The sequence below is a fragment of the Molossus molossus genome, unplaced genomic scaffold, assembly GCF_014108415.1.
Source record: "Molossus molossus isolate mMolMol1 unplaced genomic scaffold, mMolMol1.p scaffold_m16_p_6, whole genome shotgun sequence".
NCBI classification, from domain to species: Eukaryota; Metazoa; Chordata; class Mammalia; order Chiroptera; family Molossidae; genus Molossus; species Molossus molossus.
In genome coordinates, this window is record NW_023425399.1 from 23,173,343 (window position 1) to 23,297,506 (window position 124,164).

Genomic DNA, 124,164 nt, shown 5'->3' on the forward strand with positions numbered 1-124,164 from the left:
TTGTGCGGGTGGCGGCCACTCGTGTCCCTTTCACATAGATGTTTCTCTCTCTCTCTGAACAAAAAATAGAAAAATGAAAACAAACAAACAAAAAAAAAACGACAAAAGAAAAAGAAAAAATAAAACAAAAAATGGAAAAATGTCCTCAGGTGAGGATAAAAAAAAAAAAACAGCTGGACTCAGGGAGCCAGGAGGTCAGAGTTCTAGTCCTAGCTGCTCTCTGAGCCTTGGTTTTTCCAGCTGTACAATGAGGGTTTGGGCATGATCTCTAGGGAAGCCTCTGGTTGTAAAGGGCACCCACTTTCTACCTGCCTGCCTTATCTTGGAGGTCATCCTAGATTCTATGGCTCACATAGATTTGCTTTCTAGCACTTAGAGAACGTCATTGCTCACTGCCCAAAGTTTTCTAGCCACTTCCTTGAGTCTAGGTCAACTACTCCGGACATTGGGCCCAACACTGGGGCTCAATAAACACTGATCAAACTGAATTTAAAAATGATCCTGTCTCGCCTGGCCGGTGTGGCTCAAGGGACTGAGTGAGCATCGTCCCATGGACTGAGAGGTCCCGGTTAGATCCTCTGTCAGGGCACATGCCAGGGTTGAGGGCTCAAGTCCCCCTAGGGGGCGTGCAGGAGGCAGCTAACTAATGTTTCTATCTCTCTCTCATTTTAAAAAATCAATAAAAGCATATTTAAAAAATAAATAAAAATGATTCCTATCTCTTTCGATCCTGCAGACAATGACATTTTTATTCACCCCCATTTTATAAATTGATAACTTGAGGTATCAGTGGTTAAATATAAGTCACACCGCCACGTGAACTTCCTTGGTGTTCCTCCAATAGGGAAAGAGTGACTTATATTTCACCAGCCCTATCTCTGCCAGCCATAGTATATCATTATTTTTTTGGTTATTAATTATTGGCTTTTCCCACTAGAATGGAGTTTCATGAGGGCAAGAACTTTGTTTTGTGCACTGCTGCATTCTCTTTCCTAAAACTGCCGGACACATAGAGGGTGCTTAAGAAATATATGAAGACTGCCCTGGCCAGTTTGGCTCGGCGGTTAGAGCGACGGCCTGTGGTCCAGAGAGACCCGGGTTTGGTTGTAGTTTGTCCCCCGCCCTGGTTGGGTCGTGCCACCACCACTCATCGATGTGTGTGTGTCTCTCTCCCCCTCCTACTCTATCTGAACAACAAAAAGAAACACAAGAAGAGGAAGGGATGGTGTAAAAGGCCTCACTGAGGACTGCGCTCTCTGGGCCTGCAGGGGGCGCTCCAACCCTGCCCCCCAAAATAGGCCCTGCCTCTCGCGCCCAGCAGACGCGCGTGCGTTGGAGGTTGGGCGCCGCCGTCCCTCTTTTAATTGAGCATGCGCGCCGGAAGCCCTGTCAGAGCGGCGCGTGCGCACGCGGAGCCTCCGAGAAGCTTGAGCCGGAGTGGAGTCGGGGCTGAGGGGCACCATGCTGTCCCCCGAGGCGGAGCGGGTGCTGCAGTACCTGGTGGAAGTGGAGGAGCTGGCCGAGGCGGTGCTGGCGGACAAACGGCAGGTGGGAGGCGCGTCCGCCGCGCAGGGGCCCGGGTGCAGCTGTTAGGCCTGGTGGTGAGCGCCGCAGGGAAGTGCGCAGGGTCCGGAATCTGGCTCCCGCCCCGCGGGCAGTCAGCTTACCGGGCCGGTGGTCTGATGGCCGTGACGACAAACATGGCAGATTGAGCGGCGCCGCACCCATTTGCCCAGCACGCACTCCGGGAGCGCCTGCTCTTGCTAGCCATCCTGTCTCTCCATCCCTCCTTTGCTCTTCACTGTACCATCCGGACCCCGAACCGTTACCTTCGGGGCAGTTTACCAGAACCCTTTTTTCAAAAGGCGGTTCCTGGGCTCCCTCACTGACCTGGGCTCTGCCGTCCCAGTCAGGGCCCGGAGGGGAGAAGAGGGACAGAAAAGAGGTCTTAGTGGCCTGGGACTGCGCGGGGGTGGGGATGTGGGAGGACTCGGACCCGGGGCGTGGCGGACTCGTAGACCTGGGCAGGGAGCTGGGGTCTGATTCTAATTAGGTGCCAAGGGTTTGAAGGAAGTTGGGTGGAGGTGGGGGGCAAAGGGTGAGGTAATTGGATTTAGGTTTTAAAAGGATCCCTCCCGCTGCTCTGGAGCAGAGTAAATACAGGATTGCAGGGGGCCAGCCCAGGAGAGGGATGGGTTTGGACTGGGGTGGTGGTGATGGAGACAGTGGGTGGGTCAGAAATATATTTTGGAGATGGGCTTAGTAGATCTTGGTGGTTACATAATAAGGGGCGAAGGAGCAGGAGGAGTCAAGAATGATTCATGACTCATCTTCAGTTAGAATGGTTGGATGGTTGGTCCGTCAGCGATTTACTGAGAAGGGGAAGACTTGAGGGAGAGCCTGTTAAACACAGCATCAGTGTGCTGAGCCACGATAATAATAGTTCATTTGTGAGTACTTACCATGTGTCAGATACTGCGCCAATAACACATTTCATTCCTGGCTCAATAACCTGTGAGGTAGGTACTGTTCATATCTCCGATTTTCAGAGAGGTAACTAGGAAGATGAAATCGCACGGTTCATAGTGGGCAGCAAGATTCAAACCTGGGTATTCTGGCTCTAAAGCAGCATCCGTATTGTACTCCCTCTTCACTTCTTTAGTAGCTGCTGTGTTGTCACCACCATCCCAGTGCCCCGCCCCTTCTGTTCCGGTCTGGTATTATTGGGCTTCTCATGATCCTAGGTCAGGGTCAGCTGGAGGGGCTTACCCAGGGAGAGGTTTCTACTCTCTGGTGATTCTGAAATGCCCTAAAGCTTGAGAACCAGCGCTCGAGTGGATAATAAAAAATTATCTGTTTAGTCAGCGTTTTCCCAGCACCTTCTCTGGGGGGGAAACACCTGCACAACATATGGTCTTTAAGGACCTGGAAGCTGGGTGGGGGAAGAAATACACTCACGCATCAGTCCATTTTATTTTATTTTTTAAATATGTTTTTATTGATTTTCAGTGAGAGAGGAAGGGAGAAGGAGAAAGAGATAGAAACATCGTTGTGACAGAGAACCATTTGATCAGCTGCCTCCTGTATGCCCCTCACTGGGGATCGAGCCCACAACCCTGGGCATGTGCCCCAACCAAGAATCGAACCAGTGACTTCTTGGTGCATGGGTTAACTCTCAACCACTGAGTCACATCGGCCGGGCTACATCAGTCTATTTTAGCAAGGGGGGAAGGGCACGTGATGAGGCTGGAAAGGTGGACAGAGGCCATTCCTGGAAGTAACCCAGGAATGATGCCTTGTTGTCTCTGTTAGGTTTTAGGAGAGAGGTGGGTCTGTTGGCAGGTGACAGGCTGGGGCAAGAAGTAGCTGAGTTCCCTCCTGCTCCTATGGTTTTCAGATTGTGGACCTGGACGCCAAAAGGAATCAGAACCGAGAGGGCCTGAGGGCCCTGCAGAAAGATCTCAGCCTCTCTGGTAAGTCAAGACTTCCTCAGTATTGCCCAGAGGGCCTGTTCAGTTTTCCTTCTAAGGCCTTTGCCTTGTTCCTAATAGAAACCAGGCAGGAGGCTACAGGCATGTGACACAGCCTGTGGGGATAGGAGAGAAAATGTCACAGGTCTGACACAAACTGTGGCTCAGGGTTTCAGCTCTCACCTCCATAACAGGCCATTAGGTGTTGGCTTACACTGATGGCACTGGGAAAGTGCTAGGGGGTATAAAAGCAGTGTGGTTCCTGCCCTCGTGTTCTACAAATGAGTAGAACAACATAAGTACATACTTGAAAATCGTGAGAAAGCTGAAGGGACTAGGCATGAGATAGGTGTCAGAAAATGAGATGGGGGCTCTTAGAGGCCAAGTGGCTGCGACAGAATAAGCAAGGAGGGTAGGGCATGTGATGAGGCTGGAAAGGTGGACACAGCCCAGGCCATAATGAAGGAAAGTAGGTTGAATTTTATTTCAAGTGCATTGGAAAGTCTAAAACCTTCCAGGTCTTTTTCATCTCACTAGAGTAAACTCTAGAGTCCTGCAAGACCCCGTGTAATCCAGATTCCCTTGCCCTCTCCAACATCATCTCTATTCTCCCCCTCACTGACTCTATCCTTACTGGCCTCCTTGCAGCTCCTAACACCCCAAGCACATTACTGCTTTTTGCTGCAGGGCTCACACCCTTACTTTCTTAAAATCTCTGTCCAGATGTCAGCCATTTCAGACCACTAGGTATGAATAACAAGTCTCTCCTGCTGCGGCATTTCCTATCCCCTTAACCCTGCTTTATTTTTCTCTACAGTAGTTAGACTTGTCAGGGTCAGAAAAATGAAACCTTTGCTTGTTTATTCCCCCTCCTCCACTATAACTTAAGCTATATGAGTGCAAGAACTCTGTCTTGTTCTGTGGTGTTTTCAGCATCTAAAACAATGCCTAGCACATAGTAGGTGCTCAAAAATATTTGTTGAAGGAATGACCGTTTTCCATTTCAGAAGATGTGATGGTTTGCTTTGGGAACATGTTTATCAAGATGCCTCACCCTCAGACAAAGGAAATGATTGAGAAAGGTAAGGCCTCCTGGGCACGGGGCAGGGACACAGCTGCCTCCTATACCAGTCTTAGTCTTAACAAACCTGAGAGTCAGGCTTTGGGCAGCTTGATGAGAGGCACCCAGGTTAAAGGGTTTAGATTAATGTGAGTTTCAATCTCTGCTCTGCCACTATGACTTGTTTCATCATCTCTAAAGGGGGGAGGGGTTTCATCTCTGTAGCATAGTTGTTTTGAAGTTGAGAGAAAACAGTATGTGTTCATAGCATAATGCTCATCAGTGTGGAACAAGCTGGACCACAAATAACAGAAAACAAATTGAGGCTTAAGAAAATTTGGTTCTGTTTTTCTCATCTAAGAGTTGGTCCGAGTCAGCCACCCAAGACTGGCACTGCTGCTCAGCAGTGTCACCTTAGCATATTCTCATGGTGGTTGTGTCATCATTGCAGGCCTCATGTCCACGTGCCAGGCTGGAGGAAAGGCAAAGGGCTTTCTCCATATATGGCCTTGCCTTCTATTTTGGAAATTAGACTGTACTCCTCAGGGACTTCTGCTGACACCTCAATGGCAAGAACTAAGTCACATGGCCACCAAAGCTTCCAGAGAGCCTGGCATAGTCAGCTTTTATTTTTCACATCCTCTACAAGAGAGACTGGGTTGAAAATGGGGGCTTGGGGAGGATGAACTCTAGGGTCTGCCATAGCCCGGCTATTCAACAATGTTTCTTAAATATATATGACCACAATTCCCAAAGTTCTTTGGAGACACATCATAAAGACAAACAGTCAGGCTGCAAATGGGTCTTTGGCTGGGAAAAGGGCAGGTTATACATATTTTCTCTTTTCTACATTTTCTAAATGTATGGTCAAGAGGTCCAGCAAGGTTGGCTCCATCCCTGAAGATAGGGTGTTTCCATCCCTGTTGAAATAAAAAGTCTAGTAAAGGAAACTAGATTAGCTTGGAAGAGAAGTTTCTGGCTGTCCTGTTGAAAAACATACACAAACATTATGGTTATAAAATTGAATTGTCATTGCACTTGGGTGGTGGGCTGGAGGCTGCTTTCCGAGGGGGTTGCTTGCCTGGGTTCAGGATCTGGTCCTCAGCTTTCTTGGTCCATAAATGTGGTCATGTCACTGTACTTAGAGCGGGTCTGGGACATCATTATCTGTGGTTCTCAGATATTGACACAAGCTAAACTAGCCCATAAGAGATGGGTTACTCTTTTACATTGAGCAAACCATTGCCTAGGCCAGAGGCTCAGCTGGTCAAGATCTTTTCTCCTCATCAGGAAGAATGAAAGTTGTGGGGAAGACAAACTAGCTAGAATGTTCCTTGTCCTGGCCAGTTTGGCTCAGCAGTTAGAGCATTGGTCTGCGGTCCAGAGAGCCTGGGTTCAGTGCCTGCTAAGGGCACACACCTCTGTTGCAGTTTGTCCCCAGCCCCGGTTGGGTCGTGCAGGAGGCAGCCACTCGATGTGTCCTTTTCATGTCGATGTTTCTCTCTCTTCCTTCGATGCTCTCCCTCCCACTCTGTCTGAACAAAAGATAGAAAAATGTCCTTGGGTGAGGATAAAAATAAAATAAATAAAAATTAAAATATAAAAAAAAGCCCTCGCCGGTTTGGCTCAGTTGGAGCATCGGCCTGCGGACCAGAGAGTTCTGGGTTCAGTTCCCGCTAGGGGACACGTACCAAAAAAAAAAAAAGGTTGTCCCTTGTGAGCAAGTGAAAATGGAGCAGGTGGAGGGGGTTGGGTGACATTAGTCAGTTGCATCATTGACTTGAGTAGTTTCCACTTCTCATGGTGCAGTTTGCTTCCAGGTGCAGTCTGTTAAGGTAAGATAACCTTTTCTGTTCACTAAGGCTAATTAGGTTAAGCTTGAGCATTCAGCTTGCCCGTTGATTGTTTAGGTCTCATGTTACCACATCATGCTTTTCTAAAAACCCCCTGATGGACTTGGGTTTATAAAATTCGTTCGCCACCCATTTTCCAGTCATCTTAGGGTAGATTGGGTGTAGGTTCTTTATTGTATTCTTTCAATTGAATCTTCTCTTAATTTCACTTGGGAGGGTGACCTAACATCCTAATGTTGCCTTCCCTGTGCATTGACCAGCCCAGAGTACTTTGCATAATGAAAACAGGACAGGAGACTGAGAGTCAGGGGGCTGGTCTGCTCAGCCCCATCCCGGGCTCACTCAGGGTTATGTGCAGGTCATGTTGCTTCTCTAGCCTTTGGTTACTTCCTTAATAGGTCTCTGAAGTCCTTTTCCTTCCTGAATGCTGAGAGCCCTTGCTCTCAAAGGGGCTAGGGAGAGGCTGGCATCCCTGACTCCCTTTGGGTCATTCTGTCTATAGTATAATCTCATCTGTTTGCCCACCTCATTTTTCAGATCAGGATCATCTGGATAAAGAAATAGAGAAACTCCGGAAACAACTTAAAGTGAAGGTCAACCGCCTCTTTGAGGCCCAAGGTATTAGCCTGGGCAGGTTGGGGAGGGCAGGAAACCCAGAGGGTACAGAACCATCAACACAGACTTAGAGGGCAGAGTAGGAAAGCCCCTTCTAGGTGGCAATGGCCTGAACAGCGTGTGAGGGGCACTGAAGCTGTGGGCAGTGGGCAGTGGGCAGTGGTTGTCTGTAGTGGTCCCGAGATAGAATGGACAAGGATGTTTGTAGGGTCTTCTTCCTATCACAGGTTCTTTTCCAGGCTCTAGGAGTGGCTGAGGTATCTTATGGTTTATGCCATGGTATGGCGTGAGGACCAGTATAGCTCCGACTCAGAAGCTGAATTTCTAGGTAAACCTAACCACTTCAGATCAGTCACAGATACGGCAGAAATCTGGAGGTTTCTGAGCATGAGAGTCATGATTTTCCAAGTTCTTAGTGACTTAGTAGCGGGTGTTAATGTCCATTATTTAGTACATTGCAGATTTGAGGCTCTTCCCTGTCAGTCCTCAAAGCCAAGTGTTTGGCTGTTTGAATGCAGTGTCAGCTCCTTTCCCAGGCCTGACTCCAGGGCCAGTAGGTTGCACGGCAGGAGGCCCAAATGCGCTGATGGATTGTCTTCTCCCCCTAGGCAAACCGGAGCTGAAGGGCTTTAACCTGACCCCCCTCAACCAGGATGAACTTAAAGCTCTCAAGGTCATCTTGAAAGGATGAAATTCAAGAACCAAGATAGGGGACCTAAGACCAGGATCCCCCCCACCCCACACCGGAGTCATATAGGACCCAGAACTCTCCAACCTTGAAACCTGTAAGGACAGGATCTAGCCTGCACTGGGCACAGGCATTAGCAATCTGGCCATGGCTCCTGGATGCAGCCTCTCTATCTGTAGCACTTGACTGCTCTGTGACAGCAGGAGGGAACCCTCAGCCCGCCAGTGTCTGCAGGGCCTGACCACTGGGGCTGAATGGACACAAGACCCATTGACAGGCCTGGCAGCCACCAGTGGGTGGGTGAGGGCAGCGCCTGTGGGGGTATGAGAATGACTGCAACAGACACTTCTCAACAGTGGCCTGCTGTTTAAATGGGCCCTGGGCAGGGAAGAAGGGAGAGGGAAGAGTGGGAGCTTCATTCCAGCATTCCTCTCAGAAAGGGAGACACACATTTTCAAGCAGCGTGCGTAACAGAATTGGGATAGAGCAGGAGGCTCACAGGTAGTTTCTGAATGAAGGACAGAATCTTGGTGCTTCGTGGTTCACCACACTCTCTGTGGAGCAGACATACCGTTTCTCCCCACTGGTTCCATTTTGGCCTGTTTTCCTGCTTGCTCCCAGATGGAGCCCAGAGTAGGTAGGTGCTGCTTACCAACCCCCCGCAGCTGCTCTTTCATCAGGAAGGCCTTGCGGAGTCCTGCACCAGCGATGGGTGAGGAGACTGCCTCTTACCATGCTTCATGCATCCAGGATGCCCCTCCACCACCTCTGGAAGCAGGGCCGGGGCCAGCGCTGCTCTCAGATTTCCCTTGGTCTCAGGTCCTAATGTGAATGTGCTGTGAAGGCAGCACGGTGTCGTTCCTGTTCACTGAGAGCTCAATAAAGGTTACCTAAATGGATGAACAGCAGCTTCTAATCTTTACCTCATTTTGTCCTTAATTGAGGGCACACCACTTCCTTTAGGATACCACCTATGCAGGGCAGGGTTCCTCCTTGAAATGATAGGATTAGACAGGCAGTGACAACAAATGGCGAATCGGAGAGGGCACACTGCTGTCCCCTTGCTCCACTCAGCTCCTGCCGATAGTTACATGGGAACACAGGCTGGTATGGCCACATCTTACATTTTCAAGAGGAGCTAGCAATTTGGATTTTAAATCTTAAATATTACTAATTAAGAAAAAAAATGTTAAACTCTGGTGTTGGCCAAACAAAGTACCTTATATAAATCAAATTTGGCCCAGAACTACTATTTTGCATCCTCTTGAGTTTTTTAGTAGAAATTTCTAGGTGTTTTTTCCATGATGACCCAAAGAGTAGGGACATGGAATTGGAAACTAAATGAAAAAACAAAACTAAACTAAATGTTCACAGTAGAGTAAAGGAAATGATAGCTCCAGGCAGTGGGATACTACACAGCTACAATCAAGAATAAGGAAGTTCTTAGTTCTCTTTTCCATCTTGCAAGATGGCGGGTGAAAAAAAAACAGAAGAAACCTGAAGCCAAGAAGGCTGATGGTGGTGGCAAGGTTAAGAAGGGTAACCTCAAGGCCAAGACACCGAAGAAGGGGAAGGCTCACTGCAGCCGAAACCCTGTCCTAGTCAGAGGAATTGGCAGATACTCCCGATTGCCTGTGTGTTCCCTGAGAGGCCATGTACAAGAGGAAGTGTTCAACAGCTAAATCCAGGATTGAAAAGAAAAAGGAGAAAGTTCTTGCTATTGTCACAAAACCAGTTGGCGACAAGAATGGTGGTACTTAAGTGGTTAACTTTGCAAGATGTCTAGATACTATTCTACTGAAGATGTGCCCCTGTTGAGCCAGAGCAAGACACGGCATGTGAGAAAACCGCGGGCCTGCATCACTCCCAGGACCATTCTGGTCGTCCTCACTAGGTACAACAGAGGCCAGAAGGTGGTTTACCTGGAGCAGTGGAGCAGAGGCTTGTGACTGGACCTCTGTCCCTTAGTTCAGTTCCTCTGTAGTACACATCAGAAATTGGTCATTGCCACCTTCACCAAAGTTGGTATCAGTAGTGTGAAAATCCCCAAACATCTCACTGATGCTTACTTCAAGGAGAAGCTGCGCAAGCGCAGACACCAGGAGGGTGAGATCTTCGACACAGAAAGAGAAATACGAGATCACAGAGCAGAGTGAGGTTGATCAGAAAGCCCTGGGACTCACAAATCTGCCCAAAATCAGCTCCAGGGCTACCACTTGCTCTGTTTGCTCTCCCAAATGGGCGTTATCCTCACAAACTGGTGTTCTACATTTCTTATGAAAAACCTAACTAAATAACTGATCTGTTAAAAAAAAAAAAAAAAAAAAAAAGAATAAGGAAGCTCTTTGAGCACTGATTTGGAACAAGCTCCAAGATTAAGTGAGAAAATCAGGGGGCAGGACAGGTGTCTAATAAGCTGGTGATTTGTATGCAATCACTAATTATGTGATTCCCTCGAAACAGAAATTGCATGTTCGGGGTGGAAGGGAAGGACATGTTGCTGTTATATTAAATATTTTTAAATATATATTTAGAAAGTAGGAGTAGCAACATTCACTTTGATAGATATTATCCGGTATGACAGCCTCACTCACAATTTCCCCATGTGAACATTGCCCCTACCTATCTGGCAGGGTAGATGCTAGGCCAAAAAGAGCCAGTTGGATTCTGCTGGAAAGATGGAACTTGTGCCTGGGGCTGTCTGGGCTTACCTCAGTCACAGGGATGGAGGGAAGTCACCACACTGGAGGCAGGAGGCCCAGAGTGGCTGGCTTCTGGCCTTCCCAAAGCTAATTGGTTCACTTGGATTTGCCAGTATTTCCCTTCCAAAAGCCCTTCCCATCTCTGGGTAGTTAGATTCTGTTATTTGCAGACAAAAGAACTGTCCTGAAAGCAGGGAGAGTGGTGGAGGGAGCTGCCTGGTGTCCCGTGATGGGTCTCCCATGGAGCAGTTAGCTCACCAGCCCACTTGTAACTCCTCTTAAACCAAGAGGAGGCATAGGAGTGTGGAAAATGCAGAAATTTTTACTTGCACCCAACTCCTTAAGCCATCTCCTTGCCTGCCAGGCCAAGGCTTTCTGGTTTAAAAAGCTCAGCTCTCAACCTCAAGTGGGAAGGACCAGAGAGGCACCTTCGTCACCCAGATGACTTGGTAAGTAAACCTTTGCCAGAGACCTGCATGAGTTCCCCTGACATGCACGGAGAGGAAGATGTACAGGGCTCAGTCCTCCAGACCCCCAATAAACAATCTAGTAAGTGCTTGCTTTGCAAGCACAGCTTAAGACAAGTTCCCTAGCCTGCGAATCCTTGCTCTTGGAGGACTGTTTCAGCCCTGACCTGAGAGACATCAAAGGGTGAAAGCCAGGAGGACGTGGCTGCAGCTAACAGCCATCCCCTGAGCGAAGCCTGGTGTCCAGTAATTTCGAGTAAGGCCTGTGCTCATTTATTAGATGTGATCTCTGGGATAGAACTCGCTGACTTTTTACTCTGGGCCTGTTAGCCAAGCCAGCCTGTTAAGGTTAAAACCCATCCAGTCCAGGGCATTGGCTGTCTCCTGGTGCAAAGATGCACAGGGGTCAGGTGGGGGAATCCAGAGGGCCCAGGTCGAGCAGCAGCTGAGCCAGAGGGAGGCGCGTGCTCTGAGCTGTTTCTGTGCTGGAAGTGGAGTGGGAAGAGGACTGGCTGGCAAGGCACCTCTCAGGGTCGCTTTCCTCCCAGCGGCTTGGAATTAGCTGGAAGCTTTCTTCTGGCCTTGAAGGGAGCGGAACAGCTGCCTCAGTTGTTTTTTTCGATCATTGACGCAACCTAGAAGGAAAGTGGAGTGTTGGCTGGGAGGGCCTGTCCTTGGAAAGGGGGGTTGGGGAGAGTGGAGCACCTGCACTTCTGCTACCTGATGGGAGGAGGAGAGCAGCCGTGCAACCATGGATGGCCTATGGTTTGCATCCTGAACTGCCATGGCCTTCAGGCAGGTATTTTCCTCTTTGAGCATCAGTTTTCTTATCTGTAAGTCAGGTACCTGCTTTATGGGAGGAGTGTAAGGATCATCAAAGGAAGGTAACATTCACTGGGGATTTACCTTAGGGAATGCTTCAGGTGCTGATGTGGATTAACTTGTTGAGATCTCACCAGAATAATGTATAGCAGAAAAAACTGAGGTTCAGAGAGACTCCAAATCACAAAATAGTTTGCTCCAAATCACACAATAAGTAGCAGATCTGGGGTTTGAACCCAGGCTAACTGAGCTCTAGAGATCAAGTTCTTAATCACTACCCCACATTGCTTTCCTTCTGGCTTCACTCAGTGAAAATGCGTCTAAAGCTAGCACAGTGCCTAGTCCCTAATAGGTTAAATGCTAGCTTTCTCCTTACCCGACCCCATGTGTCAGGCACAGGAGGCTAAGGGAGGAACCTCTTCCACAAGCGGCCCCTACTCTCATGGAAGTGTGTCCCAGGCCGTCCATGCTTCTGAGACACCTCTCTGGGCACATTCATGGTGTTACACACTTCCTGTTTGCTCTCAGAGCTGATCCTGGAAGCAACTCCATGGTCATTTAATCTTGTACCAGGCACATTGATGGCACTCACAAATGCTGGTTGAATGATGAATCGACATGGCCACGACTACTGACCTGGAGGTGTTGGCCATCTTTCTTACCACCCAAAGCCCCATTCCTGACTCCTAGGCACTCACTGCTCATCAAGGCCTACTATATGCATCCCCAGGGTTCCATGTAACCCTGTTTCAAATGTAACTGCTTCATTCATAACTCCCAAATCTTGGAATTCTAGACTCATCTTCCTGAATTATCTGCTGATCTTTTCACCAGGAGATCTCTCAACACATCCATAATGCATTTCATCAATATTCTTCCCAGCCCCAACCAGCTCCTCTTGTACTCATCACCATGTGCCCTGGCACTCCACTGGATATTTGGGAATTATTCTAGAGACTTCTCAAGCAGTGGCTCTCAACCTAGGCTGTGCTTTAGGGTCATCTGGTTTTAAAAAGACATGTCCAGACTAACTCTTTATCCCCAGAAGGCATCAGTCTTTTTAAAGCTCCCATGTGATTCCAATATGCAGCCAAAGTGGAGAAGCACAGTTCTGAATCTTTGCTACTCAGACAGGGTCCAGAAACGAGCAGCATCAATGTCGGAGGTGGAATGTTAGCGAAGAGAGCTGCAACAGCTCCTCCCTTCCCTATATGCACCTCTCTCTGCAAGAGACTTTGCTGTTCCTTCCCCCGAGGTGTGGAGTCTGTTTCCTTGCCCCATGAATCTGGGCTGGACTAGCTTTAACTAATGAATTGTGGAGAAATGATATTGTGAGACTTCGAAGCCTGAGTGTCAAGAGGCTTCACTATGTCTTTTCTCGCCTTCTTGGAACCCCGGGACTACCATGTGAAGAAGCCAGGGCAGCACTGCTAGAGGACGAATGGCCACCTAGAAAGAGAGGCCCAGCTGACAATTGGCATCAACCACCACCCATGTCAACAAGGCTATCCTAGGCCGTCAAATCTCAGTAAATCTGCCAGGTGCCTGCAGCTCTATGAGTGACTCTAGGTGACACCTGAAGAATGAATAGCAGATAAGAGCTGTTTTAAGCTGTGAGGTTTGGGGAAGGTTTGTTACACAGTAACAGTTAACTAATAGAGCATCACCTGGGAGTTTGTCAGATATGCAGAATTTTAGGCCCATTCCAGACCTACTGAATCATAATCTTTATTTTAACAAGATTGTATGCACAATTTGAAAGCACTGTGTAGTCATCCTCCAGCCCTGCAATGTGCAGACACTAGGGATCTGCTGTGGAGAAGCCATTCACAAACTTCCTCTCCTTTGCCTTCCTCAAGGCAACTACTTGACATCCCAGGCTTCATTGCATCTTGGGTGGCCATGCGAGCCAGCTCTGATGGATAAGATGTAAGCAGAGGTCCCTGGGAAGATTTCCATTTTGGAATAAACAACTGAAGCTTGAAGCAAAAGCTTTGGTCCTCGGGCTTTCCTGTTTCTTCCTGCCTGGGACAAGGATGGTGTCTGGAGTTGGAGCAGCCATCTTGCAACCACGAGGCAACAAGCATAAGCACCAAGGCAACCTGCTAAGTGTGGCAGAGCGAAAAGAGGAGAGGAGAGAGCTGGGTCCTTGGGGGGATCATGCTGCCATTGTGTCAGCCCTGTACAGCCAACCCCAAGACTTCCTGTGGCTCAAGACAAATCAGTTCCTCTCTGGCTAACTAGTAGTTCGCTTTTTTATTGCTTGCAGACAAGCCCAATCCTAAATCATACCAAACCCTAAAAAAGATTTAAAACCTTTTTATAAAAAGAAAGATGTTGCCCTGGTCTGTGTGGCTCAGTGTTTAAAGCGTGGCCTGTGCACCGAAGAGTCACAAGTTTGATTCTTGGCAAGGGCACATATCTGGGTTGCAGGTTCAATCCCCAGCCCTGGTCAGAGTGCATGTGGGAGGCAACCAATCGATGTCTCTCTCACATTGATTCTCACATCGATGTTTCTCTCTTTTTCTCTCTCTCTCCCTCCTTCCCTCTCTTCCACTCTCTCTAAAAATCAATGGAAAAAATATCTTTGGGTAAGGATTAACAACAACAAAAAGATGCCACAAACATTTAAAAAGCAATTTACAAACTCAGTGAAATGTTTACAATAAGCTTGACAGAGAGGTGATACCCTCAACATATTAATATACAAGGCCTTTATATATTTAAAAAATGTGAACAAACCATTGAAAAGTAGATTGAATATGGACAGCTAACAAAAGGAGAATGCAAATGTAAAGATCTGAAACCTCACCAGTAATCAGTAGAATGCACAAGTTAGTAAAGTTTTTTTTTGTTGTTTGTTTGTTTAATTCAGAGCTGGCAAATTTGTGTAATCTTTCTACAGAGCAATTTGGCTGCAATAAATCCATCCTTTTTAACCAGTAATTATATTTCTAGGAATTTGCCCTAAGGAAATAGCCAGATTTTTTAGTTGAGCTTTATGTGAAAGGATGTTCATCATGGCATTGTTTATTAAAGTAAAAAATCGAAGTCATGCCATGTGCTCAATTATAAGAAATTGGTTTCACAAATTTGGCATCTATGCAAACTGGAATATTTTGTAGCCATATGGGAATTTTGTTTTTAACTGTGCTACAGGACGGGAGAGCCTAGCAATTAAGCATTCAGGTTTTGGAGTCAGACAGATTGGAGTTCAAGTCCTGGCTCAGCACTTACAACCGAGACCTGAAGAAGTTGTGTAACATCTGGAGATCATTTTGTCATCTATAGAATGATGATAAAAGCTGCCTAAAAATAAAATGAGATAATGTATGTAAAATATTTCATCTAGACTGGCAAACAAGTGTTTCCAGAAGATAGGCTCTTATCAATATTGTAGAATGATGTGGAAAATGCTGCATGGAAAAGTGGAACTCAAAACCCCAGCCCTATGCCAATTCTGTAAAAGAAAAAAATACGAATATATGCATTTTTAAAAACTGGAAGGAAATACACCAGATTGTTAAAGATAGTTATGTCTGGATGGTTTTTTATTTCCTTCTTTAGTTTTCAAATATTCTACAATAAGTGTGAATATTTTTATAATCAGAGAAATTTTTTATTTTTTAAAACACCAATTTTAAAGTCAAGGCTTGCAATGTTCTAGGCATATATTGAAATATAAACTATTTAATCTCCATTTTACAGGTGAGGAACAAAGAGGATAAGTCCTTGGTTCAAGGTTATATAGCTGTGCCAAGCTGCCAGTCCTAGACTACCTGGCACGTCCCAGGACATATCCCTGGTGCCCACTTCCCACCTGGCCCCACATACCAAGGTGTGTGTTGGTCACAAAGTTTCCCATCTCTGACAGGTCAGGAGCCCCCTCCTCTCTGCTGACAGGGCCGTCATTCCACATGAGGTCAAAGCCTCCCACTCTCTTCTCCCTTCCTGTGAGCCTGGACAGGCGGAGACACAAAGAGTTAAAGAAAGTGAACCTGGTGGGACCCAAAGACCCAGCCCAGGTTCCTGACTCATCCCTGAACCTTACTGGTTCCCACACTGTAAGAATTCCTTCTTTTGTCCATTCACTGGCTGTTGCCCTGGCTCCCACACAGGTCTCAAAGTGATCATCCCCTACTTTGGTCCCTTTGCACGAACACTTGTCCTCAGCACTTCTGCATTCTGGTTTAAACTCGGCTGTCTTCCCCAGACCACAAACTCCATGAAGGCAGGGACTGGGTCTGTCCTGTCCTTTATTGTATCCTCAATGTGTGGCACAGGGCCTGGCACACAGTAGGGGCTCAAATGTTTATTGATGAATAAATGATGGTAGACATAGTGGACACCTGAGGTCCCCCTGCTCAGCATCCATTTCACCTTCTTTCAGCCTAAGGGTGCCTCAGTTTTTCCTTTGAGAACCGCTCCTCTCTCTCTCATTCAGGTGGCTCAGGTGAGGTTGACCCCACACCCTGGGAAGTGGACACAAGACCCAGGCCTAATCGGAGTCACAGGGATTGGTTCAGAGATGGCCATGTGACCCAAACCCCACCCATGAGCAATGAGTCAGCCCTCAAACTCTTGCTGGAATAATTGAGAAAAAGCCAATAGAGAAGAAAGAGATAAGAGGGAGAGGGAAAAGGAGAGGGAGGGAGGAAATTAGGGAGGAAGGGAAGGAGGAAGGGAGCAGACAGACCAACCAACACTGACTGAAGTCAGGCCCTGGATTTTTCCATTATAAATAAACATTGTTATAACAATACTGTAGTCTCTTACTGAGCACTTACTGTAGCTAGGCACTTGACAATAAATTATGTTGGTAAATTAATCTAACAATCCTGAGAGGTAGACACAATGTTTCTCATTTCACAGATGAGGAAACAGGCTCAGAGAGGTGAGGTGACTGGCCCAGGGTCCCACAGTCAGGAAGTGTCCAGGAAATCCTGCTGGACAGAATCTCAGAAAGCTGGGTTGACCCTGCTCTGACCCAAAAGGGCTGAGTCCTTGGACCAGGCTCCACCCCTGTGTGGACACATCAGTTTCTCCATCTATAAAATAGCGGGGCAGGCCAGAGTGTCTCTGAGGGCCGCTCAAGTCCAAGGTTCTGGGTTCTACTTTGTCCTTGGTGGAATCCCGATTGTCAGGTACAGGGGTACACAGGAGGCTGCCCTCCTTCACCTGCCCTCCATGTCCACGACATGCAGCGTGTCTTCCAGGAGGCAGGTCTTAAGCTCATAGTCCTCCCGGCTGCTGGCTGTCAGCGATGGGGACGCGTTGACCTCCAGGAGCCATCTGGGGAGGGAGGGGAGTGGAGAGCTTCAGGGTCACTTGGTCCCTGGAGCCCTTGGAATTTTACTGAGAGGCTAGATGGAATGCAGGGCCCCACCCTCAATTCAGCCAGAGCCACTCTCTCCACTTTCCATTAAAAGAAATGTTTCAGTGGCTAAAATTTTTGAAAACAATTGTCACAAATTTGATATCCCCACCGGGACCAGCTGTGTGAACTGGAAAGAGCATTCCATGTCTAAAGGGCTGGCTGTGGCCAGCTCCAGGGGCGTGCTGCCCTGTGGGAGTGTGTGCCCAGAATTGCTAGATCGTCTGAATTTTCCAGAAAAGCCCCAAATCCAGATTTTTATGTGAACATATCCCAATGTTTAGAGATTGTCACTGAATTTCAATTAAAAAGATAAACAAACAAAAAACATTCTGAAGGCCAAATTTCAAGTGTCTGCAGGCCAAAAGCAACCCAAAGGCCTCCAGCTTGCAACCTCTTATTTTGTGCAACCTGGTCATTTACAGCCAAGAACCTAGGCACAGAGAGGGAAGGGCTCACCCAACAGGTCAGTGGGACTCAGGTCTCACTTTCCACTATCTGCTGCCCCCTCCACTTTTGTTTCCCCCATTAGTGTCCACAGTAATGCTCACAGCTACATCTTACCCCAGGGGGCAAAGGGGAGAGACCCATTGGTACCAGAACCCTGTTTTTCTCAAACCTGGGCCAGTCTTAGGTCTTGTTCTATGACTCCTGCTCCTGGCTCAGAAAGCCCTTCAACACCATACAGTGACCGTGGGGAGGGCTGGCCCAGGAGCCGAGGTGCTGGGAGGAGCAGCTCAGCCCAGGAACTATGACCTTGGGCCTGGCTCTGCCCTTGACTTACTGTCTGACCTCAAGCTCCCAGAACAACCCCACTAGTATCACATGAGGGCCATCGCCATGGTCCCTGCCACCTCAGGTTTGTTCTACTCATCGGCTAACCCTCATGGACACTGAGGGAATGCACCAAGTTTTTGACAGGGATCGACATGGTGACAATACTCCCTTACAAGGCACTTTGCATCCCGAAAGCACCAGAGCTTACAGAGGGGAGTTTTCTTGCCTGTCACTAGAGGAGGCTCCCTGACTCCGTAGATATTCAGGAAAGGCTCTTAGTGCCAGGCATGGGGCTCAGTGCACTATAGACAGTACCTCATTCATTCCTCTTAACAATCCTATAGGCACAACAACCGTTTTACAGATGGGCAAACTGAGGCAACAGAAACTGAGATCAAACCCAGGCAGTCCGGGTGCAGTGTGGAAAATGTCCCCACTGGTTTTCGGGGCCACTGGCCCACCCACTTACGGCTTGAGGTCCTGGTCTATGAGGATGTCATAGCCGTACAGCTCGAAGCAGTGCTTGTCACTGATGATCACCTTCTGCACGCTCTGCAGGCTCTTGATGAAGATGTTGTCCATGTCGCTGAAGAGCGTCTCCACTGCCTCTGGCCCGTGCTTGGACGCCAGGTACTGGCGGAAGCGCTGGAGCATCCATTTGCAGCCCTGGGGCCCGTGCACCCGGGTTGGGAGAGGGGGCCTCAGTTAACCGGGACCTGGCCTCCTGGGACCCTCCAACAATCGCATTGGCATAGCCCTCAGGCTTGGACAAGAGGAACCCAGCCCTGAGGCCTGTGACTAGAACCCCAAGTGTGTCCTTCCCTTTGGGATAAAGACTGCATTCCCAATGGGATGTGCCCAACCAGAGTGTTTGAGCCTCTATTTCTAGAGCACAGTCTGGGTACCCACAACCCCAGAAGTGCTTGCGCAAATGCCCTGTGCAGGCCTCTCCCCTGGGCCTGCCTCTCTGAAGACAGATTGCACTAACCATGTGTACACCCCAAGACCCAAGGAGTGATCAACTGCTGTTTGTGGTGGGTAGGGGTAAACAGGACACTCCCACTGTGTGAGTGTGAGCTGGGGGCCGGCTCTCTCCCTGTGCACCTCTGTTTTGGCTCTAAACTCTGAGAAGTCTGAGACTTTTACATTTGAACCTGGCCTTGCAGGATATTAGGTACAAGACAGAATGATAGATGACGAGAGAGAGAGAGAGAGAGAGAGAGAGAAGAGAGAGAGAGAGAGAGAGAGTCATATCTGTCAAGGCAGGAGGAGAGAACACATTTTGTTAGAGGGTGTGTTAGTTTGATTTATAACTTTTCAATGTCCAGGCGTGATGCATGGTTCTCCATCTGTACTCTTGTCCTGGGCCCTGCAAATGGGAAGGGTGGGCCCGGCCTCACTGTGAACTCTAAGTCCAAGACAGGCCTGTCCTGGGCTCTTGGCACTCTAACGCACCACCCTAACCAGTCCCAGAGGCTGTACCTGGAGGGCAGAAGTTCAGCTCACTCACCTTCTTTGGGTGGTAGTCAGGGGACGTCTTTTGCACAGCGACATTGGTGAGGTGAACATCTGGCAGAGGTTGGTGGTCAAGGATCAGTGTGGACAAGAAAAGTGATTTCTGCTCCATGTAGCCCCAGGGACCCTTCCTCAACAATCGATGAAGAAGACAACAAAACAGCCCAGAGGTCACATGTGTGGGCTTTAGAGCCAGATGGGCCTGGGTTCAAATCTTGCCAGCACCTTTACTGGCTGTGGGCCCCCGAGCAAGTCACTGAACCTCTCTGAGTCTATTTCCCCACCTATTAAATGGGAGTACAGCCCTGCTGGTGTGGCTCAGTGGATTGAGCATCGTCCATGGACTGTGAGGTCCCAGTTCAATTTCCAGTCAGGGCACATGCCTGGGTTTCGGGCTCAGACCCCAGTAGGGGGCGTGCAGGAGGCAGCCAGCCGATCAAGGTTTCTCTCTCACATCAATGTTTCTATCTCTCCCTTCCTCTCTCTCTAAAAATTCAATAAAACATATTAAAAATAAATAAATATGGCCCTGCCAGTTTGGCTCAGCAGTTAGAGTGTCAGCCCACAGACCAAAGGGTCTTGGGTTTGATTCCCGGTCAAGGGCACGTACCTGGGTTGCATGTTCGATCCCCGGCCCCAGTGTGGGTCATGTGGGAGGCAACCAATCACTGTATCTCTCTCACATCAATGTTGCTCTCTCTTTCTCTTTTCGTCTCTCCTTTCTACTCTACCTAAAAAGCAATGGAAAAATATCCTCAGGTGAGGATTAAGATAGATAGATAGATAGATAGATAGATAGATAGATAGATAGATAGATAGACAGACAGATAGACAGACAGATAGATAGATAGATAAATGGGTGTATGGTATATTGGCCTCACAGGGTCATTTGAAAGATCAGATAACATTCTGTATAAAAGAATCTCTTATAGTGCCTGGCATAGCTGATATTGGATTATGATTTTTCAGCTCAAAAGGAGAACATTTTCTAACAATTAGAGATTAAATATAGAACAACTATCTCAGGACATTCTGAGCTCTTTGTCACTTGAGGGGTTCAGGCTGGGTGGCCACTTTGTAGGAATATTGAAAAAGTGATCCGGCTTTGGGGTGGGGTCAAGATGGCCTTTGAGGTCCCAGCTCTGAGAGTCTGCTATCACCATGGTGACCACCACCAACACTGACAATGCTTTGCAGCTTACAGAGCGTGTTCACACAAATCATTTCATTTGTTCCCCAAATTATTTGTCTCGAAGAAGAGAGCTTTTTTTAAAAAAATATTTTTTGTTTTGTTTTATTACTCTGTCCTGCAAAGCTATCATTTAGAATCGATGGTCATATAAAGAGTTTCCCAGACAAGAAAAAGCTAAAGGAGTTCATCACCACCAAAACAGCATTATATGAAATGTTGAAGGGTCTTCTTGAAAGAGAAGAAGAACAAAACTATGAACAATAAAATGGCAATAAATACATATCTATCAACAATTGAATCTACAAACAAAATGAGCACGCAGAACAGAAACAGACTCATAGATACAGAGAACTTTTTGTTGCTTGCCAAATGGGAGGGGGCTGGGGTGATGGGTGAAGAAGATGAAGGAATTAAGAAGTACAAATTGGTCGTTAGACTGATGAACCTCAAAGGGAAGTGGGGAGGGAGGGTGGGAAGAGATAAACCTAAGAACTTCTATGCATATATGCATAACCAATGGACACCGACAGTAGTGTGGGGAAAGCAGGAGGGGGGACATCTGTAATACATTCAACAATAAAGATAAGTTTAAAAAAATAAATAAATAAAAATTGTTGTACTGGTGAGATGGATGAAATCGACCCTGTCAATGTGACAGTGAAAATAGAAATCTAGAAAACAACGTGGTCAGATGTCCTTGACCCAGTATTTACACCCCTGTGACATCATCCAAATGAAAACATTTAAATATAAGAAAAGATTTATGAAAAATATGTTTCTTTGCAGCATTGTATGTCATACTAGGAAGAAATGGAATACTTTCCAAACGCCTGCAGCATGGAAGATTAGTAAACCAGTAAATCTGCTCTGTGGAATATTCTGTAACTAATAAAACTGTCTATAAGGAAAATACAGATATTATATTTAGTGAAAAAAAGGTTATACTTCTACAGTGGCAAACAACAATAAAAAACTGTACAAACAAACCTGGGAGGAACTATATCACAACAGGAAGTGGTTATCTCTAGAAAATGTGACTAGACATGGTTTCTTTGCTTTTCCTTTTGTACGTTTCTGCATTTTCCGACTTACACTATTTTTATTATGAAAGCTACATTCTTTAAATGTTTTATTTTTGTTATTAAAGTAATGCACAGCAATTGTAAAAACAATTTATAAGGAAATCTGTAAAGTTGAAAATAAATGTTTCCTGATCTGATTCTAATCTTTCGTAGTTTTCAGAGTTAATAGATAGTAAACATCCTTTATACTTCCTTCTAAACAGAAACATATTTCCCTTAAAGCTAAAATGGGATTATGAACACACCAATTCTACATGCTGCTTGTTGTTTTTCTTAGGTTTCTTTCCATGACAGTCAATCAATCTCGTACTTGCCGACTGCGAGCTGCCTTGCCATTCACCTCACCCTCCCTCGAGGTGGTTTGAATGGTTTCTACTTGTTTACTATTACAGTGTTGAGGTGAGTATTTTTGCATTTTATGTGTACATATGTGCAGATATCTGACTAGTTTATGTATAAACTATATATATATATAGCAAACTATATATATTCTTGTGCACAATTATTACAGTCAGGTAAAAAACATGTCTTGCTGTTTTGTGATCCAAAGTTGCTTTATTATTTGAAATGTTGGTGCGTAATATCTGAAGCAAATGTGGCAAAATATTAATATCTGTTCGATCTGGATGGTAGATGCATGGATTTCTGCTATAGTCTTTTCTGCAGTTTCTTATATTTTTTACATCTTTCAATATTAAAAATTAAAAACAATTAAAAGAAGGGGTAAAAATTACATGCAGTCACTCACTGTGAAAACAGCCAAGCTTCATTAACTAGAAACTACCCCTGGGGCTCAGTCTGTTTAATAAGGCCCCATGATGCCTCAAGATCTGCAAACACTTTGAAATAGGGGAGCGGGCCCTGGCCAGTTTGGCTCAGTGGTTAAATCATCAGCCTGTGGTCCAGAGAGACCCGGGTTCAGTTCCTGCTAAGGGCACGTACTTTGGTTGCAGTTTGTCCCCAGCCCTGGTTGGGTCATGTGAGTGGCAACCACTCGATGTGTCCCTTTCACGTCGATGTTTCTCTCTTCCTCTCTCCCCTTCCCACTCTATCTGAACAAAATATCGAAAAATGTCCTCGGGAGAGGATAAAAAAAAAAAGAAATAGGGGAGTGGTACCCCGACTTGTCCTGATCAGTCACTCTGGGCATGGCATTATTCTAAGTACATTACCTGCACCATTTAATTTAATTTTATTAAAAAAATTTTTTTCTTTATTGCTTTTAGAGAGAGAGGAAGGGAGAGGGAGAGAGAGAAACATCAATGAGAGAGACCATTGATTGGCTGCCTCCCACATGCCCCCCACTGGGGATTTGGTCCACAACCAGGAATTGAACTGGTGACCTCTTGGTGCATGGATTGATGCTCGACCACTGAGCCACACCAGCCGGGCTGCACCATTTAAATTTAATTAAAAAAAATAAATGAGATGGGAAACAAAAATGAAACTAGAATAAATTTGATGACTTGCATCTGATAAATGCTTGTTAAATTTACAAAATAAGACACAATGGAAATGCTGAAGTTGGCAAAATAAAAATAAAAACCAAATTATAAAAAATTTTCAGGGGGGCCATCTCCCATTCCAACATGCAGGCCAGGCAAATGCACTGCCTTGGACGGACATTTAATCAAATGATGAGAATAAGGCAGTGAGCTGAGAATTGGCTAAAAGCTTTAGTTGGATTTTACAAACCAGAAACTTGGCAGCCTCATCTTCCATTTCCATCTCTCCCACATAAGTAATCCAGTCCTGCGATCTCTAATATATTTCATACTGTTTACCCCCTTTTTATCTGATTCTCATGTCTAAAAATCTAGAAAACATTTTTTTGATGTTGATATTTTAACCAGATAACACATTCACATGGTTCAAAAGTCAACAGGTATAAGGATGTATATAAGGAAATATCTCCTTCCCACCCCTGTTCCCACCCACCCATTTCTCTTCCCAAAGGCAACTTCTGTTTCCAGATTTTTGTACATCCTTTCAGAGATGTCTATGTACAGATAAAAACATGTAGAGAGATGTTTTTGACATGAATGGGAGTATACAGGGTTCTATACTTTGTTTTTTTCCCAATTACTGATACACCTTGGAGATTATTTCACAGAAAGCACTTCCCCCATTACTTTTTAACAGCTACATAGTATTCCGTTGTCTAAATGAATCATTCATTTAGTTGTTTCCTATTTTTTCACTCTCACAAACAAGGCTGTACAGTGAAAAACCTTTAAACCTCCACTTTCCTACATTGTACATGTACCTGTAGGAGAAAGTCCTAGAAGGAGAATTTCTGGGTCAGAAGGTATGTGCATTCGTCTTTCAATAGACATTTTCCAGATTGCCTCCCAAGAAGCTGTACCAATGTACACTCCCACAAACAACGTATTTATTTCCCTAGCCTTGCCAACACAGTGGCTTACCACATTTTTGTCCTTGCCAATTTGATGGATGAAAATGGCATTGCATTTGAGTGAGTGAGCAAATGACTGGGCACAAAAGGAAAGGCACATAAAAGGATGCAAGTGCTCTTCAAAGGGGCTCAAACTGTCCGATCCTATGAGTACTAATAGATGTGAATATTAGAACCTATGAATACGTATCAAGATGAATGTCAGGCACACCACCAATTATGATCATCAAGCAGAGCTATGTAGGATGAGTTGCTCTGAGCAGAGCAGGGCTGCTTTCCTCGGATCACTGGGGGACCTCCCCACCCCTACAAAACCGTAAGCTCCCTGAGGGAAGGGACCAGGCCTGTCTTGTTCACAGCTCTATCTCTTGTGCCCAGACCAGAACTTGCCATTCAGCGGGCACTCAGCAAACATCTGTGAAATGGATGAGCTCTCCCAGGACAGCCAGAGGACAGGAAGGGCAGAGCGCATGGATGGTGGGGAGGCAGGATCCCAGGATACACTGGTCATCAATGCTGCTGAGCGTGAAGCGGGTGTTGGAGAAGCGGGCGAAGCCATCCCGGTACAGCCAGGCCCTCAGGGGGATGTACTGTGATGGAGGTGGGAACAGAGGAAGAGAAAAAGGGAGGGGAATAAATACACGCACTTTCACACCTCCTGGCTTTTGCACCTGCTATTCCTTCCACCTGACATGTCCTTCCTTCTTTCCCACATCACTCTTCAAGAATCTGCTCAAGCCCTGGCCGGTTTTACTCAGCGGTTAGAGCATCGGCCCGCGGACCAATGAGTCATGGTTTCGATTCCGGTCAAGGGCACGTACCTCTGTTGCGATTCATTCCCGGCCCTGGTTGGGAGGCAACCACTCGATGTGTCTCTTTCATGTCAATATTTCTTTCTCTCTCTCTCTCTTTCTCTCTTTCTCTCTCTTTCTTCCTCTCTCTCCCTCCCACTCTATCTGAACAAAAATGGGAAAATATCCTCAGGTGAGGATAAAAAAAAAGAATCTGCTCAAACACCAACCTCCTTTGATTCTACCCCATCCTTTGCCGGAGATGGGGCTGGGGCAAGATGCAGAAGAAAACAAAATTAATGGGCTCTTTCTCTGCTCACCCCCAGGTGTGACACCCTAGCCTCAGGGCGTGTCCATAGTTCCCACTAGACAGTAGGTAAGCCTGTCTCCTTGTGCCCAGCATAGAGTAGTGCACCATGAAGGTTTTTCATGTTTATTTTTTTTTCTTTATTGATTTTAGAGAGAAGAAGGGAGAGGGAGAGAGAGATAGAAACATCAATTGGCCGCCTCCTGCATGCCCCCCCTGGGGATCGGGCCCATAACCTGGGCATGTGCCTCGTGACTGGGAATCGAATTGGTGACCTCTTGGTGCATGGGTCAATGCTCAACCACTGAGCCACACCGCCAGGCACACCATGAAGGTTTTAATGTTTGTTGAATAAATGAATGAATGAATGGATGAGTGGAGAGAGTACAGCAACTCCTTGGTTAAAAGACCAGGTTCTGGGCTAGGTTGCCTGGATTCTAATCCCAGCTCTCACTTACCAGCTGTGTGAGCTTGGGCAAGTCACTCAATCCCTTGTTTCTGTTTCCTCATCTATAAAATGAATAGTAGAACCTATCTCCCTGGATATTGGAGGACTGAATGAGATAAAACCTGCTAAATACCAGAGCCTGGGACTTAGTAGGTGCTCAGTAAATGTTAGCTGTGGTTACCATGGATGACAGAATGAATAAAAATGGACATGTGGAGGGCAAACCCAGATGTTGGGGCACCTAAGATGGTAAAACTTAGTCCTGGCAGGTTTTGCTCAGTGGTTAGAGTGTTGGTCCGCGGACCAATGAGTAGTGGGTTTGATTCCGGTCAAGGGCACATACCTCAGTTGCAGTTCATCTCCAGCCCTGGTCGGGTCATGAGGGAGACAACTAGTCAATGTGACTCTATCACATCGATGTTTTTCTTTGCCCCTTCCCCCCCATCTGATGATAAATGGAAAAATATCCTCAGGTGAGGAATAAAAAAAAAACATGGTAAAACTTAGATCCATTTACTTGTCCCACCCACCCTCAGATGTCCCCGTGGGCTCTTTCAGGTGGCAAAGCCAGACAAGCTCACATAGATGCCCCCACAATGGCATCTGCCCTCTGTCCCTGAGTCCAGTTGCCCCTTAACCATCACTGGAGGAGGGCACCTGTCTTAGTTACTCACCGACATCACCAGCACGTAGACACGCAGGTCAAACTTGCGGCCTGTGAGACAAGGAAATAATTCATGTAACAAATATTGATTATCAGGCACCGTACTAGATTTGGGGGATACAACAGTGGACACACAGACATGAATCCCAATAAAAACACAAGAGGTAGCCCAGCCGGTGTGGCTCAGTTTATGAGCATCAACTCATGCACCAAGAGGTCACCAGTTCAATTCCTGGTCAGGGCACATGCCCAGGTTGTGGGCCCAATCCCCAGTGGGGGGCATGCAAAAGGTGGCCAATCGATGTTCTCTCTCATCGATGTTTCTATCTTTCTTTCCATTTCTCTTCTTCTCTCTCTAACATCAATAAAGAAAAAGAAAAAAGGTGCCCTCCTAGTCCAGAGGGGGTAGGGCCCTCAGGCAGGAGAAACTGCATGACCAATGGCCCAGAGAGGTCAAAGAGTTTGGTTCCAGAGCAGAGTGGAAGGTGTCGAGGTCATGTGCAATTTTTAGATTTTGTTCACCAGCCATGGGAAGCTGCTGGAGGGTGTTCAATGCCTCTGGCTACTGTGTAAGAGTGGAGCAAAGGGGGCCAGAGGAAAGTGGCCAGGACAAAAATGGGGGTGGCCAGACAGATTCAAGAGCTGGGAGCTTGGCGAAGAACCGGAAGTGGAAAGGGAAGAGAGGGACACACCCAGAACAATCTCTGACTTTTGGTTTAGCAACAAGGGTTGGGGGAGGTCCTCAGATGGGGAGGCTGAAGAATGAGCCAGATGGTGGGGGGAGGACAAGGGCTGGATGTTAGGCATGTTGGGTTTGAGTTGCTGGGAGTTGCCTAGCAGAGGATGTCACAGGCTGTGGGACATTAGGACTAGGATGTGGGGGCAAGGTCTCCACAGAAAGCTGGGTGATGTTTAAAGCCACACAGAGGGGATGGGGTCACTGGGGGAGGATGTGGGGAGGGGAAGAGACCCAAGGACTGCCCCTGGAGAAGGACATTATCCAAGGAGGTGAGAGGGGCAAGGGGACTAACAGTACTCAGTGATGCCCCTTCCCGCGCCTGGCCCCTCTCGGATGATGAGACCCTCTGGAGTCATGCCCTTTTCACAAATGGACTGACGTGCCTGCATTTTACAGGCCCCATGTGGGAAAAGATGTACAGACCCTGGGAAAATCTGTGAAGCCTTCATGGGAAGAGACCAGGTTGTGTGACTATGATGAAAACCTTTGGGTTGTATGCTCCAAAGGGGTGAATTGTGTGGTATGTAAATATATCTCAATAAAGCTGTTATTTAAAAACAGGAAAAGAGGATGTTCAGGCAAAGTGAACAAAAGTGAAATAACTTGCCCAAGGTCACCCAGCCAGGGACAAGGTCAGGATTTGAACCCAGGCAATTTGGCTCCAGGGACCCTGCACCCACTAACAGACCCACCTTAGGCCCTAGGCCCTTGCAGTTCCCTCTCCCTTCAAATCTACCCTCGGCTGACTGTTGGTTGTCATTCGGGTTTCAGCTCACCCATCACCTCCTCAGAGAGGCCCTGCCTCACTCTCTGTCCCGACATCCAGCTTTGTTTACTTCATAACACCTTGTGGAACTATCTTATTTGTTTGTTTCTGGTTTATTGCTGTCTGCTCATCTGGGGTATAAGTTCCACGAGAGCAGAGCGGGCGGCCAGCACCCAGGACAGCGGCTGGCACAGAGTAGACTCTTTTTTTTTTCTTTCTTTCTTTTTTTATCCTCACCCGAGGACATTTTTCCATTTTTTGTTCAGATAGAGCAGGAGGGAGAGAAAGGAAGAGAGAGAGAGAGAAACATCGATGTGAAGGAACACATCGAGTGGCTGCCACCCGCATGACCAATCAGGGCCGGGGACAAACTGCAACCGAGGTACATGCCCTTAGCGGGAACTGAACCCGGGTCTCTCAGGACCACAGGCCGACGCTCTAACCGCTGAGCCAAACCGGCCAGGGCCAGAGTAGACTCTTTATAAATGATCTGTTGGATAAACACATGAACGAGGTGGTTCTTGAAGAATGAGGGGAAGTCAGTGAGCGAGAAGGGGGTGGGGAGGGCTGCCAGGCAGAGGAGCTGCACAGGCAGCCAGGAGGCGGGAGAGTGCGGGGCAGGTCTCCACTCCAGCCCATCACGCCCAGTGTCAGGCCAAGCCCATCTCACCTCCGATCAGATAGGGGTTTTCGATATAACGCTGAGCTACATAGTTCTCCACGGGAATTTCTTCTTTCTGGTCATCTGAACTTCTCGTGTCCTAGTTGTAATAATAATTATTATTATTAACATTGAGCACATCCTGTGTACTAAGCATTGTGTGAGGCACTCTACTTGGGGCATATCATTTGATCCTGAAATCAACCCTATCAGGGAAGTGCTAATGTTATCCCCATTTTACAGATGAGTTAACTGGAGCACAGAGAGGGGGCAACTTGCCCAAGGTAACACAGCTGGGAAGTAGACCCACAGTGACAGGGTCCAGAACCTGGGCATTTAGCCCAATAGGGCAGCCACTGGCCACATGTGGCTATGTACCTTTAAACTGATTAAAAGTAAGTGAAATTACGTACTACAACATGGATGAACTTTGAAGACATAATGCTAAGCAAAAGAAGCCAGGCACAAAAGGACAAAGACGGTATGATTCTACTTGAATGAGGTACTTCGATGAGTCTAATTCATATAGAAGGGAAGTAGAACGGCGGCTTCCGTGGGCTGAGGGAGGGCCAATGGGGAGTTCGTGTTTAATGGGTGAAGAGTTTCAGTTGGGGAAGATGAAAAAATTCTGAAGACAGGTGGTGATGGTTGCACTACAATGTGTAACTAATGTCACAAAACTATACACTTAAATATGGTTAAAATGGTAAATTTTATGTATATTTTATCACAATAATAAAGAAAATCAATGAAAAATTTAGTCTTTCAGTTGCACTAGCCACATTTCAATAGCTCAATGTCAACACAGGGCTGGTGGTCACCATACTGGAGGGCACCGGTGTAGACCATCCCCTCCACTGAAGAAAGTGCCACTGGTCAGTGCTGCCTGGAGCGCCACACAGGCCCCGGGGTCATTCCTCTCCCGTCCCTGCCTGCCAGTTCTCCGCTGGCCCGCCCAGCTCAGGAAGACAGCAACGGCCTCACGCTCTGCGTAGCCCTTGCCCACACACACTGTTCCCTGCAGAGCAGCTGGGTGAGGAAACTGAGGCCCAAAGGCCAGTCTCACACACTTGGTGAGGTCACATAACCGACCAGTGGCAGGGAGCACTGAAACAGGGCTTCTGGCTCCAAGGGTGAAATTTTTTTAAATATATTTTTTAAAATATGTTTTTATTGATTTTAGAGAAAGAGGAAGGGTGGGGGAGAGAGAGAGAAACATTGATGTGAGAGAGAAACATGGATCATTGCCTCCCTCCCACTTGCACTGGATGGGAACTGACTGGGAATTGAACCAGTGACCTTTTGGTGCTCTGAACTATGCTGAGCCACACTGGCCATGGCCCAAGGGTGGAATTTTTGACACCTACCATCATCCTCCAGCCCCTAAGCCATTTCACAACAAAGGCAGCCAGGCCTTCCCTTCCTGGGACCCCCCTCCCCTGCCCCCACATACTCACATGGCCGCCAGAGGAATTGACAGTGCTCCGGGCCTGCTGGGCCTCCAGGCTGGTGGGCTTCTTCCCAGCAGTGCCCTGACAGTTTCATGGAAGGAGGGAGGAAATTCATTTCCTGAGCCCCTGCTGTGAGCCTGCTAGTGCAGCAGGTGCTGCTTGTGTAGAAGTTTGGTCATCCTGCTCCTCTCACCCACCTTGCACCATTATCATCTTTAAGGTTCAGAGGGGTTGAGCAATTTTTCCAAGACCACACAGCTTCTGAGTGGTGGAGGCAGGATTTCCACTGTATTGTGTATCGGGACATGATGGGGAAGGGGGGAGGAAGAGAGCTACCTCATGCTCAGTCTAAAACCTAGGGAAAGTTAGCCAAATTCCCCCCAGCCAGGTGAGCAGGAGGTCCAGGTAAAAAATACAATGTTCTCAGGTTTTAGGTCATTGTATTCTCAGCAGGTACTAGTACTATCCCTCCTTTACTTGGGCAGAGAGAGGTGAAGTAACTTGCCCAAGGTCACACAGCTATTAAGAGGCAAGGTCAGGATTTGAACCCAGGCAATCTGGTTCCAGAGACCTTGTACCTATAGGCAAACCAGTGGGCAGAACTTCTCTGCCACCCCTCCAAGCTTTCGGGGAGGGAAAGAGAGGCCCCTTGTCTCAGTGAGAGCAGAGGGTTTAGGAAGAGGGAGAGTCAAGCTCACCTTCCTCCAGTCCATGATGTCCTTCAGCCTCCGGAAGAGGAAGATGCCCTTCCCCTGGGACCGGGCTACCTGGGGTGGGGGTAGATGCAGAAAGCTCAGCATTCAGCTCTTTGTGGTTCCTTGTTTGCTCCCATGCCTGGGGCCTCTCCCCAGCATTTCTGTCTCCATCTCCCTCCTGGGCCGCCAGCTATCCCCAGAGAAATGGCCCAGCCCAGCCCTGAAGGGGTGGAACAGAGAAGGTGCTAAGCCTGGCAGGAGGGAGAGAGAAGCAGAGAGGAAAGTGAGAGACCAACTTCGCTCACCAAGGCATTAATTGCATGAATAATACAAAAGAGCAGACAATTAAAAAAACATTTCTAACAGTCCTGGGAACATATCATCCAATTCTTTTTTTGGAAATCAATTTGCCTTCCTAATTAGGTTTTCCTTCGGCTAATATTGAAATCAGTCTGCCTCCACTGAATGCCAGCATGGATAATTCATAGCTTCACAGAGTCTAGGGGCTGAAAGAATCTTTAACAGCATGCAGAGCAGTCAGCACCAAAGGCATTACTTCCTCCTGTGACATCCTCTACCACGGTCACCTGCCTGGCTTTGCACATCACAGTGCCAGGAGCTCACTTCCTCTACATGGCAACACAGCCCATTTGCTGTAGAATAGGTCTATGAAGCAGTCGTCTAAATAGTATATAGTAGGTGTCTACTGTGTGCTGGGCATTACACGGTAGCAATGACCCAGACCTTGTGAAGTTTCACAGCCTGACCTGTGTGGAGCTAAAATCTGCCTGCCTGGCTCTGGCCTCTAGGACCTCCTAGAACTAATCTGACTCCTGGGTTCTTTTGTCATCTGCAGCCACTGAGCAGGTCCCCTCAAGGCATTTTTCCTCTCTGTCCTCTGAGCATGGCCCAGCAGGTCACCATGGGCTCTCTGTTGCAAGGTAGGGCCGAGCTGTCAGGCATGGCTGTACAGGCTGTCCCCTGCAGGAAGGGCTGCAGGCCTGAAGGCAGTGGCCACTGAGATCTGACCTTATTCTGCCTGCTGTGCTGTGTGCCCTGGGTCAGGGTTGTGTGTGCCCAGAAGGGGGGGTATCCACAAGACTGCGGAGCGCTATGGCGGCTCCGGGGCAGCAACATACACCGCTGTTTGGGAAAGCAACTAATGATCAGTGTGCATCAAGGGCTCCCAAGGGTTCACAGCCACGCAAAATATTTAAATTCACCTCACAAAAGAGGATTACCCAATGTAAACAGGGAAAAGGCACTCGACTTCATTAGTCTTCAGAAAAATGCAAATTAAAACCGCACTATATCATTACACACTCTCCGAGAATGACTAAAATGGAAGACAAACCATATCAAGTGTTGGTGAGGCTGTAGATAAATCTGGAACTCTCACATGTGCTGATGCGAGTATACACTGTCTGGAAAGTCTTTGGCAGCACCCACTAAAGCTGAACATAGGCACCCTCACGACCCAGCAAGTCCTCTCCTACACAAGCACACGGGCATCCACAGATGTGCATAGAAATGTTCATGGTAGCACAATTCATTATAGCTCCAATCTCAAAACTCTCAAGTGGATAAATATTCACTTAATGGAATAGTAAACAATGATAAATAACAATTTATAAGTAACCACATCAGAATAGATGAATATCATGAACATGACATTGAGGGAGAGAAATCAGACCTAACAAAGCTATATGACATGATTTTGATGATATGAAGTACAAAACCTATGCTTGGAGTGACTTGGGGGACAGTGAGTGAAAAGGGTCTGAGGGGAGCTGCTGAGGGCTGGTAATGCTCTATTTATGGTCTGGGTTATTTCAGTGTGTTCACTTTGTGAAAATTTATCAGGCTGTATCCCTGTAAGGTAGACATGTTCTGTTTCATTAAACTTCAGTCAAAACAATTTTTTTTAAGTTCATAGCTTTTTATCTAGAAACCTCACTCCCACTATTGGCTGCCTTCCCTATAGCCAGCCATTCCCCTTCCTCTTCTTCCTGGCTGGCAAACCCACTTCTCACCACGGAGGCCGAAAAAACCAGATACCTATTTTCCCAGCCTCCCTTGCAGATAGTGGAAACCATGTGACCTGTTTTGGCCAGTGAGACCCAAGGAGGCATTTGTTTGGGGCTTTGGGGCTTCTGGGAAAGATTTTCATTCTTGTTCAAAATATTGGGGTTAACAAGGGAGGGGAGACAGAGAGGAGGGGAAGGAGGAGGAGGAGAGAGAAATGTCTATAGAGGGAGAAAGGAAGGGAGGGAGAGAGGGAAGAAGCAGAGAGAGAGAAAGAGAAAGCAGTGCTTGGCTTCTTTCCTTCTTTCTTCAAATACTACAGTCTGAGGGAGTGATCCCTGCTACTGCAGCAGCCATCACACAGCAAAGAGGTGACAAGTCTGATGACGCAAAGCAGAGTGAACAAAGAGAAGGAACCTGGGCTTTTAATGGCATTGTTGAGCACACCCCCAAACCTGGAACTCCCTAGTTTAACTTTCTTGTTATCTGAGATAATGAAATGTCTTTATTTTTTAAGGCATTGTTAGTAACTAACCTCCTAAAAGAATAATCCTAAAGAGTGGAAAATAAACCTGCTACATGGTGATACATCAGGGTAGTTAAGACGAAATCACCTACTATCTTGCTCCAGTAGATTGCTGTTTCCAAAAAACAATCACAATATTTTCAGCCTCCTGTGTTTTTCCAGAGCCTTGCTACCCCCACTCTCCATCAAGAGGTAAAGTCAGTGCCCCCTCCCCCTTGAATCTGGACAAGCCTTTAAGGCGGTCTCAGCTAATTGTGTATGGCAGAGGCAACATGGTGTGGATTCCTATGCTGGGTCAGGAAAGGCAATACAGCATCCTCACAGCGTTCTCTGTGGGGACGGTCACCTGGGAACCCAGTCACCATGCTGTGAGGAAGCTCAGGTCACATGGAGAGGCCCACATGAGGGCGACTGAGGCTTCCAGGCCCAGAGCCTGGTTGAGCACCCAGTCACCAGCCAGCACCACCTTGCCAGCCTGCAGAGGAGCTGCCGCCGTAGATCTAGAACAGCTGTGAACTTTCACCGCCCAAACTGGAGGCTCATGAGCTAAATAAGACATGTTGTTTCAAGCCACCAAGTTTTGAGCTGCTGCAATAGAATCAGAACACTAACTTTAGGGGAATGATTGATAACAATGGTAATACCAGCAGCTAATACTTCTCAGATGTTTCCTATGTGCCAGGCACAAGGATTTACACACATTACCTCATTAAAGCTTTTAAAAAAAAACTATAGGTAGCATTATATTATCCCCACTTTGCAGCCAAGAACAGAGAGGCCAAGCACTTATGCAAGGTTCCCCAGTTAGTAGGTGACAAACAGCATAGTTAACTCTGTTCTTACAAGCCTGGCGCCCAGGCACCTCCTGCAGAGGGTCCGGGAGTAGAGTACACAGAACCACGTGGGAACGTGGGGCTACTTCTGGGAGTATTGACCTTACTTGATATTTTGGGAGGAAATATTTTTATAAAATGATATGTTATTTTTTTTTTTTTGGTTTTTTTTTTTTTTCATCCTCACCCGAGGACATTTTTTCCATTTTTTTGTTCAGGTAGAGTGGGAGGGAGAGAGAGGAACAGAGAGAGAGAGAAACATCGATGTGAAAGGAACACATCGAGTGGCTGCCACCCGCACGACCCACCAGGGCCGGGGACAAACTGCAACCGAGGTACGCGCCCTTAGCGGGAACCGAACCCAGGTCTCTCAGGACCGCAGGCTGACGCTCTAACCGCTGAGCCAAACCGGCCAGGGCGAAAATGATATGTTATTGATTGGACAACAATATATGGATTATTAGAATGAACCATACTTTGATTTTTCACCACTGATGGCCACTCACAGCCCTTCACCCCTGCCACTCACTGCCGGGCCCTTGGGGGCCATGCATCATGTGATATTCATTGTGTGGCATTTATCTGGTGTTGCAGATTTGGCTGGTGGTCTCGCCAGCAACATTCCCTTTTTTCCCTGCCAACACAGCCCCATTTGGATCACCTCCTCCTGGCGGCCCTTCCCTCCAGGGGGATCTGAGCCCCCACAGTGGTCCCATGCCCCTGCCATTGGTTCAGACATGGGCCAGCAGGATGCCAGAGGAAGTCTCTGCAGGGACTTCTGGGAAGTTTGTGTCTTCTTCAAAAGGGACATAAGACTAGGGTGTTCCTTTATTACTGTGGCAGGTGAAGGTGTGAGGAGGTGAAGCTGGAGCAGTGGCAGCCATGTTTTGACCAAGAGGAGCAGCCAGCCTATTGGGTTGGGAACTGATGATGCTGTTGAGCTGCCCAATAAACCATCCCCAGAGTCAAAACCTATCATCATTAAAAGAGATGCCCCAGGGTCCATAAACTTGAACAAGAAACAATTTTCATTAACCCCTAATCAGATCTTTGTGTTTCCTTTTATCATGAATGCAGGCAATAAATCATAATAGTATTGGCCATGCCTGTGACTCTGCTCTCAAACGAAATCACAGTTATGATTACATATCACATTATAATTGTTGCAAATATCTCAAATATTGTTTATGCTCATGGTGATTTTGAAATTATGGTAACTATTGGGCCTGCTATTAGATGTTCTTTAATTGTTCATGAGAGGCACATACAGCCCAAAGAATATTTTCATAGTTAGTGTGGTGGTTGTCAGAACGCACTTGCAGGCCTCTAACTGCAGGAGAGTGACTGACAGAGCCCCGGCTACCGCTGCTAAATCCACCCGGTGCTTGCCAGGTCTCACTCAGGCCGCAGCCAACTGTAGGGACATGTGGGGCTGGCTCAGTCCTGGGAGACCCAGGATTCCTCTGATAGCAACTTGGGCCTGCAGTCTCCCCTCAGCCTGGCGGAACTTTCCTGAGGCGGTGTGACAGGCTGGAAGCTTCTACCCAACCTTCCTTCCCTCGCTGGGGTCTGGCAGCTCTCAGCCTCCCTGGCTCCCTCCCCTATTCTCTCACAAGCAGAAGTCTGGCATGGTGAATCTTGTCTTGGCATCTGTTTGTCAGAGGACCCAGATCAACAGTTTGATAACTGTTTTCAATAGAGTTTCTTTCTTTTATAATCAAATATAGTTTATTGTATGCTTTTAGAAACACTATCCTGTGCCAGGGTCCACACATTCCACCAGATGCTGGAGGACCCAGGCGTGAGAACAGCTCAGAGCCCCTGCCCTCTTACTTGAGTTACTGATAGTTGGGTCCTCTGTTATTTGCCGGGAGCATCCCAACTCTTAGAAGATATCAGTGAAAAGGTGTGAGAAGGTATGGTTGGGGTAAACTAGTAAAACAGAATGTAAAAATGTGGTTCTTCCTGTCCTGAGGTTTAGAGAGAGGCCCCCACGGCTGAGAACAACCCAGGTTGCCCAGACTCACGGCCCTGAGGGAAGGGTTAACCAGATCTGCAGCCACAGAGGGACTGACAGACAGGCCTGGACGCTGACAGCTCAGTCCCTGCCTCCAGGGAAGCTGGAGGAGCAAGCGTGGCCCCTACCATCTGGGTCTTGCTCACATCCCTGCCAACCCAGAGTGCCTGAGCCGGCAGGAGGAGAGGATGCTTAGATGGAAATAAAGTTTGGATGTGTGTGCTTTAACTCAAGACTGGACTATTCAATTCCAACCCAAGGGTTTGTTCTTGTATTCCCTGAGAATGATAGCCAAGCTCTGCCCTACACCAAGTCTACTGAATCAGACACCGGGGGAGTGAGGTGCTTTGATAGGCTCTCCAGAAAGTTCCAATGCACTCCCAAGTCTGAGAACTACTTCTGTACAGCCTCCTGACTGAAAGTGTTGTTCAGGGACCAGCAGCAACAGCACACTGATTAATTCCATTTTACAGATGAGGAAATGCACTGAGAGGGGTTGAGCGACTGCTCAGGGTCACACAGCTCACAGGTGGCAGGTCCAGGGTTCCAACCCAGGCTAGTCTGACTAGGAGCACCCACTCTCCACACCCTACACTTGAGACAGGGGGCCTCAGGAGGGAGGGAGGGAGAGCAAGCACATGTACATGTGCATGTACACACACACACACACACACACACACACACACACACAGCCAAGATTCTTCCTCTTAATTACAGCTGTAAAGGCCATGGGCTGGGAAAGGAATCAACTTAATATGCAATTGCTCTTTCCCAATTAGCACAAACTATCATTTGTCTGAGAGGATAATGCCTGCTGGGAGCTAGAATCTGCAGGTGGGTCGCAGCGTTCATCTGCCTAAGCCCTTCAGCTCCAGCTCCGGAGCCCTCCGCACGGTGCCTCCCTGGAAGGGATGCCAGCCTTCCGCAGACCTCACCAAGGAGAGGACCAGGAGGCCTGGGTAAATCCTGGCTCAGTCTTTGCTCATAAGTATTTGTGGAAAGCTTGAATAAATAGGTCTTAGACTCCTCAACTTTACAATGGGGCTGATAGGACCTCTTCCCAAGGATGTGAGACCAGGCAGGGCAAGCACAGAACTTCTCACACCCTGCTGTGGTTTTCCTTTATGTCAGGAAGGTAGGCAGGGATCTGAGCTCCAGGACGACCCTGGATTCCCTGCCCTGGTGCCCTGAGGATCATTTGTTCATCTACAAACACTTACTGAGCACCTACTATGTACTAGTATTCATAGCTGCTGGGTCCACACGATGCAGAGAGATGAAGTTGGTCCTTCAGGGGATGCAGGCGATGCATCTAAGGCTGAATTACCAGGCAGGGTCCTATCCTGAGCCACACCCTGAAGGATCCTTGCTCTGGGGCCTGGGACACCCCCGCTATCCCAGTCCCTGGCACTGAGCACTCACAGGTTTCATGATCCAGGTGATTCCCGGGTTTTTGCGAAACTCCTCCACAAACAGGTGGTACTCGCACGGCATCTCGAAGGTTTTGGGGAAGAAGTCGCACTTGGCTGCCTCCAGCTTTCCTGCCTCGCGCTCCAGCTGTTTCCGGAACCGCTTCAGGTTCTTCACCATGTAGTTCTTGCGGGTCAGCTGAGAAGCAGGATGGACGGGCCAGTCATCAGCGCTCAAGCCACTGCCCCACTTCACCGCCCACCCCGCCCACCCCACCTGCCCCCACAGCTTCCGTTCTCTGGCCCACAAAATAAGTCACTTTGACTAAGTAAGACTAACTTTAGCCTGCTATTCTATAATTATCCCCACTTTACAGGTGAGGAAACCGAGGCTTAGAACGATTAAGTCAGTTGCCCAGAGCTATCCAGCTAAGGGCTAGCACAACCAGGCTTCGAGCCAGATCTGTCTGACTCCAAAGTTGTTCATATTTCTAACCTCTCAGCTGTACTAACCTGTGATAATTTCCCACCACTGCCCTGGCCGGTTTGGCTCAGCGATTAGAGCGTCGGCCTGCGGACCAGAGAGTCCCGGGTTCAGATCCCGCTGAGGGCATGTACCTCGGTTGCAGTTTGTCTCCCGCCCCAGTTGGGGTCGTGTGGGTGGCAGCCAATCAATGTGTCTCTCTCACATCGATGTTTCTCTCTTCCTCCCTCTCTCCCTCCCACTCTATCTGAAGATAAATGCAGAAATGTCCTCGAGTGAGGATAAAAAAAAAACAATTTCCCACCACGGGCTTCTCCAGTCTCATCTCTGTGGTCTGGTTCCTCCTGGATTTCCCTTCTGTCTCCAGACTCCAAACTGCTCAATTTGTCTTTACCCTGAGATCACCATAAATGCTCAAGTATCCCACTCCTTTGACCCTTGCACCCCAAGCCAACCTGACCCTCACATCTCTACTCGGAAACACCAACCAGCCCGTGACCTCAAACCGCACCCCGAGACAGCCTGTTCCTCAGGTCTTAGATTCTTACTCCCTTTTAGTCAGCCCATCCTATATCTAGTGCACATATTCCCCACCTAGCATGCACCCCAAAGCCCCTTACACTTTTCATTCTGGTCCTCGTAACCCCAAACGAGCTCCTGCTCATTGTCACAACCAATGACAGGAGTTGACTGACTCAGTTCTCTCAGCCTACCCAGCTCACCTCGTAGTGGTTTCGGAAGTGACTGATCCGTACGTGTTCATCCATGTAGGTGTGGTCGAAGTTCTCCCGGAGCCAGCTGACGTCACACCAGTAGAAATCCCACTCCCCTTCGCTGGGGGTGGCGAGTGGGGGGTGGGACAAAAGTCAGACCAAAGGATCTCAGCCAGGTGCGGGTCTGGGGCCCAGGGAGGTAGGGCTGAGGGCTCAGCAGCAGTGAGTCTATTAGGAGTCTCAAGGAGGTGGCCGTGGGCCACTGCTGACCACAACTTGCTTTGTTAGGCTAAACTGAAAACTAGAGAAACATTCCTACAAAAATCCAGGCTAGTGGCTTCCAGTAAGCCCAGATAGTTCCTGGCACCTATTGGCTGGACTGAGGAGTGGCCACCACATCAGATAGAGCACACCCTTCAGGTCACAGCCTCCACCACACACTATGGCCTATGACAACCAGCCAACCTCACCTGATCATGTTACCTGTCTAGGTCTTGGAAGCATCCTGGGGCTGCCACCCCCTAGCGCACATTACCAAGCAGTGGAATTAGGTAACATTCGCAAACCCTTCTGAGTTCAAAAGGCCCTCCTCTTACTGAATTCTCAGAGCAGCAGCCCTGAAAGTGACTAGGGTCATACCTGGAACCCTAAGACAAGGATGGGCTTGCTTGCTCAGACATAGCAGCATCAGGATTCACACCCAGGCCCGCCTGACCCCAAATTCCAACCTCACTCTTCACCACCAGGCCAGGGAGAGGGACAGAAACCAGACTAATCTATGAAATCTGATACCACAGCTGGGGTGGAGGTGCTTGGAAAAGATGTGAAATAAAATAATACCACCATAATTGCCTCTAATTTTTTAAGTAAAAAAATTATATATAATTGAAGTCCCATGTATATTCCTGCCCAATTCTACCTTCTCTCTTGTCCCAAAGGAAGCTATTAGCCTAAATTTGGTGTGTATCATTTCTGTGAGTATTTTTACAGCTTTACTATGTATATATGTGTGTATTCATATATAGCACATGGTATTATTTGGCATGTTTTTAATTTTCTAATAGCTAATATTTATTGCTTACCATGCGCCAGACACTGTTCTAAATACTTTACAAATATTAACTCATTACCTCACATAGCAATTCTAAGTGTTAAATTGTATTATTAAGCCCATTTCACAGATGAGGAAACCAGGGCTCAAAGATGTGAAAGAACTCACCCAATTTCATACAACCAGTAAGTTGCAGATCAGGATTTGAATTCAGACCATCAGGCTTCTGAGTCCCAGCTCTGTGGTTGGAACCACCCCTGACTATTCCCTTTCACAACTTGCTTTTCCACCAACTTTTTGTTTTAGATGAATGAATAAATAGTAGATGAATGAATGAATAACAGATAAATAAATAATGCATTATGTATTCACTCATCCAACACGTATGTGTTGAGGTTACCTTGGTGTCAGAGACAACATTGGTGCATTTTTGGTTGCAAGGATACAGGAGGAACCAACATTCCTGGTCAGGTGGTGAATATAATACCACAGTGAAGATTAACAATAAACAAGGAAACAAATATATAACTATTCAATGAGGAATTGTGAAATGTGCCATAAGTAATCCAGCAGGAGGCCATGAGGCAGGGTAGCTGAGGGACCTATTTTGGGTGGAAGCCACCATGTGGAGGTATTATTTTGACTGAGGTCTTAAGGGTAAGGAGGAGCAGCCAGGTCAAGCACAGTGGGGAGAGGGTTCTAGGAGAAGGAAGGGCAAGAAGTGAGCCTCCCAGGTTGGAAAGGGCACTTCAAGGATGTGAAGAAAGGCCAGAGTAGAGAGGGAGAGGTCAGAGATGATGCTGAAAAGTGGGGTAGAGCCCAGTTAAGCAGGGCTTTGTAGACCATGGTGCAGATTTGGGATTCTTTTCTAATTCTGCAAGCTCATCCATTTGTACACCATCTTCATGATCATCACAGTCAAGTTGATTTTAAATCACCCAGGAAAACATTAAACTGCTCAACAAGGGCAACAGGAATTCAGGTTCCTTCTTCTACCTTCCCATTTTCTTTTTCTTTTTTTTTTTATCCTCACCCAAGGACATTTTTACATTTCTCTTCAGATAGACTGGGAGGAAGAGAGAGAGAAACATCAATGTGAGAGAAACACATCGAGTGGTTGCAACCCACATGACCCCAACCGGGGCCGGGGATGAACCACAACCAAGGTACGTGCCATTAGCGGGAACCAAACCCGGGTCTCTCCGGTTCACAGGCCAATGCTCTAACCACTGAGCAAAACCGGCCAGGGCCTTCTACCTTCCCATTCTGCCATCCTTAACATGCTGTCCTCATGGTCATTACCTCAGAATAACAAGATGGTTGCAGCAGTTCCAGGCATTCCATCAGCTTTCTTGGTGGGAAGTAAGGAAAGGGACAGCTCTGGCCACATCTGTTCCAAACTCTGACCTGACAGGCTGATGATCTGAACCGAAACCTCATTCTATCTGGAGCTACCAGACCCCAGGTTAGGTCCAAAAGGGTAAGGCCTCACATTCATAAAACCATGTCTGGTGTAATGGCCATGGCCTCTGACCCTTCCTGATTTGAGGACCCTTGGTTATCAGTCATGAAGCAACCTGCTTCATGGACTCTCACACCATCAGCACCAGACTAATTCTCAGACTCTCTTCTACCTGACTATGGAGCAAGGCTGAGGAGGGGCAGGGGATAGCCTGAAGTCACAGAGCAAATTGGGAGAGAGCCCCTTCCTATACACCACCCCCCAGTGCCAGTTACTTCACTCTCCTCTAATTCATCTCCCAACCCCTCTCCCATCCTCCCTTACACCAGGCAGTAGAAATCATGAATTCATCCATTGGCTCATTTGTTCCTTTATTCATTGAGAGGCTGCTAGAATAGGGCAGAGATGAGCTTGGGACTCTGTAGACAGACTAGGTACAAATCCTAGCACAAGCCCTTACAAGCTGAGTGACCTCAAACATGACATTTTTTACTCTTTTGAGTCCAATTTTTTCATCAGTAAAATGGGAATAATAATAGCACCTACCCAGAAGGTTTGCTGGATAATTCAAAGAGGTTGTGCATATAAAGTGCTGAAGGGTATCTAGTAGGTTTAGCTATTGTTACATGCCAATATTTATTGAGCACCATGACAGGGCAGATGGTTACCCCCATCGCTCATATCCATCTTCCCCTTTTCCTGTAGTAGTAGAAATCCCAACATTTACCTATCTACATTTTTCAGATTCCCTTGCAGCTAGGTGTGGCCATGTGGCTAAGTTCTGGCCAGTGAAATGGGATTTCTGGTTATATTCTTCAAGGGCAAGGCATACCTTTTCTTCCCTCCTTCCTACCTGCTGCTCTTGAAATGTGGATGTAAGGCTGGAGCTCCACCTCAGACCATGGAGGACAAGGGTCTCACTCAAGGGAAAGCAGAGTGGAATGACAGAAGCATATGGATCCCACATTTCCATATCATCTCTGAACATCTACATCTGGACTTCAGTGGAAGAGGTAAGTAGACTTCTAGTGTGTCAAAACCTCTTTTACTTTAGGTCTCTGTTACATGCATCTAAACCTTAACCCTAATAATTAATATTAGCACCTACTATGTACCAGACATTATAAGCTTATTCATCTTAGTATTCTCAGGGCTCAGCATAGAAGAAATGTAGGTTTAGGGGTCAAGTAACTTGTTCAAGACCACGGAAGAGCCAAATGTAATAAGTGGTCAAGGAAGAGCCGCCCTTGACCTGGGCCTGCCATAACTGGAGGATTCAAGCCAGCAGGTCTGTGATGGCTGCACTCCTTGTTTTTACAGAGAGCCTTAGGACTCTGCTAGAACATGGCAGAGGTGAGCCTGGGACCGCATGGCTGTGGAATAACTGAACTGGGTTTGAGTCTCACTTATGTGCTATGTAGCCTTGAGCAATTGGCTTAATACATCTGAACATAATCAGATCTTGCTGGATGCTTACGAGGCTTAAATAAGACAGAGATGGCATCAATAATGTGCTGACACATTGTGAGTGCTAAATAAATGTTGCCCCTGTCAAGCCACATTGGGACGAGTCCCAGTAGCCACCCAGGGGAACTGGGGAAAAAACAAAGGAAGACAAGGACCTGTGAGAAAAAGGGAAAAAGGGATGAGATTGGGGGGGGGGGTGTCCTTACTCCTTTACTTCCACCCATCCTGGCCTGTGGCGAAGGACATCCATAAGAGTATTCATGAGAGTGGTTTTGAACCGGACTGATCCTCTCTGCTCTCTGAAAGACAAGGAAACAGAACACTTGCTGAGGATCAACTATTTCTCTAGGATGGTACAAGGATGGGAAAAAAGGAGGAAGGAAGAAAGGTCAAGTTGCATACTTGAAAATGACAAAACGTAGAATTACTGAATTTCAGAATTTAGCATATAGCATGCAACACTTAAAATAATCAAATTGAGAATTATAGAATCTTTGAATCATTGAAAAATAATAGCAATCACTTTATTTGGTGCCTACTATGTGCCAGGCATGGTCTGGTTGCTTTACATGTGCCATGCCTAATCCTTATATTTATTGATAAGTATTTGCATATCCCCTTTTTGGCACTCACCTGGGAAGATGGAACAGATGTACTTTCCCTATGCCTCCTACAAATACAACTCAAACCCCAGGACATTATATATAAAACAAACAAAAGAAGACTCTGTAAGACGGACAGAAGATGGTAGACCAACTAGGGACTTTAGGGCCCAAGAAATGGCAGGGTGGTGAATTTTCTGCGTGTTTTTTGTTTGTTTTTGCCTTGTAGATCCCAGGTGTAAAAACAAAATGCTTAAAATCAGACAAATACCCAAATGTTCATAAGAATGTGGAGAAATGGTTATTATCCTGCAATGCTGATGGGAGTGTAAATTGGATGAAACTTTGGAGAGCAATTTGGCATATTGAAATAATCAGATACTATTTCATACACATTAGATTGGCTAAGATCTCAACTTCCAAGTTGTGGCAATAATGTGCTAAAATGGAAATTCCTCTCCTGCTGGTAGAAGGCACTTTGGAGAACCATGAGGCAGTATTTAGTACAGCTAAATACGCACATACTCAGCACCCAGCTATTCCATCCTAGCCCTATATCCTAGATAGATACCCTACATATGTACTAGGCAATATATGTACAAGGATGTTCATTTGTAATTGTTAATATTTCTGTTTTTTGTTTTTTGTTTTGGTATATGCCCCTAGTGGGAACCAAACCCGGGACTCTCTGGTCTGCAGGCTGATGCTCCAACCACTGAGCCAAACCGGCCAGGGCTTAATTTTTTTTTCTTTATTGATTTTAGAGAGAGAGAGGAAGGGAGAGGAAGAGAGAGATAGAAACATCGATGAGAAAGAACATCAACTGGCCACCTCTTGCATGCCCCCCACTGGGAATTGAGCCCACAACCTGGGCATGTGCCTTGACCAGGAATAGAACCAGTGACCTCTTGGTGCATGGGTCAACACTCAACCACTGAGCCACACTGACTGGGTAATTGTTAATATTTTGTATGTAACTAACCTCCATCATACACTGTTGGTGATCTGACCTTATCCCTTGGGCATTCACCATTCCTGTGCATGCCAATCACAGGACTTTCCACTGCCAGCAGCACCTGCAGCTCTTTGCTGAAGGGCTTTTTCTGGCCCCCAGACTCTACTCAGCTAGTGTTTAGAGCAGAACTGAAGTACCAGGGAGTTAACTGCCCTCCTCCAGCAGCATATAACCAATGATGACTGGAGTTGAGGGCTATGTCCTCTAGCTCTCTCAACTTCCTGTTGGGTTAAGTCTGTGGTGTGTTCTCTGCTGTCTCCTGGGACTCACCAGTGGGATTGAACCCCACTTGCCCACAGCAATAATCTGTCTATCACGTACCTTTTATTGGTTTCCTTCCTTTAGTGTCTCACTTCCCCATTTCCCTGCCAGTGCTTACTGGAATCACCTTCCAAATAAACTTGCTCTCATATCCTTTTCTCAGGGTTGGCTTTTGAAGGAAACCAATACTAAGACACAACCTAAATGCCTTTTAACAGGAAGATAGATAAATAACTTGTGGTATAAAATAGAACATATAGAGTAGTTAAATGTATCAGACCTACATGCACAAACATGATAAATATTGAAAATATGATTTTGTGTGACAAAAGCAGGTTGTATAATAATCACAACATAATGACACTATGTAACTTGCATTTTCAGCCACTCATGCAGCTAGGGGTGTCATGTCACACAGTTCTAGTCAATAAGTTAAACACACAGGACTGCTAAGGAGGGTGGGTTCCTGGGAAGCTTCATTGTTTTTTAGTGTGTGTGTGTGTGTGTGTGTGTGTACAAGAGGGGGAGAGGGTCTTCCCTCTCTACTTCTTCCCATCTTGATCATGACATGAAGATGAACAGAGGAAGGCTGGAGCTGGAGCAGTCACTTGGTGTCCATAGGAAAAAGCCAAGATACTCATAGAGACACTAGCTCTGACATTGTTGAACCACTGCACCAGCCCTCCAGACTTTTTATTATGTGAAAAAAATAAATACACTATTTTAAAGCTGCTATTACTTGGGTTTCTTGTTACTTGTAGCTAAGCACATTTCTAATTGATAGCTGCCCTAATAAAATATATGGGTGGGTCCTGTTAACTAAAGTGTTCTTTGTTTTGTTGGGGGAGAAATGGGTGTATAAGTTTAGGGCCAGGATCTAGAAAAGATTGAATTGCTCTGTATAGGAGAGTGAGAGATTTGAAATTGATGGGATAGTCAGTACGGAGAGAAAGAAGGCAAAGATGGGTGCTGCATAAGGGAAGACCACCCAATGGTGGTATAGCTATAAGGAACTTGAGCGAGAACAGAAATATCTAATGAAATAAAGAATAGAAATATCTAAAATATTTGCCATGGTATGTACAAAGTAAACTACCTCTTTTTTTTTTTTTTTTTTTACCCTCACCCAAGGACATTTTTCCATTTTTTGTTCAGGTAGAGTGGGAGGGACAGAGAGGAACAGAGAGAGAGAAAAAAACATTGACGTGAAAAGGACACATCAAGTGGCTGCCACCCGCACGACCAACCAGGGCCGGGGACAAACTGCAACCGAGGTACATGCCCTTAGCGGAAACCGAACCTGGGTCTCTCTGGATCGCAGGCCAACGCTCTAACTGCTGAGCCAAACCGGCCAGGGCTAAACTACCTCTTTTAATTCCCCACAAAAATCTTCAGCAAAGTCTACATTGCTCACTCCTGCTCTGTGCAAATGAATTCTATATTTAGGAAGTCCAAAAAGGTGCTGAGTTTTGCACCCATGTTATTGATACAGAGTGAAGCAAAAGGTCAGGGAGGAGTTGACATTCAAGTTATCAAGTTAACTTCATATGGTTGTTGAAGGAGGTGGGAGAGTGTAGTTAAATATAACATAGACCTTGGAATCCAACAAACTCTACCACTAACTAATCCTATGGTCCTGAGCAAGTTACATAGCTTCTCTGAGCTTCAGTTTTCCCATCTGTAAAGTGAACACGATAGTAGTATTTACTTCAAAGGATTGTGGTAAGAATTCAATGAGATAATTCAAGTAAAGCGACTAGCCCAGGGCCTGCCACATGGTAAATGATCAATAATTGTTTATTTTTATTATTATTATTATTGTTGTTGTTGTTATTATTATTATTGAAGTTAAGTAGGAGGAGGAGATATGGATAAAGGGGAAGAAGGAAGAAAGGAAGGAAGGAAGGAAGGAAGGAAGGAAGGAAGGAAGGAAGGAAGGAAGGAAGGAAGGAAGGAAGTTATTTTTGATATTTTGTTTATTAGATTGGGTGGGACCACTCACCGTTCTTTTCCCTTTGACAATCCATAGCCCTTGTAGGTTTGATTCTGCAATGAGAAAAGAAAAGTGATGCAACTAGTTTTGCATATCTACCTTGCCTTCCTAGCTCAACTTACTGCAGATATTAAGATGCTCAAGCCATCAGACTCAACACTGTCCAGATTCTGACAGTAAGATCCAATCTGACCAAGTTCTCATTGGTCACCATGTGTCCAGCAACTTAGTCCTTGGAATGAATCCCCAAGTATCCAAGGCCCACCTCACCATAGACTTGCTGTACAGGTATGCATGACCAGTAGAGTGAATACCTAGATTTCAATGCTTCAAAGATTCAATCCTGAACCCCAGTTTTGAAGGCTGAGCTCAGTAGTCTCTGTGAGAAGACCTCTACTCTAACCTTGAATGTTTAATTAGATCCATGATTCAGGAGAGGGCTGGGTCAAAGACTCAGAGCAAAGTTCATTTCATCCACTCAAAATGAATCTTTCAAATCCTCAAAGGGTGGTGGGCATTATTCTGCTTCTACCATGTCCAAAACAGCTTGGCCTTCAGCCCTGTTATGACTGATTTGAGAAAATAAACCAGAACTGGCCTTGTGCAGGATGACCTCCGCAACTTGGACAGACTTGCCATCTGCATTAGTTTGCTATTACCGCCTGACAAATTACCACAAACTTAATGGCTTAAAACCTCAAATTTATATCTCACGGGTTTCATGGGCCAGGAGTCTGGGTATGGTTCTCATCTGGGGTTTGGGGTCCTCTTCCAAGACATGCAGATCATTTGGCAGAATTCAGTTACTTGGGGTTGTGGGACTGAGGTCCCTGTTCACTTGCTTTCTTCCAGGCCAGTAGGAGCACATCCTCTGACTTCCAACCCTTGCCCTTCCAAGTCAGCCACAATAGAACTTTATACAACCTATTGTAATTATTAATAGTATTGTAACCATCCCATCAAATTCACAGGCTCCACCCACACCTAATAGGAGGGAATTATACAAAGTGTGTACAGTGGGGTTAGGAATCTTGGGGGCCATCTAGAATTCTGCCTACCACACCTTTCAACCATCAAATAGCTGTTGGAAAGGGACGTAGGATAGTGCTCTGAAAAACTGGCAGAAGTAAGTTCCCCCACAGAAATAAGTAAAATCTTACCTTATTTATTCATGCAAGCCCCTCCAAATTCCTCAGAACTAGTCAAGTGTCCTAATCTTTTTTTTATTATACCTTTTATTTTCTCTCATGTTTTCAAAATTTTCCATATATTTACCTGCTGCAGTCTTTGATTGAAAACTTTTCCTTTCCTGAATTGCATTGGCACTTCTGTCAAAATTCAATTGACTCTGCATATGTGGGTTAAGCTCTAGCTTCTATTTTGTTCTATTTATTTATTTGTCTATCCTTATGTCACTGTCTTAATTACTGTAGCTTTCTAGTAAATATGAAATCACATAGCATTTACAACTTTTTTTTTCAAGATTGTCTTTGTGATTTGGGGTTCTTTGATATTCATTTTAGAATCAGCTTGCTAATTTCTTTATATATATAGAGAGAGGGAGACGACTTCCAGTCAAGATGGCGGCATAGGTAAACGCGGTATCACGTCCTCCCACAACCACATCAAAGTTACAACTAAACTAAAGAAAAACCATCATTCAAAACCACCTGAAATCAAACTGAATGGAAGTCCTACAATTACGGAATTAAAGAAGCAGCTGCATCGAGACTGGTAGGAGGGGCGGAGGCGGACGGGCTGGTCCCACACCCACGTGTGGCGGATAAAAATCAGGAGGACACCTCAGCTGGGAAGGTCCTCCCTGAGGATTGAGGGGTCCTCGTCCCACACCAGGCGCCCCGCTCAGGGTTCCAGTGCCAGGAAGGGAATCCCCCATAACTTCTGGCTGGAAAAACCAGCGGAAACTGAGGCTCAGGGAGGCTGAGGCAGCTGGAGCCCCAGGCAGCTCCTCTTAAAGGGCCCGCGCACGGACTTATCGGACTCTCTCCCTCTAAACTTGGAGGGGAGGCAGCTCGAGGGGCACCAGAGACATACAGGGAAGAACTGAGCTGTTTGGTATTGGAGCGAGGGCTGGAGAGGGGGCTTTCTCGGGGACAAACGTGCTGTCAGAGGCCTTTGTTCCTTTGGTGAGCCCTTCCCTGGGGCGGCAGATAGTCGCCATATCTGGGTCTCCAGCAACCTGGCTCACACTGGTAGCCCCGCCCTGGTGATTCCCTGAGGCCCCACCCCACCCAACTTCCAGGCCCACCCAAGCTGTTGCCAGTTGCTTAACCATAGGATTGGCCTGTCTTGGATCCTGCTTCAGGTTTTTCTAAATTCTTTCAAACGAGCAGCATCTGGTCTCAGCGAGCCCCATACCTCTCGTCAAGTAATACATAGAAACAAACACAGGGAGGCAGCCAAAATGAGGAGACAAAGAAACAGGTCCCAAATGAAAGAACAGAACAAAACCCCAGGAAAAGAACTAAGCGAAATGGAGATAAGCAACCTAAGAGATGCTGAGTTCAAAATACTGCTTATAAGGATGCTCAGTGAACTTAGTGAGAACCTCAGCGAACTTAGTGAGGGCCTCAAGAGCATAAAAAAGGACCAGTCAGAAATGAAGGAGGCACTAACTGAAATAAAGAATAATTTACACAGATTCAATAGTAGAGTAGGTAAAGCCAAGAAGCAAACCATAGATTTGGAATATGAGGAAGCAAAAAACACCCAATCAGAACAGCAAAAAGAAAAAAGAATAAAAAAAAAAAATGAGGATAGTATAAGGAGCCTCTGGGACAACTTCAAGCGTGCCAACATTCACATCTTGAGGGTGCCAGAAGGAGGAGAGAGAGAACAAGAAATCGAAAACCTATTTGAAATAATGGCAGAAAATTTCCCTAACTTGGTGAAGGAAACAGACATACAAGTCCAGGAAACACAGAGAGTCCCAATTTCTCAAAAGAAACTTTGCAGGCCAGAAGGGAGTGGCAAAGCAAGAACCTACAACCAAGATTACTCTGTCCTGCAAAGCTGTCATTTAGAATCGATGGCCATATAAAGAGTTTCCCAGACAAGAAAAAGTTAAAGGAGTTCACCACCACCAAACCGTTATTATATGAAATATTGAAGGGTCTTTTTGAAGAAAAAAGATAAAATATATGAACAAACAAAATGGCAATGAATACATATCTATTGACAATGGAATCTACAAACAAAATGAATAGGCAGAACAGAAAGATTCTCATAGATACAGAGAACATTTTGTTGGTTGCCAGATGGGAGGGGGATTTGGAGGAATGGGTGAAAACGGTGAAGGGATTAAGAAGTACAAATTCATTGCTAGATTGACAAACCTCAAAGGGAAAGGGGTTGGGGGGTTGGAAAGAAATAAACCAAAGAACTTATATGCATAACCAATGGACACAGACAACAGTGTGGGAAAAGACGGGAGGGGGGCAGGAGTGGGGAGGAAGGGGTCAGTGGGGGAAAAATGAGGAACATCTGTAATACATTTAACAATAAAGATTAAAAACAGTAAAATAATAATAAAAAAATTATATATACATATATGTATGTATGTGTGTATATATCTATCTATATTATATCTCTCACACTCTAGATATAGATATAGATATATAGATAGAGAGATATAGATATATAGATATATAGAGAGATTTTTATTGGAATTGCATTAAATCCAAAGACCATTTTGGGAAGAAATGACATCGTAAAATATTGAGTTTTCCAATCTTTTAATATGGTCAGCCTCTCCATTAATTTAAATCCTCGTTAATTTCTTTCCACAATGTTTTCTTTTTCTTTTTTTGAGAGAGAGAGAAAGAGAGAGAGATAAAAACATTGATGTGAGAAACATCTATGGGCTGCATCCTGCACAGCTCCCAACTGGGGATGGAGCCTGCATTCTGGGCATGTGACCTGAGGGGGAATCCAACCAGATCCTCTCAGTCCACTGGACGAAACTCAATCCACTGAGCCACACCAGCCAGGCTTTCCACAGTATTTTCTAGTTTTCAATGTAGATCCTGAAATTTTTTAATTTTTTCCATAGGTATTTGATTTTGTGATGTAATTATAAACAGTATTTTTAAATTTCATTTTTAATTGATGATAGTGTATTGAGGTAGGCAGACGAATTCTCCCCAAAAAGATGTCCATGTCCTAATCCCCAGAGACTGTAAATACGTTAATTATATAGTATAGGGAAATTAAGATTGCAGATGGAATGAAGGTTGCTAACGAACTGACTTTAAAATATTGATTATTCGGGATTACCTGTGTAGATCCAATGTAATCACTCGTTTTTAGTTGTGAGAAGGAATTAAGGAAAGGAATTGCCATTCATGAGAGGTGGAACACGGGATAAGAAGCAGACTGGGGTGGGAAGGGCTGGGTTCTAGAGAAACTCTTTTTCCTTCTGTGGGTCTCACTTTTCGCATTCTTGAAATGGGGGAGATGGCCAGTGCGTTCCTAGAGGTCAGGACTTCGCCCTGTCTTTTTCACCTCTGTGTCCCCATTGGCCAGCACCGTGTTCCACGTGGGAAGACATTAATTAGCGTTTTTTGGATGGATGGAGGCATGGATAGGTAAGCAAGCGGGAGACAGGATGAACAGATCTCTAAGAGCTTTTCCAAATCAGGAAATCCGAAATTCTGTGCTTCCCTGGGGGTTACAGTAATCGCTGAGTACAGTTTAGAGCCCTAGAGTTTTGTAAGTTTCCTGCCAGCAATTTCGATTCGGGGGACTCGCTCCGAGGCTCCAACGGAGCCCCGCATGCCGGGACTTGGGGTCTTTTCTCCGAATTCATCATTTTCGTCCATTACATCGAAATTCCTCAGCGAGGCTCCCAAATTCTGACTCCCTCCGCAGCTTTCCTCCCTCTCTTTAGGGACGATGAAAGCACCTGGGTCTAACGTCACTCCTACCTTCGGGCGCGACATGACGCGATTCCCTCGGGCCCGAACCAAACCGCCGCCGCCTCGCCGAGCGCGAGCCTGTGCGTCCCGTTGCCAAGGCGACGGATAGACGCCCGGACCCGCCGCTCTAATTGGATGAGCCAAGAGCACTACTTTCAGCGCGTGGGCAGATCCGAGCGGCTGGCAGTTTGAGCACCTCTGAGGCCCAGACCCCTCTCTCGACTCCCTCAACGTTTTTCTCCCAGCCCCACGCCTCCGCGACCCTAGGTCACTTGGGCCCAGACACTGCCGCAGGCATTCACTGCCCAGCGCCTCTTCCAGCTGAACTTCGCTTGATCTAAGAGCGCTGAAAAGTTGTCAGCTTTTGGTAAATGCGGTGGTTCTAAGTTTCCTTACTCAGGCCCTCACTAAGTTAACCTGGTCAGTTAGTTGATCCGATGGTAACAGGGCCAGTCACTTCCGCTCTATCCCAGTCACTCTTTGTAATTCTTGGGCACCAACTCTATGCCAGTACTCACCTCGACGCCTGCAGTAGCCACCTACCTGACCAGTCTACTAGTGACTTCTCTTGCCCTATCCATTCCAGTTCATTCTCTGCACTGCAGCCAAAGAGTTCTTTAAAATATAAATCGAGCCCTGGCCGGTTTGACTCAGTGGTTAGAGCGTCGGCCTGCGGTCCAGAGAGACCCGGGTTCAGTTCCCGCTAAGGGCACGTACTGCGGTTGCAGTTTGTCCCTGGCCCTGGTTGGGTCCTGCAGGAGGCAGCCATTCGATGTGTCCCTTTCATGTCAATGTTTCTCTGTCTCTCTCTCTTCTCTCTCTCTCTCTCTCTCTCTCTCTCTCTCTCTCTCTCTCCCACTCTATCTGAACAAAAAATGGAAAAATGTCCTTGGGTGAGGATAAAAAATAAATAAATAAATAAATCATGTCTCTCCCCTGCATATAACCTAAAATGGCAACTTACTGGTCACTGCATTCTATACTGGCTCCTTGTCCTTCCCCTTACCCACTTCTCCACTACCCTGGGATCTATATACCAATCATAGCTGATCAGAGATCAGAAACTTTTAAATAAAATTTTGTTATTTTTTTATAGAAACAAAAATATGTTATATAGGAATATGTCTAACAAAATGTATGCAAGATATGTCATTAAACAAATTCTTGTTAAGCATCTATTCTATGTCATGTCCCATTCTTGACTCAGGATACAGCAGTGTATCCTGAGAATCTGCCCTGTGGAGTTCATATTCTCATAGAGAAAATTACAAAACATTGGAGGACATTAAAGAAGGCCTGAATAAATGGAGGGAAATAACATATACATGGATGAGAAGACTCAATATTGCCCTGGCCAGTTTGGCTCAGTGGTAGAGCATCGGCCTGCAGTCCAGAGAGACCCGGGTTCGGTTCCCACTAAGGGCACATGTCTCAGTTGCAGTTTGTCCCCGGCCCTGGTTGGGTTGTGTGGGTGGCAGCCACTCGATGTGTCCCTTTCACATCCATGTTTCTCTCTCTCTCTCCCTCCCCACGCTATCTGAACAAAAAATGGAAAAATGTCCTCGGGTGAGGATTAAAAAAAAAAGACTCAATGTTAACATAAAGATGTGTATTTTCCCAAATCCAATCAGGAATTTTGAAAGCTCTTGTCAAACCAAAGCAACAAAGTGTATGTGTTGCGGCAGGAGACATTTCCCTGCCTATTAGTCACAGTATAAGGCAGGGAGAGGCAAATATCAGTGGAATACAATGGGGACTCTAGAAACAGACACAATGTGTGTGTGTGTGTGTGTGTGTGTGTGTGTTAATTTGATGTACAATAGAGGTAGCATCATAAATTAGTGGGGAAAGGATGGAGGACTCAATAAATGGCATCAAGGAACTGGCTTTCCTAGGAATAAAAAATAGATGCCTAATTCAAGTGGATTAATGAGTAAATATGGCACATACATATTTCAGACTATTAGCAATATGTATATTCATATATAATATTTTTATGACTTCAGGGTGGGGAAGGAATTCTTACATAAACAATAATAAAGCACAACTAATAAAGGAAAACATTAATCTATGACTCTCTTAAAATTTGAACTGCCATATAACAGAAGACATTGTAAATTCAATTAAAAGACAAACTACAAACTAAGAGGAAATATCTGCAACACATATAACAAGGGACTAGTACTCAAAGAATTCCTACAAACCATTAAGAAAGATTCCCATCAACCTGCAAAAGAAAAGAAAAATGGGCAAAAGATATGAATAAGGAACCTTCAGCAGAATAAGCTTAAATAACCAATAAGCAAATTGAGAAATATAATAGAAACAATTATAAGATGTGATTTTATGATCAGCTAGATAAAAATAAAAACACATATCAATGCCCAGTGTTTGTGAGCATGTTGAGAAATGGGAACTTTATATGCTGCTGGTATACTCACACTTTGGAAGGCAATTTGGCAATATCTTGTAAAGTTGAAAAAGCACATACCTTATAACTCATTGATTTCACTACTTAAGCACCATCTCTATGCTATTGGCTGTATTCTACAGGCTCTCTGAATACAACTATACAACCCATGTACCACCTATCATTTTGCCACTAAAGTACAAGGTGACAACCTTTCCTAAAGAAATTCTCACTCTTGTGCATAAGTCATATGTATGAGAATGTTCTTTGCAATGTTCTTTATAATAGAAAATACTAGAAACTAAATGTCCATTAGTAAGATGATAGATGAATAAAATTGGGTATATTCTAATAACAAAAGTGCTAATAACACAGTGCTAAAAATGAATGATTCAGATTATGTCAATAAGAAAATATCCTCCAAATCTTTTGTTGAATGAATAAAAAAAGTTGTAGAATGATAAATATTTGTAAAGGTTACAATTTGTATTAATTATAAACACACAAAAGTATATTCTATATATTTATGGGTACATAGGTATTAAACATTTTTAAAATATGGACGGACTGATAAGCTGCACACCAGACTCATAAAATAGTGGTTGCCTCTGGGAAAGAGGAGAGAGGGAAGAAAACTTCAACTACTTGAGGTTTACTTGGATTGTTTTGTTTTGTTTAAACAACACACTTGAAGCAAATAGGTCAAAGTATTCTTTTTTTAAAAAAATATTTTATGTATTTATTTATTTATTTTTGTACGTGCCCCTAGCGAGAACCGAACCCGGGACTCTCTGGTCCGCAGGCCGATGCTCCAACCGCTGAGCCAAACTGGCCAGGGCGGTCAAAGTATTCTTCTCTGGATTTTTTTTTTTCCAAACAGAAAGCACACCAGCCATAGCAATGACCAAAAATGAGTACCACGATAGAGGAAGTTTAGGATGCTTTGGGAATGCCTAACAGTGAGGTCTAACCAACTCTGATTGGGGTCAGCAAAGACCGCCAGGAGGAAATAGGAGTTAGCCTAGTGAAGGGGATGGGAAGAGCATGCCAGACAGAGGGAATGGACTGTGCAAAACCAGAAATTAGATTGAAGCATGTTTGAGGAAGTGAAAGTGGATCAAAGACCAGGAAAGAGTGGAGAAGAGCGGAGAAATGAAACTGCTAAACCTGTATGTGTTTATTTCCTTTTTTACAGATGTGGAAACAGAGCCCTAATGAGGGAAATAGAACCCAGGCTTCCTAACTCTCTGTCAATTGCTCCATGATAATGATGGTGGGCCAGTCTCTCTATTAGGTACCTTAAATGTGTTCTCATTTAATCTCATTACAGACCTAGGGGGATTTTTTTTTTCTTTCCCATTTTACAGATGAAGAAACAGGCATAGAAATTAAGAAATTTGCTCAAGGTCACGGTGGTAGAAGTCAGATCCCACAAGGCCTGTGTGCTATGCTAAGCAGGTTGGACTTTATCCGAGGGGTATTGGTGAGTGTATTATGTTTCTATGGCTGCTGTGATTACCACAAGTGAAGTGCCTTAAAACAACATAAATGTATTAGCTTACAGTGTTCGAGGTCAGAAGTCTGAAATGGGTCTCTCTGGGCTAAAATTAAGGTGGCAGCAGGGCTGGGTTCCTTCTGGAGGCCATAGGAGAGAATCAGTTTCCTTGCTTTTGCCCCTGCATTTCTCGGTTTGTGGCCCGCTTCCATATTCAAAGCCAGCAAACATAGCACTCCAGCTGCTGTTTCTGTCATCACATCCCCTCTGACTCTTATTCTCCTGCCTCCCTCTTTCACTTATAAGGATCCTTGTAATTACATTGGGCCCACCCGAATACTCCAGGATCATCTTTCCATCTCCTGGTCAGCTGATGAGCAACTTCAATTCCATCTGCAGCCTTAATCTCTCCTTCCCATATAACAACATATTCACAATTTCTAGGAATTAGAGCATGGACATCTTTGGGGGATCCATTATTTTGCCTACCACAATGAGCCACTGAAGGGTTTTAAGCAAGGAAATGACCAGGTGAGACCTGCATTTTAGTATATTTTTATTATTGGTTTTATTTATAAAAGTCACTTCATGACTTATGTCTAGCAAGCTGGGCTTCGCAAGAACTAACACTTTCAAATGATAAACAGTTATAGTTTTAAATGTGTTCAGTCTAATAAGTATATTGGGTGTTTGTTTGTTTTGTTTTCTTCAGGCCTTTTAACCTGATAGAGAGTTTTTTTGTACATGTGATTTATTTTCCCAACCAAGTAAGAGCTCAAAGAACTGTTATAATTTCCCCTATATGGATGAGGAAACAGATCTGGGGCATTCGGTTGCCTGCCCTGGTTCACAGAGCTGCTAAGGACCGGGGCATGACGAGTCTTCAGGCCCATTTATCAGCATTTCTTTTTTGTTTTTAATCCTCACCCGAGGATATTTTTACATTTATCTTCAGACAGAGTGGGAGGAAGGGTGGGAGGGAGGGAGAGAGAGAGAAAGAGAGAGAGAGAGAGAGAGAGAGAGAGAGAGAGAGAGAGAGATGAGAGACATCAATGTGAGAGAGACTCATCGATTGGTTGCCACCCACACAACCCCAACTGGGGCCGGGGGCAAACCACAACTGAGGTACGTGCCCTTGGCCAGAATCAAACCTGGGACTCCCTGATCCGCAGGCCTGATGCTCTGACTGCTGAGCCAACCTGCTGGGGCATCAGCATTTCTGTGTTTTTTTTTAATCCTCACCCGAGGACATTTTTTGTTCAGGTAGAGTGGGGGGGGGGGGGAGAGAGAGGAACAGAGAGAGAGAGAGAGAAACATCGATGTGAAAGGGACACATCGAGTGGCTGCCACCCGCACAACCGACCAGGGCCGGGGACAAACTACAACCGAGGTACGTGCCCTTAGCGGGAACCGAACCCGGGTCTCTCAGGACCGCAGGCCGACGCTCTAACCGCTGAGCCAAACCGGCCAGGGTGCATCAGCATTTCTTTATGTCATCCATGGAGTAGGGCATTCTGTGAAACTCAAGTCAGACATCAGCACATCTTTGGTGCAATTTTTCATCTATAATCTGGTACCCAGTAAGCATTTGTTGAATGAATGACTGAGTGAATAAGCCTGCTTTCACTTTTGTGCACAGTTGGTGATTTTCAAGGCAAGAAAACCATCATCTCTTGCTTGGGATGCCACAGTAACCTCCTCACAGTCTTTCCTGCTTTATTCTCTAATCCACACTCCAGATAGGAGCCAAAGTAATGGATCTAAAATGTAATCAGGTGACATGGCTTCCCCAGTTAAATTTTTCCATTGGCTTTCCATCATACGCAAAAGAAAACCCTGAACGCCCAATTATGACCATACATGGCCCTGCACACTCCACCTCTTCTCTCCTCTCAGTCTCATTCTTACCACCTTTCTTTGGCTTCCTCCCCCTCCAGTTCCACTGGCTTTTTCCAAAGGCCAAGCTTTTCCCACCACAGAGCCTTTGCCCATGCTGTTTTTCTGCTGGAAATCTCTCCACTTTTCCCCCCTCCAATCTTTAAATAGCTGGGTCCTTCTTCTATGCCAGGTCTCAACTTTAATGAAAGGTTCTTATTTTAGAAAGGTTTTTCACCCGGCCAGTGTGGCTCAGTGGTTGAGCGTCGACCCATGCACCTAGAAAGGTTTTTCCTTTTACACTATTATTTCCTTCATAGAAAAGTGCAACCATTTGTAAATGTTTTATTTGTCTATTTGCTTATTTAAAAAAAATTATTTTATTGATTTTAGAGAGAGAAGGAGAAAGATAGAAACATCGATGAGAGAGAACATCGATTGGCTGCCTTCTGCATGCCCCCCACCAGGGATCAGGCCCACAACCTGGGCATGTGTCCTGACCCAGGATTGAACCGGCAACCTCTTGGTGCGTGGGTCCATCCTCATCCAGTGAGCTACACTGGCCAGGCTCTATTTCCTTCCCTACTAGACCTGAGATGTCCAATCTGAAGCTGGCTGACAGATACGGCTACAAAGCATTTGACATGTGCCTGGTCTAAACTAAGATGTGCTCTAACTGGAAACACACTGTAAAAACACGCTGGATTTTAAAGACTTAATAAGTAAAAAAGATGTAAAATATGTCATTAATAATGTTAAATATTAACTACATGGTGAAATAATAATACTTTGGTTATATTGGGTTAAAACATTAACAACCTGCTTCTTTCTACATTTTTAATGTGGCTACTAGAAAAATTTTAATTACACATGTGACTCACATTCCATTTCTTTCGGGCAGTGCTGTTCTAGACTGTTAGCCAATGAAGATAGGAATCGTTTCCCTTATCTACCTATGTGTTCCCAGTACCTACAATGTAGTAGGTGCTCAGTGATTATTTGTTGAATAATTTGGTTTTTATGAGAACTCTGGGCTCAGAGAGAGCTGAGACAGGCAGCTCCCATGTATGCTGTGAATTTGAGGAATAAAGAAACACCAAAGCCTTGGCCGATTTGGCTCAGCGGTTAGAGCATCGGCCTGCGGTCCGGAGAGACCCGGGTTCGGTTCCCGCTGGGGGCATGTACCTTGGTTGCAGTTTGTCCCTGGCCCTGGTTGGTCGTGCGGGTGGCAGCCACTCGATGTGTCCCTTTCACGTCGATGTTTCTCTCTCTCTCTCCCTCTTCCTCTCTCTCCCTCCTACTCTATCTGTGCAAAAAATGGAAAAATGTCCTCGGGTGAGGATAAAAAAAAAAAAGAAACACCAAAAAAAGGGTTTTATTTTTTTCCAGTCACTGCATTTTCAACAGGTTCTGTCAGCCCTCTGTTCTGCTCTGTACTGACATTCCTCACACCTACTACTATATACTACATCTACTACTATAGATTGGGGCAGGGGAGGGTGGCTGGAGGAACAAGCTGGTTCAGCTGCTTCTATTTCAGTCCCATAGGAGGTGTCTGGTCTCCCTTACTTTACATTCTCCAGCTTTGGTCCTAGTAGCAGGAATGGCTCACCTCAACACACTGACACGCAGGGCAGCTGTGACCCCAAGGGGACATTCCTAAGGTCACCCAGCAGGTCCGAGGGAAATAGGGCCCAGAACCTTAGTCTCCAGAATCACCTTCCAGGACTCTTGCCTCCAAATACATCTGTTGTAGTCTCCTTTACTCCAGGGGATCCAGGTGACTGCAACCCTCCCCTCACCTCACATTTACCTCTGAATTCTTGGGGGCCCTAAGTGCAGGTGTGCCTGGTCCCAGCAGAAACGACCCAACTGGCACCGTCCACATACAGGTCAAAGTAGATGGGGGATGGGAGGATAAGTGGATGGATGGACCAGTGAATGGATGGGCTGAAGGATGGGAGAACAGAGGGTTGTGTGAGTGGGGGAGAGTGGTTGGCTGGTGGGAAGGATGCCTGCATGGGGAGTGGGGCAGGGGAGGGGGTTAAAGAAGGAAGATATTACCCACTTTTCTAGTCTCAAACAGAATCTGAAGAACACAGGACCCACAGTCATCAAAGTCCAGCCCCCATCACGTTTCTGCGAGAAACAGAGGCCAAAGGAGCCCAGCGCTTTGCCAGGGCCCGCAGGGAAGTCCAGGCAGGGCCGGAACTGAGATCTGGGTCTGTAAGCCCCTGGCTGAGGACTCTTCCCGCCGCCTCCGCCCACCCCCTGCCCGAGCCTGACAGTGCCAGGGTGGGGGGAGCGCCCTCGCCCCCACCTCCGGAGGTATCGGCCCCACGCGGCCCCAACAAGCTGCCGTTGTCCCGCGGGCCCGGGGCCCGGCACACTGGGGCTTTGTCCAGCCCCCCGCTCCGACCCACGGGAGGGGGCCTCCACATGACCGAGGGGGTAGGAGGAGCCTGCGGCGGTGGCGGCAGCGGCGGCTCCACCATCATTTCCCTGCCTGGCCGGGGGTCGGCGGGCGGCGACGGCGGCGGCTGGGCAGGGCTGGGCGGGGCCGCGGACGCCAGGCCCCCTGTTCCCCTCCAGGCTGCCCGCGCCGGGCCTGGGCCATCAGGGCTACCGTGACCCGAGCGCTTTCAGGGCTGCGAGCTGGGGGTGCGCCTGGACCCCCGCCCCAGGGATCATGGGGAATGGCATGACCAAGGTAGGTGGGCGGGGATCTCGCAGCCCGCACCTGCCCGCCCCCCGCCCCGACCGCGGCGCCAGCCTCGGACTGGGTCGTCTGCCCGTCTCTGACCTCTGGCTCTCGCCGAGTCTGTGTGTGTGTGTCTCTCCCTGCGACTCTGAGATCGTACTCGCTGTGTGTCTCTCTGGGGCTGTAGCTCTAATTGCGTCTCTCTGTGTCTCTGTACATGTCTGTCTCTCTGGTCTCTGTCTGCTTCTGTGACTATTTCTTCCTGTGTCTTTCTGTGGCTCCCTGTCACTCCCAGACTGTCTCTCTCTGACTCCCTTTCTCTGTCTCTGTCTCCCCTGTCTCTGACTCTGGACTCTCTCTGGGACTGTTTCTCCATTCTTTGCCCTTCTGCCTCCTCCTGTTCCTGCCTTCCCACTCCCTCCTCTTCAGAATTCCCCACCACCCACCCTGGCAAGTCCACCTCTCCCTTCCCCCTCCTCTGTGCTCCTCCTACCCTCTCCCCCTAGGATTGGTGCTCTCCCTCCTCTTTCCTCTCACCCCTACCAAGGTAACCTGCCTTGGTGCCCCCCTCCTGCCTCCCCAATCCCTCACACAAAGTCCAGGCCCACCAGAGGGAGGAGAGTGCTCCCCAAGTCCTGAGGTTCAGACACCCTTCATGGGATGGAGAGCAGCTGAGGGCCCTAGCTGTTGGGGTGGGAAGGGCACGCTCCCCTACCCTGCTGACCCTGCCTGTCTCTCCTGTAGGTACTTCCTGGACTCTACCTCGGAAACTTCATTGGTGAGCACTACCCACTCTGTCCCAAGGCATGGCACTCCGCCTGTCCCAGGCCCATGTCCATCATTCATGCTCTGGCCCACACACCTTGGAGGCACTCAGGAATGGGGCTGGGGGCAGGGAAGTGATGCCAGGCTCTTCCAGCCCCGAGGTTCTGGGTTGAGGTCTGTTTGGAGGTGTTGTTTCTAGCTGGGAAGCTGGGACCCTTCCCCCCACAACCTCCTTCTTGGAGGAGAAGTCCTGGAGACTGGACCCTACCTCAGAAACGTCATTGGTCAGCAATGCCCACTCTGTCCCAAGGCCATGGCACTCTGCCTGTCCTGGGCCTGTGTTAAGAGACAGGCTGGTCCAGGGCTTGTGGGACCCAAGGTGAGGAATGTCACTTTCATCTTCAGAGTAAGAGAAAGCTTCAGAGAAGGAGGGGATCTGAACTGGGACAAGGCCTTCCCCATCCGCCCTGTCCCCCACTGGCATAGATGCTCCACTCCCATAAATCCTGAGCCCTTCCTCCCTGGAGCTACCTCAGAAGCTCATACCACGTTGATTTCTGACATTTGGCTAAATAAGGTCTGAATTCCCATAAGGGCAGAAGTTGACCCCATACTTCTATGCTCAGCCAAGACTGCACAGAGTAAAGCACTCAGTAAATGTGTTGAATGAGGATGTGGACAAATGAAGACAGAGGGGATATGTGTTATTTACTCTGATTATATAAGGTCTGTATACACTGGCAATCCAGCCCCTAGAGATGACCACTGATAGCAGTGTGAGGCATACCCCTGGGTCATTTTTCATCTTAATCCATACAGATACAAGATTTAAAACAAAAATGCAAACCTATTCTGCATGTTGTCCTGTCACCTGTATTTCCCATTTAGTCATATATTGTGGACATCTTTGCACATCAGCACATAAAGAGCTGCATAGTATTTAAGTATGAATACACCATTTTTTATCCAGCTCCCCTTTGATGGGCATTTCATTTTCCCCCACTTTTAACTATTACTGATGTCTTTACTGTCATAAGCAGCACTGCAGAGAATATCGTCCTCTACACACAGAACTTTGTGTGAGCAAACCCTTTTGTAGACAAGATTCCTAGAAGTAAAATTACTGGGTCAAGCATATGCCAGGGAAGGATATTTACAATGGAAAGAATAGCAGGGGAAGGCAGGGGAAATGCTGGGCTGTTACTTGCCGGTGCCCCAGAGACAAGACTAAAGCCTAGGAGTGTGGCTGGACCTGTTATGCCAGGCCCAGGAGGTGGCAAAGGAACCGGGAGCTAGCAGAGGGTCCGCCAAGGTGGAGAGGGTGAGGTGAGAAGGAGGGTCAGGCAGGGAGTCCCGTCTCATTTGGCCATCAGGAATACGTAAGTCACACCTGCCAGATTGGCTCAAGCTTCCTGTTTCTTTCAGATGCCAAAGACCCGGATCAGCTGGGCCGGAATAAGATCACACACATCATCTCCATTCATGAGTCACCCCAGCCTCTGCTACAGGTACTCCTTACCCTTGTTCCAGGGATGTGCATAGATTGGGGAGAGGGGCCTCAGACCCCCCCACACACACAGCACCCACTTATCATCTGCCTACTATGTGCCAGTTCCTTAACTGCCTTCCAGACCCATGATAACTCATTTGGTTGAAAACTGGCCTGTTTTACGTAAGCATCCCTACTTGATCCCTATTTGGCAACTGAGACCCAAAGAAGTAAAATAATTTGCCTAAACTCATACATCCAGGAAGCTAAGGATCTTGAATTTGAACACAGGCCATCTGGCCCCAGATGCATCACACTGTACCATAGAAAGGCCCACAAGTGGACTTTCCATTGTCCAACTGAATACATGACCCTAAATGGATGATTCTGGGCTCCATGTCTTGCTGTGTGACCTGAGGCTGCGACTTCACCTCTCTGGGCCTCTGCCCCCAGGGGGCTCTTGTGAGGAGGCAAAGGAGCTGTTGGATGGTAAAGATGCCTTGCCCACTGTAAAGCCTGGCTCCCACTGGAACAGTTGGCCTGGGGAAAAGGGGGTGAGGGTGTTTTGACTCAGAGGAGGAAAGCAGGAAATCCAGACAACATGTGCTGGAGTCATGAGGCCCTAGTTCACATCTTCATCTACTCTCTCTGTAACCTTGGGCATAAGACTTCACCTCTCGCCCTGGCTTGTGTGGCTCAGTGGTTGGAGCATGGGCCCACGGACCAGAGAGGCCCGGGTTCGGTTCCCACTAAGGGCATGTACCTCGGTTGTGGTTCGTCCCCGCCCCCGGCTGGGGTCATGTGGGTGGCAACCACTTGATGTGTCTCTCCCACATCAATGTTTCTCTCTTTCCCTTCCCCTCTCCCTCTGGCTCTATCTCAAGATAAATGCAAAAATGTCCTCGAGTGAGGATAAAAAAAAAAAAAAAAAGACTTCACCTCTCTGAGCCTCAGTTGCCTCAGTTGCCTGATCTGTAAAGGGAATTTTATCATAGTACCGAACTCATTGAGTTGTTGAGACCCACATAATAGGTGCTTAACAAATTACAGCTGATATAATACAAAGTTAATCGTACTCTTATTTCATAAACAGAGTCCCTTCCTCCTTATCTGTTACAGTCTCTTGTCACCCACTGAAGGGAAAGAACTGTGGGTGGGAAAGGGCTCCGGAGATCTGAGATTCAGACCAGGTTCTGTCACAGATTTGCTGTGTGACCTTGGGCAGGATCCTTCCCCTCTCTGGGCCTTAATTTCCCCATGTGTCTGATTTGGTGATTTCTAAGAGCACCTCCCATAGTCTGTGATTCTCAGTGTCATTCAAAGAAGAAACTTCCAGGTCAATGGAGTCTGACTTTGCTTTATAGTGCAGGCTTGTTTTGAAGCAATTGAAGTATGCAGTCATTAGATTGCATGGGGAAGGTTGTCAAGTCATGAATATATTTACTAATGAAATGACTGCTTACAAAATGAATCCTACTCCAACAGCCCTTCCCTTTTCTCACAAGCGTTTCTCCCAGTCCATCCATCAGTGAATTTACCAGAGTTTATGCCTTGCAAATGCAAGGCCAAAAGTGTTCCAAATGAATTGCAAACCTTGCAGAAGATGCAGGATTGAGTGACCTTGGGGAAAGTGAGTTGGGGAAAGGCTGGACTCGCACATGAAGCCATTAACAAATGAAGATCTGGCCCAAGTCCCTTAGCCACTGGCCATTGATGGGCCAGCCACCTGAAAAGAGCCATTTGAATATCAAACATTTAAGAGAGGTCCTTGAGAAAAGAGATAAGGTTCTTGGAATATGGGCAGAAATCATCTTTATGATCCTGTGTGAAGGTGAAGCTTGAAGTGAAGGATGTTGGAGCAAGTTGGAAAAACTACTGGCAATTCACCCCTTGATTATTTTAATAATTAGCACAAAGCCTACAACTACAATTAATAAGGTATAAACTTATTTTCATAATTTTTGTTTCTTTTCAAGAAAATAGAATCTGCTTTGCCCTTCTTAGTATGTAATTTTGTAATCCTTGTTTGGAGGGGAGTCACTTTAAGTAGCCCTTTTCTGGTTATTAAATGAGAGGTCCCTTTTTATCAAGTTCTTAGAAAGTTCTAGAATCACAGATGGTCAGAGCTGGGAGGCCCTCAGAGATTGCATCAACCCTCTTTGGACAGAGAGAACAACTGTGGCCCAGAGAGGGGCAAGAACTGGTCTGGGGTCAGGAGGTACTTGGGGACCCAGGCTGGGGTCAGGGGGTATAAGTAAGCACCCCCCCTACACACACACACACACACACACACACACATGCACACACTGCCTGTGTGTGTTTTGTACTTTCAGGGCATAACCTACCTTCGCATCCCAGTGGCTGACAACCCTGAGGTACCCATGTAAGTTCCCTAAGATGGACTGACAGATGGACAGACAGCTGCCTCCTGTGTTGGTGGGAGGGAGGATGGGAAGTGGTCTGAGGGAGAACAGAGAGGACACAGGCCAGAAAGCTGTTTTGGGACCCTAACACAGATGCTCACCCAGCCCCAAGTTTGACTGTGTCTCAGCCATGCCTTTGCCTATGCCCCTGACCAAGACCATTAACCTCCCAGAGCTGAGTCTCTTCTGCTGCAAACTGGAGAAAGTTCCCTGTCTCACAGGATTAGCTGCACCAGCGGATTTGAAAAGGTCAGGCTCAGCTGGTTTCTGGCCTTGGAGTTAAGACATCTGGGTTCCGGCCAGGCTTTGCCATTTACTTGCTGTGTGACCTTGGACAAAGCGCTTCCCCTCTCTGAGAGGAGAAATGCAGGTGCGATCAGCATCAAGGAGGCTTTCCAAGATCAGATGGCATGGACTGAGTTTCTAGGACAAGGCCTGCAGTGTACTGGGGGCTCAGAACATGGGATTTTTGTTCATGTTAGCAGCAGTGTCTCCAGCCTGGGAAAAGCCCAGACAAGAGACACTCCTACCCCTCTGGAATCTTGCTGTCAACCCCATTGTAGACCATCGCTGTCCCCAGATGCTTTGATTGCAGACCCCAGAGGAGGGGGACTCCTGTATCTTCTCCCATCCATTTCCTTGAAAAGTCAAGATCTCCCCCTACACTGTGAAAATAGGGTTCATAGGACCTACTGGGGAGGTTCTCCTGCCTCTGTAGTGGGATCTGCCATGATTGGCCTCTCTCTACCATGTGGGGATGTTGTTCACACACATCCCCACATCCTATGACAGTATTGGCCCCTACTCACTGCATGACTAGCTGACCTAAGGACCTCCAGGATTTTTGTCTCTTGCTATCTCATAAATGGGGAGGGGGACAACTGCTAGGAGACATGCTCACCCCCACCCAGGGCTCCCTACCCTATTGCTTTCTTCTCTAGCAAAAAGCACTTCAAAGAATGTATCAACTTCATCCACTGTTGCCGCCTCAATGGGGGGAACTGCCTTGTTCACTGGTGAGTTAAGAGGGGAGTGGGAAGAAAGGAAGTAAGTGGCTATCCCTTATCCCGAACACACGTTTATCTTATGGGGAAGGAGGAACCTGTGACAGATGTTCAGTTGTCACAATGGCTGACAATCCACCATTCATCTGACAGAGACTGATGGGAGCTCAAATCAGGGCTCTGTCCTTTACCAGCTGTGAGGCAATGGCCAAATAGCTGTTTCTTCCTGAGACTCAATTTCCTCATCTGTAAAATGGGGAAAAGAATGCTGACATGATAGGCTATTGGGAGGGACAGGTGAGGTTATGCAGGTAGCCAAATACCCTCCCATAGTTCTGACTCCCTCTCCTCCCCTCCAGGCCCTTGAGGTGATAGTACAGGGCCGTGGAGAACCATGGGCTAGGAGACAGGACCCCTGAGTCTTCCCAGGAGCCCCCAGCCTAGTAGATGTCACTCATTTCATAACTTCTCACTGAGCACCTACCCTATGCTGGAGCCCCAGCACAGGAAAAGCTTCCTCCAGCCTTGTCTCCCACCCTGTCTCCCTCCTTCCCCTGCTCCAAATGCACTGGCCACCTCCCTGTTCTTCAAATCCACCAGGCTCCCACCTCATGGTCTTCCTACACGCTGTCCAGAACATTCTTTATTAAGCCTTACCCTTCTTTCAAGACTCACTTGATGTCACTTGCTTGGAAGCACCTTCCCTCATCCTCCCCATCCTCCCTACTACATTAATAACTCTTCCTACATCATTTCCTAGCCCTGAACTCATCTGCAAAGTAATTATCACCATCTAAAATTATTTCCCTGGTTAGTGTCTGTCTCCCCCAACACTACTATTAGTACCAGGATGACACAGACCATCTCTGTTTTACTTCCCACTATATTTCAGTATCTGAAAAATGACAGATAATCAGGAAATGTTTGTTGAGTGAATGAGTGAAATGATGTTTCACTCAGACCTTTAATGTGGGGGAATGCCTAGGGGATTCTTCAGGCAGAGGGAACAGAATGGACAAAGGCCTAGAGGTGGGAAAATAGGTCCTGGCAGGTTCCTTGTGGTTGGAGCTCAGGAGGCAAGAGTGGGAGAGTTGAAGTGGGGTGGGTTGTCTGAGCCGGGGAGGGGGCACAGAGAAGATTGGGCCTTACCTGAAGTTTGGGGGGGGGGGGGTGCCAGCTTTGCAGGCATCTCTCGAAGCACCACCGTGGTGACAGCATATGTGATGACTGTGACGGGACTAGGCTGGCGGGAAGTGCTTGAAGCCATCAAGTCCACCCGGCCCATTGCCAACCCCAACCCAGGCTTCAGGCAGCAGCTTGAAGAGTTTGGCTGGGGCAATTCCCGGAAGGTAGGGACTGGGGCAGGGGCTGGGGCAGGGTGGGAGGCTCTTCCTCTCACTTGAGCCAAGCACTGATTGGAAAGAATTTAGCCTGTGCTTCAGACCTGGCAGAAGATTTTTCTGGGGTCTCAAAATGATGGTCCTTGAGCTAATATAACCCCTAGGTGTATTTTGTTTGTATAGCCAGATTTTTTTTTTTCCTTTTTAATTTAGAATTTGAATGCCTTTGGGTCAGACTATAGACCCTTTAATTTAATCAGGTCCCAGAACTGCCTACTCTACCTGCCTGGAACCTGAAGGCATTTGAGCGTTGGGCCCTTTTGGGGAGAAATGTGCATCTCCTACTCCATCCCTGGATCATCGATGAGGCCAAACCAGTTCCTTCTCTTATGCCTACTGGACAGATGGCACATGGAGATGTCAGGAACTGAGGCTTCCTTGGCGACAGTGGATGAGAGACAGAGACAGGGAGAGAAGCAGCAAGGGCAGCAAGGGCAGGAAGGCTCTCATCAAGTGGCAGGCTGGGACCCAGAGGCTTATCTGCAAGGCTTTAGGAAAGAGGCAGGCAAGGAATGGCCCTGTGCGAGCGGAATTGCTGTGCAGTGGGGAGGGATTAATGTCCCACGGTGCAGGTAGGAAGGTCACTTTAGCAAATCTGGAAGATTGGAGTGCCCAAAGACAGGTGGGTTCAGGGAGAGGGAAGGGATTCATGGTGGGGTTCAGTGAGGGGGATGGAAACTCAGAAGGGAGGCTAAGAAGACATTTGGGAAGGGAAGGGGCTTAGCGAGGCGTGGAAAGCTCCAGAAGAGCCGAAGCTCTGAGGACTGGGGAGGGGACCGGGCGGGCGGCCTGGCACTGACGCCCGAACCCCTACATCCCCACCCCAGCTTCGCCGGCAGCTGGAGGAGCGCTTCGGAGAGAGCCCGTTCCGCGACGACGAAGACGTGCGCGCGCTGCTGCCACTGTGCAAGCGCTGCCGACAGGGCTCTGCGACCTCGGCCGCCTTCCCCGCGCCGCAGTCAGCCTCCGAGGGAACCCTGCAGCGCCTGGTGCCGCGGGAGGCCCACCGGCCGCTGCCGCTGCTGTCGCGCGTCAAGCAGACTTTCTCTTGCCTCCCCCGGTGTCTGTCCCGCAGAGGCGGCAAGTGAGGATTCCGCACCGCTTCCTTCCAACTGGTCCCCTGCGGGGGACTGTCTGGGCCTCCCACCGCCTCCTGGGAGCCCCGCGGCGGCCTGATCCTTGCCCCTGCCCCTATGCCCGCCCTGCTTGTCTGCAGTAGTGTGTCCTCCGTCTGTGCGTCTCCGCGTCGGGCAGCTTGCTGCAGCCACCTGGTGCCTTAGGCCTTGGGCTGGAGGCGGGGGCACATGGGCCCCCCCTCTTAAAGGCGGCAGGAGTAGGTGGGTAGGTGGGAACGGACCTGGAGGAAATTAAAGAGACCCAGAAGCTGTCTCAACGCCTCGCAGTCATTGAGCAAAGGTGGGTTCGCAAGACTCTGCCAGGGGCCCGGAGCCTGCAGGAAACAGGGATGGGAGGGGTCTGCACCCCTGGGGCCTGAAGAGCCTGCAGCCCTAAGTAAACCGCCGTCCTCGGGGCTGAATTCTGAATACAGTACTTCGCTGACACTCCTCTCCCCTCTCCCCATTCCCCCCCCCTGCACAGGTCTCCACACTGGGCCCCGAGTCTCTCCTCTCTGAATCCCCTTCCCCCTCTCTGAGCCTCTCTCCTCCCTCAGCCGCCTCCTCCTCTCCAACTCCCTCCCCTTCTCTATTCACAAATACTTGCTGGTAAATGCTTCCCTCACGCCTGACCTTTTACTTGAGTTCACTTAATCCCGGGGCAGGCAACTTGCCATAGGACACACAGCTAAGTAGGGGAGGCTGGGTTTGAACCAAGCTGTTTTGTGTGGCATGATGGTATTAAGAAGCAGCTCCTTCTGGTCTTGGGGGTTACTGGAGAGCTAGTGGGAATGACCCTTCCCACCTAGAGTTTAAAGGCCAGGCAGACCAATAAAGCAGCAAACTGACTTCAAGGATGAACAGAGGTCATTGGAGCTGACTTTTTCCTAAACTAAAATTAACCCAGAGTTAAGAGGGGTCTGAAATAGCTATAATAATATAGCCATCTGCGTGGGGCTCTTATTGTGCTCCAAGCACAGGGCTTGTGGGAGAGACCTAGGTTCCTGCTCTGAGGTTGGAGGGATGGATTAAATTACCTTTTCCTGCTGCCCAACCTCCTACTCTGCATTCACTGGACAAATATCCATTGAGTATCTACTGTGTGTCAGGTGTTGTGCTGGGCACTGGGAATAATACAGCAGTGAGCAAAACCTCTGCCCCGTGTTGCTGATATTCTGGTGGGAAAGACACTAGATAGACAGATAAACCAAAGAAAAAATAAGTCAAAGAAAAAACAAGTCAAGGAGTGAGGGAGTGAACTGTTATGCTATCTGGGGAGAAGCATTTCAGGCAGAGGGAACAGTGAGTGAAAAGGCCCTGAGGTAGGATCCTGTGTGAAAGCAAGATGGCTAGACTCATCAGAGTGCAGGGTGCCTGTGGACCTGGCTAGTTGAGGGAGAGGGGCACCATCCACTGGGTTTATTTTATTTATTTTATCCTCACCCGAGGACATTTTGTTTTTTTCAGACAGAGCGGGAGGGAGAGAAGGGGGAAGAGAGAGAGAAACATCGATGTGAGAGAGACACATTGACTGGTTGCCACCCACACAACCCCAACTGGGGCCAGGGACAAACTGCAACTGAGGTATGTGCCCTTAGCAGGAACTCGGGACTCTCTGGTCTGCAGGCTGACACACTAACCGCTGAGCCAAACCAGCCAGGGCACCATCCAATGAGTTTAAAACACTATTCTATTTCTACTGGTATCTTCCCCCTACTTAAAGCCCCCCATTGGGCAGCCCACTTGGGTCCCCTTCCCACTGTGGGAGTTCTCTATTTTTCAAATAAACTTTCCTTTCACTTGAAAACAAACAGTCCAGCTGGTGTGGCTTAGTGGCTTAGTGGCTGAGCTTCGACCCATGCACCAAGAGGTCGCCAGTTCCACTCCCAGTCAGGACACATGCCCAAGTTGTGGGCCCAATCCCCAGTGGGGAGCATACAGGAGGTGGCCAATCGATGTTCTCTCTCATCGATGTTTCTATCAGTCTCCCTCTCACTTCCTCTCTCTCTCTGAAATCAATAAAGAAAAAAAATTTTTTAAAAAGAAAACCAAACAAACAAAAAACCCTCCATGGCCCCCATCATCAATAGGAAAAAACAAAGCACCTTGATCTGATGTTCCTGATCCTTCATGATGCTCCCTCCCCCCACTTCCATTATTATTTTCACTACACTGTGACTCAACAACAATAATACTACCACTAATTTAGTGAGCGATCACTATAGGCCAGGCAATGTGTTAAACATTTTACCTGCATCTCATTTAATCCTCAAGCAACCCTATGAAGTAGGTGTTGCTATTTAACAGATGAAGGAACTAAGATTGGTGCCCAAAGTCACCAGCTAGCAAGTGGTGGGGCTGTGATTTGAATCCAGGCAGTCTAACTATGGACCCCACCTTCCTAACGACTCTGCCACTTAGGAAAATGAAGGAATTGTCTGATTCACTGAAGACCTCTGCTTTGATGTAATTATTTTGTATTATTTAGATACTTTTGTATTTATATGAAATTCTTTATGCCCCATGGGAACCCTACGGGCCCGAATCTGAACCTTGGTTATGACTAAGATTGCCAGAACTGGGTTGTGCCCTGGCCGGTTTGGCTCAGCGGTTAGAGCGTCAGCTTGTGGTCCAGAGAGACCCCGGTTCGGTTCCCGCTAGGGGCATGTACCTTGGTTGCAGTTTGTCCCTGGCCCTCGTTGGGTCATGCGGGTGGCAACCACTCGATGTGTCCCTTTCACATCAGCGTTTCTTTCTCTCTCTCTCCCTCCCCACTCTATCTGAACAAAAAATGGAAAAATGTCCTCAGGTGAGGATTAAAAAAAAAAAAAAAAAGAACTGGGTGGCTTCTGGAATATGGAGACAGAGAGTGGGGAGCATGAAGGTCCCTCTAACAGGTTCACATGAGGGACAGGGCTACCAGCCTCTGGTCAATGCTGGCTGGGAGCCCAGCTCTGCACTCGCTGCAGAGAGGATGGTTCCTCTCTTAAAGCCTCAGTTTTCCCATGTACACAGCAAGGGGTGGAACAGTATGAACTACTTGACCTCTTTCAGATCACAAACCCCATGTGACAATTTAATGAAAGATACAAATCCTAGAAAAAATGCATAAACATGGAAATAATTGCATGCACTTTCAGGGGAATCACCCTCGCCCCCAGGAATCCATAAACTCCAGGTGTATCTGTTGGGAGGCACTGTTTAGGTTCTGGGCCCTTGGGACAGAGATACAGGTTTGGATCCTGGCTCCCCCACCCATTAGCCCTGTGACCTTTTTATAGGACTTGAACCTCTCTCATCTCACATGCTGTTGTGAGACCCAATCTACTGCAGGAAAGGCTCTCACCAGGCCTAGCGCTGTGGTGAGCATCAGTAAATGGGGACTCCCAAGGTTTAAGGTGATAGTTCTCCAAATGTGGCCCATGGACCACCAGGATCAGAATCAGATTCTGGGATGGAGGCCTCCCAGTTCCAATGGGACCTAGTTTGAGAAGCACTGCGCTTTTTCAGCCTCTATACTCCAGGTTCCGAAAAGGGACTGACAATTTTCTAGCCGGCTGGGAAGAGCAGAACACAGGTGCAGGCAGGGGTAGGGCAAGGGTCGCCTCTGCATGCCTGTTGTCCTACCACAGGGGCTCTGGGAACAGGCAGAGCCCGGGCTGTCCCACGCCTTACCCTCCAATGGGACTAGGCGTCCCAAGGCACCTCTAGCTGACCCGCGTGAGGCCCCACACCCTCTGGACCAGGCTACACGGGGAGGGACGAAAGGACAGGGCCTCCCGGGAGAAGGGGCAAAACGGAAAGTGAAACCTGCCAGGCCAGCCTTTCGGTTTCGCCGCCTTCGCACGCCACTCAGGTGGCCCCCGGATCGCTGTCCCACTAGGAGTCCAATCGCCGTGGGCCCGGGAGCTGGCCCCCGGAGCACTGCGTCCTCAATGGCCGGCGACCCCTGGCGGAGGGAGGAAGGGAAGGTCCCCGACGGCAGGCGACCCAAGGCTGGGGCCGGAGGGCCCCTGCGCCTCCGTGACTGGCTGGTGGCGCAGATTGAGAGCGGGCGCTATCCGGGGTTGCTCTGGGAGGACGCGGGCAAGACCCTCTTCCGCATCCCCTGGAAGCACGCAGCCAAGCAGGGGTACGAGGCGCAGCAGGACGCGGCGCTCTTCAGGGTAAGGGGCCGGGGACGGGGGACAGGGGACAGGCTCGGCAGGGCTCTGGACGAGCACGGCCCCAGCGCCCAGAGCACAGGCGGATCCACGCACTGGGTAACCTTGGGTCACTCACTTGGCCTTAGCCTCGGTGTTCTCCATAGATGGGAGACCCTCAGACACCCTCTTAAAACAGAATGGCAGCAGCTGCATGACCTATACCACCCCCACCTCTCAAGGGGCTTCTCCCTCTCCACAGGGTGAAATTAGACGCCATTGATGGGAACTCCCTCAGCTTCCCATCCCCAAACCCCCCACCCAGCAGCTTGGGGACATTTTCTGTGCTTCCCAACACTAGCCTTTCTCAGGGACCTACCCCTTCAGGAATGCCCTCCCTTTCTTCAGTCATCATTAACTTCCTCCAAACTGGCTCTATCCCATAACATTTAAACTCCAGAATCTCTCCTATAAGCAATAAGTAACCAACCAACCACATAGGCCCCACCCCCACCCCCAAACACCACACTGTGTCCAACTGCTGATTCTCTGGTCTCCCCTCTCCTGGAAAGAGTCTCCTGGTCATCAACTCCCTCACTCGTAGCCCCCCAATTCCTTCTCCCCCTCCCCTGCCCCTTCTGGCTTCTGTCCCTCCTGCTAATGTTTCTAGGTGCCAAATCCAAGGTTGCTGTCACTGTCATCTTCTTTGACCCCAGGTGTGTGTGGGGGGGGGGGCGGGTCTGGGCCTGGGGCCCCCTCCCTCCTCCTTGAAACACACTCACTTGGTTTCCAGAATCTCTGCCTCCCTTTCCACCCCTCACCCTGCCCTCCATTTTCCTCCTACTTTATGGTCCCTGCTTCTCTGCCTCTAAACCCTCCCCTCCTATTTTGGGGCACTCTTGGCATCCATTCCTGGACATCCTTCTTCATGTCCCACGCTCCCCTTCCAGAGCCTTCACATGGAGCCCCAAGCCTGCGGGCTCACAGTCCCCAGACCTCTCAGACTCAACATATCCTCAACACTACACTCCTCAGCTTGCCCTGCAAACATCTCCGCCCCCCTCAATGGAATAGTGCACCCATTTCCCACCTGGACCCCAGAGCCAGGCACCTAAACCCTGGCTGCTCCCCTCTTCCAATCTCAATTACCAAGACCTGCTGTCTCTCCCCACAGAACTCCTCTCCAGTCCATGTACTTGGACCCCTTTTATGGTCTCTCACCAGGAAAACTGCTGTGACGTCTGCTTCCCTCTGTCCATCAGCTCTCCCTCGGTCCTCCAAAGAGATCTTTCTCAATGTAAATCTTGCCTTGCTACTCTCCTATGCAGAATCCTTCCATGGCTCCTCATTGCCTTTGTGATAAAGTCCCAACTCCTTACCATGGCATCAAAGCCCTGCAGGAACTGTTCCTCCCTGGCCTCATCTCTCTCCACTTCCCTCCCTTCCCCAACTGTAGACGCAGCCCGACAGTTCTTTCAGTTTCTAAATGCTTCAGGGCTCTCTCACCATTGGACCTTTGCACATACTATTCCCTCTACTGGAACATTCTCTCCTCTTTACATTCATCTGGCCAACTGTCATCATGCTCCGCTTAAACATTTCTTCCTCAAGAGAGTCTTCCCTAATGCATTCATTTCATGCATTTATTAAGCTCCAACTCAGTGCTTCTCCCAGTTCATCCCTGATTTCTCTGCTTCCCCCACTGAAACTACTTTCCCTATGAATTATAAGTGCCTTGTGTGAGTCTGTCTCCTCCAGCTGCTTTAAGGTGGTGACACCAAGCACAGTGCCTGGCACACAATAAGTGCTCAATAAGTGTTTGCATGGCCTTATGTGCTGTTGCTCAGAGGAGAGAGATTCTGTGGGCTGGCTCTCCCCATCCTTCTGGCTGCGTTGAACATCCCTAAACCCACCACTGACACACATGTGACTCCCTGGCTTCACACCTTCCTGGTGCCCAAAGCCCAGGGATAAAGTTTGGCCTTTCAGGACATTCATGATCCAGCTTCAACCTGTCTCTTCTTCCTTAGTTCCTCTTCCCCTTTCTCCACTACGTACAGTTAGTTGGTCATTATTTGCGGATTCCATATTTGCAAATTCACTCACTCGCTGAAATTCGCAATCCCAGAATCAATACCCTGGGCACTTTTGTGACCATTCACAGACATGTGCAGAAGAGTGAAAAATCTGTCACCAGACATGCACATTCCTGGCTGAGGTTGAACAGGTGACGCTCTGCCTTCTTGTTTCTGCTCTCAAACCATAAACAAATGTTTTTTGCGGTCTATTTAGTGCCACATTTTAAATATTTTTGTGCTTTTTGTTGATGATTTTACAATTTAAAATGGCCCAAGCCTACATAGTGCTGAAATGCTGTTCAGTGTTCCTATGCAGAAGAAGCCAATGATGAGCCTGACGGAGAAATTACAGACCCCGTAAGTGTGTCAGATAAGCTTCGTTCAGGTGTCAGTTCCAGTTTTGTTGGCCATGAGTTCAATGTGAATGAATCAAGTTTATATCAAATAAGGTATCCTGTGGAAATACACATAAAACAAAGTTACGTATGGATCAGTTGATGAAAATGTTGTAAACAAGGACTCGTAGAAACCTAGCGTTGTATTTTCCCTAGAAGCAATGAGTCAGTATTCACTAATTCAGTGTTTGTGCAGATTCTTTAGAACATAACTAAATAATGAGAATAATGAGACTGTACTGTGCACACACCCTTAGACACACATACCCAGCTCCAGCAGCAGCAGGCTGCTCACTGTTCCCTGAGTGCACCGTGCTCTTCTGCACCTCCAGGCCTTCGCTGAAGCTGTTCCCCTGCCAGGAATGTCACTCCACCTGGCAACTTCCTACTCACTCTTCAAGGCCCAGCTCAATTTATTCCACAGTTATTTAGTGAGTGTCTCTTGGTGCCAGGCATTCTGTGGCTTACTTTTCACTCAAAGTACTTGGGGAAACAGCAGTGAACAAAACAATGATCTCTCTCTCACCGTGGTGACCAGGTTACCTTTGAGTGAGAGTACCCTTAACGTAACGAATAAGTGCTAAACACTTTACATAGATTGCTCATCTTACACCCACTATAACCATGTGAGGTTAGGAATCACTGGCACTGTTTACAGACAACAAAATCAAGCCTTGAAGGTCTCATCACTGGCAAGTGGCACCAACATAAGAATGTGACTCTTTGCTTTGGTGTCCCTGCTTCCCACCAGACCTGGAATCTCTGGGGTCAATGGCTGAGTGTGATTCATTGGTTAAACCCCCACCCCCAGCTCTGAATGTGAGCAACACAAGCAATACATCTCCTTTGACTTCTCTGCCCCAGCCATACTGGCCTTCCTTGAATCTACCAATCTCCTCCCACCTCAGGACCTTTGCATTTGCTATTCCTTTTACCTAGAACACCCTTCCCCCAGCTCTTTGTCAATCTCCATTCTTCTTTTTATTCAGGCTTCAGCTCAAATGCCACTTCCTCCAAAAGGCCATTTCTGATAAACCTGTGTAAAGTGGCCCCTCATATCTCTTAATCTGTTTATTTAGTCCTTTTACCAGAACAGTCTCTGTGTTTTCTAGTGTGTTTAATGAATAGTTTGCATCTGTTTGCTTTATTGCAAAATGGGCATTACTATTTTGTGTGTTTTCTTATCTTATACATATCACATTGTGTTGTAGATCTCATTCTGTGGCTTACTTTTCACTCAGGATCACGCTCTGAACATCTATTCTTGTTCTCTGTACATTTAATTTGTTGCTCCTAGATGCTTCTACATGCTGCAAGGACTCTATAGTGGACATCCATCACACACACACACACACACACACACACACACACACACTTTCCCAGAGATGGACACGGGTTTGCTTTCCAGCACCACAAGTAATGCTGCGGTAGATGTCCTGGTCCCTTCATGAGTCTCTGTGAGAGTTCCTTTTGAACTGGAATTTCTACTCACTGGGTGTGTTTATACTTAATTTAACTAAGCATGCCAGATGACTGTCCCAAAGCTCTGCACCATTCCACACCTGCCAGCAGTTCCCACATCCCAACCAACTCCTGCATTATCCAACTGGCTAGAGTTTGTCAGCTTACAAGTGATATCTCTGTGTTTATTTGCATTTCTCTGACACTAATGCATTTAAATACTCATATGCTCATGGGTTTATGGTTTCCTTTTTTGTAAATCATTCATTCTGTCCTTTGTTCAGAATGTTTTATTTACAGGATGCTCTCTGTTTCTTGTTGATTTGCAGAAGTTTCTTGCATGTTCCAGATCTTAGCCCCTTGCTGATTTTACACATTGTAATTTTTTTTTGCCTTATGGTTTATGCCTTTGAAGTTTTGTTTCCAAGCATTCTCTGCTCCTAGAAGATTTTCTCCTACATTATCATCTATTAATTTCACAATTTTACCTCTTACTTTTGGTTTTTTAAATAATCTGGAGTCTACCTTTTGTATGTGGCAATAGGTAGAGATTTAATTTTATGGTTCTGCAGATAGCAAATCACCATTATTTTATGTCCTGTCATCCTATTTATTTTTACTTATCATGGTTCATAAGTTGGAATATAGCTATTACCACTGAGTTGTTTGTAGCTATCTCCTCCCATTAGACCTGAGTTCCTTGAGAGCAGGGACCATATCTGTCTTGTTCCCTCTTCAGTCTCTAACTCAGGCCTGGCACATAGTAGGAGCTCAAGGAATGTGTTGGATGGAGAGAGGGAGGAAGGAAGAAAGGAAAACATGGAAAGGCAGAGGGACAAAGGGTCAGAGGAAGAGAGAAGGGTGGGAAGCAAGGCAGGCCCTCATCCCTTTGCATAACACCAGCCCCCACCCGAGGCTATTCCTCCCCAAATACTTTTGCTCATCCCCAGGCCTGGGCCATATACAAGGGCAAGCACCTAGAGGGCACTGACAAGGAGGACCCCTCCACTTGGAAGACACGGCTTCGCTGTGCTCTCAACAAGAGTGCCGACTTCTGTGAGGTGCGTGAGCGCAGCCAGCTGGACATCTCCAATCCCTACAAGGTCTACCAGATTGTGTCCAACGATGCCCATGTCCCAGGTACCATCTTGCTCCTGGAGGAAGTGGCCAAGGATGGCTCTCTGGGCAATAAGAACATTTTAGACTGCCCTGGCCGGTTTGGCTCAGAGTTAGAGCATCGGCCTGTGGTCCAGAGAGACCCAGGTTCGATTTCTACTAAGGGCACGTACCTTGGTTGCAGTTTGTCCCCGGCCCCAGTTGGGGTCATGTGGGTGGCAGCCAGTAGATGTGTCTCTCTCACATCGATGTTTCTCTCTCTCTCTCTCTTCCGCCCTCTCTCCCTCCTGCTCTATCTCAAGATAATTGCAAAAATGTCCAAATGTCCTTGAGTAAGGATTTTTTTAAAAAAAGAACATTTTAGACTTACTGAGCTTAAACTCATGAGTAGGTAAACACAGAAGGACTCTTAGGCCACCCAGTTAATCTTCCTGTTTGAAAAGGAGGAAACTGAGGCCCAGGGAGAGGTGGGTCTTGCCTGAGATCATGCAGTGGGCTGGGGTACTCCTGTCTGGGATCATCTCAGTTGAGGGGGTTCCCTTGGGGCCCAGGAAGCAATAGGCTATCTCTTACTCCATCCAGTTACCAGGGCTTGTGCTTCTTCTGAAGAGGATGTCATTCTCCAGAGCCAGCAGGAGCCCCCTAGAGAAGTGGCGGAGCCAGCCTGCAGGACAGACCAGGTCAGTGTGTCCTTCCAGCCCTGGCAGCCTTGCCAGCTGAGTCGCTTTTTACCTAAACCACCCTCTCTCTGGTCTCTAACACATGCTCTCATCCCCTCCGTGCCCACCCTTCCCGTCCCACCACTTTCAGCTCCAGCATTCTATTCACTTTGCCTCCATCGTCTGGCTCCCTCACTGTCCCCATCCCTCCATCAGTCTGGTCCATTCCACTCTCCCCAGTGCCCCCATCAGCATCTATTCAATCACTCTCTCCCCCTCTCTATCACTTTGTTCCTCGTCTCCCATTCACTTCTAGCACTTCCCCCCTATCATAGTGAGCTTCCTCTCTGACCCCATCACCTCCAACAAACCAATCAACTCTTTTTACCTCAATGAGGAGAAGGGTCTTTCTTGAGCTCTGAAACTTCAAAGTCCCTGTCAAACCCAGCCAGCCTTCAGTCTGCCCAGACCTCCCTCTACCCCAAGGCAGACAGTCCTGGGAACTCCGATCCCACCCTCACAACCCTCTCTCCTGCTGCTCAGGCTGGCTCCGGATTAGCCACAGAGGATAAGGACAAGGAGCAGCGCCCCCGGCTGGCCCAGCAGGGCTCACTGCCACCAGCTGCCCTGCTCCCAGGCCCTTTGGTTGACCACAGTAAGTACTGGCTCTCCTCACCCACCCCTGCCTCCTCCCTGGCCTCCTCCAGGACTTTGATCTAGGGGTCAAGGGACCCAGAGTGGGGTGGTGCCTGACTGTTTCCCCTCCTTCCTCAGGGTATCAGGCCCAGGACCCCTCACACCTCTGGAGCCCTTTGCCTTCTGAGGACTTCAGCAACTCTGGTAAGGAATCTGAAGGCTCTCCCTTCTGACCACTGTGCAGAGCAGGGAAGGCCTGAGGTTGGGGCCAGCTAGCCTCTATCTCCCACCCGAAGCATCCAGCCCAGACTCCCGATAACAACAGCTAACCTTTGTTGAGGACTTAATTTATTCCAGGCATCCTTCTAAGCTCTCCTGGCAACCCTGAGAGATAGATCCTACCATTACCCCCATTTTACAGCTGCAGAAACCAGACCAGAGGTTAAGAACCTTGCCCAAGGTCACACAGCTAGTAACCTGGGAAAGTTATTAACAGGTCACAGCTCCTAAAGGCCAGTGAGAGATTACAATCCAAGGGCCTGGCTCCTCACACGGGAGGCTGCTATTTCGTTATTATTTCCACCAGCATTAAAATATTTGCTGGGAAGAAGCTCCTAAAATCCCAGAAGTTGGGGCTGGGAGAGCCTCAGTGTGATGCCCTCGTTGTACACATGCCCAGGCCCTATGATTTTGAAGTTCAACTACCAGTTCATTTATACTGGAAGCTGCAATTATTTACAACCACCACCACTACTATAATTATTATTATCACTTATCTGGAGGAGCCGCCAAAACTTCCTGAGGTGGGGCTGGGAGGACCTCAGGGTTCCCTGCCCTGCTGTGGGTGGCTGGCGCCACCAACCCCTGGCGGAGCCTCCTCTCCTCTTTCCTCAGATTGCTGGCTGCACGTCCGACTGTTCTACGGCGCGGAGCTTGTGCGCGAAGCCACCGCGCGCACCGCGGAGGGTTGCCGGCTGAGCGCGGGGGCCGCTGTTGCCTCCGCCGCGGAGCGTCTTCTGGGGCCGCCACCGCGCGTCGCACAGGTTCGCTTCCCGGAGCCGCCGCCCGGAGCCCGCGTGCTGCAGCGCCTGCTGCCGCACCTGGAGCGCGGCGTGCTGCTGTGGGTCGCGCCCGAAGGAGTATTCGCCAAGCGCCTGTGCCAAGGCCGCGTGTACTGGCGCGGCCCGCTCGCCCCGCACCGCGCGCAGCCCAACAAATTGGAGCGTGAACGCACCTGCCAGCTGCTCGACACGCGCCGCTTCCTCGCCGGTAAGAATGCGAAGGTGGGGCCGCTGGTGGCGCAGGACAGACAGGCTGGACACAAGAGTGGGCAAAGGGATGTGGACAAAGGAGAGTGGGCACACGGGGTGTTGGGAGCCAGGGAATGGGCTTAAGGATGCTGGGCAAGGGGTGGACATAGAAACAAAGGACATGACACAGAAGCACCGGAAGTGGGAACAGATATGGGCATCAGGAGAGCTAGGCACAGATATTGACATAGACATGGGAGATACAGGCGGGGAGCAGGCTTGGGGCATTGGGTGTGGGGCATATGCAGAGGACTTGGGCACATGTTTGTCCTAGGGCACTAAAATAGCGTGGGCAACAGGGACATTGGGCACAAGATAGGCATAGGTGAGTGGCAATGGTCATGAGCTGGGCATAAAGGCTTAGCAATGACCATAAGGGAACAAGGCATGGGGCATGAGCACTGGAAGTGGGCACAGATGTGGGACATGAGACAAGCATAGAGACGTGGACACAAGCACAGGGTAGGGGGGTACGCGATGGGGATGTGGGCTTACAGGACATGGACATGGGCTATGAACACAAGGTGGGCACCAGGAGGGATGCCCCATCTTGGCCCAGCCCCTACAGTCTCAGTGCCCGTAGAACTGCGGGCCCACCTGCAGGATGGTTGCCCAGAGCCTGAGTACCAGATCCATCTGTGCTTTGGAGAGGAGTACCCATGCCCCCCAGACCAGCCCCAGGAGCGGCTCATCATGGCCCATGTGAGTCACCTCCCCACTCCAGTGGAAACCCACACTCTCCAGTCCCCTCCTAACAGCCCCTCACTGCTCCCTCTAGTCCCAGCTCTGCCCCTAACCTGCTATATGACCCTCTAATCTGTATGAGCCTGCATGTAAAACGGGGGGGGGGGGGGCTATCACTAGGGCTGTGACTTCCCACAGGAACAGAGGGGATGAGTAATGGAGAAAGTTGGCTCATTGCCCCACCTTCCATCCCCGCAGGTGGAGCCAGTCTTTGCGCGAGAGCTCCTGCTGCATTGGAAGCACCACAACCACAGTGCATTGGTGGCCAGTCCCCAGTCCATACATCCCTGATGGCATCACTCACTTGGTGACACAGCTGAGTCAGCCCTAAGCAGCTGCTTCCTCCTTGTACCCTCTAAAGTCAGCCCCCCACAGGGTGTGGACCCCACCCCTGCTCTGTCCAAACTGAGCCAGTAGACTTGGGGCCTCCCCCACCCACCATCTAGCTGAGGTGGGATAGCGGAAGCCAATCGTGGCCTTCAACCTCTGAGCTGAGGATATGTAGCCCTGGAATACTCTATGTAGGTGGACAGGCAGAAACCTAACTTGACCTTGAGATTCCAGAAACAGCAATTAGGGCAGAAGAAACAAGATTTCATCTCTTTGTTGAGAGCCCAACATGCCTATAGCGGTTTAGCTAAAGCAGACCTTACCTGCGATTGATCTATTATAAGCTTTGCTTAAAGCTGAGTTTACCGCCCTGCCCAGTTTGGCTCAGCGGTTGGAGTGTTGTCTTGCGGACCAGAGAGTCCCAGGTTCAGGGGCATGTACCAAAATAAAAAATAAATAAAAAAAGCTGAGTTTACCAATAATTAGATCCTCAGGGTTGTTTGGAGTGGGACCTCTGAGGGGCTCTGAGTTTCCAGACCCTTCCTCTTACCTGCCACTAGGGACATCTGGTGCCCCATCTCTCTTCTTTCTGGGTGTGTGTGGGGGGGGGGGGGGAGAAGGAGGTCCCAAAACAAAGGACTTGTCCTAAACTTGGAACTTTGGATGCCAACCACTGAACCACCAGCACCAGTAGATACTTTCTTTGGAGAAACTGAGACAGGCCCCCAAACAGAGCCCTAAGGCAGAAGTCAAAGTGGGAATCAGGAGGAGTCTAGCCCCTTCAAACTTTGCAAACTGTAAGTTGGGGGAAATTATTGAGAATAGGGAGGGAGCCCCTCAACCATGAAGGCAGTTGAACTTGCTTTGTCAGTAAGTCACTGTTTTCTGCCCCAGATATCAGATGTTTTTTCCTTTTCTGATTTCTGACTTTATAAGACTCCTTTTACAGATGGCAACATAATAACTCTCTTTTGGTGATACATTAATAAGCCACTTTTATGGGTGTGGGGGACTGTATGATTCAACAAAGGACAGAAGTCAATCAGATAACTATTTTTTAAATTCATTCAACAAATGTTGATTGAACACCTGTTCCAGGCCAAGGCTGGACTGGGGATAGAGCAAAACAGCATGGTCCCTGCTCTCTTAAGGTTTATAGCCTGTTTTCCAGTGGGGTCCCAGTGACTGTTCTCTATCCTTGCCCCTCACAGGAAGGGTGACATTAAGGAGTTACAGAATCCTGGGTTGAAATCCTAGTTTTTTCATTCACTAGCTGTGTGACCTTAAGCAAGTCACCTAACTTCTCTAAGTCTCAGATTCCCCATCTATCTGAAAGAAGCTCTAAAGACCTCTGGAGCAGGGTTGGTCTGAGAAGTAAATGTGGAGAAGGGAGGTAAATGGGCCTGGCATGGAGAGTGGCATGCAGTAGGTGCCATCTGACTTGGTTACTTGTGGTCGGGAGAATGTGAAGGAGGCTGCCCCATTCTTCAGAAGGCCTGAGTGTCTGTCCTGGGCTTTGCTGTATCCCGGGCGCAAGGCTGCAGCTGGCGGGGAGCCTCAGTTCCGAGTGACAGTCCTCAACCGTGTCCTACTCTGTGCTCGGCTTGCAGAGGGTATTGGATTCCATGTAAGAGAGCCTGTTGCCTCCTCACCACAGCTTGTACAGATGAAGAGTCGCCAGCTCCACTTTAGAGATGGGAAACTGAGGCTGAGCCAGGAACTTGCTTGGGACACCTCTTGAGAGGAGGTGTCTCTGCCCAAATGACTGTCCTCCCCACACCACTAGAGGGCGCGGGGGCTCAGCTGACTGGGTTTGGCTGGCTCTAATCACCATCCTAGGTGCCCCGCCCCACATCCACATACACCCTAGTGAAAGGAGAGCAGGGAATAAATAGTGTGACCTCAAGGGCCCTGCACTGTGGGGAGAAGTAGACCACAGGCCTGGGAAGAGGAGGAGAGGAGAAAAGGGGAACTGGAGGTGGGGACTTGAGAAGCCCGGTGGAGACTCCCAGTCCTCTAGCTCAGCACTTAGACTCTAACCTCTCCTGTCTCTCAGGGATGACTGTCTCTCTCTATCTTTCTACCCCTCCCTCTCTTGTGTCTGTACTTGTGTCTCTCTCTGTATATTCCTTTTTCTCTCTATCTCTGTAGATGTCTTTATTTCTCTATTTCAGTGATTCTAACTTTTTCTGTATACTACATGCATGCATGTGTGTGTGTGCTTGTCTTATCTCTGTCTCTTTATGTCTCTGCCTCTATCTCTGTGTGTGTGTTTCTGTCTCTTGTTATGTCTCTGCCCCTCTTTGTCTCTGTTTCTGTCTTTTTCACTGTCTCTGTCTCTTTACATCTCTGCCTCTATCTCTTTTTGTTTCTGGTTCTGTAGCCCTCAGTTTCACATCCTATCCCTCCCCAGCCTCCACCACTCAGCACATGTGGGCTGAGGGTCTCACTCAGTCCCTTCCCTCCCAACTCCTCACCCCTGGCAGCTGCTCAAAGCTTCCCAATCCTCGCCTCTCCTGCCCTCCCCTCTGGGGCCTTGGAGGAGGGGGGCGAGGGAGGAAGGGAGGGCAGCCTGGTGGGCCCACCCCTTTTTGCCTTTCCAGGCTGGGAGGCTGGGCTAGTAGGCCTTTTAACCAGCCTGGGCAGGCTGTGCCGGACACCAGCCCTGGACGCAGTGCCTGGCTCCCGTGGTCCCGGCAGCCGCCAGCCTGGCCAGCCCGGCCAGCCCAGCCAGCATGCAACAGCAGCCCCCACCCGGGCCCCTGGCCCCTGCAGCCGAGCCAACCAAGCCCCCCTACAGCTACATAGCCCTGATCGCCATGGCCATCCAGAGCTCCCCGGGGCAGCGGGCCACACTCAGTGGCATCTACCGCTACATCATGGGCCGCTTCGCCTTCTACCGCCACAACCGGCCGGGCTGGCAGAACAGCATTCGCCACAACCTGTCACTCAACGAGTGCTTTGTCAAGGTGCCCCGCGATGACCGCAAGCCAGGCAAGGGCAGCTACTGGACACTGGACCCCGACTGTCATGATATGTTTGAACACGGCAGCTTCTTGCGCAGACGCCGACGCTTCACCCGGCGGGCAGGTGCTGAGGGCACCAAGGGCCCTGCCAAGGCACGCCGAGGACCCCTCAGAGCGACCAGCCAGGACCCAGGAGTCCCCGACACTACGACTGGCAGGCAGTGCCCATTCCTGCCAGAGCTGCCAGAGCCCAAAAGCCTAAGCTTTGGGGGTTTGGTGGGGGCCTTGCCAGCCAGCATGTGCCCAGCAACCACCGATGTCAGGCCCCGGCCATCTGCGGAGCCCAAAGAGATGCCCACGCACAAGCCTGCAGCCTCAGGGGAGCTCCCCATGGCCACCTCATCTTCCTCATGCCCAGCATTTGGCTTTTCTGCCAGCTTCTCTGAGGCTGAGAGTTTTAACAAGGCCCCCACACCCATTTTGACCCCTGAGGGGAGCATTGGGAGCAGTTACCAGTGCCGGCTGCAGGCCCTGAATTTCTGCATGGGCACCGATCCAGGCCTTGAACACCTCTTGGCCTCAGCAACCCCCTCCCCTGCACCTCCCACTCCTCCAGCCTCACTTCGGGCCCCGCTGCCTCTGACAGCTGATCCCAAGGAACCCTGGGTTGCAGGCAGCTTCCCTGTCCAGGGAGGCTCTGGCTACCCATTGGGGCTGACCCCCTGCCTATACCGGACACCTGGAATGTTCTTCTTTGAGTGAAGCCAGCCTGGCCTGGGGCAGCCTCTGCAGTGCCCCTGCCACTACACCCTCCAGGCTGAGCCTGCCTCTAGGATCTGGGGAGCTCTCAAAGGACCCGGGTCTGGCAAGTCAAGAACAACCGGGACCGGAAGCAAGATCGGAGTGGTGAACACTCAACCAGCCCCAGGGCCTCCGGACAGACTTGGGGTGAGGGGAAGAAGAGTCCCCTTGGGATTTACTCTGTGGCTCTCAGGGCCAATAAAGCCAGTGTGATGATGAGGGTCAGCTTGCTGGATGGTTGGGGGCTGAGGGCTGCGATGCCTGGTTCTGTGTGGGGTGGCTGTGGTTGTGAGGTTGTGTGGCAGGGGTGAGAGACCCTGGGTGGAAATATTCCACATGAGGACTTCTGCTGGGGACTTTCTCAGGGAGTTTCCCAGGAAAGCAGAGGAAGGGGGAGCAGGAAATGGGATAGAGAGGAGGGATGCAACCATGAGAGTACCAGGCAGGGAGTGAGGCTAGCCTGGCCTGAGGGGCCAGCTCTCCAATCCCAAACTCTGTGACTCAGCTACCCCCATCACGAGTGGTCAGAATAACCGACCATTTGCGACATTTATTCCATCTCATCAAATCCTGTGTGGTGTGGAATAATATCCCCATTTTACATTGGTGGAAACTGAGGCTTGGAGAGTTTGGGGCTCCTAGCTCAGACTCCAATGGCACGAGAGTGGCAGAGAGAAAATCAGAACTAGGTCTGTGTGCTCTGCCCCCAGCCCCTGGCATGCAGTTTGAGAGAGGACGCAGGCAGCACGTGGGGTGGAAGCAGAGCTGGTGGTGTCCGGTGTCCGGGAGAAGCGCGGGCGTGGGGGTCAAGGCCAGTGACAGGAGGGCACTGCTCTGCCTTTCAAGGCTCAAAGGGCAGGCACTGATCCTCGTCTGGATTTCCCACACGAATGGGGCCTCTCTGAGTCCACAGCCATCTGAGCCGTCCTGCTGATTCCTTAAGAAAGCGTTTCTCTCGTGGCGGAGAGGAGTGGCTGTCTTGGGTACAGATCAGAAGTGACAGAGCCCTCGGGGAAGCAGGATAAATGGGTATATCGTGGCACCCATCAGAGGAACGGACGAAAGGTCCTGAAACCTCACTGTCCCCACATCCCCTAATACCAGAGTTGCTGAGGCATCCTTCCAGAACCTCAGTTCCTCCATCTGGATCATGGGTACAGGGAGAGAAGAGAAGGGCCAAGGATACTGAGGAACCCCCTCTCTGGTCTTTGGTGTAGAGGTCTGGAGGGTCTTATGTCCCACAAGGTGACACCCAGGGGGCTGGAGACCCCTTCATCGGGCAGGCAGCCCAGTCCCCTCCAGAGCCCCTTCCTGGGCAGGCAGCCACACCAACTTCAGTCTCTGCTGCTCCCTCCTCCCTGAACAGGTCCCCTGGGGCCTGGGAGGAAGCGAGCCTGGCTGGACAGCCCCAACTGTCTGGTTCCCACAGACTCCAGAGCCAGGGTGGAAAGGGGACCTGCAGGGTGGGGGCTGAGTGAGGCCAGAAGGGGTTGAGAAAGTGCCCAGCCAGCTGTGGGGCCCCTCCCTACCATGCTGGCTGGACCCCAGCCTGGAACCCATCAAGTGATGGGGAGAAGGAAAGAGGGTCTGCCCTGTCGCATTTGGGCAGCCTCACAGTGGACAGGGGTGGAGAGAAAGGTCCCGTGTGGGGCACGGGTGAGGAGAGGGGAAGGAGGCTCCTATGTGGGTTTGCACAATGGTGTGTGCCTGTGTGGGTCAGTATGCCTCAGCGTGTATGTGTGATGCACAGAGACAGACAGTTATAGAGACCAGGACAAGCAGATTCAGAGGAGGGTTTTTTTTTTCTCAGTTGGGTCAGGGAAAGAGGCCTCTGTTAGGCACTGTTCCCTGTGGTGCATTCCTGTGGAGACCTGGTGACCCCAGTCCCTTCCAAGCCTGTGTCCTGAGCTAGTAGGAGGATGGGGAGGCCGGCCTGCCTCAGGGAGCCCAGGCCTCTGCATCTGGCCAGCCCTCCTCTGAGGAGGTTTAGCTTCTGAACTGGGGTGCGGGCTTGGGGAGAAGAAAGCTGTGCCCCTTGCCCACCCTTTGCCCTGGGGAAACATGCAGAGTCACCTACACCCAGGAACACAGACTCAGCTCTGGGCATGACCCCCTGTCCACATCCCTCTCTGGCTCCCAACATAGCCAAGAAGTGAAGACAGGCCCCCCTCAGCCACAATCCCCAAGCAGGACCCTGGGCTCAGTGCCTGCCTTGGACTCGCTGTACAAGACTGGACCAGTGCCCACCTCTCTGGCCCTGATTTCATTCCCTTAGCCCCAGAGGGTGTGGGGGAGCAGGGGAACAGCCTGACTTTTTGAGTCTGGGTCCCAGAGGAGGGTGTGACCTGGGGGATGATCTGGAGGGGATCTCATCCCCAGAGGTGCTGGACCAGGAGGCCCAGACATCATGATCTCATGTTGCCCTCTGCTTGCTGCCCAGCCTGCGGACCCCACCCACTGGGCCTTCTGCCCTCACATTCTTTCCATGACCAACAGACACCCTCTGGCTCCTGCCTGGCCACCCCCACCTGGAGGGTCTGGACAGCGCTTAGCAGAGATTCAGAATGGCCAAGCTGGGCCGCCCCAGAAAGTGCCCCTCAGCGTAGATGGTGAGACAGAGGCCAGAGAAGGGAAGTAACGTTCCCAAGGCCACCCAGCAAGGCCGACGCAGGACTGTCTTTACTTATCCATGGTTCCCCTCTGCTGCTTTAAGCTCTTGTGGGACAAGGGCCACCCCATCTGCCTCTGCTTCAAGGAAGGACCCTTTGCACTGCAGACTTGTCCGAAGGGGATCAAGGAGGGGATCACAGTTCCCACTCCTCCTCCTGGAAGTTTAGAGCAAAAAAGGGTACAGAGTGGCCTTGCCAGTGGTATTTCAGAATATTCCAGTGTTTAATCACAGCAGCTCAGATTCTTGGAATATCAGAGCTGACAGGGCATATCCTGCTCGATTTCTGAATCCCCTCTGCACCCTGTAGTGCCTGTCATGTGGGCTGCAGGAAAAGAAAGCCCCCTGAGCTCAGAGGCAGCCCTGCCCACCCCTTTGGCAGCTCCAAAGGACTGTCGGGAAGTTCATCACCTGCTAGTCCTTTGGTTTCGGCTCTCCCTGCCCCCAAGGAGGCCACCCCCACCCACAGGGCTGGGCCTTCCTCAGAGGCTCCTCCACCCTCCACATCTTATCTCCCCTCCAGCTCTCCGCCCACCCGTTTCCTTCCCTGGTTTCTGGCATTCCATTGCCCAGAGTTCAACACTCCTTCCCACACCCCAGGCAGCCCCTGGGCCAGGGGTGGGGAGACCCTCTCCCTCGGAGGGCGGGGCACTCAGAGTCACCAAGTGATGAGGAGGAAGGAAAGGGGAGGTCTTGTCAGCCAGCCTGGCATGTCCGCCTGCTGGGAGTGTACAGAGCCCAGGAATCCAGGCCTGGGCCCAAACACCTCCTCCCCACACAGGCTCCCACCTCCCTAGAGGCCTGGCTGCCAGAGGCAGTAGGTGTTGCGGATAAGGGCGAGATCCTCGTCCTGTCGATTCTTAGCTGTGTGACCTTGGGCGAGTTGCTTCCCCTTTCTGTGTTTGTCTATAAAATATGGACATTAACAGTACCTACCCCCATGGGGTTGCTGTGAGGATTACATAAATTCATATTTGCAAAGTGCTTAGAACAGAGTCTAGCACACGGAAACTACAATGCAAGTGTTTGTTGAGTACCGTAAATAAATGTTTGGGCCCTGGGGGCATGTCCCCTTAAACTGACTTCCTCCCAAGGAAAGGTCAAGCTACTGTGGAGGTGGAGGGATGCAAGGGAGGAGAGACTGTTATATATACAAGGCTTTAGATTTAACTCCTGGCATCTCCTCTTCCTTGCTGTGTGACTTTGAGCTAGTGGATCCACCTCTCTGAGTTCCAGTTTCTTTATCTGTAAAGTGGGGTTAATGATCCCAACTCCCAGGACAGGTATGTGGGAAAGCCGCACACCTTGTGTACAATTCAGTCAATGACAGTAAAGTTGGAACATAGGACAGCTGCTCGAGAGGGCCTTGTACCCTCAGCCAGTCCTCTCTGCCCCTTCCTTTGCACGTGGCAAAACCTCCATCCCAGTAGGTCTGGAGGTGCCTAATCCTCCATTCCTGCCCTATTGGTAATTGGCTGGTAACTCAGGGAGGCAGCTGGTGGGGCTGAAGGAAGCATTTCCAGGCTAAAAACAGGCCAGACTCGGCCAGAGCCCTGCCTGGTATTCCCTGGAAAGACCAGGGCTGCCTGCTCCTGACCACAGTCCTTAGGGCACACTGAGCTCTTGTACACAAAGGAGACTCTCATCCTCCTGCTCCAAGTTAAGACAACCAATTCTCTTAGGGTACAGACTGACAATCCCCAGAAGAGGGGGTAGTGGGGGAAGGGAAGAAATAAACCACAGAACTTATATGTATGTATGCATAACCAATGGACATGGACAACAAAACTGGGGACAGGGCGGGGGGGGATGGCGAGGAGGGTGTCAGTGGGGTAAAAAAGGAGAAACATCTGTAACAAAAATAAAATCAAAAAAATAAAATATTTAAAAAATAAATAATAAATAAATAAAATAAAATAGGAAGTAAGAAAACAGTCACTTAAAACCTAAAAATTAGTCCTGGCTGATTTGGCTCAGCGGTTAGAGTGTCGGCCTGTTGTCCAGAGAGACCCGGGTTCGGTTCCCGCTAAGGGCATGTACCTCGGTTGCAGTTAGTCCCCGGCCCTGGTTGGTTGTGCGGGTGGCAGCCACTCGATGTGTCCCTTTCGCGTCGATGTTTCTCTCTTCCTCTCTCTCCCTCCCACTCTATCTGAACAAAAAATGGAAAAATGTCCTTGGGTGAGGATAAAAAAAAAACAAAACCTAAAAATTAAAATTAACATTATTTTATAATATATGCTAAATAACAAAAGAAACCATTTAAAAAAAAAAAGACAACCAGTTCTCTGGTAAGTTTTCCACCTCTAGGCCTTTGCACTCTCTGTTCCTCCCACCTGCTCACTCGCCCCTGGCTGACTTCTCCACTTCCAGAGCCCAAGTCAACCATCACCTCGGAGAAGCCTCTCCCCCCCCCCATCTGACTAGATGCCCCTAGATTATTCTCTTTCTCTGAACCCTATTTGTTTCCTCCATCTGGCACCTACTGTAATGTAGAATTATGCATTTCTGTTGTATTCCCTTTTTAGTGTGTTTCTGCCTAAGAATGTAAGCTTCAAGAGGCAGGGGTGGGGTCTGCCTGAATCGCTGTATCCGCTTCCTTAACCCAGGGACCAGCACAGAGCAGCCCTCAGTACAGGTTTGCTGAGTGGACAAATGGAGTCGTGGTCACCCATTCATCTGTTGCCATGGATTGAATCTCAGTAGCTCCCTGGCCCCCTCAGAGAGAGTGAAACCCAAGTCCTTAGGGGCCGGCGTGACCTGGCCTTGCCTCTTCTTGCCCTCCCCTCACTCCAAACAGCCTTCACACTTGCTCTTCCTTCTCCTAAAACAGTCTTCCAGGAATCTCCTCAGGACTCCCTCCCTGGGGCCCTCAGGTCCTCAGAGCAGCTGTCCCTGACTACTCATGAAGTTCCGTGAGGCCGATGGCTGCTTGGACCCAGAACCTAGAGAGAGCAGTGTCCGGAATACAGTAGGAGCTGGAGAAATGGCTGTAGGATGAACGTGAGGTCAGCAGCCTGTGCCGGCTCTATCTACACGTCTCATGTAACTTTTGTTCTGGCTCTGGGAGGCAGGTACAGTTATTACCCCATTTCACAGACAGCAATCTGAGGCTTAGAGAAGATGAATAAATAGACTGGAACCCTGTTCTGTCTAACCTGCACCTAGTCTCTGTCACCAGCCTGTCTCCCAAGAGGGGCATGAGGACCGCGTCTCCCTTCTGTCCCACAGTTCTCGCAGCCTCTCAGGCAGACATGGCTCAGCCTCCCTCTGGTGTCCCTGTCTCCAATCTCTTTCTCCCACTCACTGACCGCCCTGGCTGCAGAGATTCTTCTGAAGCCCAGATCTGACCATGCCCCTTCTTTGCTCAAAACCCTTCCATGGCTCTCTATTGCCTCGATCCAGCCTGGCATTTGAGGTCTTGCCAACTCTCCAGGCTTATCCCTGCTTCATCAATGCAGAAACCCTACTGAAATGCTCCAAGACAAGCTTGTTCTCAGCTCCAAGTCTTTGGACATGTGACTCTTCTGCCTGGAGCGCCCTCTTCCCTTGATCTGGAAAAACCCGCTCCCATTTGCTCTCAGCTTGGTTGTCACTTTCACTGGAAAAGAAGCGGAGTGGTGTCTTCTTCATACCCTTCCAGCTTCACTCTTAACTGGGGTTTCAGAGGCTCTGAACTCCCCAAGGGTGGGGACCATGACTAATTCATTTCCAGACTCTAGCTTGGGGCCTGACCCAGAGCAGGGACTCAACAATTAGCCATGAAGTGATTGGATGTGTCGGAAGTCAGACTGCTGGCTTGGCATCCTTGGAACCCATGACTGGACCATAAACTGCCTCAGTTTCCTCATCTGTGTAATGAAAATACCAGTCATAGGGTGGGGATGTAATGAGTTCATACATGGAATCACTTGGTATAGTGCCTGGTGCTTGATGGATAACGCCCATCAGAGTGAAGGAAGGGGCATGTGGTGGGCAGCAGCACGAGGGGGAGCTTGGTCCAGGTGGGCACATCTTTCAGGACAGCACTGGCTGATTCATACCCTCACGGCAGCCCTGTCACTGGCTGAGTCTTTTCCCACCACTGCCTGTTGGGTCCAAGGTGGCCAGTGGAATTCGAGGCCATTGGACACAGACAGGAAAAGGCAGCGTCACCAGCCCTAGTGTAATTCAAACCAGATGCAGCCTCAGACCCATGGGGTGGTCACTGTGGGCTTGGCCAAGGCCCAGAGGCAGGAAATAGTCTTGGAGGAACGCTCTCTGGGCTGGGACCAACCGGGAGGAGCTGTCCCATTGAGGCTGTTAACCCTTCTTAGCCCACAAAGGGGGCCCAGGACACTGGGTAGAGGAAGCTTGTGTTCTGGCCCCAAGAGGCACAGAGCACCTTGTAGGGAAGGTCACAGCATCAGCAGTGTGATGGACACCTTGCAGGAGGAGCCCACAACCCAGGCACCATGGCGGGCAGGGCACACCAAGCAAGGGGCAGGGGACAGTCATAGCCTAGCAGCTGGGACTTGCAGAACCCCAGGCCCAGAGCTTTGGCCCTGGCCCTGGCTCCAGCCAGCAGGCCCAGCCTAGGGTTCACTCCCTCCATCAGGGTGACTCCTGAGGTGAAAACGCGCCCCCAACCCCCACCTCTAGGCTGCCGGGGATGGGAGCTCTGGGGATGGTCAGCCCCATTTTAGGGGCTGACACCCCAGCGTTTTCCTAGGCGTGCTCTGTGGCCCTTGAAGGGAGCAAAATCTCTCTGAATCCCCATTTTCCCACTCATCTTCTTACCTCCAGGGACCAGGAAACCCCAAAGGAGGCACCTAATGAATCAGAGCTTTTCCTAAGATGTACTCCTGGGAGGGGATGGGGGTGAAGACAGTAATCAGCCCTGTTCCACGGTTCTGGGTGGGCTTCCTACCCAGGGCATATTCAATTTCTATGTAGCCTTGGTCAAGTCACTTTCCCTCTCTGAACCTGTGAAATATGGTGAATGAGCACCCAGTCCTATATCTTAATTGTCACCATGGCCCTAGGAATGGTAGCGGAGAGCAGAGCTGAGGTTTTCACGTTATAGAGGAGACAATTGAAGCTTATGCTGGGAGTCGGGGGTCCTGGGTTCTAGTTCCGGCTGTGTTGTCCCTGCCGAGGGGCTTGCCTCGTTTTGGCCTCGGTTTCCCTAGCTGGATCCAGGCCCTGAATCTCTGCTCTCACTGGACCTCATTTCCTTCTCCCCCCACTTCACATCAGTGACTCATCCCTCATCATCACGCTGTGTGGCCAAGGCTCAGCCTGGGTGGGGGCCAGCGAGGCTGAGAGAACGCAGAGGAAACCACAGGCCTGGCCCAGCTGGCAGGTGGCGGCAGGCAGGCAGGGATCCACAGCCATGAGCGCCTTGCCCACACACACATCTCCCACCAAGAGCCCAGCTAGGCTCCCCAAGTCTCTCCAAGCCATGCAAATCCCACCAGGCTCAGACTCCAGAGTCACCAGCCCCTTGTGGCACCTGCTGCAGCAGGACTTTGCGCCCACCTGCTGGAAGAGGGTAGAGGTGGCGGTGAGGACCCTGGTCTCACCCAACAGATCGATGTTCACAGAGGCAGGGGTGGGAGGGGGTGAACTGTCAGGGTCTCAGTCTGTGGGCAAGTCCACGATTCTCAGGAAACAGGCAGTGTAGCAATTAAGAGCGTGGGCTCTGGGTCCAGACTGGGTACAAATCCTAGCTCTGCCACTGACTAGCTATCTGATCCTGAGCAAAGGGCTTACTCTCGCTGAGGCTTGGCTTTCCCAACTGAGCAATAGACACAACAAAACACCACCATGCAGGGTCACCGTGAGGAGCTGATGTGACCATGAACACTTGGAGCTGGGCCGGGTCTGGCACCCAGCAGGTGCTCAATGCATGTGGAGTGCTGTCTGTCATTCCTGCTGGAACCTATAGACATGACTCTAGCAGGTAGACCAGCTGCCCCACTTCGGTCAGTCCCACCTCTGGTTCAATGTCCTCACAACTAGAAAGGCTGTACCCTTTTAGGGTTAAGCCCTCCTGCCCTGCTTTCCCAGCAGATGGAGCCCCCTACTCTGCACTGCAGGGCTGTGGTGAGATGGGTTGTGGCCCAGCAGAGAACAGCTCTCTCCGGAGGCTTCCCAGGAGACCCCATCACGGCAGGTCCAGCAGACTCTGCTCTCTGCTTACGCCTTACTCTGGTGAAAAGCAGGGTGGGCTCATGAGCAGAACCCTGCTCTGGGAGACAGAAGAGTTCGTTTCCAGCTCCAGCTTCTGACTGGTTGAGTAGTCTTCAAGTTTCTTCCCCTCTATGAACCTCAGTTTCCCCCTCTGTAATAGGACTAATAATAATATCTGCAGCATTACCTTTCTGTGAAGAGTAAATGAGTTAGCATACACACAGTGCTTCAGTAGAGCTTGGCACATAGTAATCACCCAATAAATATTAGCTGGTGCTGTGACCTCCCTCTCACAGATGAGGAAACTGAGGCACAAAATAGAGAAGCCACTTGCCCAGATCATGCACTGGGCAGTGTGGCTCCTGAGGCTGCACTGGTGACCATAACTCCGTGAACTGACAGACATCGCTAACATGTCTGGCCTGCAGTAGTTCTCAATGAATGGGGGTCGTCTGTGACTTCATCTGAATGAATGCAGAGGGAAGCAGGCCACATCCAACCTGTACATTTATTTACAAGGCACAAGCTGAGAGCAGGCTGGGGGCTGCCCCAAGGCCTTTGCACTCCTCCTGGGCCTGCTGAGTCCATTATCTGAGCCCCATGTGTGACCCCTGGGATGAGGGCCCAGAGCGGCTGGGCTGAGCCAGCAAGACCCTCAGGCAAGCTCGGGGGTGGTCTCCCATGTTCCCCAGACCCCACCTGCCCCCCTTCGCCAGGCCTGGGCTGGGTGTCCTCTCTCTCACTTGGAGTTCCTGTGTGTTGGTGGTCAGCAAGGAAGGTGGGCGGGGTTGGACCTGGCCAGATGGTGTGTGCTGGACCTTATCTGTTGGGTGTGGGGAGGCGGGCGGGGCACGCAGATCCTCTTTCACAAAGCCTGCTCTGTCTCCTGGCAGCTGGGCCTCAGGAATCAGCTTTGCTGCCTTCCTTCCTGGCCAGGAGCCTCCCATCCACAACCACGAGAGCCCCACACATGGGGACCCCTAGCCCTCTCACTTCAGCTAGGAGCAAGCCCAGGCCAGGGGTGCCCAGGTGGGACCAAGCAGGGGTCACCAGGGCAGCAGTTCCAAGAGGGGGAGCCGGGGAGGAACAACGGGCCTGCGGCGTCTGGGCTGTGGCTGATGTGCCGGAGCCTTGTCTGCGGAGGCGATAGCAGGATGGATTCAGGCCACATCCAAGGCGGCTCTCACTGGGGAAGTAGTCACTGTGTGGGGACGTGGGGGTGTGGGGAGCCCCGAGCCTCCCAGCCTGGCGAAGCCTTATCCTGGCCAGCCCGCCCTGGGGTCTGGCTCGTCTGCTCTGGCCTCTGGGCTGTGTGGCCTCAGCCTTGGCCACCATGCAGCTGCTTCCAGGCCTCAGCTGCTCCCGGGGCTCAGACCCCCAGAGCCATCAGTGACCCTGAGCTGCTGATCTTCTTGAAGCGATTGGCAGCGCTGACGGCAATGAAGTTTTTCTGTGGGATGATGGAGAGCGAGCCCAGTCAGCATCAGGTCAGGGAGAAGCTATGGGACAGCTGAGTGTCTCCTCAAGTCCCCTTTATTGCAGGAGGGCCCGATGCCAGGGCAGGTGCAGTACTCAAAATGGCCACAGGAGGTGCCCTGACACTGCGTCCTCCAGGATTCCTTCCTCCATTCAACATATTTGTCAGCAGACTATTGCTCTATCAAGTGCTCCAAGTAAAAGATAAACTCCTCACCATGGCCAACAAGTCCCTCCACACCCTGCCTCCCGCTCCTCTCTGAGCTCATCTGCCAGCCCCCTTGATTCTTCCACTCCATCCGTACTGGTTTCCTACCTGCTCCTCACACTTGCCAACCATGCTTCTACCTCGGGCCTTTGGACTGGCTGTTCCCTTTGCCTGGGACGCGTTCCCCAGGACCACACCGTTCACTCCTCACCTCCTTCGGGTCTTTGTTCACAGTATCCCTCTCGGTGATGCTCCCTGACCACTTATTTAGAAGTGTGACCTCTCCTCTGGCACTCCTGACCACCCCTATTTTATTTTTTTGGTACATGCCCCTAGCAGGAACCGAACCTGGGACTCTCTGGTCAATGCTCCAACTGCTGAGCCAAACCGGCCAGGGCCACCCCTATTATTTTTTCTAGAGCCCTTCCTTAACCCTTTAAATATCTCCCAACCCCTCCCCCTAATGTAAGTCCACAAACACTGAAATCCTCGTGTCTCGTATCCACTGGTGTATCCCCAGTGCCTAGAAGTAGTAGAGGCTCAATAAATATTTGTAAAATGAAGGAAGGAAGCCTGTGATGAGGACAGAGACATTTTCCTGAGCCCAAGCCCCAGATGGACACCCCTCCTCAGGGTGGAGGGGGTGGGTGGAGGGTCAGGAGCCAGCCCAGGACAAAGGGAGGAAAGCCAGGACCAGGCCTGGTGGACAGAACCTGCCAAGGCAGGGCTGGTGGGGCCCCGGATATGGTGCCAGGAGCTCTTTCTGCCTTGCAGCCCCTCCCTCCTCCCGCCCCCAGCCCAGTGGTACCTTCCAGCGTCTCTTCATGAGGTATTTCTTAAGCAAGATCTGGGACTTGAGGCGTCGATTACAGCGCTTGGCTTTCTCTGCCAGGTTGTTGAGCCAGGGGTGAGCAAGGCACTGGGCAGCACTCATGCGGGCCCTGTGGGGAGGGGGCAGCATGGTGAGGGTGGGTGGCATTCCCACAGGCACTGGAGCCCAGCTGGCCTTCCAGCCAGTTCCCACCCTGCCTGCACACGCATGCACTGGGCTCGCACACAGTGGGTTCCTGTCTTGTGGTGAGCCTCACCCCTGGTCCTTGACGATGAGGTTGGAGACAAAGTCTTTGGCCTCATCCGACACAGCCTCGAAGGTTTCCTCATCAAAGTACCAGTTGCTGGATAGAACATTATTTAGGGTCTCTGTGTCATCATCTCCCAGGAAGGGGGAGAGGCCACTCAGTCTGGAGGGAGGGGATGACAGGGGGCAGGGAGGTGAGATTAGAGATGCTAAGTCACCTTTGAGGGTTTGGGGGGTGGGGATAGATCCTAGGAGGCAGCACCAGGTGCTGAAAAGACCCCCAGCCTCTCATGTGGGACAGACCTGAGTTTGAATCTGGCTGGGTGACCTTGGGCAAGTCACTTCCCCTCTCTGAGCCTCACTCTTCTCATCTGTAAAATGGGCATAATCATCCCAGCTTCCCAGGGTTACAGTGAAGAAGAGGAACGGTGAGTGCACAAAAAATGTCCACTATCCCTCTGCCCCCACCCTGGGATGTCAGAGATCTGCTGTCCAGAGCCCTGGGTTGGGATGCTGTGCCTTTAGGGGCCTCAGTTTCTTCATTTATAAAATGGGTACAAAGTTCCCCTTTCTTGGTTCTCCCTAGCACTCCCAACACCCAGCAAACCCCTGACTGAGTGAGTGAGGAGGTGAGACCACCTCACCAGGATCCAAGGCCAGTCTCGGCCTCAGCTGCCCACCCAGGTGCCCCAAGTCCAGGAACACCATGCTCCCTCGGGGCTCACAGCATGTAGGTGATGACCCCCATACTCCACATGTCTGTCTTGTCGGAGATTTGGTCGTAATTCACCACCTCAGGTGACAGGAACTCTGGAGTCCCAAAATTCACCTTCAGCTTCTCATTGGGATTATACCTGGAGGTGAGACCAGACACTCAGAGTGCAGCTCCCAGTCTGTTCCCACGCCCCCTACACCCCTCCTTTGCCCTCTGCCCTCCGCAGAGGCTTGCCATGCCCTCCCTCCCACCCCAAGGTGGTACCTTCGTGCCAGGCCGAAGTCAATGATCTTCACCAAATGGCCGGTGGTGTTGACACATAGGATGTTCTCTGGCTGAGGAGAAGGGGTGGCCTGGATTGGCCTCTGACCCGGTTTACCCTCCCTCCCTGTCAGGTCCACCCAGGTCCCAGGTCCAAGTCCCCGGGTAAGAGGCTGGCTCAGAGCCACCACCAGGTACATGGAGAAAGGAAATGCCAGCTCGGGGCTCCCAGAGGCCTCTGGGAACAGAGGGCCTTCACGCTGCTCCTGCCACACTCTAAGGGGTGTTACTCTTGTCTCCCCAGTCAGGGATGACGGCAACACCTCCAGAACACCAGCCCTGTGTCAGTCACTTTGCCCATGTTAGCTTCTCAATCCTCCCCACCGCTCTACGAGCAGAGACCGTCCCCTCTCCATGCCCAGTTCACAGCTGAGAAAACTGAGACTTTGACACAGAAGTGACTTAGTCACCCAACAAGTAAGTGATAGAACCAGGACTTGACCCCAGGACTGTCTGTTTCCAGTGCCGGTCCCTTGATATCACTGCCTGCCGCCAGCCAGCAAGGACCCATAGTGTGCTCTACAGGGTAGGGTTGGGCAGACAGTCTGCTTGTGAGTTGATTCCTCCAGGGCAAGTATGGTCTTCTCTCAGCCCCCTTGCTCCCCACCCTCAGTGTCTAACAAAGACACCCATAGGTGCTCAGCCAGGGCTCCCAGAAAGAATCCTGTGTCCCAAGCACAGGTGAGCATGTTAATGAAGTAACTTTAAGGCTAATCCCTCCCCACTCTGGGTCTCCATCTCTCTTTTTTTTTTATCCTGACTGAGGACATGTTTCCATTTTTTGTTCAGATAGAGTGGGAGGAAGAGAGAGAGAGAAACATCAATGTGAAAGGGACACATCGAGTGGTTGCCACCCTCACGACCCAACCAGGGCCGGGGACAAACTGCAACCGAGGTATGTGCCCTTAGCGGGAACCGAACCCGGGTCTCTCTGGACCACTGGCGGGTGCTCTAACCGCTGAGCCAAACCAGCCAGGGCTCCATCTCTTCATATAACACAAGGACACAGGAAGAATCGGGTTATAGGGCAGAAATATTTTAAGTAGTTGACAATGGTCAAAAGGCAGGAGATTTGCCCAGATGGTGTTGCTCAGTGGGTTGAGCGTTGACCCATGTCCCAAGAGATCTCTGGTTCAATTCCCAGTCGGAGCACATGCCTGGGTTTGGGGCTTGATCCCTGGTGGGGGGTATGCAGGAGACAGCCTACTGATTTCTCTCTCATCGATATTTCTATCTCTCTCTCCCTCTCCCTTCTTCTCTATCTAAAAATCAGTAAAACATATATATTTTTAAAGGCAGGAGATTTTACACACACACCCTGATTTCCTGATTTTCAGCACATCCTGAAATAGCAGAAGCCCCAGCCCCAGCCACATAACCATGCGCGGCTTTAATGAGTTGCCACTGACCCCTGAGTCTGTGAAGGTCTCCAGTTCCATCCTGACTGGCCCTTTAACCCCGTTCTGTTATTCCTCTGGACTCTGTGGGCATTTGATTGGAGGCCACTAATGACATACTTCCTGAAGGCCATTTTCCAACTGCTGCATTCACTTAGAGCAGGGCACTAAGGACTTTAATAGCTTGACCTGGTGTCCCACCAAAACAGGGAAGGAAAAGAAAGGTCCCAGGGTACAACCCTTTGGGGAAATGAGAGACTTAGATCTCTTTTTGGAGGACAGGAGACTTTCTGAGAAGCCCCAGCCTGGAAAATGGTTCACCCAACTTACTTCTGATGAAAAACGTATTGCTATCCTGAAAAGGCACATTTTAGGATACAGAAGATTAAGGCTGAGCTTCTTCCCAGGGCACTGCATTTTCATTGAGGTCCCTGCCCCACCCCATATAAATTGGCTTTTCCTGGGGAATGGGAGACTCCAATGACATGGGTGCCATCCAGAAACTCAGGGGCCACCCTTACTTTTTCTCCCCCAACCCCTCCCCAAACCCTGTTCAAACTATTGGCAAATCAGAATGGCTCTATTTTCAGAAAGCATCCATCGGCTAGCCACTTCCCATCCCCCCACTGCCACTGGTTCCAGCCCCACCATCTCTCTCTAAGCTTATTACAACAGCCTCCTAAACTCCCTCTGCCATGGTGGCCCCATTGAAACCCATCTCCTTATTACATCTTTTCCTCCTCCCTGTCAGTGGGGATGATAACAGGACACCGGACCCAGTGGGCTGAGCGGGTGGGGTGTGCACCCTGAGCAGCATCGGACCCCTGATGAGCTCAGGACGTGTGTAGCCAGCAGCAGCTCCCTGGCCTGCTTCCGCCCTCCACTGCTCTGGTCTTTGCCCACTTCCCCAATTTCACCTTGTATATCTCCCCGTTGTTCTTACGTTCTTTTTCATCATGCTTTTGACAGTTTTTAAAGATCTATTTATTTGGTTATTATGTTATGGATGTCCGTTTCCCCCACTAGCCTGCAGGCTCCATGGGGCAGGGTGTGTCCTTCCTCATCTCTATGGTAACGCCCACGCCTCACCCAGTGCACAATAGCACACTAGCAGGTACTCGGCACATAATTATCAAATGAACCAATGCAAGTACCATCCACCTTGCCGATGGGTACTAACCCACCTCAGTGTGCCTATTTTCTCTCTATTCGCCTGGCCACTTACCCTAAAAACATTAACACCCGCCATAAGAATGGGGACTCCCTGGCTCTCATGTTGCTCCTGCCTGTCCCCCTCCACAGCTGAGGTCACTGAGCTCCAGGCAGCCACTACCAGTTGATCAGAAAATCTATTGCTTCCCCTAACCTGCTATGTGCAAGGACCGAGCAAGGTCAGAGGAGGGATATAAAACAGCCTTTCAGTAAACAGGTCTGTTAGCACATTCCTTGTGTGTGTTGCTGCACGGACACTATACTTACTGATTTGTTCTTCTGACTCGCCTCCTAGAACGTACGGCTCATGAGGGCAGGCATTTTGATCTAGTTTGTTCGCCCCTGGATTTCCACCAGCTAGAATGCTGTCTGGCATGGAGTAGGCCCTCAATAAATATTTGTTGAGGAAATAAACAAACACTCACAGTGTCTTTCAGGGCCCAGGTGGAGCACATGTCTCCACCTCTGAGCACTCCCTGGAACTCAACATACCCGGTGCTTTTGCAACACTTATCACTGTAGTAAGATCTATGTGGGAGGCACCGAGCTTGGGGTTCAGAGGGCTGCAAAAGACACTTTCAACAAGTACCTACTACTTAGTATCAGTCTAGAAGCTCCAAAGAGCAAAGACTAAGTCTTTTTTTGTTTTGTTTTCTGTCTCGTTCTCTATGCCTGGTACTCAGTGAGTGTTCAATAAACACTTTATGAGTCTATGTTGGAAAGAGGGATGGAGGAAGAGAACTAAAGTCAGGGTTGGGGGGATGGAGGGATGGATGGTTGCAACACTGATGTCAAGTGGTCAGATGCTGCTCCGGACCCCTCCCAGGAGGCCCCAGCCCCAGTACCTTGAGGTCCAGGTGCAGAACCTGCATCTCATGCATGAAGAGGATCCCGTCGCAGATCTGCCTGACAAACACCATGGTGTCCACCTCGGTCAGCTGATAGTCCTCATCCACAATCCTCTCGAAGAGCTCGCCGCCCTCGATGCTGCATGCACAGACCCCTCTACAGGCTGCTTCTGGGCCTCTGGCACCCCACCCGGCCCCCTGCCCCCACTGCTGGCACTCACTACTCCAAGAACAGGATGATGTCGTGTGGGGTCTCGATGGCTGCATAGAGCTGGATCAGATTGCGGTGGTTCAGCTGGTTCATAACCTCAATCTCAAGCATCACCATTTCCTGGGGACCAAGGAAGTCGGGAGGAACCATCTAAGTGTCATCACTCCCTGCCCTCCATACCTGCACCCTGACCAGACCTTGCCCAGACCACTGCCAGCCTCCTCGCTGGCCTTGCCTCCTGTCTCTCCCCACACCCAAGCCTGAGTCCTCACCACCCCAGTCCTTCCTGGTGGGACGCCATTGCTTTGTGGTTCCTCCCCTCCTCTGACTGAATACTGGCATCCTAGGGGCCCAGTCCTCCCTGCCCTCCACCCTCCCTACACTCTCTCCCTGGGCATTCTCCTCACGCCCACGCCTAGACAATTCCACCCGAATGTGGTCAGTCTCTAAACACATGTCTCCACCTCTGAGCACTCCCTGGAACTCAACATACCCGAATCTCCAACTGCCCAAGTGCCCTTCCCCTTGGAGGTCTGACAGGCATCTCAATGGTCATGTCCCAAATTCAGCCCTGATGCCACCCCTCCCCCACACTTGAGTTGCCCTCGGCTTTCCCCTTAGCACCAGGTGTGCAGGACTAAAAGTTAGGAGCAACCCCAGATTCTTCTCTTAATCTTGCTTCCTCACACCCCACATCCAATCCATCAGTAAACCTTCTGACTCTACCTTCAAACTAGGTTACAGATCTCATCACTTCTCACTTCCTCCACCACGGCCTGCTTAGCCTACGCCACCATTATTGTCACTTTGAGAAAGTCTGCAAGCCAGCGGTCACATTGGCAGTTTGAAATCAGCTATGGTAGAAATATTTACACCACGGAAATCAGCGAATGCTACAAACGAGCTGTCCCCCAGAACACCTTATCACCACCCAAATTCCTTCCTCTCTCTCCTTATCCCATTCCTTCATTGGTATCTCAGCTGACACACGTTCCTCAGGAGCCTGACCTCGCCCCACTGTCTGAACGGCCCCTGTCAGCCCCACACTCCCCGTTTCTTTTTTTTTTTTTCTTTTATCCTCACCCGAGGACACTTTTCCATTTTTTGTACAGATAGAGTGGGAGGGAGAGAGAGGAAGGGAGAGAGAGAGAGAAACATCGACGTGAAGGGACACATCGAGTGGCTGCCACCCGCACGACCAACCAGGGCCGGGGACAAACTGCAACCAAAGTACGTGCCCTTAGTGGGAACTGAACCCGGGTCTCTCTGGACCGCAGGTCGACGCTCTACCGCTGAGCCAAACCGGCCAGGGCCACTCCCTGTTTCTTACCTGCCTTTCTTTTTCTTCTTAGCACTTCTCAGTTCCTGCCTGGGTTTGTTTTTGGTTTTGGTTTTGCTTTTGCTTTGTATTGCGTTTTGTTTTTTAGTCGTCTGTTTCTCTTCTCCAGCATGTCAACCCATGAGGGCAGGGACTCTTAGTTCACTGCCATTTTCCTCGCAGTGAGTGGCACAAAAACAATTGCTTGGTAATTAATTAATCAATAGCTGCCTCCAGTAAATTTACACAGCAATATGGATTGAGCATCTACACTGAGCCAGATGCACGACAGAGGCCTGGGGACCCAGCAGTCAGTAATATGGATCCAGGTCCTGTCAAGTGGAAGGGGCAGAGCACACAGAAAACACTTGCCTTCCCAAGTGCTTGGAGCTATGACGGGATGCAGGGCTGCAGCCGTCCAGAGCTGCTTCTCTACTCTCTCTGGGCTCCGGGCCTCTGCATGTGCTGCCGTCTCTGCTGGAATGCCCACAACCTCACTCCTCTGTCTCCCGTCAGGGGTCCCCAGCAGTTACCTGCTATTTCTGGTGCTCAGGCCTCTCCCCCCACAGTCCCTCCTTCTCCATAGTGTTCATTTCGGAGACAGCCAGTCTAGGAAGCTTCCCTGACCCCCAGGTTGAAACAGGAGCCTCCTTGGCCCCCTCCTCATGACCCCTGTCCTAACTTTCCCGAGTTACAGCTCTCATCACACCAGGTGGCTAGTTAGTTCATCACCACCTCCTCACACACCCTCGCTCCCTGAGAACCTCTGCCGGCCTTCCTTCCTTCCTTCCTACCTTCCTTCCTTCCTTCCTTCCTTCCTTCCTTCCTTCCTTCCTTCCTTCCTTCAACAAGCCCTGCTCTCGACCTCTTCCGAACCAGGCCTGGGCTGGGGCTGGAGGCAGAACTCTGGACCAGGCCCGTCTACCTTGGTGTTCCCTGAGGGTGGGGACCGCATTTGCTTTGCTCTGGACACCCAGTGCCCAGCACGGGGCCTGGCCCAGAGCCTGCACTTAGCAGTATTTGTTGAATTGAACAAAACAGAGGGCATGAATATCCTGTGCCAGAAGGGGAAGTCCCCGGGATGCGTTCACTAACTGTGGTGTCTGATTTACGCTTAGGGGCATCAGGCCCCAGTGGCAGGGCTGTCTGCCTGTCCTTTTTTTTTTTTTATCCTCACCCGAGGACATTTGTTCATTGTTTGTTCAGATAGAGTGGGAGGGAGAGAAAAGAAGAGAGAGAGAGAGAAAAACATTGACGTGAAAGGGACACATCGAGTGGTCGCCACCTGCACGACCCAACCAGGGCCGGGGACAAGCTGCAACCGAGGTACGTGCCCTTAGCGGAAAATGAACCCGGGTCTCTCTGGACCTCAGGCCAATGCTCTAACTGCTGAGCCAAACGGGCCAGAGCCATCTGTCCATTTGGACAGACACGTGGGTAGAGGGAAGTGAGAGCCCCCCCCCCACTCCAAAGATCCTCCCTCTCATATAACAAGCCCTCACTCCCAATACCTTGTCTTTGGGTGTCTGTTTTTTTATGACCTTGGCTGCCAACTTGAGGCCTGTGGCTTTCTCTGTGCAGGTACAGACTGCTCCGAACTTGCCACTGGGGAGAGAAGAGGCTGGGAGTGAAGGTTCCCAGGGGCAAGGGCTGAGGGGGACTTGTGCTGTGCCCATCTGGGTCCCCGCCATGAGATGGGGACACTCGCCCAGCTAGCCCTGACTCCCTCCTGAAGCTGTACTGCTGGGACAATGGCTGAACCACACAAACTGTGGGTCCAGGAAGGGCAGGCTGATCTGGAGGGTGGTCTCTGATGTGACAACCTGAGGCTCTGGACCCCAGGGAAGGAAACCATCAGAGCTTTTTACAAAGCAGAAATCACCTTGAGGGGTCAGTGTGGTGCCTGAAACTGAGACAGACAGGAAAATACTGTGTACTTCCTATAGGAAATACTGAATGACCGATGATGTGTCTGTGTGAGTGACAGTGACATGATTAGACATCAGTCACATGACAGCTTGCACATGACAGGTGCAACCACTGGAAGCAATTGTGCCCATGTGGGTCATGCCCAGTGGGGTGTGGCTGGGCCTTGCAGGGAAGATGTAAAGCCCCAGGGGGTTCGATGCTTTCCAGGGACTCAGGGCCCAGCTCTCACCCGCCCAGCGCCTCCTTGGAGTTCATGCTGAATTGACTGTTGACGTTCCCGGTCCTCAGCTCCACAATGCGATGGGGGAAGGGGGCCGGGGGTGGTGGGCAATCATCTGGAGGCAGAGCAGAGCCATCAGTCAGTGCCAGTGGCTGCTGAGGATCCACCGTGGCCCCACCGCCTCCTGCCCCCAGAGAAATTAGCTGAGTGATACCTGGGAGACAGCTGGTTCCCGGACAGGGGCTAGGGGGCTCACTTTCCAGTTTAAGCTCTGCCACTACCATACACAATGGTCTTGGGAGGCCTCTGCCTCTGACACAGGGAGGCTCACCTGCTCCCGGCACCACAATAGGGATGGTCCATTGGACTACTAGGACCCTCCCAAGCTATCTGCATTTTCATTGAAGAAAAAGGGGCAACTGTAATGGTGGGGTGCCAGATAGGGGTTATTATGTCCGATGGGGGAGGTGATGGGATCTGCCTACCATCCACTCAAATAACATCACAAGCTGGCCAGAGCTGTGGAATGGGTGTCTAACCTGTGCAAGGCCCAGGGGCAGGAGGGGTGGCTGGGTGGGGGCTGGGAGTAGAGGCAGGGACGGAGTTTGGTAGGGAGAGGCTGCCACCTAGTGACAACAAGAGGGAACAGGGGCCCTGGCAGCCCACTGTCTGAACCTTCGGGAATAGAAACCTCTTTATAAATAGCAAGGGTGGCAGGGAAGCCGGGCTGGTGATAAATCAGACAGCCCTTGGAGGTTGTTCAGGTCCCGTCACTGTGAGGATGTGATTTCTGGGCGGGGCGGGGCGGGACGGAGGTCTCTGCTGCTACTCAGGGGAGGAGTCAGGACTCCTGGCTGCCGCCCAGCCGCCAGGCCCTCCCAACCTGTCTGGGTGGCACTGTGCCGCTTACCAGGCAGGCTGGCGAGTCTCCCTGGGCACCTCGGCCCAGGGGGGAGGGTGTCAGGACACTTGGGCTCTCCTGACCCCATCTCACCCCACCCCCAACCCCGCTGCACCCTTGCCCAAATCTATTCATCTACTCGCCAAGCTCAAGCATGCTCAGTGGCTCCCTGCTGCCCTCTGAATAAACCACAGGCTCCTTGTCTGATCACCAGTTAAGGCCATGCCACAGTCCTACCTCATCTCACGTGCCCAGCTTCTTTGGTCACTACTTCCACCCACAGACACCTGTGCTCCTCAGCTCATGAACCGTCTATAGCTCCCATGACCCTTCCCTCCCTGTCCACCGTGTAGTTTAATTACCAAAGCCTGGCATTTTAGTCCTACAGACTGACTTCAAATTCCACTGTCCGGAGAGTTGGTGTTGCTCCAATAAGCTGCCTGACTTTTTTCAAAGCTCTATTTTAGCCGAAAGTAAAAGAAAATCAAAATTGGACTCTAGGGTCAGGCTGTCCTAACAGGTTCAACTCCTACCCTAGCTCTGGATCTGGGGGCTCCATTTCCTTTCTGTGAGCCTCTGTTTCCCACCTATCAAAAGGGTCTAGAAGCTCATATTTCCTAGAGTGTGTGACACTTAGATGACTCAGCCTGGGTGAGACATGGCTCAGAGCAATCCAGTCCTCTCAATGGGGCAGACTTAGGGATCCCCCTTCCCTCTTCTCTCAGCCCCAGGCAACCCCAAGCCCACACCTCCCCATGGCCTACCCAAAATCTGGAAGCAGTCCTCCTCCCTGGCTGTGGGACAGCGGGCCTGCCCCACCTCCGATCTCTCCGGGGACACAGCCTGGAACTCGATCCCCCTCGAGGTGTCCCCTTGCACCTTAGCCTGGCCAGTCTGGCCTGGAGCCTTCTCTTCTGCTTCCTTCTGGCTGCCTTCCAGGATGTTTTCCCCTCCTTCTGCTGCCTTGGCTGGCTCAGGCTCCATGGGGCTGGGGGTCACGGGCACCCCTTCAAAGATGAGCTCCGATGCCTCATTTGGGGGCTTCTCAGCCAGCAGGTTCTCGGGACTAGAAGGTGAGAACACAGAGGTGATGCCCTTAGCAGCCACAGCCCCATTGTGGCCTTCAGCAGGTCTTCATGCTTCCAAAGCCTCATCTGTTCTCTGGAGCTAATATAACCCTGCCCTCCCCACCCCAAATGCAGGGGGTAATGCATCCAAATTCTCTTTATACAAATTTAAGGGATGCTAATACTATTATAAATGACTGTGGTCATTATCTTGACTATCAACACACTCATAGATAATTATTAACTAACTATGAATAGGATTGTTGGTATGGTTAATCATTATGTGGATATAATTAGGGAGATAATGTAGCACTTGATTCATAAAAATGGTGTCAATGCAATTGATATTAATATAAAATTTAAATTGATATGTTAAGTGTTATTGTGGTTTGTAATATATCATTAATGACCTCATTAATGTGATTAGCGATCAGGTAAGTGTAATTGATTACATCATAAGACTGATGCTTTATTATGAAAAGTATTAGTAAGTTATGAAAGTATTAGTAAGGATCTACCAGTCTGCTATTAGTCATCTTTCCATGTTATACTGATTGTTATACTAAGAAGAGGGGTTATCCTTTCCTCCTGACGCCTCGGCTCCATCGTTGGTTAGACCCAAGTTCACAGAATAAGGGGAAGTCTGGACCACAGGTGTCTAGAGAAGAAGAGTTCCACCTGGGCTTCTCTGAGGACCTCTCCTACCTGACAGTCCAGGCTTCTATGAAATTCCTGGTTTATGCAAGGGGACAAAGAGGTACGGCCAATACCCAGAACAGAAGTCGCTGAACATCAGAACTACCCAACCCACCAGTGAATGTGACGACAATGATTCCCAGGACAGAGGAGCTCAGCATCCCCCCTGAGGACAGAGTCCAGGACCCCTCCAGGCAGGGGACATTCACCTGGAGATGACGGCAGGGCAGCTGGGGCTATGTAGGAAGGCCAGTGAGCCCCTCCTGGCGGCTTCTTGGCCCTCTGCTGCCTTCTTTCGCTCCTTGGGTTCTCCAGGATCCTGGCTGCCCGAGGCCTTCTGATCATCGTCATTGGGCTTCTTGACACTGGCCTCAGCTGTCTGGGTCTGCTGGGGCAGGGCTGCCGGCTGGCCTGCACTGCCCTCCGCAGGCCTCCCGCCCAAGTCGCCTTCTCCCTCCAGATCCTGGCTGCTAGTTGAGGGTTGGGCCAGGGCACCATCCCCTTTCTCTGGGGCAGGGGCTTTGGCACCTTTCTTCAGGGTAGGTGAACCAGATTCTTTCTTTGGGTCTGGGGGGCCAGGTTCTTTCTTTGGGTCTGGGGGGCCAGGTTCCTTGTTTGGTTCTGGGGGGCCAGGTTCTTTCTTTGGGTCTGGGGAGCCAGGTTCTTTCTTTGGGTCTGGGAGCCCAGATTCTTTCTTTGGGTCTGGGGGGCCAGGTTTTTTCTTTGGGTCTGGGGGGCCAGATTTTTTCTTTGGGTCTGGGGGGACAGGTTCTTTCTTTGGATCTGGGGGGCCAGGTTCCTTGTTTGGTTCTGGGGAGCCAAGTTCTTTCTTTGGGTCTGGGGAGCCAGGTTCTTTCTTTGGGTCTGGGGGGCCAGATTCTTTCTTTGGGTCTGGGGGGCCAGGTTTTTTCTTTGGGTCTGGGGGGCCAGATTTTTTCTTTGGGTCTGGGGGGACAGGTTCTTTCTTTAGGTCTGGGGGCCCAGGTTCTTTTTTTGGGTCTGGGGAGACAGGTTCCTTCTTTGGATCTTGGGGGACAGGTTCCTTCTTTGGGTCTGAGGGCCCAGATTCTTTCTTCGGGTCTGGGGGGACAGGTTCCTTCTTTGGACCTGGGGGTACAAGTTCCTTCTTTGGGTCTGGGGGCCCAGGTTCTTTCTTTGGGTCTGGGTGGTCAGATATCTTCTTTGGGTCTGGGGGGGCAGGTTTTTTCATTGGGTCTGGAGGGGCAGGTTTTTCCTTTGGGTCTGGGGGGCCAGGTTCTTTCTTCGGGTCTGGGGGGGCAGGTTTTTCATTTGGGTCTGGAGGGGCAGGTTCTTCCTTTGGGCCTGGGGGCCCAGGTTCTTTCTTTGGGTCTGGGGGGGCAGGTTTTTCATTTGGGTCTGGAGGGGCAGGTTTTTCCTTTGGGTCTGGGGGCCCAGGTTCTTTCTTTGGGTCTGGGGGGGCAGGTTTTTCATTTGGGTCTGGAGGGGCAGGTTTTTCCTTTGGGTCTGGGGGTCCAGGTTCATTCTTTGGATCTGGGGGGCCAGATTCTTTCTTTGGGTCTGGGGGGACAGGTTCTTTTATTGAATCTGAGGGGACAGCTTCCTTCTTTGGGTCTGGGAGGTCAGGTTTTTTCTTTGGGTCTGGGGAGACAGGTTCTTTTTTTGGGTCTGAAGGGCTAGTTTCCTTCTTTGGGTCTGGGGGGCCTGGTTTTTCCTTTGGGCCTGGGGGGCCAGGTTTTTTCTTTGGGTCTGGGGGGCCTGGTTTTTCCTTTGGGCCTGGGAGACCAGGTTCTTTCTTTGGGTCTGGGGAGTCTGGTTTTTTCTTTGGGTCTGAGGGTAAAGTTTCTGTTTTTGGGTCTGGGGGGTCAGGTTCTTTCTTTGGGTCTGGGTCTGCAGACTCATTCTTTGGGTCTGGGGCGGTAGGCTCATTCTTTGGGTCTGGGGCGGTAGGCTCATTCTTTGGGTCTGGAGGGCCAGTGTCTTTGTTTGGGTCTGGGGGGCCAGGGTCTTTCTCTGCAGCTTGGGCTCCTTCGCCTGCTTCACTTTTAGGTGCCTTGTCTGTAGAGGAGGTGAGACACCCGTCAGAATTCACCCTCCTCCCCCTCTCTCCCTAGCCAGGCTGGCCAGAGACCAGCTCTGAGCCCTGGTCCCCACCAAGGCAACAGTTTGTAAATGCTTGTCCCCCTGAGCCTCTAGGGCCACTTGATGGGCTCTAGAGATGGGTCACCGGGATCTCAGAGGCCTATACAGCGGGCTTCTAGTCCTCTGGTGGGCTTAGATGCCCCTCCATCCCTCGCCCTGTATTTAGGTGCCGTCCATGACAGCTTCACATTTTCCTAGTCTCTCTGGGGAAGAACTCATGGGAGCTCCTGACCCAGCCCAGCCTTACCCAGAGAGAATTCTGATTTCTGAGTCTCCCATGCACCATACAAAGAGGCCTTGGGCACAGAACTACCACTGAGGAACTGGCCCAAATGTGGATTCAAACACCCCTTCCCAAGCTCCTCCCTCCGTCTCCTGCCCAGCTTGGCACCTGTTGATGAGCTCTGGATTCCCAGCTCGACTGCTCCGTTTTCTGTCGCCATGAGGTAGGGAGGCGTACGCTTCTGCTTGTCTATCTCAAGTCTGTCTAGCTGCAGAAAGAAGCATGAGGTGTGTCAGGCTGTCAGATTCCTCTTCTTGTCAAGCTGAGAGGAGGCCAGGGACAGCTGGCCGAGGGGAGAGAGATACCTGGAGCAGAGAGGGGCAACCTGGTGGCCGTCTGTTTTGCAGCGGCTGCCCAGGAGCAGTCCTGGGGCAGTTGTAAGGGATCGAGCTGGGTGGGCAGAGGCGGAGGCAGGGGCGCAGGCGGGGAGGCGGGGACGGAGGAGAGGATCTCTTACACCAGGGGCCATGCAGCTCGGACTGCCACCACCTGTCACTCTTGGCCCCCATTCAGAGGACACAGCATTCTTCCCACGGACCGACTGGGGGGAGAGTGATGTTGGAACAAGCAGGAAGAGAAAAAGGAGGGGGCACCTGGGGCCCCAGGGGAGCAACCTTTCCCCAGGCCTTGGCTTTAACGGGATCAGGGAGGGGGCCTGGAAGAAGAGGGGCTCTCAGGCAGGGCTGAAGGGCAAGACTATGCGCAGGCCGGGCCCTGGTTTGGTCCCTCTGTATGCCACATCTCCCACGGTCCCCCAGAACCTGGTTAGAGCCACACAGGCCCAGAAATAATCACCCTGATCCCAATGCCCAACTCTGTGCCCATGAGCCCTGCCCCTGGCAATTGGACTTACTTGGAGCATCTTTGGGTAAGAAATTGTCTCAAGGGCACTTGCCCAAGGTGCCCATGGGCCTGAAAGCCTTTTCTTTTGTTTAAAAAAAATTTTTTTTTTTCTCTTTATTGATTTTAGAGAGAGAGGAAGGTAGAGGGAGGGAGAGATAGAAACATCTATGAGAACATCAACTGGCCGCCTCCTGCACGCCCCCCACTGAGGATTTGGCCCACAACCTGGGCATGTGCCCTGACTGGGAATCGAACTGGCAACCTCTTGGTGCATGGGTCAATGCTCAACCACTGAGCCACACCTATGTGGCTGGGCTGAAATCCTTTTCTTTGGAAAATGTCTTTTTCTGGGGCTCCTGGGGAGATGGAGGCTGTCCCAAGTGGCTGTGGGAGAGGGTCAGTGCCCCAGTGGCCCTCCCCTGAGTGCTCCACGTCTCTCCAGTGCCCTTCCCCTGAGTGCTCCACGTCTCTCCGGTGCCCTTCCCCTGAGTGCTCCACGTCTCTCCGGTGCCCCTCCCCTGAGTGCTCCACGTCTCTCCGGTGCCCTTCCCCTGAGTGCTCCACGTCTCTCCGGTGGCCCTCCCCTGAGTGCTCCACGTCTCTCCGGTGGCCCTCCCCTGAGTGCTCCACGTCTCTCCGGTGCCCCTCCCCTGAGTGCTCCACGTCTCTCCGGTGGCCCTCCCCTGAGTGCTCCACGTCTCTCCGGTGCCCCTCCCCTGAGTGCTCCATGTCTCTCCGGTGCCCTTCCCCTGAGTGCTCCAGTCTCTCCGGTGCCCCTCCCCTGAGTGCTCCACGTCTCTCCGGTGCCCCTCCCCTGAGTGCTCCACGTCTCTCCGGTGCCCCTCCCCTGAGTGCTCCACGTCTCTCCGGTGCCCCTCCCCTGAGTGCTCCACGTCTCTCCGGTGCCCTTCCCCTGAGTGCTCCACGTCTCTCTGGTGCCCCTCCCCTGAGTGCTCCACGTCTCTCCAGTGCCCTTCCCCTGAGTGCTCCACGTCTCTTCAGTGCCCTTCTCCGGTGCCCTTCCCCTGAGTGCTCCATGTCTCTCCGGTGGCCCTCCCCTGAGTGCTCCATGTCTCTCCGGTGCCCTCCTGGAAGGAGGGGCTGATGGAGAGTCTTCCAAGGATCCTCCACCGAAGTGATGCTCTAGGGGCCCCTCCAGCCCGAGGTGATCAGGTGAGATGGGATGGTTGTGAGGTGTGATCCGGGGGGGCCACCCATCATCCAGGGGCTGTCTACCCCCAGCCTTTCTCTGAAAGGGAACTTGAGAACTAGCCAAACCGAGTGCATTGGAAATAGCTCTGGCATGGGCGTCTGGGTCCAGGTCCTAACTATGGCGAGGCTCAACCCCGCTGTCAAACGAAGAAGACAAACCCTGCCCTCAGGTGGGAAAAGGGAGGGGAGATGAGCTGAGAACACAGTGCATCTAAGCAATGGGCAATAACCGCTAAGCTGTGAAGCAGAGCGAGGAATCTGTGAATGAACCGACAGGAAGCAATCTCCAAAGTGGAAAAAAATAAAGCCAGGTACAGGATAGCATGAAGAGAATGCTACCACTGGGCAAAAAGGGGTGTAATATGTAATGTTTAACGTCATCATATATGTAACACTATATGAATTTTCACTTTATACATGTAAGAATTGTTCTGGCAAGATAAATAAGCAAACAGTGGGACCAAGGCAGGGAGGGAGACAAATACCTGCCCTTTAACTTTTCTATTTGATCCCAGAACTATGTGAACAGATTACTCTTCAAAGTGAGTGTCTTTTTTTTAAGTGAGCAAATGTTGGGGAAAAAACAGGCAAAGAGAAAAAAAAAAACAGAGTTAGAGCTCACATTGATGTGAGAGAGACACATCAATTGGTTGCCCCCTGCATGACCCAGGCCGGGGATTGAACCTGTAACCCAGGTACGTGCCCTTGACTGGGACTCAAATCCGCTCTAACCACTGAGCAAAACCAGCCAGAGCTCCTTCCTCATTCTTTTTTTTTTTTTATCCTTACCCGAGGACATTTTTGCATTTATCTTCAGATAGAATGGGAGGGAGAGAGGGAGGAAGAGAGAGAGAAACATTGATGTGAGAGAGATACATCGAGTGGCCGCCACCCACACAACCCCGGTTCGCAACCGGGGCCCAGGACAAACTGCAACCGAGGTACGTGCCCTTAGCGGGAACCGAACCCGGGACTCTCTGGTCTGCGGGCCGATGCTCTAACCGCTGAACCAAACAGGCCAGGGCTCCTTCCTCATTCTTGATGACTTTTGTTCTTCTTGGTCCTCCCCTTCTGACCTGGACCCCCGTCCATTTCTCTCCTCACAGTCCAGGTGACAGCCTGCCTCTGCTAGAAAGCAAAAATAATAGCTGATGCCTGTCTAGGACTTGCCCTGTGTGCCAGGCCTCGTTCTCAGTGCTCTCCTGTGGTTCACTCATGTGGTCTTCAGAACAACTCAATGAGGTAGCTACGCCCACAGATGGGGAAACTGAGGCATGGAGAGGTTAACTAACTTACCCAAAGTCATCCAGTTTGTAAGGGACTGAGCGAGGACCTGAACCCAGACTCTAAAGGGAAGGGAGCTCCCATGTTTTTGAGTGCCTACTATTACCAGCTTTATCCGTATTGTCTTAAAACATCATCTTGATAATAATAAGTCTGTGGGGAGCTTTCGTCTTATTTTCTAGAGGAAGACAGGGAGGATCAAAAGATCAACTAATTTGCCCAAAGTTACTCCACAGGGAAGGGAGTTGAGCCAGAAACGTCCTTCTTCACAGCCTCAAGTTCTCTTTCTTCTGTCAAGTTTCCCAGCCTGTGCCTCGCCCCCCTTTCCCTGCTGGGGTCTCAGCATTCTGAAGGTTGAAGTGCTTCCTGGACCCGTTATTGGGAGCCCCAGGCTCCCAGAGCAGCTTCTGGTTTAGCTTGAAACGCTGGACCTCCCTCCTCTGGCCTCCTTCAACCGCAGGTTGACCCCATGATTGACACTGTCTGGAAGCCCCTTGGGGGCGGGGGCTGCGTGATGCTCACCTGTGTCCCCAGCACAAAGTGTACTTGCAAATCAGTGTTGGATGAGTGACTAGCAAGGGTCTGGCCTAGGTGTGAAGGATTGCTCTACTATGATGGCCCTTGCTGACATCCTCTTGTTAGTGTGGTTGTCAATACCGCTCACTTATCGAGTGAGCGCCCATTAAGGGCCAGGCCTGACTCTGCCAAAGGCTTCACCCCAGCTCATTGGATCCTCCCTTACAAGGGAGTGAGAGGCCAAGTGTTAGACCCTTCCAATGATGCCAAGAAAGGGTAAGAGGCTTGTCTCTAAAGTCACACAGCTATTGAGTCGCTTCAAATCCAGAGCCACCTCCTGATGGGACCAAACTCCAGACTGGGACGACGTAAGGGGCTTAATTAGCTACTGTTATGATTCCCAAATAATAACTAGCATTTCTCGAACTCTTACATAAACTGGCTGGACCCTGCACTAAGCGACTTCATGAGCATCCTCAATTCAGTTCCGACAGTCTGAGTAGTGGTTAAGAGCTCTGTCAAGCTGAGACTAATAACTGAGGCAAATACCTTTGCTTGTTTCCTCTCCTGTAGGAGCATCTGCTTCTCAGGATGGGGATGGTGGGATACAAAGCATGTTGAACAATGCATGGGTACATAGTAAGTGCTTTATAAATGTCAGCTATTTCAACTCTATTCAAAGATGCGACAGGAAAACGGAGTCACAGAGCAAACTCACTGAGTTGAGTATGAACCACCTAATCCAAGGCTTAACTCATCACCCCTCTGCCCGTTGCCTCTCTCCCAGGGGGGCTGGGACTGTTTAGTGAGCACGTGTATCAGAGTGCTTAGCGGCACAGTGGAGTCTCCATAATGATGTGGACACCCCAGGTAGAGGGCTCAGCTGTCCCTGCAGGCTCCTCCGTGGTGTCTCTGGCTGGGATGAGAGACTGGCCTGGTTCCGGATCCACAGGATTGCCTGCAGCTTGCTGGCCGCCCAAGCTGAGCTCAGCTTGGCCAGCTGCTCTGGGAGTCCCTTAGCTTCTTTTCAGCTCTCCCTTGGAGGCACAGGGTGGGACCTGGAGAAAGCTCCTCCACCCAGCTGGGGGCTGCCAGAGCCCCTGCCCACCCTTAAAAAGGGGCTTTCCCACCCTGCACCAGCCGTGCACCCTCTTTGCCTCCACAGGGGCAAGGCAGGAAGTGGAGCAATGCCAGAACCAATTAAACCTGCCAGGGGAATTAAGGTCAGCAGGATGCAATTATGTCTGTTGGATTTAACAAGGCCAGAGGGAAGGTATCTCTAGCCAGAGTTCACAGCTTCTTAGGCCTCTTGCCCTGGATGGCTCTGCACTCCAGAAGCCTGGGCTCCCGGGCTCAGCCATTTCTGGGAGATTTCCTTGGGAGGGGAGGGGTTAATTGCAGCTGGGCACTGCTTCCCTGGCTCCTGGGATGAAATTGATCCAGCCAAGATGCTTTTAAAAGGACCTGCTCAGAGGAGACATTCCCAGCCTCACCCTCTCCCTGCTAGGCTGTGATGGAAAATCTAGGGAGTTGAGCAACGACCTTCTGACTCTAGAGAGAGCAGCCAAGTCCCCTCACAACTCTCTTCTGGTCCTGGTATGGGAGCCACTTAGGGGTGTTTTCTCCTGCCCTCTCCCACCTCGGGCCCCTGAGTCCAGGGCTCTGGCAGTAGTTCTCAGGCCTCTGGGAAGCCTCAGCAAGACTGCTGTCCTTAGAGCAGACCCTCTCTCCTTCCCCCGAGGCTGGGCACTCTGTACGGCCAATTTCTCTGAGAGTTCACATGATGCGCTGTTCCATCCCAGAAGTGTAGGGTTTGTTGCGAAGATTACTTACTGAGTGCTCTACTCTCTAGCAAAGACTCAACTGGTCACTTTGGGGACAGAGAGATGGAGTTGAGGAAAAGCTAAAATCACCACACAGTGCCTTTTAGGTGAAAACAGATTGTGAGGAAATGTCCGGAGGAATGGAAATATATATATGAACCGGTAGGGCATGCAGACAATTTTCACTTGGTTTGGATTTTGCAAATTTTTAAAAGATGTCCATTTGTAACTAAGAAGATTGATAAATCATTCAAAACATATCAATATGGACCGAGATTTCTATAATTCAAGACAGGAACTGGTAGGAGCTACCCACGAAATAAAAACACTGTGTAATTTCAGAGGAGTAATCTTTAGGACTATGATCAGGGACACTTTCTCAGCCAAAGGCATGGCTAGTGCAGGCTTCCTCAGTGCCCAGCCCCCCGAGCGTTTCAGTGCTTTTGATGCACACCCCAGTTTGAGAAGCCCCATGTCAGAGGCCAGCTTTGAGGTACTCCTGATAGCACCCCATTGGTGCAGCCCATGGTGATGCCAGGATTATCTCTCTCTAGAGCCCTCTGGGCTGTGCTTTCAAGCCTGATGCACCTGGGGCACTGCCTGGAGAGCTTTCACACCTCCTGAAGCCTGATGCACCCGGGGCACTGCCTGGAGAGCTTTCACACCTCCTGAAGCCTGATGCACCTGGGGCACTGCCTGGAGAGCTTTCACACCTCCTGAAGCCTGATGCACCCGGGAAACTACCTGGAGAGCTTTCACACCTCCTGAAGCCTGATGCACCTGGGGCACTGCCTGGAGAGCTTTCACACCTCCTGAAGCCTGATGCACCTGGGGATCTGCCTGGAGAGCTTTCACACCTCCTGTAGCCTGATGCACCTGAGGAACATGTGGAGAGATTTCACACTTCTCGAAGCCTGGGCCCCTCCTGAGCTCAGACCAATAAAATCAGAATATTTGGAGGTATAGCCCAGGCTGTGGGTATTTTTTAAATGTCCCCAGAAGATTCTGATGTGCAGCCAGGGTTAAGAGCCACTGCTCTGAGGCGGGGCCAGGTCCAGGACATCCCCTTGTTTCCCCGGGATACCCCCAAGGAAAGCAGTGCACTTGGTGGGGGCTCCCTCCTGACTTCTGAATCCTGTCATACTGTCCCAGTATCTGAGCCTCTGGGGATGCAGATGCCAGCTCAGAACACACAGGGACCATGTCAGTCAACTCTGCATCTGAGGACCCTCTACAGAAGGTACTGCTGTTGCACACCCAGTGTGGCTCAGTGGTTGAGCATCAACCCATACACCAAAAGGTTGCTGGTTCGGTTCCCGGTCAGGCCACGTGCCCAGGTTGTGGGCCCGATCCCCAGTGGGGGGCATGCAGGAGAGGCAGCCAATCGATGTTTTCGCTCATCGATGTTTCTTTCTTTCCTTTTTTTTTTTCATCCTCACCAGAGGACATTTTTCCATTTTTTGTTCAGATAGAGTGAGAGGGAGAGAGAGGAAGAGAGAGAAACATCGATGTGAAAGTGACACATCGAGTGGCTGCCACCCGCACCATCCAACCAGGGCCGGGAACAGACTGCAACCGAGGTACGTGCCCTTAGTGGAAACTGAACCCAGGTCTCTCTGGACCACAGGCCAACACTCTAACCACTGAGCCAAACCGGCCAGGGCCCTCATTGATGTTTCCATCTCTCTCTCCCTCTCCCTCATCCTTCCCCTCTCTCTAAAATTAATAAAGAAAATAAATTAGAAAAAAAAAAGGTGCTATTGCTGGTAACAGGAATAGCCGCTCATGTTTCTTTTGTATTTAGCATGCGCCAGACACAGATACTAACTCCTTTAACCTTTATAGCAACCCTATGAGGCGCAGGCTATTATCACTCCTATTTCCAAGAGGAAACTGAGGCACAGAGGAGAACCTTGCCCAGGTTTCAGAGACAGCATTCCTGTGGGGCTGGAATTTAAACCCGAGCCGCCTGGCTCAGAGTCCTCACACTTACTCCACACCGCAAAGTCAATGTCTGCTGAAATAAGCCTGTGAGTGAGTGAAGATGACTATATCCCCAGTTTGGAAGCCCCGGGGCCTGACATTCAGTAGGTGCCCTATAAATGTTGACAAATAAATGCTCCTCCTTTGGTAGGGCCATGGGACTGTGGGCACCAAGACCAGCCCCTCCTCACTCTTTCTCCCTCTCCCCTGTCTCAGCCCAACTTCTCTGCAGCATAAACAGCAAAGCCAAAAATAGCCATCTAATGACGTCAGAGGAACAAGGTCATCTGAAAATTGCCCACAGCCACTGGACACCTCCCTATAGGATCAAGTAGCAGGAGGGTACCCCAGGCTTGCGCAGCTGTTCCAAGAACAGGAAACGTCCCAGAGCAGACTTGGAAGCACCACCTCAGGGAGGCAGGCCTGGCGGGGGCGGGGGACAAACACATATAAGAGTAGAAGACCCAAGCTCGGAGTAGAGACCCAGCAGTTGAGAGTAATTCAACTTGATCTGCACCAGCAGTCCCTCCTGTCACACGATCCCAGGAATGGTTCAAAAGCAAGGAATGCGTGCTCGGTCCCGGTGCACCGGCCGGCTTCCCTGCCCACCACGGTGCTATTTATAAAACTGCAGGTCCCTTTGCTAAACTGAGTTGCCATAAGAACCAGGGGGTGCATGGCGAGCTCTGAGCGACTGCTGGGAGAAGAGGGCCCCATGTGGGAGGCTGGGGGGCGTCCAAATGAAGGATGAGGAGTGGGCCGGGCGAAGCACCTCCTGGCTGTAGGCACTTGGCACTCTGTCCGCCTTGGCTATCACTTAGGCCCGCTGAGGCTGGTGACTTAATTGACTGGCAGCTACCACATCCCTGACAGGAACCAAAGCATCCGGAACGGTCTGAGGAGATGCCTGCTATGTGAGTGAGGAGAGGCCCTGCCTCCCAGCCTCTGGGGGCCTAGCTGGAGGTTCCCACAGCAATGTCGAGCTCAGCGCAGGCCTCAGCCCCAACGGCAACCTTCACGACACTTGCTCCCTAGCCCAGAGTTGCTGGTCCCGGAAGGCGGCAAAAACAATCTCTTCTTTACCCAGGGGCCTTTGAACAAGCCACTCAGTTCTAAAAAGAGCCAGGAGAACACCAACTCCTGTGTGGCCTTCTCCCTGCTCCGTTCACTGGTGGGTTAGCAAGCAGCCGCGGGCCCTGTCCTGTTAGGTTGCTGGTTTGGGGTAAACAGCAGGAGCTTCTGGCAAGCCCAGTGACCACGAATGCCCATTCCCTACGCCGGGTCCACTCGAGAGATGCAGTGGGGACGGAGACCTGGATCCGAGTTCTGACTCTGCCACTGACTAGCGTTGTAAACTTTTGGAAAGTAACTGTATACTCTGAGCCTCGGTTCCCCTATTTGTCATGTGACTTATTGGACAGATGAAAAACATTCTTCCCTCCATCTTCATTCTGCTCATTCCTATGTGATGTGAACAGACCACAGAGGTGGTCCCCAGGGAGCTCTGGCGGGGAGGGCTGTTCTTGCCCTCTGGACTGGCTCGTTTGGTCTGGACATGGTCACAGGAGAGGATGCTGCTGGCCCCCTGCCCATAGAGACCTGCGAGTTGGGGACCTGCAGGTCCTCTTCTGGTGCAGTGGTCCTCACGCGTGGGCATGCACCACGGTCCCCTGGAGGGCTTGTTAAAACCCACTGCCCATGTGTGACTGAGGGGTCTGGAGTGGGCCTAGAGGATTTGCATCTCTAGTCCCAGATTCTGAGGACCACATTCTGAGGACCAACCTGGCAATCCCTACCCTCTGGGCAGATAGGAAGGCTTGTGTGAGGAAAACACAAACCCTCAGAGCCCACTGTCAGTGCACCACTGTTCAAGGAGAGGGAGATGCACAGGAAAGGAAGCTGGTTAGTGAACGGGGCGGGTAGCGGCCTCCCAACTTCTGACGAACGGCTTGCGGTGTTGCGTCCTGTACCCATTGTCTTCTCTATTTTTTCTTCCTTTATTAATTTTTAGAGAGAGAGGAAGAGAGAGGGAGAGAGAGGGAGAGAGAGAGAGAGAAACATCAATGAGAGAGAACATCGATTGGACACCTCCACCATGTCCCCACTCGGGATTGGGCCCACAACCTGGGCATGTGCCCTGACCAGGAATCGAACCGGCGACTTCTTGGTGCACGGGTCAATGCTTAACCACTGAGCCACACCAGCTGGGCTGTACCCATTTTCTATTCTGCAGTAACAAATTACCATGAGAGAAAAAAGGGCTAACGAGCAAATCAGACCAGCAAGCCCACAGGGCAGACACCGGTCTCTAGCCATTAAGATTTCTGCAGGCTCAATTCAAATCCCTTGCCTTTCTTGCTTGCATCAACTCCCAGTGGCCTCCTCCCTGAGAAATAGCCCTGCTCCTTTCGCTGGCTGTTCATGAGCAGCTGTTGGCCCTGTCCCGTTAAGTTGTTAGTTTTGAGTAAACAGCAAGGGTATCTGGCAACCCCTAGTGACACATACCCACTAACAATTAATACTGAATATATGACTGAGTCACACTGGCTGACAGGGATAAATAAGTGCCCAGTGTGACAGTCATCACTGCTGCCCAGAGTACATTTGGGTCGTGTTAAAGCCGGGAGCAGATCCTCATTCACAGAGCTGGAGCAAAGGTCCTTTCTGGAGACATCATTGTAACTTTTGAGGCCTAGAGAATTCAAATGACATATTCAAGGTTACAAAGCCAGAAACCATTCTCCCAATTCCCAATCTAGGGCTCATCCCACTAAATAATTTTGGTTCCTCTTGAACCCAGCGACATTTGTCCCCAAACAATCCAAGTCCCTTTGACCACAAACACTGTAAAAATTGAACTTCGGTGTAGAGAGACGGAAGAGCGGCCAGGCACGGCATAGGTTTGACTGATGCCCTTAAACTGCCTCCAACAATAGAAGAATCACTATGAAATAGCTTGCACCTTGAAAACACCAAGGATGGCAGGGACTTCGTGCAGTAGTCTGTAAGAATTCACTGAACATTCTGTGCAGTCTTTAACCAGTTCCAAGGTCAAAGAAACATCAGAAAATATGTGTGTGTGTGTCAGAGGACATTATTCAGGGATTAGTCCCCTGGAGTGATCTGGGATAGATTTCCGCTTCAAGAACAACCCTTGGAAAGTCCTCAAAAAGATAGCAAACTGGTCTCCAAAATACTTCACTGAAGTTCAAATGAAAATCCAGGGGCAGGAGAGTTTGCTAGAGGTGCCCTCTCGCAGTGTTTGAGTGACTACTTATAGAAAATATAAGCATGAAAGTAGGGCTGGTGTAGTGAAAACAAATTTTCCAGAAAACATTCTGAAGGTATTCAAGCTGAAAAGAGCCCTTGTAATCTTTCTAGTTCAATCTCCTCGGCTGGCAGATGTGCAAACTTGTTAGAAGTCACCTAGCATGTCAGTGACAGAAGTGCGATGATACTCCCCGCTCCTGTTCTTCCCCTAAGACACCTCATGCCCCAGCTAGAGTTAAGACAAAGGTGTTCTTTCAAATCTGACTTCTGACCTGAAAGCTTAGAGACAACAATCTGCTGTGTCTGAAGATGGAATGTTCCAAGACTTTAAAACAGCATAACAAGAACCCTGGCCAGTTTGGCCCAGTGGTTGGAGCATTGGCCTGTGGACCAGAGAGTCCTGGGTTTGGTTCCCGCTAGGGGCACATACCAAAAAAATTAATAATAAAAAAATAAAATAAAATAAAACAACATAACTAGAGTCATCTCCAGAAAGGCTTTGCTCAGTGCCAATAAATGTTTTCGCTGGGTATGAGTACCAGTTAACACTGATATCACATCAGCCGAAAGGAGCTAGGAGCTTCCCATTTTGCAAATGGGTATGCCAGAATAATGTCAATAACTGTGCTTTTGGGAGGGACTTGTATTTCCTTTTAATATTTTAATTACAAAGATTGACTGAGTAGTTTGAAACAGTCATTTAAAATTGAGACAGACATACATAAGAGGAAAGTAAATAAAGACAAATCGGTCCTATAAATAGAGTCTCGAAAAATCCTTTGCAAAACAAGCATTTTCAATAGAGAGAAAGAAAACTCAAGACAATGGAGCAGCAGTATGCTACTGTTAAAATTAATATTTACAGAGTATGTGGTAATAGGGGAAACATATTTGAGTCACTATTATACTAAGTAAAAAAAGCAGAATACAAAATACATATACAGAAAAACCCTACCATACCATGTAGAAAAACAGACAAAAGTTTTACACAAGAAAAAAAGAGATTATATAAAAGAAACACCAGCGTTCAAGAAGGGTGATGGGACCACAGATTTTTTTCTCTCTCTTTTCTCCTATTACCAGGTATATTCCAAATTTTATACAACAACAAACCCCAACTTAAAAATTGAAAATAACAATGTTGTGAGATTTTTGCATACAGCAAATTCAGTCACGTCTGGAGTGGCAGTGGGCTTTCTGTGGCAGACTGTGCAGGAGTCCCCGAGGGCAAGTCTGTTAGGCCAGAGGCCCCTGCCTCTCCGCACCACCACACAAGCCTGAACAATGCTGCCCAAACTGCTTTTCCTGTTACAGTTTATGACCACTGACTACTTAGCATCTTGACCAACTGCAGACTCCATCTCCCACCTTTGCTCCAGAAAGACCTGAGAAAATACCTCCAGTGCCAACACAAGCTGGGCAACCACTTGGCTACAGTTCTTAGCACATTTGCACACCTGCTCGCGAGGTTCTGGGATACCAATCCGGTAACTACATGGGTCTCAGCAGATCAGGCAGCCTGGGTTTTTATTTCCTTTCTAATAAAAGTTTAAGGAAAAGGGAGAGGGCGATTGACACCTTCAGGTGTGACTCAGTCTAGTGAAATAGTTCCTCAATAAAAGCTAGTATTTCCCTAAGCCTTTTACCCCTGCTGCTCCAACTGTGGTTTCTGCGAGTGAAATGCCTGCATTTGTCAAGCCCTTTCAGGAAGCTGACACCTTCAGCACATAAAAGCCATGCTTTGGCCTGAGCCCAGCCTCTTATTCTCTTGCAAATGAGAACAGCAAATATCATCAGACATTTTCAAAGTCAGTAACCCTCACTATAGTACTAGGAAAGAGCGGGTATGCAAGAAGACAACAGCAACAAGGGAAAAGTATGTTTTTGTCCCCAGCTTCTTTTTTGTAGCAACCACACTGGCTTCAGCTGGATAACAAATTGTCCTGGAATTCTTGGCGACAGAGCAAACATGTCAGCTCCCTGGTTACGCCTTCGTCACTGCTCAAAGCACCACACACTTTAACCTCCCTGCTCTTTCCATAGGCCTGGGTTTGTCCTGTATCCAGGAAACTTTATACGTTGTCTAAACTGAGCATCCCAGCAGGCTGCAGGGCAGATGGCAGCTCAGGATTCCAAATGTTGACCAATTCCTACCTGGATCCACACCACCACGCTGTAACTCAGCCTGCCTGTGCAGAAATAGGAGCCCAGCCGCGTGGCTAACGGCTTTTTTAACTGCTACTCTCAGCAATGAGGAACTTCCCCAGCAGACAAGAATCAGAGGGGAATGAAAAGCAATGTCAAGATGTACCTAAAGGATATTCAGGTTTGACCAGATATGCGAGCCAATAGGCTCCCAAGGCTCAGCTAAGCCAGGGGCTAAAAGACCAGGTGTTGCTGACCTGCCCTCAAGTCATTGGGATCTCAGGTCACTTGCCCAGGACATCATGTAGAGGAACTAGACCCCACTCCAGATCTGTTTCCATGTCACTAGCCCAGGACATCATGTAGAGGAACTACCCCACTCCAGATCTGTTTCCATGTCACTAGATTCTCATTAGGAGGCTTCTTCCTTCAGCCAGGGAGCAAGCCAGGACGTGCCCAGGGTGGCAGCTGAACCACATCATTCAATGCAGAACATATGATGAGCGGGAAGTCGGGTGTAGAGTATGACACTATTTGTGTAAAAATAAGAGAGAGGCCCTGGTTGGTTTGGCTCAGCAGTTAGAGCGAAGGCCCGCAGACCAAAGAGTCGCAGGTTCAATTCCGGTCAGGGACACGTACCTCGGTTGCAGTTCGTCCCTGGCCTGGCCAGAGTCGTGTGGGAGGCAAGCAGTCAGTGTGTCTCTCTCCCTCTCCTTCCGTCCCTCTCTCTCTAAAGATAAACAGAAAAATATCCTCAGGTGAGGATTAAAAAATAAATACATAAATGAGAGAGGAGGTAGGAATCTGTATCTGCAGAAGCCATCTCTGCAAGGGGACACCTGGCAGCGCCATCTCTGGGGAGGGAGCCGCTGGAGCAAAAAGTGGAAGACTTTATCTTGGTAGCTTTTGAATTTTGAACCATGTGAATGTGTAACCTTTCAAAGAAAAAAAATAAAATGCAGAATTCTATAATATTGTTATAAAAAGAAAAATATTCTAGAAATCTCTGTGTACATAAAAAGCCTTCTGGAAGACTACACGGCTGTTAACTATGGGTTACCCCCAGGGAATGGGAATAGGGGAAGTCAGGAGAAGTTTGTGTTTTATTCCATATAATCAGTTGTTTTGTTTCCAAAAGTATTGTTTTGTAACTTTTACTTTAAAAAGAAAAAAGAAGCATCTTTAAGAACTGCAACCTCACCCTGGCCAGGTAGTGGATTAGAGCATTATCCTGACGCCAATGTTGTGAGTTTGACCCCTGGTCGGAGCACATACAAGAATCAACCAATGAATGCATAAGTAAGTGGAACAACAATGTTTCTCTGTCTCCTTTCCTCTCTCTAAAGTCAATTTAAAAAACAAACAAAAACAACCCTGCCACCTCGCCTCCAACAAGAATCTCCCTCAGCACTTGCTCCTTCAGTCTCACATTGTTCAGTCACATCTCATATTGTTACAATTGCTGGTGTACCAGTCTCATCTCTGCAGCCTGTCTACCACTCAAGCTCCACTTTCCAGGACAAACTATAGAAAAGAACCAGTAAGAATGAAAACAACAGTCAAGATGGTAACAAAGCAATTAA

At 49.6% G+C, this 124,164-nt stretch overlaps 6 protein-coding genes and 1 pseudogene across 7 annotated transcripts; 5 read left to right on the plus strand and 2 right to left on the minus strand.

The window, feature by feature from the left end:
- Positions 1-1,405: 1,405 nt before the first annotated feature.
- Positions 1,406-8,589, plus strand: PDRG1 (p53 and DNA damage regulated 1). The gene is made up of 5 exons (XM_036245902.1): positions 1,406-1,548; positions 3,398-3,473; positions 4,478-4,552; positions 6,921-7,001; positions 7,607-8,589. Exons 1-5 carry the CDS (start codon positions 1,462-1,464, stop codon positions 7,687-7,689), a joined length of 402 nt encoding a protein of 133 aa, XP_036101795.1. The 5' UTR covers positions 1,406-1,461; the 3' UTR covers positions 7,690-8,589.
- On the plus strand, positions 8,395-9,979 carry LOC118618471 (annotated as a pseudogene).
- A 1,434-nt stretch (positions 9,980-11,413) lies between these two features.
- TTLL9 (tubulin tyrosine ligase like 9) lies at positions 11,414-51,374 on the minus strand. Its single transcript, XM_036245677.1, has 15 exons — positions 51,360-51,374; positions 46,423-46,466; positions 42,749-42,841; positions 38,572-38,683; positions 37,379-37,564; positions 30,559-30,627; positions 29,867-29,941; positions 28,419-28,509; positions 26,254-26,294; positions 24,536-24,623; positions 19,339-19,397; positions 18,298-18,494; positions 16,856-16,969; positions 15,512-15,636; positions 11,414-11,490 (listed from the first exon to the last, which is right to left on the minus strand). The coding sequence occupies exons 1-15, from the start codon at positions 51,372-51,374 to the stop codon at positions 11,414-11,416; spliced, it is 1,386 nt and encodes a 461-aa protein (XP_036101570.1).
- Positions 51,375-59,705: 8,331 nt separating this feature from the next.
- Positions 59,706-68,063, plus strand: DUSP15 (dual specificity phosphatase 15). 2 transcript variants are annotated; one of them, XM_036245032.1, is made up of 7 exons: positions 59,706-59,840; positions 60,576-60,609; positions 62,022-62,104; positions 64,419-64,468; positions 65,450-65,524; positions 66,690-66,861; positions 67,740-68,063. In XM_036245032.1, the coding sequence occupies exons 1-7, from the start codon at positions 59,820-59,822 to the stop codon at positions 67,998-68,000; spliced, it is 696 nt and encodes a 231-aa protein (XP_036100925.1). In that variant the 5' UTR covers positions 59,706-59,819; the 3' UTR covers positions 68,001-68,063. The 2 variants fall into 2 exon arrangements, with proteins under 2 accessions (XP_036100925.1, XP_036100926.1); XM_036245033.1 differs by lacking the exons at positions 59,706-59,840; positions 60,576-60,609; positions 64,419-64,468 and having other exon boundaries at positions 62,053-62,104.
- A 3,850-nt stretch (positions 68,064-71,913) lies between these two features.
- LOC118618644 (interferon regulatory factor 4-like) lies at positions 71,914-81,301 on the plus strand. The gene is made up of 8 exons (XM_036245031.1): positions 71,914-72,193; positions 77,054-77,243; positions 77,802-77,899; positions 78,422-78,533; positions 78,653-78,718; positions 79,409-79,783; positions 80,408-80,526; positions 80,767-81,301. Exons 1-8 carry the CDS (start codon positions 71,963-71,965, stop codon positions 80,857-80,859), a joined length of 1,284 nt encoding a protein of 427 aa, XP_036100924.1. The 5' UTR covers positions 71,914-71,962; the 3' UTR covers positions 80,860-81,301.
- Positions 81,302-83,547: 2,246 nt separating this feature from the next.
- FOXS1 (forkhead box S1) lies at positions 83,548-84,887 on the plus strand. The gene has a single exon (XM_036245697.1). The coding sequence runs from the start codon at positions 83,634-83,636 to the stop codon at positions 84,624-84,626; it is 993 nt and encodes a 330-aa protein (XP_036101590.1). The 5' UTR covers positions 83,548-83,633; the 3' UTR covers positions 84,627-84,887.
- Positions 84,888-93,993: 9,106 nt separating this feature from the next.
- On the minus strand, positions 93,994-109,863 carry MYLK2 (myosin light chain kinase 2). The gene is made up of 13 exons (XM_036244834.1): positions 109,614-109,863; positions 109,055-109,138; positions 107,311-107,737; positions 106,103-106,404; positions 104,447-104,552; positions 103,800-103,893; positions 100,981-101,090; positions 100,757-100,898; positions 97,246-97,316; positions 96,992-97,120; positions 96,277-96,429; positions 95,997-96,129; positions 93,994-94,954 (listed from the first exon to the last, which is right to left on the minus strand). Exons 1-13 carry the CDS (start codon positions 109,663-109,665, stop codon positions 94,874-94,876), a joined length of 1,884 nt encoding a protein of 627 aa, XP_036100727.1. The 5' UTR covers positions 109,666-109,863; the 3' UTR covers positions 93,994-94,873.
- Between the last annotated feature and the right edge of the window lie 14,301 nt (positions 109,864-124,164).

What these genes read in the sequence shown, in the direction of transcription:
- PDRG1 (XM_036245902.1), top strand. Translation starts at nt 1,462, where the DNA reads ATGCTGTCCCCCGAGGCGGAGCGGGTGCTGCAGTACCTGGTGGAAGTG. An exon ending in TGCTGGCGGACAAACGGCAG is followed by an intron (nt 1,549 to 3,397) that starts GTGGGAGGCGCG and finishes TATGGTTTTCAG; the next exon opens with ATTGTGGACCTGGACGCCAA. An exon ending in AAAGGAAATGATTGAGAAAG is followed by an intron (nt 4,553 to 6,920) that starts GTAAGGCCTCCT and finishes CTCATTTTTCAG; the next exon opens with ATCAGGATCATCTGGATAAA.
- TTLL9 (XM_036245677.1), bottom strand. An exon ending in TTGTCAAAGGGAAAAGAACG is followed by an intron (nt 42,842 to 46,422) that starts GTGAGTGGTCCC and finishes CTTGTCTTTCAG; the next exon opens with AGAGCAGAGAGGATCAGTCC. An exon ending in CTGACTACCACCCAAAGAAG is followed by an intron (nt 18,495 to 19,338) that starts GTGAGTGAGCTG and finishes CACGGGCCCCAG; the next exon opens with GGCTGCAAATGGATGCTCCA.
- DUSP15 (XM_036245032.1), top strand. Translation starts at nt 59,820, where the DNA reads ATGGGGAATGGCATGACCAAG. An exon ending in TGGGGAATGGCATGACCAAG is followed by an intron (nt 59,841 to 60,575) that starts GTAGGTGGGCGG and finishes TCTCTCCTGTAG; the next exon opens with GTACTTCCTGGACTCTACCT. An exon ending in CTACCTCGGAAACTTCATTG is followed by an intron (nt 60,610 to 62,021) that starts GTGAGCACTACC and finishes TGTTTCTTTCAG; the next exon opens with ATGCCAAAGACCCGGATCAG.
- LOC118618644 (XM_036245031.1), top strand. Translation starts at nt 71,963, where the DNA reads ATGGCCGGCGACCCCTGGCGGAGGGAGGAAGGGAAGGTCCCCGACGGC. An exon ending in AGGCCCTTTGGTTGACCACA is followed by an intron (nt 78,534 to 78,652) that starts GTAAGTACTGGC and finishes CTCCTTCCTCAG; the next exon opens with GGTATCAGGCCCAGGACCCC. An exon ending in TGAGGACTTCAGCAACTCTG is followed by an intron (nt 78,719 to 79,408) that starts GTAAGGAATCTG and finishes CTCTTTCCTCAG; the next exon opens with ATTGCTGGCTGCACGTCCGA.
- FOXS1 (XM_036245697.1), top strand. Translation starts at nt 83,634, where the DNA reads ATGCAACAGCAGCCCCCACCCGGGCCCCTGGCCCCTGCAGCCGAGCCA.
- MYLK2 (XM_036244834.1), bottom strand. Translation starts at nt 109,665, where the DNA reads ATGGCGACAGAAAACGGAGCAGTCGAGCTGGGAATCCAGAGCTCATCA. An exon ending in GACTTCGGCCTGGCACGAAG is followed by an intron (nt 97,121 to 97,245) that starts GTACCACCTTGG and finishes TCTCACCTCCAG; the next exon opens with GTATAATCCCAATGAGAAGC. An exon ending in TCATGAAGAGACGCTGGAAG is followed by an intron (nt 94,955 to 95,996) that starts GTACCACTGGGC and finishes ATCATCCCACAG; the next exon opens with AAAAACTTCATTGCCGTCAG.